At 38.5% G+C, this 144179-nt stretch overlaps 10 protein-coding genes across 14 annotated transcripts in view; 9 read left to right on the plus strand and 1 right to left on the minus strand.

Annotated features, from left to right (window-relative positions):
* The window catches only part of mtnr1bb (melatonin receptor 1Bb), a 13928-nt gene extending 6596 nt beyond the window's left edge, over nt 1-7332 (plus strand). The window contains exon 2 of the mRNA XM_060896631.1: nt 6488-7332. Within this exon, the coding sequence (XP_060752614.1) occupies nt 6488-7332 (845 nt within the window). The remainder of the gene's footprint in view (nt 1-6487) is intronic.
* A 22574-nt stretch (nt 7333-29906) lies between these two features.
* si:ch1073-15f19.2 (cell surface glycoprotein MUC18) lies at nt 29907-37270 on the plus strand. Its single transcript, XM_060896259.1, has 9 exons — nt 29907-30035; nt 30584-30940; nt 31293-31411; nt 31517-31664; nt 31817-31932; nt 33836-33989; nt 35394-35735; nt 36172-36271; nt 36352-37270. Exons 1-9 carry the CDS (start codon nt 29987-29989, stop codon nt 36446-36448), a joined length of 1482 nt encoding a protein of 493 aa, XP_060752242.1. The 5' UTR covers nt 29907-29986; the 3' UTR covers nt 36449-37270.
* Nucleotides 37271-41168: 3898 nt separating this feature from the next.
* Nucleotides 41169-46364, plus strand: LOC132863179 (uncharacterized). 2 transcript variants are annotated; one of them, XM_060895819.1, is made up of 6 exons: nt 41169-41303; nt 41828-41935; nt 42275-42317; nt 42483-42553; nt 43039-43109; nt 45259-46364. In XM_060895819.1, exons 1-6 carry the CDS (start codon nt 41282-41284, stop codon nt 45652-45654), a joined length of 711 nt encoding a protein of 236 aa, XP_060751802.1. In that variant the 5' UTR covers nt 41169-41281; the 3' UTR covers nt 45655-46364. The 2 variants fall into 2 exon arrangements, with proteins under 2 accessions (XP_060751802.1, XP_060751803.1); XM_060895820.1 differs by having other exon boundaries at nt 41182-41303; nt 41916-41935.
* A 502-nt stretch (nt 46365-46866) lies between these two features.
* timm10b (translocase of inner mitochondrial membrane 10 homolog B (yeast)) lies at nt 46867-48350 on the plus strand. Its single transcript, XM_060895832.1, is given in 4 exon segments — nt 46867-47044; nt 47144-47239; nt 47461-47852; nt 47854-48350. Coding segments are annotated over 4 exon segments (537 nt in total). The 5' UTR covers nt 46867-47017; the 3' UTR covers nt 47876-48350.
* A 2675-nt stretch (nt 48351-51025) lies between these two features.
* On the plus strand, nt 51026-69561 carry ilk (integrin-linked kinase). The gene is made up of 13 exons (XM_060895748.1): nt 51026-51252; nt 53989-54163; nt 61666-61831; nt 62270-62365; nt 65592-65688; nt 65800-65883; nt 66047-66132; nt 66217-66326; nt 66620-66747; nt 66934-67055; nt 67269-67368; nt 67456-67586; nt 68017-69561. The coding sequence occupies exons 2-13, from the start codon at nt 54075-54077 to the stop codon at nt 68164-68166; spliced, it is 1359 nt and encodes a 452-aa protein (XP_060751731.1). The 5' UTR covers nt 51026-51252; nt 53989-54074; the 3' UTR covers nt 68167-69561.
* A 77-nt stretch (nt 69562-69638) lies between these two features.
* Nucleotides 69639-76055, plus strand: LOC132863454 (NHL repeat-containing protein 3-like). The gene is made up of 7 exons (XM_060896264.1): nt 69639-69866; nt 71403-71555; nt 71645-71795; nt 73158-73361; nt 74287-74378; nt 74497-74609; nt 74687-76055. The coding sequence occupies exons 1-7, from the start codon at nt 69774-69776 to the stop codon at nt 74931-74933; spliced, it is 1053 nt and encodes a 350-aa protein (XP_060752247.1). The 5' UTR covers nt 69639-69773; the 3' UTR covers nt 74934-76055.
* A 5720-nt stretch (nt 76056-81775) lies between these two features.
* LOC132863371 (uncharacterized) lies at nt 81776-88135 on the plus strand. Its single transcript, XM_060896154.1, has 6 exons — nt 81776-81885; nt 85285-85725; nt 85884-86181; nt 86622-86864; nt 87008-87613; nt 87893-88135. The coding sequence occupies exons 3-6, from the start codon at nt 85903-85905 to the stop codon at nt 87989-87991; spliced, it is 1227 nt and encodes a 408-aa protein (XP_060752137.1). The 5' UTR covers nt 81776-81885; nt 85285-85725; nt 85884-85902; the 3' UTR covers nt 87992-88135.
* Nucleotides 88136-89688: 1553 nt separating this feature from the next.
* emsy (EMSY transcriptional repressor, BRCA2 interacting) lies at nt 89689-109436 on the plus strand. Of its 3 annotated transcripts, none has more exons than XM_060895450.1 (21): nt 89689-89731; nt 91423-91494; nt 91662-91770; nt 91882-91981; nt 93544-93618; nt 93707-93882; nt 93969-94124; nt 96073-96332; nt 98654-98882; nt 99081-99305; nt 99755-99904; nt 100182-100355; nt 100706-100842; nt 100937-101113; nt 101192-101399; nt 102754-102918; nt 103025-103174; nt 103581-103708; nt 104679-105206; nt 105385-105711; nt 108533-109436. In XM_060895450.1, exons 3-21 carry the CDS (start codon nt 91665-91667, stop codon nt 108728-108730), a joined length of 3669 nt encoding a protein of 1222 aa, XP_060751433.1. In that variant the 5' UTR covers nt 89689-89731; nt 91423-91494; nt 91662-91664; the 3' UTR covers nt 108731-109436. The 3 variants fall into 3 exon arrangements, with proteins under 3 accessions (XP_060751433.1, XP_060751435.1, XP_060751434.1); XM_060895452.1 differs by having other exon boundaries at nt 101204-101399; XM_060895451.1 differs by having other exon boundaries at nt 99084-99305.
* Nucleotides 109437-127007: 17571 nt separating this feature from the next.
* Nucleotides 127008-132801, minus strand: lrrc32 (leucine rich repeat containing 32). The gene is made up of 3 exons (XM_060895708.1): nt 132673-132801; nt 131709-131784; nt 127008-130386 (listed from the first exon to the last, which is right to left on the minus strand). Exons 2-3 carry the CDS (start codon nt 131781-131783, stop codon nt 128608-128610), a joined length of 1854 nt encoding a protein of 617 aa, XP_060751691.1. The 5' UTR covers nt 131784; nt 132673-132801; the 3' UTR covers nt 127008-128607.
* A 1361-nt stretch (nt 132802-134162) lies between these two features.
* On the plus strand, nt 134163-141453 carry klhl35 (kelch-like family member 35). Of its 2 annotated transcripts, XM_060896499.1 has the most exons (8): nt 134213-134288; nt 134507-134587; nt 134709-135548; nt 136104-136285; nt 137218-137336; nt 137430-137618; nt 139747-139935; nt 140242-141453. In XM_060896499.1, exons 2-8 carry the CDS (start codon nt 134574-134576, stop codon nt 140431-140433), a joined length of 1725 nt encoding a protein of 574 aa, XP_060752482.1. In that variant the 5' UTR covers nt 134213-134288; nt 134507-134573; the 3' UTR covers nt 140434-141453. The 2 variants fall into 2 exon arrangements, with proteins under 2 accessions (XP_060752481.1, XP_060752482.1); XM_060896498.1 differs by lacking the exon at nt 134507-134587 and having other exon boundaries at nt 134163-134288.
* Nucleotides 141454-144179: the final 2726 nt, after the last annotated feature.

The following is a 144179-nucleotide window of genomic DNA, read 5'->3' on the forward strand; positions in this document are numbered from 1 at the left end:
AGAGTGTGTCTGACCCCTTGCAAACATGCCAGTATATTGAGGTTGCTTGCAGGGGTCAAACCCATGAATTCAGATGTCTCATCTGTTGTGTGAATTTGGCCAGTCATACTCCATTACTTCATGTCCCAAAAAGACAGCCTAGGTTTTGTAATGAGCTAAACAACATCTAATATCTGAATACATCAGACTAGTAGCTGGAAACTAGACTGCTCTTAGAGACAGAGTAATGTACATCTGACTACTTCTAGGACTTGCATGCACACCTCAATTCTGCATTTAATTTTGTTAGAATTTTATGGAAAAAATACCAAAATGTTGATGTTGATCTGTATTACTGGTTTTTGTATGTGTTGCAGCAATAGCCACATACTGTAGCACACAGCAGGAGTGATCCTAACAAGTTGTTAGGATCACGAACAGCCTTGTGTAGAGGGATGTCATTATTACTTCCAGGTTTCCAAGTGTAATACCTCAAATGAGAAAATGCGTGTTGGACCAATACCTCAGAGTGTGTGCACATGCATATAAGTCATTCAGTCCATAGACTCATTTGTTTTTCTCTGTTACCAGTGTTCTGTAAATTTTTTTTGTATATTTATATGCTGGTCAGCAAAAAAAATAGAGTGTGGAAATTTTAAGTGCTGGATTAAATCTTTGAAGGCAAACTTTTGGGGCAAAGTTTAATTGTGAAATATATAAAATCTCTTAATCAAAGGATTATGATCAAAGGCAAAGATGAATCACTAAAAAGCCTAGAGGCTTCGAGTAATGAAGGCGAACAGCCTATCGGTTTTACCACTCGGCATTTTATCTATAAAACAACTACCCTAAGATACTATTGATCATTTTCTATTTTGTACACCTTTTTTTCTGCTTTTTTAATTAAAAGCATATTGTAGTGCATATAGGTAGTGCACTACAATTGAAAAGAGCAATTATGTTGGACTATAGGCAATGCTTAGTAAGGCAATTTTACTGCCTTAAGAAGTTGGTACAATGGACTGGTGTAAAATTAAGTTTACCAAACAGATTGCAGGCTACAGTCCACTGCCTCTCACTTTGCTCACACAGGGTATGATGGAGTCAAATTAGTCCTTTTGCTCACAAGAAAGTGTGTTTTTGTGTTTCATTGTTGAAACTTCAAAGCCAAAAAGAATATGGAGTGATGGCAACATGACATTTTTCTCAGCCTCAGTGCACCTCAAAAGAAATCCATTACAGGGAGCAGAATAGTAGTTGTTTACTTAATGGCTCAATATGGTGAAAAAATCAGGACAGGCAAAAATTATGAGTAAAAAAAATATGAGTGGTTTTCCCAAACTGTGAAATATTACTAGCTGTTCTCACTTAAGCAGTAGTGTCCCCTAACTGTGTAGTGTGTTTCTGTATACTTCTGAAGTGTTCAAATAGTAATCCATAACTACATGCACCTGTCTTTTCAAAATGTTGGGCTTTCACACATATTAATATTTGAAATAATAACAATTGAAGAGGGGGGGCACGGTGGCTTAGTGGTTAGCACGTTCACCTCACACCTCCAGGGTCGGGGTTCGATTCCCGCCTCCGCCTTGTGTGTGTGGAGTTTGCATGTTCTCCCCGTGCCTCGGGGGTTTCCTCCAGGTACTCCGGTTTCCTCCCCCAGTCCAAAGACATGCATGGTAGGTTGATTGGCATCTCTGGAAAATTGTCCCTAGTGTGTGATTGTGCGAGTGAATGAGAGTGTGTGTGCCCTGCGATGGGTTGGCACTCCGTCCAGGGTGAATCCTGCCTTGATGCCCGATGACGCCTGAGATAGGCACAGGCTCCCTGTGACCCGAGGTAGTTCGGATAAGCGGTAGAAGATGAATGAATGAATGAACAATTGAACAACAACAAAGGAATTGAACTATAGATTATATATAAAAAAGGAAATACAAAAATTTTAGTAGCAGCTATGCCATGTTCAGCTTGACTAGATTAAGGTCAGGTGACTGGTGGAAAATCTCAGCAGATTCATATTGAAATTACACGAGATTTATTTTATCACACGTCACAGCACAAAAAGTCTTTCCCTATCAGAGACATTTTAATGTAGAATTCTTGAAAAAAGCATATTCTAATTACATTGTTTTGTTGCTTTTAAAAGACAATTAATTGATGTGTATAAATTATAAGAAGCAAAATTGCCAACAACCAGAATATCTGGCAGCTCTTGGTAAATTGTGTTATGTTTTGTAATGTCTGATTGTCAATTATTCTAATGCATAAATACAGTACATTTCCAGTTGTAGTCCCAATTATTTGAACAATCTATATTTCCGTTATTTTGTACCTGTGCATGTGGACATTGGAGAAGGTCTGGAGCTGAGCATGAACACTTATAAGTATATATCAAAAAAATTTACACAACTTGAAGTGTATAAGACCGTAATTTCCGGATATACTGTAAGCCTCACCCACTGAATTTTTAAAAAAATTATATTTTGAACATAAGTAAGCCGCACATGTCTATAAGCCGCAGGTGCCTACAGGTACATTGAAACAAATTAAAGATAGGGTCTCCAATTTTTGAGAAATGCTTCAGAAAACTGAGTCGGAACGACAAACTAAAAATCAAAACAAAAATCAAAACAAACGTGTAGACAATGAGCAGAAAGGGGCGGGTCTTGTCAATATGAGAGAGCAACAGTGCGCATGTGTGACATTAGCAGAAAGCGGTTTTAACATTGACATGGAGGATTAAAAACAAAGAAAGAAAGCAAAGAAACGCTAAACGCTGTTACTAGCAAAACACGGTTGTAGCTTCCTCTCTACATTGCTACGATAGAAAAGAGGTGTTATTTGTGTAGTAACAGCGTTTAGCTCAGAAGTTATTGACTCGGGAAACTCGAATCTGTCAATATGCGGCCAACTTCCTGCTCCTTCAGTTCTCTCCAGCGCTGGAAAACTGATCTTATATTGACACGGGTCCTACTTCTTGCCTTATCTTAAGCTTTTCTTCTCTTTCTTTCTTTGTTTTTATTCTCCATGTCAATGTTAAAACCGCTTTCTGCTAATGTCACACATGCGCACTGAACACTCTCTCCGCACATATTGACAAGACCCGCCCCTTTCTGCTCATTGGCCTACCTTTAACTTTACACAGGCTTACCGAAACACGGCTTGTAACAAAAATAAATAGGCTTTAACGAAACACGGCTTGTAACGAAAATAAATAGGCTTTAATGAAACACAGCTTGTAACAAAAAATAAAAAATTAGCAGTAAACAGTAGCCTACCAAGAAAAATCATTGGTCACTATCTTCCTCGTCCTGTGCACTGAAACCACTGAAGTCATCTCCTTCGGTGTCGGAGTTAACCCGTTCGGCAATTTCATTGGTCTAATGAAAGCTTCATGCCGCCAAAAAACTGAGCACGACACAGAATGTGTTTTTTTTTTTTTTAAATATTTGAACACGGGAAAAATCGATCCGTCATTGTTTAAGCCGCAAGGTTGGAAAAAAGTTGCGGCTTATAGTCCGGAAAATACGGTACAAAACCTACATACCTAATACTTTTCTACTTCACATACACAGAGATGAATGAGATCTGTAAACATTAGGTGCATTAGATATGTTGTGAAATATGCCAGAGAAACTGTGCATTGTGATGAGTCTCTGTGAATTTGTGAATGTTCAGATGCAACACTCAAACCTCCTTTAAGTAATTAGATAGCTTCAATAACTACTAGATAGAACAAATAGAATATAATATTGATATGCAGTTGGGTTCAACATTTACAGAATAATGTAACCCAGTGGTAAATGTGCTAGAAAAAGAAAGTAAGTAATTAAGTACTTTTACATACTTAAAGTCAGAAAGTCAAGTATGTAAATGCACAGGTTGTTGTCGACCTAAAGAACCTAAAGACCTAAAGCATTAAGCTAGATCAGTGGTCTTCACTATTTTTTTCATGCGAGCCACACTGATAGGACAAAGTCAATAGGAGAGCCGCAAAGTATGCCAAGTCACATTGCTTTGTTGCTGTTCATTTTGTGCGCGGGATTGTTTGATAAGAAATCGATCCATTTTTTAGTCCGTGTGTACAGTAAACACAAGTTGTTAACTAGCATGAAACACAAACTAGCTTCTGGCAGGCCGCCAAAAACTGGGTATTGCGCAGAACGCAGTGAGTCAGTGACGAGTCAAATAATATATATAAATATATATTATTATTTGTAATAGAGCACATTCGTTTTGCTATGCTTCCCTGATTGTTTTTAATGTTATTTAAATGAAAAATAAATTTTAACCACATGATCATATCATCGTATTATTTACTGCCTGTCACGAACACGGGATAAAACGGACCCAGATTCAGGATAGACAAATAAACGGGGTTTAATAACAGAAGTACACAAAACATGACACGGACTAGAGACAGGACCAGACAACAGTTGATTCCGCGCTGCACAAGGCAACCCGGCACAGTTAAATAGACAATGATGATAACAATAGGAATCAGGTGTGTAGAAACGGGGGGAGCAGACAAAGGCGGGGCAGACACGTGACGAGGAACATAAACAAAAGGCACGTGGCCATAGTCTTGGCTAAGTCCTGACAGAGCCATGCGAGCCGCATATTAAAGCTTGGCGAGCCGCAGGAGGCTCGCGAGCCGCGCAATGAGTAACACTGAGCTAGATGATGAGCTTAGCAGGGAGAATTAGTGTTAATTAGTGAATTGCAGTCTGATGCATATTTTATTTTTGTCTAAGTGCCTGAGAGCAGTGTGTATGATGTGCATTGTTTTCTTTGACCGATATACAAATTGTAGAGGACCGAATATGGTAGGAAGTATTGAACATATGCAATTTGGTTGGCCTTAAAGCAGGAAGTAGGAAACACAAATCGAGTCAGGGAGAAATTAAAGATGTGTGTAAAAGAACCTCTGACATTTGGATGCCACGTTATTTGATGACATGGCCATGTATTCATATCCTGGTGCTTTATGAGGGTTAACTCTTTTGAAGGCCTTGATCACATCTGATGTGGACAAAGTAAGTGTCTAGCTGTCTTAATCAGAAGTAATTTTAGGAGCAGGAGAGAGATTGCTTGACTCAAAGTGAGCATAGAATATGTTACGTTTGTTAGACAATGTGCAAGGAAAACTGGAGTCTGTGCTTGCCATCTAAAAGTGCTGTGGATGCAGTCATTTTCACATGCTCTTGAGGTTGGAGCCCTGGTAGTTTCACCACCCTGTCTCTTGCCCCCTTTCCACCAGAAAGAACCAGGTGCTGGTACAGAGCTAGTGCTGGTGCTGGTTTGAAGTTGGTTCCACTGGCGAGCCTTCTAAGAACCGGTTTGCCTTTCCATGGGCTATAGAGCCATCACAGAGCCAAGTCTTAGGTCACTGTATACAATGTTATACAGCAGCGTTAGCGCAGCAGCGGCAAACACAAACACAACATCGACAATGGCGGATGTTGCCTTACTGTTAATGTTCATGGCTTTGCGAACCTACATTAGCATCCAAACACGGCGAATCCTGATTTAAAATGATTTAAAAATGGCACTAAAGACGTTCTCTTTTGTCTTGTTGGTCACAGTAACCTCTCCACAGCCCCCAACGCAAACGGTTTTTAATATTTTGGTGCTACTTAAGAACTACTTTTCCTGGTTCAGAGCCGGTGTTTTGGGTGTCGAAAAAGAAAGAACTGATTTTAAATCAAGCTCTGGCTCTGAACCAGCACTCAAACTGCCTTGGTGGAAAAGGGGCATCTGTAATCCTTTTGGCAGGAATATATGGACCAGCTCATATCTTACCTCTGGGTCACCTGAATTGGATGCAACCATGCTTTATCTTTGTTTGGCAGAGATGTTAGCATTAATCATTAATCAATCCTTTTAGTTACGAGTTAAAACGCACTGTAACTTTAGGGACAACACCCATCATGCACTTAATGTCCACATTCAACTGCATGACAGAACATCTGTATTGGTGGTGTCAAAGCAGTTATGTAGCTTGATGATGGCTTCCTCACTCCGGTGATGGAAAGTTCTCCAGATGTTCCTGTTTGAGCCATTGTATGCAGACAACAGAAGCCTTACCAAATACTGGGTGGTGATACATTGGAGACAATAATAAACACAATGAAAATACATATAATTATTTGATTATATGATTGTTCCTGTGATTGCCTGTTAATTCAGCTCAGTTTCTGTTTTATAGAACTAAACAGAGAAACCATGAATTTTATTGTGTTTGCCTGTATTTCTATACTATTTACCTTGCTATTGTTTTCTACCACTTTGAATTGGTGACAGCTCAATAGCACATATTATTTATTTTAATAAGTGCTATACTGTAAATACATTTCATTCATGATGCCACCTATTTAAAGCAAATTCAAATGCTGTTTTGTAAATTGCACGCTGTAATTCTTTAGTGTAATGTTAGCTAAATTTACCTAGGAAATCTGACCCAGAAGTGTCTAATACTTATTATAATTTTTTTCTTATCCTTTTTCAGGTAATATTTTTGTGGTTAGCCTGGCCGTTGCTGACTTGGTGGTGGCTTTCTACCCATATCCATTGGTTTTGTATGCACTGTTCCATGATGGGTGGTCACTGGGGGACACTCAATGCCAAGTGAGTGGTTTCCTAATGGGCCTGAGTGTAATCGGCTCAGTGTTTAACATTACAGGCATTGCTATCAACCGCTATTGCTACATTTGCCACAGCTTTGCCTATGGGCGCCTGTACAGCTTCCGTAACACACTGCTACTGGTGGCACTCATCTGGATGCTGACTCTGCTGGCCATCCTCCCCAACTTCTTTGTAGGCTCGTTGAGCTATGACCCCAGGGTCTACTCATGCACATTCACACAGACAGTCAGCAGCTCATACACAGTGGTAGTGGTTGTGGTGCATTTCCTTATACCCATTGCGGTGGTGACCTTCTGCTACCTCCGCATCTGGGTGCTGGTCATCCAGGTCCGGCGCAAAGTGAAGAAGACCGGGCATAGCACGGTGCGACGCAGTGACCTGAGAAACTTTGTCACCATGTTTGTGGTGTTTGTGCTGTTTGCTATCTGTTGGGCACCACTGAATCTTATTGGCCTGCTGGTGGCCATTGATCCAGAAGTAATGGCCCCTCGCATCCCTGAATGGCTATTTGTGGTCAGCTACTTTATGGCCTACTTCAACAGCTGCCTCAATGCCATCATCTATGGGCTTCTCAACCGGAATTTTCGTAAGGAGTACAAGCGTATTGTAACATCTGTGTGGATTCCAAGGCGATTTGTATCAGAGACATCCAGAGCTGTCACAGATGGCATGCGAAGCAAACCCTCACCAGTCCTTAACATTGAGTGAAAAAGACACAGACAATCAATTTTCCCTCTTGCCTCAAATGGGTAATGAAGAATAGTGAAATGCTTACTTCAAGCCGTATATGTCAATGATTATGTCATTACTTGCCATTTGTGAAAATATATTTTTACACAGCTCAGGGTGCTTGTCTTCTTTTTGTCATTGTGGAAAGTTTATCGATTTTAATGCATTGTATTTTTTTCAGCATTTTTGCTGAAACTATATATATTCTACAAAGTTTGCTTTAACATACTGTAATTTCTGCTGATGACATCAAATAATTTTAACTCATACATTTATTAAAGATGTTTTGGCACATATTTGTGAAAGTTCCACATATGGTTTCATTTGCAATTCTCCTATGTTCAACATCTATCCTTGAATAGGACTAGAAAAGCTGAATAAAGCACAGCATTTAATCTCCTCCTAATGATTTAGCTAAGACCAGTATTGGCCTTTAACACATGTAGGAAGAGGAGGCTCTTCCAATCTATTTTGTGTTCATCTCTTATCATCCATACATTAAAATAATTGATCATTTATTTTCCAGAAGAAAATATGCATGGCAGTGTTATGTAATTGCTTTTACAGTTTGTGAAAAATAAGCCCACGTCAAAAACATATAAAAGTGATAGATTTTTATATGTAAGAAAAAAGGAAAGAGATTTTCACATTCAGGAAATGTATAGAATGTATTGACAAAATGTACTTGTTATTGTACTCTGTCTGAGAATGTAATATTGAATTTAGCCTGAGATTTTAAAACCTGTACTGTGCACAAACATGGTGCTTTATGGGTGACCTCAATAAAGAAAGAAATGCTGCCAATGCAGCTGGTCTCAGTGTTGATGAAGGGGTTGGGCCAAGGATTAGAAGAAAAGAATGAGATGTGTCTAAACCTTATGGCTGCAGATTCACACAGGATTATGCGAAGTGTATGGGATTCCTTTTTGTTTTTCTATATACAGACACTACTGCTCTCGCTGTCTTTCTCTCTCTCTCTCTCTCTCTCTCTCTCTCTCTCTCTCACACACACACACACACACACACACACATACCACATCAAACTGTTCTTGAAGATTGGAGACATGGATGGATCCAGTTTGTTCACTATTTATATCACCCAGTTGGCTAGTGGTTTAGAAAACTAAAGAATCACAGCTGTCTATTATAAAGACGTTTCATTTTCCTTTATCAGGGGCTAAATATCAATTATGTGGTCCTTGGTGAGCCCACGTAATTGATCTATGAAGATGCAGATGTGTGTGTGTGTGTGTGTGCATGGCTCATAGTTAGATGCACGTAATGCATCTATAAAGAAGCAAATAAACTCAGGTGACCGAATACAGCAGATATCATTTGTCATTTGTCAAATCATTTGTCATTTGTACCAACTAGTAAACCAGTGTTCAGAAAACAGGTGGGAAATTACACCCTCCCTATTACCACAATCATTATTAATAGATTAATTAGCAGTCATACTGTATTTTACTACTGCCCTTTTCTTTAATCTCTCCTCAGAGTTACAAGCATCAAAAGACTTCCTGTCTTTCTTATCACTTCTGCTGTAGTTTACCAGTTATCTGGAAGCTCTTTCTGACCACCCAAAGCCTGTCCCAGGTTCATGTCTGAATTCCTCACAACAATCTTTCTTTTTCAACTTCCACCACTTGGTCTTCTTTTCTATCTTTCCTCTCCCCTTCTTCCACCAGATGTGACCACCAGAGACATTTTACACATCACCATTCGATGCTGTCTGGCTACACTCTCTAGTACCACCATCTTGCAGTCATTAATCTCTCACAGATTGCCTTGTCTACATAGAATGTAGTCTACCTGCGTACTCTTACCTCCACTCATATGTAACTCTATGTTCCTCTCTCTTCTGGAAATAAATGTTAACTATAGCCATTTCCATCTGCTTAGCAAAGTCCAACACCATGTTTCATTCTGGGTTCCTTTCCTTAACTCCAAACCTGCGCATCACCTCCTCATCACCTCTGTTCCCTCACCAATATGCCCATTGAAGTCTGCTCCAATCACTATTCTCTCCCATCTATGAATACTCTCTATCACCTCATCTAACTCACTCCAGAATCTCTCCTTCTATTCAAACTCACAGCCTAGTTATGGAGCATAATCACTGACGACATTCAAAATCACTCCTTCAATTTCATTGATTAACCTGTTTGACACTCTTTTCACCTCTAAAACATTCCTCACAAACTCATCCTTCATGATCACTCCTACCCCATTTCTTTTCCTATCCACACTGTAATAAAACAGTTTGTATCCCCCTCCAATACTGTGTGCTTTTCTTCCCTTCCACCTGGTCTCCTGTACACACAGTATATCTACATTTCTTTCCCTGTCATTGCACCAATGTTAAGAGTCCCTATTCTCAGACCTATACACAAGAAATCACTAACAGGTTTCTGACAAAGTTGTACTTACAGTAACTGAGAATGTGTAGCAATTCTGCTCCTGGAAAAAATTTCTCAATGCAACTGTAAGCAAATGTTATAAAAACAATTACAAATAAGTGAAATAAATCACAATTAAAATGTCATCATGTCTAGCATTACAAATTTATATATGATGAGGGCTGGCAAGTTTTCAGCAAAATTTTTATTTCAACTACAACTTTAAAGCTGCACAAAAAGACAGGAAACAACAAAATTTTAAATCCTTCAATTACACACACACTCTCTCTCTCTCTCTCTCTCTCTCTCTCTCTCTCTCTCTCTCTCTCTCTCGCTTTATCTGCATGCCGGCATGGCATGAGGATTGTTTGTATTAGTAATTGTTAAATTAGTGATAAACAATTCACCAGACAGAGGTGAAACAGATGATGTTGTCATTATGGTGAACAGACAGAGAGATATGGATATTTCAACTGACATTATTGGAAAGTTTAATGTTTTATCATTAGCAAAGATAAACTGAAAAAAAAGTGAAGCCATTTTAATTGGGGATTGGAAAGGTGGGAAACCATGTCTCCCAGACAACTTAACATGAAAAACAGGGGGTTTTAAACACTTGGGAGTGTACCTGGGAGACAGTAACTATGTAAAGAAAAACTGGGAAGGTATAGGTGGAAAAATAAAAGGATGTCTAAATAAATAGAGATGGCTTGTTTCAAAGATGTTATTTAAGGGCAGAACACTGGTTGTTAATAATTTAGCTGCTTCAGTGCTATGACACAGGATGGCCTGCATCGACCCTCCTCCAAATCATCCCTAAATCCTAGCGAATCTGCAGGCCAGGATGGTGGACTTCTTCTGGGTTGCCCTGGTTACTACAAAGCATCCTATACCTACCCAAGGACTTATTCACTTATCCAACAGGACTGTAGCATTCCGCCTTTGTTTCGTGCAGAAGCTCCTAACTGGTCTAGGGAACCTCTCATAGAGAGCAGCTGCAAAAGGGGTACTGCACACAGTGGGAGGATGGGGTCTAGACAGATCCCCGTTTTTAATTGACAATAAACAATGAAACCTAGCTGGATTTCCTCACATCAGAGGAGCACATACAGCTCAGGGACTATTGCGCTGGGGTGGTCAGCCCTGAGGAAGGTGAGCCCACTCCAAACTTAACTATTGTACCCAAACTGCCAGAGGTCTCTGGTCCCCTTCTGGGAGATTTGGAAAAAGCAGCCATAGGTCTTCACACAACATTTTGTCAGACTCTCTACCGACTATGTGTTAAAGTATACAAGAAGAAGTGGTTAGATAGGAAGGTAGACACACCCTGGCGCAGTGTCCTTGGGCTGAATAATGATGTAAAACCAGAGTTTTTGTACAAAAGTTTGTACAAAACCAACGTTAACTAAAAAAAATGGTGATCTGCAGTGGCGAATACTGCATGGTATAGTCTCTGTAAATGCTTTTATATGTATTTTAAATCCAGAAGTTACAAATAAGTGTCCTTTTTGTTTACAAAGGGAGATGGTGTTTCATTATTTTATGAACTGTTCTAAAGACAAGGATTCCACACTGCCAAAAGCAACACAGCATGGATAAATAAAGTCAGTTAGACACATAAGGGACAGGTGTGCTGAGCCGGGAAGGAATTAGGCAAGGGCGGGGCAGACACGAGAACACATAACGTAAACAAAAAACACATGTCAAAATCCTGGCTAGATCCTGACAGTATCTCCCTATACGTTGGGAGAGGCCCACAATAAGGCAGGTGGGGGGAGTGAGGCCCACAAGGAGGCAGGTGGGGGAGTGAGGCCCACAACGAGGCAGGTGGGGGGGAGAGAGGCCCACAAAGAGGCAGGTGGGGGGAGCGAGGCCCACAACGAGGCAGGTGGGGGGAGCGAGGCCCACAACGAGGCAGGTGGGGGGAGCGAGGCCCATGACGAGGCACATGGCGGTGTGGCCAGAGGGGGCCGAGCGACATCCACAGCAGCATAAACAAAAACACATGTCATGGGCTAGATCCTGACTCTCTCTCTCTCTCTCTCTCTCTCTCTCTCTCTTTGATCAGCAAGGATTATACATGCATTTTAATTCACTGAAGATATGCCCAGTAAAATGTATAACCATCCAGCTGTGCAGTAATAACCAAGACATCTTGCCCCAGACCATCAAAAACAATCCATCTTTTCATTTACTTCTTCTTTGATGGTTGAAACAGATTACACAAACATTTCTTCAAACAGTTGTGAATCAACACCTCAAATGAAATAAATATTGCTTGTGGGAGTATTTTGCTGGTAATGACTCTTTGCCCATCTACAAAAGTTCCCTTTCATGTAAATCCTATTCACACCATGGTTAGTCTGCTCATGATTCAAAGCATACTCATTGGTCAAGCACTGTGAAGGTAGTGGTGGGATTCCAAATCTTTAATGATGATGTAACTCATGACAATGAAAGTCTGTCAACTGGCGTTGAGTCTAATTTGGAGGATCTTCATCATGAAGCAACAAAACACTCTGCCAAAACAATAATAGGCAAGGGAAAAAGTGAAAGGTTTTAGACTTTTTCAAGAGACATTAAAAACATTTCACATTTCTAATTTGCATTATACATTAAATTCACCTTCTACTTTTTAGGAATACATCTACACCTGCATATTCATGCAGTTATCTAATCAGCCAATCATGTGGTAGGGTGCAGTTCAAAAGCTTCAGTTAATTTTCTGTTGTTGATTCCTGTTCTTGGCAGACAGGAGTGATCCCCAAATTGCTCTTCTGCTTTTGATACCCATCCACCTCAAGGCTCAAAGTTTTGTGCATGCTGAGATGCTTCTGCTCACCATGGATGTAAAAAGTGATTATAAATAGGGGATTAGAAGCCTTTATTATCAACACACATACTTTACAACACAGTTAAATTATTTTTTTCACTTATCCCAACTAATGGGGTAGGAACATGGGGTAGGAACACAGGGGCAGCTATGATACAGTCCCCCTGGAGCAAGGACTGCTTAAGGTCTTACTCTATTGCCCAACAGTGGCAGCTTAGCAGTGCTGGGGCTTGAAGTCTATATCCTTCCTGGCAGCTTGAACCAATCTGCTCATTTTCCTCTGATCTCTGTTAGTAACAAGATGTTTGCATTGTCAGACATAACGGTTTTGTTTTTCATACCATTCTGTCTAAACTCAACATGAGTGGCATAACTGAATGCATCCTTATAAGAGGACAATGAGTATATATCTGCAATACATGGATGTTAACATTGTACCTTGGAATGCTAATTATGGAACAACTACTTTGTTTATTAAAATGATATGAATAGGTTGTAATATGTGATATGTAATATGTAATATCTGACTTAACACTATTGAATATACTATGAAAAATGTTTATAGAAAATGAAATATGCGCTATTCTTTTGAAAGACAATGACTGTGAGCTATACACATGGAAGGATATACTATATGGCCAAAAGTATATGGACACACAGCAGACAAGCCTTCCTCATTGCCATAAAGTTTGGAAAACACAATTACTGTGGAGCTCCAGACAATATCGTTCTCAGGCACAGTGCGCACAAGCTAATCCAACACACACACACACACACACACATACTCACAGCTGCTTGTCACCATTTGTCCTTTATGTCTTATACAATAAGAGAAAGATGTTTGTGTGGTAAACAGGGGACAGTGTCTGAATAGGTTGCATGGGTAGACTATTCGTCTGTACTAAAGGAAAAATAAACAGAAAAAGGCAGTGACAAGAAAAGAGAGCCTGTGCTTGGCCTTGTCTGTACAATCACAAAGTTTAGAGGGTAAAAAAGTGAAAAAGTAAAAAAAAAAAAAATAATTCCACTGGTGAGGGGACACACGTGATAAACCACCAACTCACTGGGCAGGATTGTTGAGTGCTGAAGAGCATAGCATGTAAACATCATCGATCTACTGTTATATAAAGTTTTGGTTTGGTTTTTCAAGGATTCATAAATATTCTTTTTGACCAACAGTCACAGCTAGAATCTAACGAAAAGCATTCATAAAACAGTGGAGGCTGTATGAACAGCAAACTGTGCTAATGTTTATAAGCATAGTTTTGGAATTGCAGATATGTTTGTGATGGTCAGGTGTCCACATACTTTTGAAAATTACATTTTTGCATTCAGTGTCTGCCTGAAGTCTTTTGCATTCAGTGTCTGCCTGAAGACTTTTGCATTCAGTGTCTGCCTGAAGTCTTTTGCATTCAGTGTCTGCCTGAAGACATCACCAGAAGCTGGGTTTTGTCCCTGGTGGTGCTCTGCCAGGCCTAACACAAATATATTCTGTTCTTGCTTGTTCTAGGAGCATTCTGCCTTCATGCCGACATGACTGGATTTTACTATTGCAGAACATTCCACCTGTTTGGACTAAAAAACTTCTTTGTTTATTTTCAAAATGCTCATTGTTGTTAAGTCTCAACAGTACATTCATTTATTTTAAGAATGTACCATATATCTGACTATTTGACTACATCTAATGTTTTTGCAAAAAGATAAATTTAATCTAATTCAATTTATTTTAAATTTTAATCTCTAATATATTGTGGCAGACAAATAAACTTTGTCGATGTCCAAATATTTATGAATTTGTATAAATGTGGTATAAAAAATAGTAGCAGTTACATTAGTTACATTACATATGCTGACTATAAAAATGACAAACAAATGTAACACAGACTCTATCACTGAATTATTATTATTATTATTATTTACTCTGAAGGCTGGGTTCAGGTCTGGGGTTGGAGGTTTTGCCTGGGTGAATGAAAAAAATCATTATTTAGTGTTGCATTTACTGTACATCCCTAGTGTTTCGGTGACTTGACTTTAAATTCACCAATCAGTACCTTATGTCTAGTCAGCTATCATGCTGCACAGTATCATTTTAAGATGCATGTTAAGTAGGCCTTCTCTTCTTATGCTGATTTGTCTGTCTGTCTATGGCTAGACATACAAACACAGTGATTTTGCCATAAGTGCTTTTTCATTCATACCTAAAAATTGCACCTGTAGCCATTCTTCATGTTCTTGCAGATAGAAGAATAACTCAAGACACATACATCAGCACAATATGTACACAGAAAAGGGTTGAAAAAGAAATGACAGAGAATTGAAGGAGCTGTTGATTCTGTTGGCTTAATACATTGCGTTGGTTTAGAGAGAGCAGTTACATAAGACGAAAGAAGAACGTTTCAAAGGAATTCAAATTGAATCAATTGTACTATTTTTACCACATTTCTCTCCTTTTAGGTTCTGATCCACTGCAAAAAAAAAAAAAAACACCACACACAAATCTGTCTTTTTTTTCTTTTGAGTTTTCTCAGCTGGTCTTATGATTTGCTTACTAATCTTGGTGTACATTTTTGGAAGGATTTGCTTAATTCTGTCTCCCGGGAGTGATTCAGCAATTCTGTTGATCAGCCTGATGATTCATAAGCCAAGCTTTTCACCTACTTGAAGCTTTTCTCTTGATCTTACTGTCAAAAACTTCCAGTAAAGTATCTCTGAACCAAATTTGCAAATCTCTGTCACGCTGCATTTTCATTTCATTTCATTTTCTGTCAGTCATATCTATATGCAGAAGCAGAATGCCATCATCACAATATCAGGAAAAATAACTGGGAAATGTGCTACACCATTATTATGGTATTTTACATTGTGTACAAATTAAATAACTATCATAAAAGGAACTTACTTTATAATGACCTAGCTATAATTTCAACACACCATAGACCAAAGAAAAAGTACAGTATTATGAGGAAAAGACATTTTCATTTAAATATTTATTATAAATATGATGCACATAAATAAGACATGTAACATGTACAACTATACACTAGTGATGTCAAGATAGAAATGCTGAGACAGATGCAGGTGCAGTTAAGGCAGCTTTAATAACACTTTGAGCAAGTTTAGGTTCAGAACAAGGCACAGGTCAGGTGATGAAGAAACAAGTCAAATTAACAGAGACAGGGTCAGAACCAGGAGGCTTAGTATAGTCAAAAGCATAGAAAAAGACTAAAACATAAATTGAGCATATACTTCACAAACTAAAAGGTTTATAAAAGTGAACTGTGTGTGTGTGTGTGTGTGTGTGTGTGTGTGTGTGTGTGTGTGTGTGTGTGGAGCATGGTTCAGCCATGTTTGCTGGTCGTGGTGCACTTTGGAAACTTCACGTTTTCTGTAGACTTCACGTTTTCTGTATAGCCGGTAAATCCTGACTACACTCAGGATAATAAGATGGAGCTTGGCTATTTTTCCTTGTGTAATACTGAAGGACACTTAAAAATCAACAAAGAAAAGCTTTAATCATATAGATTTTATACCATAGGGTATAATCAGATTGCTTCAAAAAGCTTTCTGCGTATGACAGACATGCAATCAAAGAGCAGTCATGTATGGACAGATGGTACATCGGAAGCACTCAGGGGTATTTTCTGGCCTATAAGCTACTGTTTACTGAAGCAGAACTACTAAAGACAGTAGTCGAGAAAATATACACAAGGGAACAAAGGTAAAAGGAGAGAAAGATGGTTAAAAATGGTTCTATTAAAAAAATATATAAATATATGATTCTCCAAGGCAGGTTTCAAACATGAACTAGACATGATCACACGTTATTACCAAATGTCAACAGACTTACAAACGGGAGAAAGTTAGACACATACAAAAATTAAGCAATCAAATTTTAGCAGCCACCTATACAAGTTATTCATAAAACAGTGTAAATAGAAAAAACAATAATGATTGTAATATACTGTCAGTGAGAAAGAGAGTAGAGGGAAGATATACCACAAAAAAAGTAAAAAATAAATATTTATATATTTATATATTAAATTTATATATTAAATGCTGTATCCAATACTTGTTTTTAGACCTAGGTTTAACAGTTAATAAAAATGCATTTATTTTATTTTTTGATGTTATAATAATAACTGAGAAAAAAAAACAGAAATAAAGATTGCTTACTTTTAAAGTACAGTAAATGGTCTTGAGTGGTCTTGGAGAATATTTACAGTACATCTTATATTGTACTGAAAACTGCCTGAAACTAATTTTCCATATGTTTGGAAACAGGATTTTAGAAATATTTATAATAAAGGTGAAACACAAGAGTTTGAGATTAATCCTGCACTGATTTTAGCACCACTTTAAGTAGGTTATAGTAACAGGTGAAAGAGTGAGTACGTTCCCTGCTGTACAAAAACATACTCTCTGTAAGAAAATTACTCGCTCGCTCGCTCGCTCGCTCACTCACTCACTCACTCACTCACTCAATTCTACCACTTATCCAAACTACCTTGGGAGCCTGTGCCTATCTCAGGCGTCATCGGGCATCAAGGCAGGATACACCCGGGACGGAGTGCCAACCCATCGCAGGGCACACACACACTCTCATTCACTGACCAGGGGAGGAAACCGGAGTACCCGGAGGAAACCCCCAAGGCACGGGGAGAAAATGCAAACTCCACACACACAACGCGGAGTCGGGAATCGAACCCCCAACCCTGGAGGTGTGAGGCGAACGTGCTAACCACTAAGCCACCGTGCCCCCGTAAGACAATTAAAGGTTTCTGAATCATGAAATGTGAATGTGTCTTAATGTCTCTTCGTGTCTTTGAATTAAGGAATTGTTGTATGATCTGCTAACCTGCAGTAAGGAGCAGTTGTCTGATGAAGAAGAAAATGATGAAGAAAACATAGAATCTAATTGAACCTAATAAACAGATGATGATGATGATGATGACGATGATGATGATGATGATGATGATGATGATGATGATAATGATGAATATCAGAAGTTCACTAATTTCTAAACGCATTCATCCCTTCAGAAGAGTTCATCACCTTCGAGTACTATAGAGTACATACCCAAAGCATATGCGCACTCCAGCAGTGTTTCGGTGGGGTGAAGAGGACAAGAAGGATCAGGCTTCTAATATAGAGGACAATTATGAAGAAGCCTTTGTAGATGGCAGCATGCAGATTCTGATAAGACTTGAATATAAAGTCTCTTCCAAAAGCATTAGAACATATTGGAAAGGAACTGCTAATAGGCTTGACAGAGTTGTATGAGGGCATTTCGTCACAGCTATCCCAATGTTTCTGCCAACAACTGATGCCTTCCTTAGCCAAATCCCTCAGTGTCAACTACTTAATACACTACTGTTTTTCTGTTTTGTGTTTGGCTTGATTTTTAATAGACAGCATCTGGTCTTCATGTTTGTTTAAGCTTTTTATAACAAATGCACTCTTTACAAGCAAAGAAATAAAGGGTTCAGGTCTCAAATCAAGAGTAAACACTTAGCGCTATTTACTGTTCAGACTACTGATATAACAGGAGACACAAAAACGACAAAATATTCCAGTTTTTGAAATATTGTGGGTTCAGACAAAATGTTTGCCATATTAGAAGTTATTTAACACCTAGTTGTAAATAACAGCAAATTAAGCTGAAATTATGTCATCTAATAAATACCATCATTTAAGGTTTAAACATTTAGCATTTTCTGCAGTTCATTTGAACTACAGTAGTTTTTCCGTGGCATCAGAGGAGACAGGCTAGTCATCGCTGCCCTAATTCTGACAACAGTTCACCGCTTGTTCTTCCTTGAACTACTTTTGGTAGGTACTATCCACTGCATAATGGAAGGAAGATGCTCTGACACAGTCGTCTAACTTTGTCAAAGTTGCTCAGATCCTTGCACTTGTCCCTTTTTGCTGAGATCAATTATTGTACTAAACTCTTTTTTTAACTTCAAATGACATGTTTTGTGCACAGGGACATGCAACCAGGCATAGGGATAGAATTCATATTGATTGAATGTTTTACGTTTTTTTTTTTTACAGTGTTTAATCCCCCTTTGTGTGGTTTATTTGTCTGCAATCACATATGTTGCAGACAAAAGCCATAAATCCAAAATCGTCTGAGCAAGACAGTGTGAAATATTTTGTGCATCAAACACATCAATCATGTGCTTCAATCACATAATGAAAGTTATTTTGCCGTATAATCAATCCAACAGAAAGAAGTGAACTACAATTCCCAAGATTAAAACTGCAGGTAGCAATTTTTGTTTGTTTCAAGTGCCATGTTATGTCTCTGTTAACACTGGAGACAGAAGTATGGAATCATAGAGAAGAGATTAGACTAGCAGCAAATACAGTATTTTCACACCAGCATTTAGACTATTTCATGTGCCACTGTTGGAAAACATACAAACAACAGCATCAGCATCTTATAAACATACATTTGTGGGTCTTGGTTTAAATACTGCTTATGAGCATCTTTCTTTCCTGACTAATATGATTTCAAGGGCAATAGGGAACAATAAATAACATACAGGTTTGGGAAATCTTTTACTTTGAACTTGAACCGTTGGACCTACACATTGAGGGTCCTCTCAAAGCTCTCCCTTAGACCAATATAATGTGAGCAACTTAACATCATGTAGGATGAACAGCAAGGAACTTCAGACAGTGACAGTTGAAAAAAATCATTTGTGTGAGCACAGTATTGCCTATGAAAATACCCCTTGACTGCAAAACAAAATCAATTCTTCTAGGTACACTTGCACACAGTTTTTGAAGGGACTCAGCAGGTGAGTTGTTCCAAATGTCTTGGAGAAATAACCACAGATCATCTATAAATGTAGGCTGCCTCAAATCATTCTGTCTTTCATATAATCCTAGAGAGACTCAATGATATTGAGATGGCTCTGTGGGGGCCAAACCATCACTTTCAGGACTATACAGTATGATCTTCTTTGTGTTGGAGATTCTTAATGACTTTGGCTGTATGTTTGGGGTCATTGTCCTGCTGCAGAATAAATTTGGGGCCAATCAGATGTCTTCTTGATATTATTGCATGATGGATAAGTATCAGCCTGTATTTCACAGCTTTAAGGACATCATTAATTCTGACCAACTCTCCAACTCCATTTGCAGAAATGCAGCACCAAACTTGCATGGACCCTCCACTATGTTTCACAGTTGCACCACTCTCCAGCCTTCATTGAACAACCTGCCTCCTGCAACAGTCAAATAATTAAAATTTTGACTTATAAGTTCAGAGCATCTGCTGCCATTTTTCTGCACCTTAATTCCTATGTTTTTTGCATAGTTGAGTTGCTTTGACTTGTTACCACATCGGAGGTATGGCTTTTTGGCTGCAGTTCTTCAATTAAGATCAATTCTGAATTAGATAGGTGTAACTGGACTGGTTTTTGCCAGTTTTTTGCTAATGGTACTGCTGGGCATATTCTGATGTCTAGGGAAGTCAGCATGATGTGTCTGCTGAAGTTTCCTTGGCCGGCTATTGTGGTCCTCAACATTGCCAATTTCTTTGAGCTTCTTCAAAATAGCTTGAACAGCACATCTTCAGTCTGCTTTGAACTCTGCCTGAGAGAGACCTTGCTGATGCAGTATAACTACCTTGTGTTTTGTTGCTGTGCTCAGTCTTGCCATGGTGTATGACCTGTGACAAGAAACTTCCACAATCTCACCTTAGTAGGAGAGTTTGGCTGTTCCTCACTCATTATTAAGCTCCTACACAGCTGTTTCTGTTTCAGTTAACCTACATCTGAAATGGATCATTAGCAGCTGCTTGGTATTATTGATTAATCATAAACCTGACTCAATCCATGAGTTTGTGCAAGTGTACCACATGTGCAAGTGAAAGAATCTATGCTGATTTGAAGCCCAAAAAAAAAAAATTCTGCTTACTTTGCATTTTGTAAATTGATAGAAATAATCTACAGTATCTTTTATATGCATTTTTGAGCCTGAGCTGGTAGTCTTGCATATTAGGAAAACAAAATTTCCCCAGCATCCCTCTCAGATAACAAGATACTAGATAACTCAGTAATTCATGTATAAAGAACACATCCTATGGATAAAAATCTATATCCTCTTTTCTTTGTGCTCTTTTCCATGTGATTCAGATAAAATAATAAATAAAGTGAAAAAAATGAAAGAAAAACGCAGAACGAATGATGACTAAATGAAGAGAAGGTCACATCACATTAAACAGAATCAGCACAGAAGTGGCCAGATTTGCTCACTGCTACTTGCTCAATGTGACCTTCAACAAACGGAGAGAAGGAAGCAGTCACTTTTTATACTGTACTGTGCTGTTACATCGCAGAGGGCTTTTACATATACCTGCTCATGCACAAAGACATAAAAACATCACAGATGCAGACGTTCACAAAGGCGCACATACCCACATACATGGTAATAATACAGTTCCTGTTCATTCAGACAATATGGACACGTCATGTCAAATAAGGGGGGCTCATCAGGGTTAATCATTTTGTCTGACAGCGCTGTGTGCTTTTATGTTCCATTTTACAACTAATATTTACTGTAGAGCAGGGTACAGCTCCACTTGTGTGTGTTTTTTGAATCATGGCACAACATAAGTGTATCATTATTATTTGAGCTGGTGCTTACATTGTTCTGCCAACAGCCAGCCAGCAGTGTTATGAAGGAGCTATCAATAATGAAGCTCTTTCCACAGTTATTCTAACACTGAAGACACCTCACTTTTCTTTGCAGCTGGTCTATCAAAGAAACCCGACATGCAATCACAGTCTCACTAAATGCCTCCCAGCCACAAGGTGTATAGTTTTATCATTTTCCCTACAAAGGGAATGAAGCGAGTAGAAGCTAGGGAATTAGAGTATTTATTTTCAACTGCCTCATCTTTGGCTAGACACAGTTGGTCTCAGCTATTTTCACTTCAATTAAATGTTTGATTTGCCAACAATTCTACCAGGAATGCTAAAACATTATTTACATATACAAAATAAATTAAAAAATAAATAAATAAATGCCTTTACAGATGAGACTCGGACAACTCCTAAGTTTTACTCTTTTTAAACAGTTACAAAGCCAAAATTTCTTAATTGGGAATATTTCTTTGTTCATTGCTATGTCTTAAAAATTGGTCTTGTTTACTGAAGCATTAGGTACTTACAGTATGGTTCATCACTAGGTACATAACCTTATTCATTTTAATTTAATTTTAATTAGATTCATTTTATTTTATTTACTATCCACCTCCTAGTATGCATTATAGTAGCAACATGCTTTAAAGGTCTTCCATAATTGTCCACATTTGATTCCCAAACATTCTGAAGATAATTTTGGCATATAATCTCTCCAGCAGATCCTAGCAGGTAATTTTCTCCTCTGAATTGGGAGAAATAGTGTCTATGTGTCTAGAATCTGACTCGAATGGTGGCTTAGCTATTTTTTATCTCCACCCTATCCCCAATTTTAGACCCATAGTACCTGAGTGAAAAGGCTAACCAAATTCAGTGCTGGTAAATAATTATGATTCATGTAAATAAAAACAACAAAATGTGGGTTTATAAATTTATTACTGTACCATGCCTTACTAAATTGTCGAGTGCAAAAATTGTTATAAATGGCTATACTGTTAAGTGTCAGTCATTAAAAGACAAAGTTATGGTTGTGTGTTAGAAACAGGCAGATACAGATGTTCCAAATTAATTCAATTCAATTCAATTCAAGTTTATTTGTATAGCGCTTTTTACAATGGACATTGTCACAAAGCAGCTTTACAGAACATAAACATAGAACAAAAGATAAACATAAGGAGAAGTATAAAGAATTTATATAATAAAAATTCAAGATATATACAGTTCACAGTGTGTATGTATGTATGTATGTGTGTATGTGTATTTGTCCCCAATGAGCAAGTCTGAGGGGCTCAGGCAACAGTGGCAAGGAAAAACTCCCTTAGATTGGTAAAGGAAGAAACCTTGAGAGGAACCAGACTCAAGGGGAACCCATCCTCATATGGGTGACACTAGATGATGTGGTTACAAATATACAAGTATCACAGAGTCCAACGGGAGCCGGTAGATCTGTAGATGTCTCAGGGTTCTCACAGAGTCAGCCTTGTCTCAGTGGAGGTCCAAAAATTTCAACGCACGGAAGACGATCATAGCATGGGTGTCTCAGCATGGGTAGAAAAAGAGAAGAGAAGAGCAGTGCAGAGGGATTAACATATCTGCTGTTCATAAGAATGTGCAAGTCTAGTGTGATAGTGCACAATATTTATGGGATGTATTATGTGTACGCCTGACTAAAGAGATGAGTTTTCAATCTACATTTAAACTGTGAAAGTTTAACTTAAGTTTAACCAAATTAAACATTAAAACATTAAACAAATGGCACGCATTCACTCCCACACTCCCAGCCACCAGAGGACACTGTCCTCCCATCGACTAATGGTTATTTCCAGCTGGTTAAATGCATCATATCACAAAGCAAAAGGCATCTTAAAATGTCATCTGTTTCTTGAACATGACATCAAGTTCAATGTTCTTCAGTGGCTTTCACAGGCATTTGTTCTGAATTTATATAGAGAATACAAACTCACACACAAACACCAAGCTTAATGATTTTGCTAACTGTGAGCAGTGACAGCTCATTGACCTTCATATTGAAAGTTAACAGTAAGAGGTTCAGACTTCAAAACTTTAATCCCTTTATCTTGTAGGTAAAATAAGGAGGGACTAATAAACATTTTGTCATGGAACAGCTCAGCAGACAATTGCCAAATTACATTTAGTCCCTTAGACACAATATAAAAAAAGCTATAATTCATAGACTACAGGGCTGTCAAGTGTCACAAATTGAGAGTGACAGTCACGCATTTGGGTCTTTTGTCACGCTCTCCCGCCACACATCGTATTTCTCACGCAGAAAAACTTTTTGACTATTTATCATATATTTAATAAGCCGCAGCACCCAAAATGTATCAGTCCGCACCGCTGTCTCTATGGAACCGGGCAGGAATCAAGCGCGTCTCAGTTCTTAGTCGAGCCTGACACTGATCAGCCAATCAAAAAAAAGAGGCTACACAATAGCCAATCAGAAAATAGCACTATCTGGGTAAGCTTTAACGCAACAACCAATGAAAAAAAAAATAGGACATTTTCGATGGTTGGTTTGAACAAAACCTCAACACGAAACAGTCGTGGGCCGGACAAAATTATTGGCACTCTTAACTTAATATTTGGTTGCACACTCTTTGGAAAAAATAGCTGAAATCAATCGCTTCCTATAAACATTACTGAGCTTCTTACACCTCTCACCCGGAATTTTGGACCACTCTTCCTTTGCAAACTGCTCTAGGCCTTTTCCCAACAGCAATTTTAAGATCTCTCCACAGGTGTTCAATGGGATTTAGATCTGGACTCATCGCTGGCCACATCAGAACTCTCCAGCACTTTGTTGCCATCCATTTCTGGGTGCTTTCTGAAGTACGTTTCGGGTTGTTGTCCTGCTGGAAGACCCATGATTTCTAATGCAAACCCAGCTTTCTGACACTGGGCCCTACATTACGACCCAAAATCCTCTGGTAATCTTCAGATTTCAATGATTCCTTGCACACAGTCAAGGCACCCAGTGCCAGAGGCACCAAAATTTCACAATCTTTGAACCTCCAACATATTTGACTTTAGGTACTGTGTTCTTTTCTTTGTAGGCCTTATTCCATTTTCAGTAAACAATAGAATGATGTGCTTTACCAAAAAGCTCTATCTTGGTCTCGTCTGTCCAAATGACGTTTTCCCAGAAGGACTTTGGCTTACTCACGTACATTTTGGCAAACTGTCTTGCTTTTTTATGTCTCTGTGTCAGCAGTGGGGTTCTCCTGGGTCTCCTGCCATAGCATCTCATTTCATTCAAATGTCAACAGAGTTCACGCTGACACTGATGCACGCTGAGCCTGTAGGACAGCTTGAATTTCTTTGGAACTCATTTGTGGCTGCTTTCCACCATCCGGACTATCCTGCGTTGCAACCTTTCATAAATTTTTCTCATTCATCCACGTCCAGGGAGATTAGCTACAGTGCCATGGGTTGCAAACTTCTTAATCATGTTGTGCACTGTGGACAAAGGACCATCTAGATCTCTGGAGATGGAGATGGACTGAGATTGTTGATATTTTTCCACAAATTTGGTTCTCAAGTCCTCAGACAGTTCTCTTCTCTTTTTTCTGTTCTCCATGCTTAGTATGGCAACAAAGACACACAATGCAAAGAACGAGTCAACTTCTCTCCTTTTTATCTGCTTTCAGGTGTGATTTTTACATTGCAAACACCTATTACTTGCCCCAGGTGAGTTTAAAGGAGCATCACATGCTTGAAACAAACTTATTTATTCACAAATTTGTGAGTTTTTGTGTGTTGTTTCAATACACACAAAGGAAATAAACATGTGTGCAGCAAAACGTATATATATATAAATATATATATATTATTTGCCCAGATGTTAATTGCTGTATTGGCTTTTATAGATTAGGATACAATTTATTATATTAGGATATATTTCTAATTGCTTGTTAAAGTGTAAGCATATATATATATATATATATATATATATATATATATATATATATATATATATATATATATATATATATATATATAGAATCAGTAAATATACATATTATATATATAGAATCAGTAAATATACAGTATGTATTGGTTGTACAGATGTGATTTGTGAATTTTCAAGCTCAAAAGCGTTTGAAAGCTGCTTACACTTTAACCAGCAATTAGAAATATATCCTAATATAATAAATTGTAGCCTAATCTATAAAAGCCAATACAGCAATTAACATCTGGGCAAATAATATATGTGTATGTATATGTGTATGTGTATAATATGTGTGTGTGTGTGCTTTTCTATTTACTGAGGGACTTAATGGCTTTTTGTTTTTTATTTTACTGAGGGTCTCATGGGCTGCTTATGTAATTCGTGCAAAACCTCCAACAATCTGATGGCTCAGAATCAGTCATTAGATGAAGGAACATCTGACTGACAGGACACTGCTAATCCAAAATAAAAATGTCAAAACAGGCTGTCACAGTAATCTGTTTATCCATTAATGTTTGTGATATATTATATTATATTATATTATATTATATTATATTATATTATATTATATTATATTATATTATATTATATTATATTATAAATAACTACCTACCAACCTATATTGAACAGCTCAAAACTAGTGCTTAAGCTTTATTATTCAAGTGTCAAAATGTTTAAACCTCGATGGTGCTCTAAGCAAAATAAAATCATCTGTTGTGGTGCCATTTTCTGACATTGACAAGGACAACATTTTTTTCAGAAGCAAGTGTATAGTAGTAACTGTGAATAGCATCTGAACTATTCAGAAGCAGTGTGTATAGGATTAGGGCAAAGCTCCAGTTTCTTGAAGCACACTGATTCAGACATCCATTCAGACAAACAACAATGCAACTGCTCCTCACTTCAAACTCTTATTAATATTAGCCAGCAGAACAGTTTATTCTCTGTTTAGTCCGATCCATAGCTCTGGCTATTAATTTAAGCTCAGACTGCTGCAGGCAAAAACATTGGTGTGTTTTCTAAGCAGTGCCAGACGTGCACCACCTGCATAATTTTCACTTAAAGTTGTATTATATGGAGCAAAACTGGAATTTCAAATTCTTCACTTATCTTTTAGGGGTCATTTTCCACAGAAGTGCAATCAAAACTTTAATTAGGAATAAAAATCAATTAAAAACCTTTTCTTAAATGACTACAACCTCAGAATTACAGCTTGCTTATAAACATGTTTTCGGCAAGATTTTCCCAATTTGTATTCACCGTGAAATGTGCAGTTACAAAAAAATATAAATGTCAGAACAAATGACTGATTGTGGTTGAAACCAAAATAATCAAACAGTAATGGAGTGCATGAGTCACAATGGAAGGTTGTTATTAATTAACAGATTGGGCTTTAAGCTGAGACAGAGATGTGTAACAGATCTGAACCTTTTAACATTGCATTAAAATAACGTTGGACATGGAAGTAACTGTGGACATTTGGGGTCTTTATAAATATTGCAGCATCACTGCTAGAATCACTAAGGTGTAGTTTTCCTGCCATAGACGTCAGTTCCACAGCGGTTTGGCATGGCGTTCTACCAACAACAGCTTAGAAATAGTCACCAATTATTGCAGAAAGCTGAAGAAGAGCACCACCTTCACTAACATTCATCCATCTGGTACTTTATATCTTTTACAGGCTTTTCCCAATAAAGATTATACTCTTGTCTCACTTCAGATCAAAGTCTTTATTATTATTATTATTATTATTATTATTATTATTATTATTATTATTATTATTATTATTTTATTAGAAATGTATAAACGGAATCCAAATGTGGTGGAGGATGTGTAGTGTGTGTGTGTGTGTGTGTGTGTGTGTGTGTGTGTGTGTGTGTACAGACATCAGTAACAGTTGTGATAAAGTGTGTTCAGTCCTCTGAACAGTGCTGTCAACTGCTAAAGAGGTCAGTGCCTGGAAATGAGTCCTCTGGATCGTTTAAAAAGTTTAAAGAGACACGCAAACCAAAGAGACCAGACAGTGACTAGATGTCACCCTGAGGAGGGACCAAACTTGTCTTCTAGCTGTGCAGTTGCTCAGCCAGCATGTATGTATATGCAGTAAAATAAAAGAGAAAAAATGAAACAAATATTCTCAAGCAAAACACAGTTGTGTGTACTGTGATGGGATTATTATTATTATTATTATTATTATTATTATTATTATTATTATTATTATTATTATTATTATTATTCCTTTCTACTTCCTATAGTAAGTACTTTACCCTGTCAGAGGATTTAAATCTTCAGTGAAATCTAAGGAATTATATGTCTTGGTATACATTTCTTTGTCTTCTTCATTTTGTCCTAAGGTAATACACACTTTTGCACCCAACAGTCTCAGAGTAAATAGCATGCAAGTGCTACAATAGTATAAGGAAAGGTAAGTACGTAAAAATAAAAGGTTTGTGCTATATTCTAAAGTTCTTACTGAACAAGACTACAGCTCACGGTATGAAATCTAGTCTCTGTGCCTTGACGTTCTAGCTTTGATACTTTAAAATGTAATAAGCAGGTCATGATGTATAATTGGTTTTCTGCTCTCTTCTAAGAAAAAAGCTTAGATTCATCACATAACTGAAAGCATCAAGTGCAGCTCATCCTACTCACATCATATATGTATGCTAAATCAGGAAGTGCTATCATTAATATCTTTAATTGGCATTATTCATGTCATATCGAATAAGTGTGAGATTTAAAAAACTTTTTAATTCTTTTGTCAGCATGCATTTTCACTGTTTGCTTATAAAGCTCATAGGAGACCCAAACAAAGACAAAGGGACAAAGAATAGAAAGGTCAGTAAAGTTGCAGTATCAGAAAACAGAGGCAATTTGAATAGATCTTGGCAGGTACTTGGCTAAGTGGAGATCAAGGAAACTCTCAAAACTTCACAATCTAACTTTTGGGTAACAATTTATTGTATGCGCTCTTATTTATTGTATGAAACTGTTTGTTAATGAAGAAGCTTACACAACAATGCGTTGTGCGTAGCTTGTCTTTTGTGTGTCGGTTGATGTATCATGCGTTGTTGGTTCTTGTGCTCATGAATTTATGTTCCCTGTCTGTCTGTCTTTTTTAATTTTTAATTAAATCTTTTTGTTATCCCTGCATTTGGGTCTGCTTAAAAACCCAAAATTAAATAATAAGGTAAAAAACATGTGCATGAAACAAACAATTCATAAAATAAACATTATTAACCGAAACCACAGGTACTATAGCAAAAAATGATTACATTACTTTTGCGTGAGCAGGGAAATAGTGATCATGTGTGGCTTGAGTTTAATTAACGGAAGGCTTGTGTGGTCTCTGAGCTACTGAAGGAGTCCGCTTCCCGTGAAGGAGAGTACGACAGTGTTTAGGTAGGAGGTAATTGGTAAATAGTAAAATCTCATAAGATTCAAAGTATCACATCCATACAAGAATATATATTTTCAGAATATCTGCTTATAGATTTTATTATTATAGAATGTATACTATCAAACATACCAGTATAACATTATGATAATGGATTTCCAGATTTATTCTAGATTTCTTTATCATAATATATAAACATTTTGATATAGAATTGGTTTGTTCCAAAAGTTTCTATATTTTGTCTCCAGCACTTTTCAAAATACAGTTGCGTATATTATATTCAAGTGTGAAGAGTGACCCAATACACAATCATTATTTTGCTCTGCCGGTTAAAGAAATGTGAGTGGTCCTCGAGAAATAATCTTTCTGTTTGTTCTGATACAGTATGATTGTACGTAATCATGAACAAAATTTTGTGCCCCAGTGTTGCAGGTATCAATGGCACACACAACGCCACAATAGATTGTGATAAGAGACATTGACAGCATTTTACTGTAAATGTCATCCATCCTTCATCTGACAATTATTGCATTTTCTGTTTAGCTGGACGGCACTGTTGTCAGGATCCGTCAGGATCCAAACGGGGTCAAAAAAGGCAAAGAATACAAGAGCACAACAGGATAGCTGATCAGGTGCAATAGGCAAACTTAAAAGACCATCTGACGATGAAGGAGCATCGGTTGCGCATTTAAATAGGCTCAGGGCTACATAAAATGTTGGAAAATCAGAATTGATGTGGCAAAACTGGAAGTGACAATGTGAAACTAAAAGCATGTGCTGCACATGCTGACACTTTTCAAAATACAGTAGCCTACATTATATTCAAGTATGAAGACAGACATCTATGCAAGTATTCATGTTTAACATCCTGGCTGGCTGCATGTGTTTGTGTGTGTTCACATGGATTATGCTGATACTGATTTTGAACAGGAAACCAAATTTAAACTAGGAAGGAGGTATGAGGGAGCAGTGCTTCAGAAAAATCTTCATCGTCAAATCTAAAAAAGTTTTTAAAAAATAAAAACAATCAGCAAAATCTGTTTAAAAGAGAAAGAAACCACTTAATATACAGATGGCAAAGATGTATTTATTTTTAGAGATTAACATTTAATAGTTAACAACATTATCAATAAAATAATAAAAATAATAAATACATGAGTAATTCAGTCAGTGGATTACACACATACATTTTAAAAATAATATACAAAATAAAGATATCTCAACTGGTGCAGTTTGTGTGAGGAACAAGGATGTGTGCAGATGCAGACAGTTTTGTTCTTGTATCTTCTGTGGTATAACCTCCAGCCACTTCCTGTGAAATGCGTCATTTCTTTTCGTTCTCTAAAACTAACTGTTGTCTCTACACTCATAGCTTCTGTAATGGCCAATAAAGCTGGCAGTCTTCTGATTTTTATAAGCATTCTTCAAGGTGAGCATGAATAGATTTATTTACAATCCTTCATTAGGTTATTAATATCTTACCTTAATTGTTTAAAAATATGTGGTTTACTTAATTGATTAAGCATTTAATATGTCTATATGAATTTATATCTCATCTGTAACTTGTTAGGAAATGGATCAGTGTTTTTCTGATATTAAAAGTGAGAATCAGTTCTTTGAAAGACGTTCAGAAGCCTCTAGAGCAGCCATGTCCAATCTTATCTGGAAAGGGCCGGTGTGGGTGCAGGATTTAATTCCAACCAAGCAGAAGCCACACCAGAGTCTACTAAAAGCCAAGAACAATTGGTTAAACAGGTGGAATCAGGTGTGGCTTCTGCTTGGTTTGGAATGAAAACCTGCACCCACACGGGCCCTTTGTGGATAAGATTGGACACCGCTGATCTAGAGGCTTCTGAATGTCTTTCAAAGAACTGACTCTCACTTTTAATATCAGAAAAACACTGATCCATTTCCTAAAAAGATTTCTCTAAAATAACCTGTATATCCCTGATTAATGTTATGTAAACTCATCAACAGGAACTCTCAGTCAGACTGTCTTCATAGAACACAAAACAGAGGTGAATGCAGCAGTTGGACAGAACATCAGCCTGCCTTGCATCTTGTCCCAGAAGCATTCAAAAATCATCCAGTTACAATGGCTTAAACAGGCAAAGCATGGAGAACAAAGTCTAGTGGTGTTTAATCCTTTGTTTTCTCCTATTTACAATGCAAATGTAAAATTGGAGCCGATGACAGAAACAAACACCACAGAGCTGCAAGGCTCCATCTTGCATTTGCAGGAAGTTACAGAGAAGGACAGCGGAGACTATGTTTGTGATATCACTTCATTTCCTCATGGCAACATCAAAAACTACACAAAAGTACAAGTTACAGGTAAATCTTTAACGGAATAATTTAGGGGTGGAACAGAATGTGAAATTTACAACATTATAACTATACAAAATAGAATATTTCCACAGTATCTTTTTATTACTTTCTTTTACTACAGCATGTATTCTATCAGTTATAAAGTATAGATTAATGATAATGCTACACTTATTATCAACTATATATAACTATCTACTAATATACAAATGATATAGCCTAGTATATAATTATTACATAGCTTAAAAATGAATCACTCAGAAATTTGTTTCTGAGTGAACAAAGTTGGGGAAAAATTTCTTTGCTTATACATTATAAATCACAAATGTTTTTATCTGAACAACGAATGTTTGTGCCCAAGTTCCGAAAGTTTCAGTGAAGGTCACGCCCACCGACAGGACTGTAAGTGAAGGAGACACAGTGAGCATCACATGTGTCTGTAATCCTCCACCTGATAAGTACATGTTATCATCCTCACTGGTGAGTCAAAAAACCCACCTCAGCAAAAATCACAAGTCACAAGGCACTCATTTTCTTTTGCAAGAAATTACTTTTACCATTGTTTTGATTTGCTCCTCCCTACAGAGTCAATCAAAAATGGAAAATCAGGATGGAAAGTTCATCATTCAGAACATTACACGGCACATGATTGACTTGATCTGTCAGCCGCTCTGGGACTCATCAAACCAACGCTTACAAAACCTTAATGCAACTGTGCACCTGACTGTAGACTGTAATTCTTCATTTTTAGCTATAAAATAGATTATTATACACCTCACACACATTGAGAATTAAGATGAAAGAAAGTAAAGATTAATCTTTATTATGGATTTATTTTATTATTTATTTTGATACTCATAATATTATTCTCGCTCTGTCAAACAGTTCTTGACAATATAGAGTGTAATTCGGAGAGCCAGATACAAGTTGAAACTGGGACAAATCTGACGATTACCTGTGAAGCAAAGTCTTCCAAGTTCTTGCATTTTGTCTGGATGAAGGTAATTCCTGTTTAGGAGCTTTAAAACTACCCAAAATACTTAATATTTATACTCTGCCTGGGGTAAAAAAATATTATATTGGCAAATGTATCTTTTATTTGAATATCACATTAAAAACAACTGCAGAGTATATACTTTATATATTCATATAATATTATTTTATTATGGGGGCATGGTGGCTTAATGGTTAGCACGTTCGCCTCACACCTCCAGGGTCGGGGTTCGAATCCCGCCTCCACCTTGTGTGTGTGGAGTTTGCATGTTCTCCCCGTGCCTCGGGGGTTTCCTCCGGGTACTCCGGTTTCCTCCCCCAGTCCAAAGACATGCATGGTAGGTTGATTGGCATCTCTGGAAAATGGCACTCCATCCAGGGTGTATCCTGCCTTGATGCCCGATGACGCCTGAGATGAGATGACGCCTGGCACAGGCTCCCCGTGACCCGAGGTAGTTCGGATAAGCGGTAGAAGATGAATGAATTATTTTATTATAATTTAGTATTCTCTTATACAGCCAGTGATTGTATGCTAGATATAAGCCAAATTGTATAAGTTTAATATCAAAACATTAATATATATATATATATTATATATGATTTTGAGGATCAGTGTCACTAACCCTTCCACACTAAAATGTTTCGACATTAGACTCCCTAAAGCAGAGGTATGAACATCTACTTTGTTCATTGAGCAATATTTTTCAAAGAAAATGGTGTAATTGCTTTAAAACAAAAACTACTTTCTAGCAGTTTTCATTAAAGTAGTTTAGCTTAAACCTTATTATTTTTTGCTGTGATACTGCTACTTGAGTACGATTTTGTCACATTTCTGTATCGGTATGTTCAATCTGGTGTAATTACCAAGTACCAAGTATTTTACAACAACCAAACCAGAACGTAATCAAAGAATATTCACTTGCAGGTTTAAAAATATACTAAATATTAAAATATTAAAATATTACCAATTTAAAATCCATATTCACTTAATAAACATTTTAATACACATATACTCAATTGTGTAATTATCAATCTATCCAATCAGATACAAATTAAGAGCTTCAGATAATATTCTGTGGCATGGTCGTTAGTGTTGGTAGCCAATCCACCGCAAGGTTTGATGTTTCGTGTGTTCTGTGATGCTTTTCGTCTTACTAAAGTTGTAAAGAGTGATTGATTGAGTTATTTACTTATTCTGCTTGTTGGATTGAACCATGTTAAATCCTCTTTGGAACCATTTTGAACCAGTGTGAATCTGGCTATTTTCCTCTGGCTATGTCACAATTTAATAAAATTCAATATAATTTATTAATTATTTGGATTAATAATAATTATACAAATTTTATTTGTAAAGTACTTTTAAAAGTGGACATTGTTGCAAAGCTGCTTTGCAAAAATATATAAATTTGGAATATAAATGACAAATTTTAAAATATAATCTAATTCTCAAATTCTCAAATTGAATTAGATCCACAATGAGCGGCAATGGTGGCATGGCAAATCTCACTGAGATAATATGAGAAAGAAACCTTGAGACGAATCAGGCTCAAATGGGAACACATTTGGGAACTCAGATTGAAATTAATTGGTGGAAACAAGGCATTTTTATTAGGAAAACTGTCAATCACTTGATTTTTTTGTTTTCACGCCAGACTGTATTGACTTAGCAGTTATAGAAATACTCAAACCATCCCATCGAGCACCAACAATCATGCAGAGACAGACAATAACTGAGAAAACTACCTGATGTGAACACTATCTGAGGCTGCTGGCCTGTATCAGGTTTTATACATTGCACTGCTGCCACATGTTTAAATAATTGTATGAATGTTCAGGTGTAGAGGTGTTCTTAATAAAGTGCTCAGTAAGTGTATATATAAGCCTATGTATGATGTTGCTCTTCTCCTACAGGACAACATGACAGTGTCCTCTAATGCCAGTATAAATCTGTGGTCAGTGAGTTCTGATCAATCTGGAATTTACACCTTGATGGTTCACACTGGAAATCACCGTCTACATAGACAGAAGGATTTTACAGTTACTGTGATAAATAGGACACACACGGGTAAGTGTGTAAAAATCCCTACATAAATCTGTGATGACCTTTAACACCCTGATTAGGGTACATGACAAAAGGATTGGCATTTGCTGAGTTTGCTGCTAACTCATAGCTCACTTCCCGTAATGGCTAGACACATTCTGCTGTGTTCTGTATATTCATGCCACATCTTTAAATGTGGTTTCCTCTACGGACAGAAAGGATAGTGTGTTACAGTATATTTTATAGAAATACAATAAAAAAATATATATTGTGCTTAACTTACATCTTTGTAAACTTCTTTAGCAAACTTGAAGGTGACCAAAATAATTAATAATGATTTAGAGAACTTATGTCAGTGTTTATTTTGCCAAAAAGATACCTGACAATTTGCATATGGTTAAAAAAGTTGGGTTGGTTTGATCCTCTGAGATATTTTGCTGGGTCTGCATTCAGACTGGATCCACCAGTTGATGACTTTGTCCTGGTTTATTATCGTTAAAATTTGGAACAACCTTTGAATAAACTCACATAAGGCTTACAACTAAACCTGCATGTTGATGTTAAGACTAGTTTGATGAATGAATCCTGACCTCCCTGGGGCCCTAAGCAAAATTCTGCTAAGGGGCCCTCCTACCTGACCCCTTGAGCCATGTAAACCATTTGCCTCACATTCACACTTGACACTTCACATATTATATATATTCACTTATATATATATATATATATATAAATATAAAGATATTAATATAAAGAAATAGAACACAGCTTTGGATTTGGGGATTTTGAGTGCATGTCATTTCGTGCACGATTGCACGCGCATATGAACGCATATGAACGCATGTTCACGCGCGGCGCGGTTATCGAGCTGCCATTTATAAACACCATTGGCCTTGGGCGTTTATTTACGCGAATGGCCAAGACAGCCTAAGATATGCACTGGACGCTAATTTAGCTAGTCAGATAGAGACTAGAGACAGAATCACATCAACTTAACTTTACTGTTATTTGCTTTTGCTGACATCAAACTTGAAGAGAACACAAGTTTACCTGGTTGCTGTTCTCGCATTTCACTCTCATTTTGTTTCTTTTTTCTCTTTTCATGGCCAGATGGATAGCTCCGCTTCATATTGTCATCTACACAGTAAACATTAACACGCGCTGTAAAATGAGGCAGGGGGAGGCGGGGCCTTGCATAATTTGCGGGGCCCTACGCAACTTGCGTAGTGAGCATGTAGGGCCGATCGGCTCTGGTGACAGAGCAGTTCATCTCCCTCATTAAATAATGGTTTGGTCAGCATATCTAGCCATGTCCCAGATGTTTCTGCCTATCTATATTAACAAAGACTATTTTTACAAATGGTCAATTCAATTTTAACCTTTTGTGTATAACAATCAATATGTATTTTTGTCTTTTTTGTCCATCTAAAGAACATCTGAGCAGCACCATGATCATGGAAACAACACCTCAGATAAGCAGCACAACTATGACAACACCAGAACTTAACGTTACAACGCCAACATTACAAACACAATATAACAGCAGCACCTCTGATACCACGTCTACAGAGGAAGTCATGTATATCAGCACCTCAACGCCACCTACTGGAAATGTCACCATGCTGCATGTAAACCTCACAACACAACACACAGGGTTAAAGAGCTCAGACACCACCTTCACACATATGACAAGTGAGAGCAGGACAATGTCTAAGATTTTCTGTACATCCATCCCAGGATCTACAAGCAGAGAAATCAACTATGTATCTTCAGGTACCAATACAATCATCTTTACACGGCCACTGTGAGAATAAACAATCTTAACAACCAAAATTCCAAAAACTTTGATGCAAGATTTATGATGATGCAAGCAATTTCTCCTATGTACTAACATTCTAACATTGTATGCTCTTATTTGATATTCAGATGTAAATTTAAATCAAGACAGTATTTTGCAATTTTAAAATTTTTAATTATTTTATGATTTTTGCAAACACTACTTTGTCCAAGTGAAAACAAACACATAAAATCCAGCATTACAAATTTTGAAATAAAGTAAAATGCTAACAATATCATGTCACACATCTTACGGCTTTTAATAACTACATAAGATAGTTAATTCCACCAAAACTGGCGAATGCATGATGACAGGGTATAAAGAAAGAGATCAAAACTCTTCTTGATTTATCTCATCATCTCTTTGTTGCAGATGTAAGCACCAGTAAGTTACATGGTGTGTTTATCATTCCTTTTCTTCTCATGTTGGCTCTGGTTGGGTTTCTTTACCGGCAATACCTCATTCAGAAAAGGTGAGAGACATGTCAGAAGTTCCACATGTCCTGTCTGTCACCTTTCTGTCTACTAACTTCTTGTTTTTTCTTTTTTTTAGGCTGGATATGCCACCGCCATTCAAACCTCCTCCGCCACCAGTGAAGTACACATCAGCAAGAAATCACGACATACTTATTACTGACATTTTAGTATGATGGACTCCTACATCAAAACAGAGCCTTTTATACTGACTGTGTTTTTCCATGTGTGTTGATTTCCAGTGTGCACCTTAAGTTTTTGGTTTATTTTGATATTTTATGTCTGCCTGTAATATATGTAAATTCATTAAAGCTATCCCTTATTTTGTGAGCAGGAACCCTATTTCACACTCTGACATTTCAACACTTTTACCCTCTGTCTTCCCCTGAAATATCTGAAAGGTCAAAAAGCATGAAGAAGGAAACAGGATGTGTTAAAAAAAAAAAAAAAAAGGCAAAAAAAATGCATGAATATTTAGCCTTAGATATAGCTATAAGAAGACCAAAATAAAACTCTATTTTGATCAAATTTGATAAAATTTTTGAAGTTAAAGAAATGGAAAATAATGGCATAAATTCTATTTTAGTGCAGTAGCTGCTGCATCGGATGATATAATGTTATCCAAATATCTAAAATTTAAATCAATTATTATAAAGTTTATTTTCAGGCATGTCCAGGCACTGATGATTTATCCAGAAATCCTTTGCTTGTTGTTTTTTTGTTTTGTTTTGTTTAGTTTTTTTTTAAAACAAGGCCATAAATGACTTTTCTAGATTTCTCCATGTGATGCCACTACACTGAAAAAACTACTATATTAAAATGATATAGTGAGCTAGAAGTGTTTACCTTTGATTGTTATGTTTTTATGGGAAAATCGTTTTTTACGTTACTCTATAATATTATTTCATTGTGTTATATTCTGTGTATTCTATATTTTATTTCCCGTGAATTACCTATTTTTTTTAATAAAAGCTTTAAACAAGTGCAGACTAAATAAATTTTATACAACTGATTTTGTCTCCGCCCTGCGATGGGTTGGCACTCCGTCCAGGGTGTATCCTGCCTTGATGCCCGATGACGCCTGAGATCTGAGGTGACGCACAGGCTCCCCGTGACCCGAGGTAGTTCGGATAAGCGGTAGAAGATGAATGAATGAATGAATGAATGATTTTGTCTCCAACTTCAAATGTGCTAGAAATTCCATATGCAAAATTCAACATTTTGCGTTGCTGTTATTTGGTTTATCAAGTCTGCTTTTAGCTTATTCAGTTCGATTCAATTCAATTAAATTTTATTTGTATAGAGCTTTTAACAATGGACATTGTCTCAAAGCAGCTTTACAGAACATAAGAAACATGGTACAAAACTTTCAAGATAAATATTAGACAAAAGTTCAAGATTAATATTATTCTTATATTTTTATTTAATGAGCAAGCCTGGGGAAACTGTGACAAGAAAAATCTCCCTTAAATGGAAGAGAAACAAACCTTGAAAGGAACCAGACTCAAAAGGGAACCTCATCGTCATTTGGGTGACACTGGATGGTGTGATTATAAATTTTTATAATTTCAGCTGGGGCTGGTACATCTTTTGGTGCCTCCGGATCCCCACAGTGTTGGCCTCTTCTTACTGAACATTTAACATATTTGTCTCATTCACAAACATTTACCATGGTCTGATTCATTAAATATACATACAAGTGTTCATCGGTGATGTTGAATATTTAGATTAAAAAACATTCACTGTTGAAAGTAAATGCAGGAGTAGGTTTATTGAACAGTTTTAACAAAACAAGAACAAGGCTTAAAAAAAAGGAGACCTAAAAACAGAACAATTTGATTTAAGCAGAGACTGAAGAAGGTCGAAAAAACTTAATGCCCAGACAGATAGAAGGAACAGCAATGCTACTTTGAGACTGGACCATGCTATTTAAAAGACATATATTACAGCAATGCACTGAGATTGAGATCCTGCAGCTCTGCTAATGATTGAACAGCATGGCACTAGACACAAACAACTCATTTATTAGGAACACATTTAAACCTGCTCATATATGCAAAGATGCCTCGGATTCCTGTTGCCGATCGATATCTGATGTGGTCTTGTGCTGCTGTCGCATATTCATTTTAATGTTTGTCATGTCACACACTTTGAGATGCTTTTCTGCTCACCATGGTTTTAAAGAGGAAGAAGGGAAGCAAGGAGAAGGGTGGTAGAAGTGGTGTATTTGGAGTACATTGGTTGAAATAGTGATTGCTGTGTTAAGGTTACTAAGCTAAGAATCTGAGCTGGTTTCACATTAAAATTTAGAATTGTTTGCCTTGTGTTTATATAAATAATACATATGATCATTGTACAATTATTTCACTGGCAGGACGAGTGTAGCTTTTTTCTTTTGCAGTGGATACCTATTATTTAATTTCAGAAAAGAATGTTTTATTCCTTTTTTATTTTAGAACTATTTAACTATGTTGGCCTGTGCCTACCACGGAGAGACATACAAACCTACAAACATAAAGTGCTTAATATATGGAGCTTCTACTTGAAGTCTTGGACCACAAATTCCTCTACTAGTGTTAATGACCCAGCTAGAGTCTTAATACTCTCTCCAGTGGAAACGTTACTACTCCAGGAGACATAATAATAAAAATAAAAATAATAATATAATAATAATTAAAAATAAATAAATAAATAATAGTAATAATGAAATTCCTGTTGCAAAAGAACTTTGGTGGTCTTCATGGGGTGATGTGAAGGAGCGGGTTTGTTGAGCCTGTTACACAGAAAGTGTATTAATATTGACTTAATGGACATAAACAATGGACTTAATGGATAAAAACAAAGAAATTTCACACATGCTAATGTCACACATGCGCACTGAACACTCTCTCCGCCCATATTGACAAGACCCGCCCCTTTCTGCTCATTTACCTACCTTTAACTTTACACAGGCTTTAACAAAACACGGCTTGTAACAAAAAATAAAAAATTAGCAGTAAACAGTAGCCTACCAAGAAAGTCATTGGTCACTATCTTCCTCCTCCTGTGCACTGAAACCACTGAAGACATCTCCTTCGGTGTCAGAGTTATCCCATTCGGCAATTTCATTGGTCAAATGAAAGCTTCATGCTGCCAATAAACTGAGCATGTCACAGAATTTGTTTTTTTTTTTTAAAAAAAAAGAAAAATCGGGAAAAATCCATATATTAGCCGCGTCATTGTTTAAGCCGCAAGGTTCAAAGCGTAGGAAAAAAGTTGCGGCTTATAGTCCGGAAAATACGGTAAGTGACTAAACCTGTAACACTAATCTACTGATCAGACAGTGTGATGTCCCAAACAATTAACATTTCAAGATGACAACACAGCTCTACACAACAGGACAAAGGCAGTACAAAAGCAGTCTTTATGTATCTGATGTACTGTACTAATGTAATATCTGAAAATTATATGTCCAGTAGTAGTAAATAAGGCAACCGCACATATGTTACATGTATAAGTTACAACCCAGAAGATATATTTCGCCACTCGTCCGAGGAGCTTTATCTGTTCTTCAGTATTATATTATTATAAGTACTTTTAATAACCACTACTAGATCGTCAAAATGACATGGATGACTGAAAACGTTGATAACTTCATTCTCAAACTCAGAGAATGGCCCTCTTAAAACCAGCCTACACAAAATACCCATTACAAGTGCTGACACTTAAACCTCAGATGACACCTCACATATTCACACGTGACAGGACTAACCAGGCAAACCACATCAGATATCAAGAAGTGACCAACAGGAACAGCTTCCGACTTTTACACAACAGATCATCTTATGTAAACCAGACAACATCAACTGGGGTAAAAGTATTTTGTAATTGTCTGATTGATCATAACATAGCTAGCTAAGTATTTAACCGGTTTAATCACCTTGATTTTGAATAATAAAGAATATATATGTTTACACTGGCCAAACTCTATTGTTAGTGACTATATTGTGCAAGTGTTTTGTGTTTGTGGTTCAGTTCACAAAGAACAGATATGAGTTTACCCTGAAGGACGTTTCCTGCTATGTGGTCGGAAATGGAAATTTCGATAAAAAAAAAAAAAAAAAAAAAGATTCTCACATACTTCACAAAGTACATACATCCTGCAACACCAACCAACTAGCAACAAGGAATGAACAAATAATCATGTGTTATTAATATTTACTGTTGCACTGATTCACTTGTAATAAGCTGTTAGATGTTGGAATAACAGCTTCCTCATGCTGCCATGGTTTCTAGATGTTTCTGTTATACAGCATACGGTATAAGATGCAGCGTGTGAGCTCCAAAAAAGAAATGAGGACAGGCTTCAAAATGTTTACTTGGCTTTAGGTACAATCTATGACCATAGAGCACAAGGCTGTAGTTAATGTTTTCAGTCTGTTCAGTTAAATACAATGCAAATCTATTGTCTCGTAATTATTTTCGTTCTTGTTGTTGATGTTTTTATCAATTATATCATTAGAATTATTCACATTATACAGCATAGCAAGATTTTTATTGCCCAATACTATTGTAGATAACTGGAGCAGAAACACGGTGCTAATTACAAACAAGACCAAGTACAAAAGATTTTTCTACTGAACACAATAAATAAGTGTTTAATCCAGAAATATATTCACAATAAAACTTATCTTTAACTGTAAAAATTCCAGTAACATCCACATTTAATCTATTAGGCTTTCAGGAGAATAATTCAAGGTGTCAATAATCAAAGATCATTCAAGTGATAAATAAACCCTTTGAATGAATTAGATTTTGCTACATAAAAAAGAAAAAGTGCTGTAACACTAAGATAGTTACATAGACTTTGGGTGACGTGAACGTTTGCAGTGAATTAGGTATCCGCCACATTTCCTGTTTGTAACCGAAAAAAACACAAGACAGTAAAAATAGAAGCAGATATGGTGCACCTCACGAACAACCCGCATAGGAGGCAAAGCTAAAGCTTCAGTTGATGTTGATGACAGTTGATGATCAGAAGATCCACAATGGGTAAGCTAGAATTATTATGTTTGCTGTGCTTTAAGTTCATGCAGGATGAAGCCATCGTACGTGAAAGCGTGCTTTCCAAAGTGAAAGACCAATATATACATCTACACACATCTTCTTTTTGACTCGTAAAGCATTTTACATCAAGTAGAATACTGCATTGTTCATAGAAATCAAGTAAAATCAAGCGTGGCCTATTGATTCATAATTTTCATTAGTACATTATGCATTATTTCTAAATATTTGTCCCACTGATGTTTTAAAATGATTGTTAATATAATTGTTAATTGTTAAGCAAGTTTTTAGTCATTATTATTATTATTATTATTTTTTATTTTATTATTTTATCTTTATTATTTATATGAAACATACATAACGGATACATAACATAACATAACGGTTGATTTACTGTGAAAGTTGTTTGGAAGGCAGAACTTATTGTTAAATAAAACTTTATAGTTAATGAATGATATAATGACTTGTAGAAAAATATCTAAAGTTTCTTTCTTTTTTCCGTTTTTTCTAAGATAAAGGGTGCATCGTGGGACTGGCAATAATGCCTATAGCACTGTTAATATCTGTATGTTTAAACATTTATCTCTTTTACCTGAAAAGAAAAGACAGTCAAAGCAGAGGTATGTTAAACTTTTATTTATTTATTTAACACATCATCAGTTAGTAATGCTGTATACTCCAAATATTTCACTGTATATATTTCAGTATATTCTACTAATAATTTATTCTTATATTATATATTATAATGCTGTTATAACATAAAGTGTATTATTGTATTATGCTTATGAATGTATGCTGTAGAGTAAATTATTATATGATGCATATTATATGAATATCATTATAACCATAGTAGTATACAGGAATATTACTATATCGTACCTATAATTTTATACTTTTAAAGTAAATAATCTTACAGTGCATTTAAACACAACCATACCTTCATTTTTTTTTATAAATAGACATTGAGGTGCCGTTGTACCGAGATTCTTTTCATAGTGACAGGTAGGCATATCTTCCAAATAATTTTATTTATTTATTTGTATGTTTGTTTGTTTGTTTGTTTGTGTGATTGCTTGTGTACATACTTGCACATGCTGTGCTATGAGTGTAAAATGACACAAGCCATGTATTAAATAAATGTGTTTGTTTTTCCTAATCTTCTCATAGGTTTGAGGACGATGAACGACAAAATCAAGACAATCCTATATATGGAAACATCTTTTTAGATGGAGTTGGAGGTGAATTAATCTCTTAAGCCTCATAGCCTATTAATCTCATATACACTGTTTATAACGCAAAAATCTGAGCTATGAATAGAAATGCAAAATGAACTGTTAAAAGTCAAGAAACCCAAACTTCAGTTAACAGATTGCAATTTTTTAAGCTATATAAATTAATTCTTTGGAATATCATTTTATATGCACATATGCACAGTCGCCTCAGGCTTGCTCATTAGGGATAAACACAAACAGATTTAAATATAAGTATAGTATTAATCTTAAACTTTTGTATAGTATTAATCTTGATTTTTTTTGTACTACTGATTTGAGTCTATGTCCATTGTTAAAAGCACTATACAAATGGAATTGAATTGAAATAGGGATACGTTTTGTAAATAGCAACACAGTATAATCAACGGCACGTCATAACAGTACACTGTCTCGCTACGTCCATTTTGCATAAATATCTACTTTAATTAATTAATTTTTACTTTTTATTTCAGGATCCATGTCATTGCCTGAATATGGGAACAAGGTACAAATGACAAAAAAAGGCACAAGACTCGATGGAAAGGTACAGTCCACACATGTGCTACTGATGTTTACTCAAAATATCATGATCATTATTATAAAACTGGAGAAATTCCGGCTAGTAAATGCTTCAACATTACAGTCTAATCTAAATGAAATGCATTTAAAATTGTGAAGGAAAGCCATAAATAAAAGGTTCAGGCATAAAAAATGGGACAGTGTCACCGTAGCTGATATTTTCTAATGCTGAAGCTGATGTATTGGAACAGATTTTATCATGTGAAAACACAGTTAATTTGATAGCTAGGCAACTATTTTGAGCAGGTCATCCCACGCATTTAAAAACGGCCACACGCACAGAAACTAACATGGCTCTTTACTTTCACACAGCGACTGTGGTATTGCACTCTCAGACCACCGTGCATCAATAAATTTGACTCTAAGAAATGCACAGGAAACCATATAGAACTAAATACTGACATAGGGCTTGTTTTTTTATTTGAAACTTAACTGTCACACAATAAACTAGTCTTCACAAGGTATAATTATTTGCCTCACACTGTAAGTATACAGTTTACTGCAAAGTAAAATTTTTAAAAGTTTGTTGGTGTTAAATAAAAATACTTCATAAGAAGGAGAAGAGGAGATCGCTTTACATTGTACCCTTGCAAAAATGTACAGACTCCAAAATAAAAATTTATCTAAAAATGTTATTTAACTAAAGACGTACAGAGATTTAAAGTAGCATCCAAAAGTAGCATTTATAATTTAGGACATTTAAAAATAATTAAACGAAATGTGCAACTTTTTACTATGCAAAATATTCCACAATGAATCAAATTGAATCAAAATTGTGCTATTGAACATGTTAACTGCTTTGTACAAAAGCTCAGACTGTCTCTCAAACTCATCCATTCTACTGAAGCACATGTTCAAACGACACTTCATCAAGTTTTACACAAACCTGTGGCATCAGTTGGGTACAGACAGTCATTAAAAATTTCAAAAAAATTTCAGTCATCAGAAAATTCAAATAAGACAAAATTAGTTTAAATATTTTCAAGATTCATCTTTTTACTTAGTTGCTGATAATATAATTTGTATTTTCACTAGTCTCAGACTTTTGGACTCCACTGTATACTGCAGTTACAATGGTAGTATTCATGGATGCATACGACAGTTGCCTGTCTAGTGAGTTATCTTTATAAAGAAATATCTTCTTTATTGTCAAAATATGTATATATTTTGAAAGAAAATTCCATTTTTTTTACATTTATTTTAAGTAATTGCTTTTTAATTTATTATGGAACTATTTTTAAATTGCCGTTTCTGATGACTATAATAACTTCCATAATATAACTGTACAAAAACCAAACAAACAAACGAACAAAATAAAAATAAATCAGATATTCAAATTTTAACACTTTTCCACCTAAGTGCCAAGATTTAAAAATTTGATATTTGAAATTGTATATGTATACAGTATATTTATCTATAGATCAAAAGATGGGCGATTAAAATAAAGTACAAAATAGCTTCAGTGAATAGATTCTGCAGGTCGCTGCCACTGTTTCACTGTGCCACTGACTCATTTCACACGGAAATGAATACTGTGCATCCAAAATATTTTCCTTCTATTAGAGTTTTGATGTTGGTAGTGAGGAACGAACACGCCACTCCTAATTCTCCCATAGGTGTTCACATAGGTTGAAATCCAGTGACTGTGAAGGCTATACATGAAAGGCTGTGAAGGCTATACTGACTCGTTTTCATATTTATATAATACTTACACCATTGAGGGTTTCTTCATGTCCTGTAGATGGGGGTGAAAGGGACCATTACGATCAGGAGAGAAATGTATAATCATAAGAGGTTGATGACCAGACAAAAGAACTTTGTCTGCATTTCAGTGACTCTACAATTAAAAGGACCAAATGGACCCAAACTATGCAAGAAAAATAAACTTCCGCCAACATTTAGCTGTTAATGTCACCTATTTATACTACTATCAAATTATTTATTAACAAGGTATTAGTTATAAATACAGCTGACAAACTTTTTTTTTATTTTTTATTTGTCATTATTTCAGTTTTCTGTCTTTTAATGACTACATTTTGACAGAATTAGCATTGTCTTTATGTTAAATAGGTCCTTATTGGATTAGACACTAATTAAAACATTTTTCCCTCCAGTTTGACCCAGAAGATGTTTCTTATGCATCCTTGGATTTAAGATGTGCTCAGAAGTGTAAGAAAAAGAAGAGACACCAGGAGAGACAGAATCAAGCACATAAGGTCCAGACTCATCCTGCTCCTGGTCGGCAGATGAGGCGCATCGAGAGGGGAACAGACTGTGACAGTACTCTGCCTTCACGGACCAGCAGCCTCATTGTGTCTCGCAGCAGCATTTATCTCAACAGCCATCAAGTAGCACTGGAGACAGAGGAGCTACAGAGGGAGAGAGAACGAGAAAAGGAGAGAGAGATAGAATGGAAAAGTAATCAGGAGTGGGAGATGATGAAGAAATTGCATGGCAACTTTGATCACAGTCTGGAGTCATCAGAGCCAAGTCATGATCAAGGCAGCTAAAGACCAAGGCAAATGTAAAGAGTACATCAGTGCAAAGAAATCTGACTTTCAAAGTTAAATTTGGCACAGTTCATTACAATAACTTATTTTACCATAATTCACAGGCACGTGAAGACAAATATTGCTGCCTGTAAGTGTGTAAAATGATGAACTTTTGTGCTTCTGAAGGCAGTATGAGCTCTGGAATCAGATTGCACAACAGTCTGCCGCCACAAGCAACAGGAGGATATTGAGCAACATTGCTTACTTATATTGTGGAAACACCTTTAAATGTTTTCCATAAAGAAACTGATTACAGAAAATACGACATAGTTTTTTTTTCTATGTATATGGAAACATCCATTGTCCCTAATCAGTTCTGAGCTAAATCTGTAACAGGGCATTTAAAAATAAAAAAATAAAAATAAAAACTGCTTCAAAAACACATGCAAAGAGTTGCAGAGCAAGAATGTTATTTGTAATAGGTAATATCTACTTTTACATTTAACTCACTAGGCAAGCTTGTCACTCTATGCATGTTGGAAATTTGTTGTTTGTGATGATAAAAAATGATACAACTTTAAAAAGTGTCTGCTTTTGTACAAGTGTCATTGATGCTACATTTGCAAACTATATACATTATTAAATCATTAACATATGCAGCTTGATCCTACATTGTTAAAAGTAAAGTGCTTCCTTTATTTAATTAAACCTGTTTATTATAACAACCCCGACATTTGGCATTTATAACATTTAGATTTTTCTGTATAGAATGCAAGACATGTTCATGCATAATCATAATGATGGGAGACCTGTTCAATTCTTTTTCTTGCTTCCCTTTTTATGAAAAAAATGGGTCCATGTAAACAACTGGCATCTGTATAACAGAAAAAAGTCCAAAAATATAAAGTTATAACGAATTGTTTAATTGTAATATAATAAGGGTGATAAGGTTAACCATAAACTGTAGCTCATATGCAGAACTAAAGCATGTACTCTTACAATATAAATAAATACATAGATACATACATATATATATATATATATATATATATATATATATATATATATATATATATATATATATATATATATATATATATAATTAGTTATCATTGCTTTCTTCAGCTTTGTTAGGCAAAATGTACAATATTTCTAAGGCAATAGCCATGTTTAACTTTTATTCTAAAAATGACTTCCGGGGTTCCGCTGCCACGACCATGACGTCACCCTGCTCTGGTCACGTGACATCAACATGGCCGCTCGCATGTGAAAGTCATGCTACACCTTGTGGGGAATTTTATTCGCTGTTTATGAAGGTAATATTTATAAGGTACCGACTACATATACTTTATCTTAAAGACACACTGTAACCTATACTATAATGGACCACGCCGGACAACTGCGGAATGTAAGTACATGTAATTCCTGCTTTATTGTATTTAGACATAAACTGCCAGAAGGTGTTGATGCTTATTATGGGTTTGTTTGTTACATCTGGGTTTTCTAGCTTCGGGACTTCCTCTTGGTCTATAATCGTATGACGGAAATTTGCTTCCAGAGATGTACGAACAATTTCAACTACAGAAATCTTACAATGGATGAAGTAAGTCAATCAGTGTATTAGAATATATTACAAAAAATAAAGTGAGTGCATGGCGTGCATGATGTGCACATGCGCAGAAACCTATGGAAAGGTTTTAAAAAGAGAAATGGAAAATTATTGTGGTAAATTCATGAGGATCCTGGTTTGATGGCATTCAATTTTAGTGAAATATGTACTGAGAAAAGTGACCTTTTGTTGTTGTTTTGTTGGGACCAATATAGGAGCGCTGTGCAGACAGCTGTGCTGGTAAACTAATCCGTTCCAACCATCGCCTAATGGGCACATATGTGAACCTGATGCCAGCCATGGTCCAACGGCGAATGGAGGAGATGGAGAGCAAAGCTGCAGAACTCGCAAAGGCAACCGAAGCAGAAGGCCCAGTGGAGCATCTCTCAGGAGGTTTAAATTCATCAGATGCTCCATCCTCAGTCATAAAATCTACTTCTGCTACACCTCCACCAAGTGTGCAGACACCCACAGGGACAACAGCTACCATTGGCACAATCCAATCTACACCATCACTCTCTACAACAGAGGCATTGGGTTCACACTTTCCAGTACCGATTATTACAGAAAGTGCACATACACCTGCAGCTGAGCCAACAGTAGTCGTTTCATCCAGGCAAACATCCTTAGAAGTGACCTCTCCACATTTAGAGGGACTGAAAGTCTCTACTTCTCCTGTAAATCACAGTCTGCCAGCACAAGAGTCTCTATCAAGTGCTACAGCATATCAGTCTACTGGGGGAGAAAGACCACCATCTTAATGTTGGTTTATTAATGGACAGGGACAAGTTTCATAGTTCAGAGCTGATATATGGAAGCATGTGCTGAGTAGAATAACCAGTGTGAAAATTACTTGAATGTGAAAGAGACTGACTTTCATTATCGTTTTGGGAGTCATGGATATTTCCGGTTCTTTATGATAGCAGGCACAGAGGCAACAAAAAGGGATTGTTTTTTTTCTTTTCTTTTCGCTTCTGATGTTGGATAGAATAAGTGACCGTGTGACTAAAAACACATGAACCATGAAAAACGTATTGTATGATGGTGTTTCGAAGAGCATCACATCACATTTTAACAAAAAATAAAATATGTGATAAGGAAAGCATTTAAGGTTGGTGTTGGTTTTTCAACTTCATAATATGATCTTACATTACTGTATATTTAGCTACAGCAAGATAATACAATTCTTTAAAGAAACTGAAACAATCACTGATTCAGGTCTGTTCCCTTTCACTCTCAGTCTGCACAAGTGTCCTGTTTGATATTATGTATAATATTATAGAATATATAATATGTTCCAGATGCACTGCCTGTAGTGCAGTCATGAACATCGCAAGCCATCACCTAAGACCTGCTAGACATATTTAGTTCCGTCTTAATTGCAAAAGTATCATTTGTAGGCCATGTTAGCTTGAGCTTCAAGAGTTATTATTGCTCTTGGTCAAACATGTCTGCTGCCTGTAGTATTTCTCCTCAGAAGGCAAACATCGGAAAACAAACAGAAATCATCACCACAAATGGTTACACAAAGTAAACTAATACAATTTACAATTTTTAATGTCTCGTTTTTGGGACTGAATTTGAGATGGGAACATGTATGTATGCTGATTAAAAATGAATATAGCTAATGACATATAGCTAATATATAGTTACAGTATAGCTAATGCAGGATAGAATTCAAATTAGAAATATTTTAGCAGTCAAATGCCCGCTGCTGCCACTGAAACTATTTACACAATAAGAAAATAATTCTATAACTTAATAAATAAACTTTGAGGTATATCTTTAACATTTCCACTCAAAGTAGATGAGTATAATCTCTTAGATTCACTATAAAAACATGAAAGTAAAAGAGCAAGAATGCAAAAAAGTCAGTAAATTTTAGTCACTGATAAAATAAAAGTTAAGTAGCATCAAATCATTTACATTGATGGTTATTAGGTCACATTCTTTTAGATTTATTGAAAGTTTCAATCAATTCTTGAAGCTGTCTGATACTAAGTCAAAACCAAAACATGATTCTAGAGATTATCGAGAGACAAATGCATTTATTCTGCTTAATGACTAATGTTAATGTTTAATCAAAGCTAATTTAAAATGTAGTGCGTAAATGTAAAAGTGTAGAAATGTAATATCTGTGAGTAAAAGAATACAGAAAAAAAACAAAGGCAGAAAACAGTAAACATGTATTTGAACACAAATGAACCCTGCCTTATTTGTAATTAGCCATTTAGCACTAAGTAGGAACAAGTTTGCACCTCTTAAGAAACATACCTGCTTTGAGAAATTGAAGAAATGGATGCAAATCTTTAGTGTATAAAGCTACGAAGCAAATATTTGATTTCACATTTTCTTCCACAGTCGAACAAGATGACTAAAGAAGTAAAAGAAGCTAACCAAAAATGAGGTAACATTTAATGCACCTAAGAACCTAAATACAGGCTGTAGTAAGAAACATTTTGCAATATCCTCATCTTTTATGTGTTTCGGTGCCAGACACAGGAAAAAGCTATCTTCCTGTTGGCTACACAGACCGTCAAAAACCATCATATGGCAAAAATACTACGTAGTTTGAACTTTCACAATTTTACTTAACAACATTAACCAGACACTGTGTACAGACAAGTAAAACACATTCAGGCAGAGCTGCTTAAATTTCTTGAATAAATCTAATTTATCACACATTAGTGTTCAAGTATTTAAGTTAAAACTTAAAATAATTAACAAGATGTTCACCGCATATCAATTTTCTATTTTAATTATTATATTAGAAAACAATGAACATCTCAGTTCTATAATTTACAACAATTATTAGACACAACAGGTAGTTTATTAACAGTTAATTTTACTCTTTGTTCTTTCTTTGTGAGAGTAGAGCGTCAAAAAGCTTTTATTATCTGTTCAACCACATATAGCTGAAGCAGTACACAGTGAAAGTTCCTCCAGTACCCTGGTGCTACATAAAGACACAGAGCTGCAAAAGGCAACACAGTGTGTGTGCAAACTCACAATACAATTCTCTACAAGACAGATACACAAAAAGAGCATCAACCATTAAAGACTGTTTGGTGTGCAAAAAAAAGCAGAAGGAAAAATTTGTGTGTGAAAATTGCATCAACTGTGACCAGAAATTAAGTGTTTCATGGGCTACCGCTGACTCGCACATGAAAACTAAAAGAAGAAGAAGAAAATATACAGTTCAACAGGGGCTCCTCAGTGCATGGCCCTCTGTAAGAATATAGTACGGTCTTCATTTGTGATATAATAAAACAAATGGTGTATATTCTTGCAAAAGGACATTCCATGCTGTAGAGTCTTATAAAATAAATTGACTTGGTCATTTCTGGGGCAGTCGTGGCTCAAGCGGTTAAGGCTCTGGATTGATGATCGGGGTTCAAGCCCCAACACAACCCTCCACTATGTCATGTCTGACCCTGCTCTCAGACCCCAACCTCTAAAGTTAGAATATGCAAAGGAGGATTTCACTGTAATGTATGTGTGACAAGCAAACGCTTCCTTTCTTTTTTCTACTCTAAAGCAAAGACAAAAACAAATAATGCTGTATGATGTCCGACTTCATACAGTCGGATATATATATATATATGTGTGTGTGTGTGTGTGTGTGTGTGTGTGTATATATATATATATACACACACATATATATCTCACAACATGTGCCTTATTACTATAAAGTGAAGAGGATTTTAGCTTTCCAGCCTCTCAGGCATGACTCACCTCTATCACTGACTATCTGATTACCTGTTTAGATAACTCGAGGGAAGTTCAGGACTGTGTTTGGAGTGTGTGTAAAAAATTCCTCCCCTGAGGGCACGGTTTTTAGCGGATTCCCAACAGAGGGCGATGCTGTTTTGTTGTTTGAGGGAACACACACTTAACTACAGCAGAAAGGCGGTTCCTGTACTCAGAGGACCAGGGTGTGGACAGTCAGGGCTAGTTAGTGACCGACACACTGCTTTCTCGTTCAGCCAGAGCTGCCACTTCAACAGGTAACGACTTTAATTCATATTTCACTTCATTTCACCAAGCTGTATTCATACATTCAGTGTAATAATCCTCTAAGTAACTCACTGTTTGCGGGTTGTTGTTTATTTTTTATACCAAAGCTAACGACTTAGCGCTATTAGCTAAACGGCTAGACTGTTAGCTCAGTGAAAAACGCTAACTCTCTAAACGTTAGTTTTAATGCCAAAAAAATCTATTTTTTACTGAGAGCGATTACTTTAGTTATTTCCTTTTCATTTATTCTCTTTTACAGCGTAAACTCTTTAATATCAAAGTAAATAAAAGTTGACTTTTCTCTCTTCCCCTTTGCTAACATTTACCTCTGTAAAGAAACCGCAGCGTTAAACGTCACCAGTCCTGCAAACAGGTCTCAACATATCAGACTCGTTTAATAAACACTTTTAAAGTACGTGTTTCCATCTTTAAAACGATGTTTCTAGTCTAGAAATAGGCTAGAAATTTCACACACCCTGCATATTTTTATATTTTTCATGACCATATATGAATGTAGGTAGAGTTGGTCCTGTGGTGAGATTGTGACGTCAAAATGCTGTATTTCTAACCCTATAAAGTCCCACTGTCCTTTAGTTTTCTATTCAAATATTGGCCTAAAAATGATTTTAGTGAGGAATAACTCGCATGCCGTTCTGTCTTCTGCTTCCTTTATATATAACTGCGTAAAAATAAAAATTGTAAATATTAAAGTACAGGTTGAATTTTTCCTATGAGTGCTGCAGACTAGTCATGCACCTAATCATTTGCATGATGTATTACATTATTGCTGTCATGGACATGTTAAAATACCTGTTACGCTGGACTCTTTTAAGCAATAAGCTACTTAGGTGGATTATTTTGCAATCTCCTTAAATAAAGACGTCTTTTCTTTTTCAGAAGGCAAAATATGAACAGTTATCCACCAGGAACAAAATGCGAATCAATACTTTGAATCAAAATATTATCTTAAGTAGCACAGAAGATTTAGTTTTTGATTAAATTCTGAGATACAGTTTTTAAACACCAACATCTCAACCTAATGAGTGTGATACGTTTGCTCATTAATGTGACATTGAATGTTGCTGACACATGGTGAGTGAGAAAAGACATTTGCTGCACTTTTCCATTATGATTAAATAAACATTAAACCTTATGTTTGAGATCTTTCTTTTCACCCCTCTATCTGCACATGGAACTAATGGAAAATACAACACCAACACACGTTTTTTTTTTTTTTTTTGTTTGTTTTTTTTTCTTTTCAATCCTGCTTTCAGTTTAAGTCCTGCTTCAGGGTCCACATGTGACCCTGAAGCAGGACTTAAACTGAAAGCAGGATTGAAAAGAAAAAAAAAAAAAAATTGTGTTGGTGTTGTATTTTCCAGCAATAATATGCTGATATTCATAAACTGGCATTAAATAATAATTCAAATAATGAATAATACTTACAAATTGTTGAGCTAAATAACTTAATTTCTGTCAGATTTATCGGCTTTAGTTTCTATTTTCCAAAAAGCAATCCATAATACTGTTTTCTGACACATTTTTAATAAAGATTTATTAACCTTCAGAAATTTGATGGACAGACGTTTGTAATCTGTCTCGTAGCTCACATTTCCATTGTTGCTTAGATTTACTGTCATATTTACACCAGAAATGATCACCAAGGGTATATTTAACTAAGTAATTTGACTCTATAGGCAGAAGCCGACAACATGTGGTGTGATGCCTGTCAGGGCTTTGTGTGTGTGTGTGTGTGTGTGTGTGTGTGTGTGTGTGTGTGTGTGTGTGTGTGTGTGTGTGTGTGTGTTAATGGTATCATATAAAGTCGTTAGGTGTGATGGTAAGAAAAAATATATATAATTGCAATTTCATTGAAAATGATTTTTACCTTTAGTCTTAGAACAGAGTAACATTAAAGTCAAGGACCTCATATAGCACAGCTGAAATGATGTAAGATGATTTAGTACTACTAAAATAGCTTACTTTCAATACCTTGATCCTCCCATGAGATTAGCCATTGATGCTGGCTTGGCATTAAAAGAACAGTCAACAAGCAGCATTTGGTACAATTGGCATTATTTCCCTCTTGTTGTGTAGTATGGCCTGGGCTATTAGAGTAATATTCAGTCCCTCAAGATTTCATGATTTGAATGCAAAATCAACCAAAAATGCCACAATAAAATGGCCACAGATTGTGTTCAAATTTGAGCCCAATGTTGTTGTGAGACATCATTCAGCCAAAACTCTTCAATTCACATGTGGCGAACATGAGTGCAGGTAATGGTTTAAAAGTAGAATCGTGCGCTTACAGTTTTACCTATTCAATTTTACGCAACAAAACAGTGTCAGTCAATCAGCATTTTGGTCACAACATTAAAAACACAGCAAAATTCTGGAGAAGCTGCTCATTAAAACATGGAATTTCTTTTTACTCACAATTATTTTCATATTTTATTGTTTAATGCTGTATTTTAAAACGGTGTCTTTTTAAAACTAAATACTGCGGCACGCATCATTATGAAAATGTCATAGATATTTGTGATCAAATGTTTTGCTATATTGTTTGTGTCAGAAACATCTAAAGAAAATGACTCTCAATAAAAAATATAATATTGCTGTATTACCTTTCTGGTTATTGCCACACACTGCCACATACTGCCGTAGTGCTTTAAAGCGTTGTTTACGCATTGATATGAATGTGTTACTTTCTTCTGTCTGTGCTCCAGGTAGCGCTGCATCACACCCCTTTCCCAGGGCACTCCTGGTAGGGGACGAAGGATTCCACTAGCCAGAGGAGAAAGAAGGAACCAGAATGGACGACATCTTCACCCAGTGCAGAGAGGGTAACGCTGTAGCTGTCCGCCTCTGGCTGGACAACACAGAGAACGACCTTAACCAGGGGTAAGTTCACTTTTGCTAATCTTTAGCGAAAATGAACTGAAACCTGGAAATGGCTATAAATTATTGTTCAATATGTAATCACTTCTTATTTATGAGGTTAAATCATGCTATGGATCTATTGAGTATTGCGTTCATAATCAGAACAGGCCCGATTTTAAAGCCTCAAAAACTGAAATTCACCTGGAGCAGGATTTTTGTCATGGCTTGTTGCTTGGCATTCCACTTACACTCTTATTGTTATGTCATGACTTTTTGTTGATGTTGCTTATACAGACATTATACAGATATTTTTCCATTTATCTTTGTTCATCTTAGTCCTAATGTATTCCGGTCCTGTACAGCTGAAGTTCAAGCAAACTTACAGATTTTTTTTGGAAGGGTGGAGTGTGTGTGTGTGCGTGTGTGTTGGGAATTCTAGTGACTCACGTTAAGAGCGTCATTAGTCGAGTGAGTTGGTACTGGATTGCAGCTTGCAGTGATGGCATCAGGCCAGATGTTTTAGACGAACTTTTGATTGCCGGGTAATAGTGTGCCCCGATGTTACCCGTGCCTTACAATTGCTCTCACATTCTTCTTCTTGGCAAGTAAACAGTACAAACCTGGATCTTCAGATTACTTGCTGACTGTTAAGTTCTTTTCCACCGAAAGCTCATTGGTGAAGTGTCGGCCTACTTCAGAATGGTCTCGCAGTGGAAAAAGTCATGCACATGCTGGAGAAATGAAAGTGTCCCTATATGGTGCAGAGATCTACAACATTAATCCATGACTCCATGTTCCAGACAGCTGGAAACAAGCCAAACAAGCGAGGCTGCGGTCAAATAGGTAGTGATATCATTTTAGTCACTTAATCCAAGCATATTTGAAGCAGATCCCTCTCACTGGGAATTTAGCTCAGTTCTTATTTATGCAGGCATCTCGGTAGAAGTTCATTACGGTGTTAACTTTGCATGGCTGGTGCCAAACACAACCTTTTTAGAATCTGTGCTATCCAAGGAAAATTGTTTATGAATTAAAGAAAAACCCTCAAGTGAATGAAATGTTTTAGTATCCCTCCCAGTGGGGAGTTAGAACATGCTGTTTGTTGCTGAATGTTGTCCTTGTGTTGAAAGTTGAACATGCTGAATGTTGTCCTTGTCTGATGGTGGATCAACAGGCAACAGCATGTTTCTAGCAGGCAGCACGTCTTCATTCGTAGTTTAAGCACTGTCATGTGACTAGAGTAGAGAAAATCATCACATCCGTTGTAGATTCTATCTAGGCATTTCCTGTACATTTCTAACAGTTAGTGGGACAGTCTAGCATTCAAGCAAATCCTGATGGTCAGCTGAAACAGATGGATGAAGAATCACAAATATGACTAGGCTTACTTCTTTGGGTAACACAGCCATGTATATTTTGCAGCGTGACTAATGTCATGGATATGTCACTTTACATGTAGTTTCTAGCACTATACTGACTCAGAGGTGGGAGGGGGAAGGAAAAGCCAGACTGCTCAGGAATGGCAGGGGCGAATAGTTTCCATACTATGAGCTCACTAACCAGAGCATTCTGACTTGAGCCATACCAGTTCTCTCTCTCTCTCTCTCTCTCTCTCTCTCTCTCTCTCTCTCTCTCTCTCTCGCACACATTTTCTAGCACTCTTTCTTCCTGTTACACTCCCTTTTACTCATCCTTCCTCTACTTGTTTCCTGTTCCAGAAATAGAAAAGCTACACTCTAGCTACATTATTGTCATTGCCATTCAGTCTTTACTCATTTGTTTATATTGAAGCTTGTAATTAAATTTTTTTGGAACTGAATTCATGGCTCTGAAGCATGTAAAGAAAAATTCTTAGCTTTTTGGGGCTATAGAAGGCATTTAGATGTCGTGACCCCAAACTGTTGTAGGAGGGGACAGGAAATGGCAAAACCGTGAGACTGTGTAAATGACCAGCTTTAAGATTTCAGCTATAGACTGATCTTATCTTATCTGAGAGCAAGCAGAAGTCAGGGTTTTTTTTGTTTTTTTTTTGTATTTTTTTTTGTTTGGAAACACTAACTAGAATTGCTGTAATTAGCATTTCAGTGATTGGTTCAAGCTTCTTCCTGCTGAGTTCTCTTCCATTTAAATTAGCTACACATTTTGTGGCTTGCATGCAGGAAAAAACTTTCGCCAGAAGACTTCTGTATACTAACTCCTTAAGTAAATTGCTTCCAACAAAGCCAGTTCGGTCGGTAGAATCAGCGAAAGAGCATAACTCGCATAACCTATCCATTTTAAGTAAAAATACTGTTTTCCTTTGTACTGAATTGACAGACCAAGCATTGCATGGTTTCCTCTCGCATCCTCTTTCCAAATGAATGCAGAATGGTGCTGCTTTAGAGCCTGGTTCAGAATCGTATGCAGGGGTGGACAAATCATACGTTCATTAGCCAGAACTGCAGGCAAGTAAAAGCTCCAATGCGCCATGTTTTGCTTTTACAGGATGTTGACTAGGCTAAAAGGTTGTAACTAATGTAATAGCATAAGGTTTACTCAACTAGTTTTCTAGTCAGCATGTTGCTGGTCAACATTTTAGCATTGAAACACTGTGTTCTGTCCTCACATCGCACCTAAAACGTATTATTGAGGTCAGATTATCAGCTTGGTTACCTGTCCACATGGTTAGCTGTGAGGTGACTGCATATTGTTGTACCAACGGGAGAGTACGATGGCTTTGTGCTCCGTTTTGTCAGTGTTTCCACAAACGTAACCAGACGTTCCTGATTTTGAAAAGCCTTCCTGTTACTTATGCACGCTAATGAATCTGCCTAGTGTGTTAGCTACGGCATCGAGACAAACTCGACATTGTAGTTTAATGGAATAATGTAAACATAAATGCAGCATTGTGATGTTGCCATGTGTGCTTACAAGCCACCAGTTAAACTTCACTTTTAATTGGCCTTGTTCACACATGGCATTAACGTGTGCCCTGCGTGATCCAATTGGAAGTGGTCTCAGGTATGAACAGGGTCTAATGCAGCTTAAATATTCACTGGGAACCAATTACTCAAAGCACATCTGGAGGTGATCCAGTACACACATGGCCCCACATCACATTGTACTGTGAAGGTAAAATCTGTTCCAGACAGCAACACAGGATTGCCTAAACAAATGCATCATTGCCCTAGCTGGAAAAATGACAATCATTCTTATAGTTTCATTTGTCATTTCATCTCTGGTTCATGTTTGCTAGCAGATGGTGTGATTGAAAGGTTTTAAACAGTCTGTACAATGTAAATGCAGTGGAAGGGATAAATGGCGGGATAAATGACCACCTTCCAGTACACACAGTACAGATACAGTGTATGAAATCTGTTTTACTGTATAGCAGGTGTGAACAGAGCCAAAGCATTATCTCTCTACAGTGGTGATGAGTGAATGTATTACGTGATTAGTTTATGCCCTGACATCTAACAGTCCTGTGGCAGAAGTGCTCTGTCCTCTGAACACGCCGAAGCTGCTCACAGCCCCATTCATTTAGAGGGAAAACTAGATGTATTAGTTATATTAGTGGGATGAAATAAAAATATATGGACCTCACTACAAGATGTTAATGATGGAATATGAATCATCTTGTAGCTTAGACAGATTGTTAGCATTTTTGAAAACTCTCCTTGTTTTTTATTTATTTATTTATTTATTTATTTATATATGAGAGAGAGAGAGAGAGAGAGCGCACTCTGAGGAGGTTATATTGTGTATTATATACAGAGATACAAGTTTGTAGATCAGTCTGTTAATCTTCAGCAATTGAAGAAACCCTTTTTTATTTAAATATATGAAATGTTTGGTGCTGACAATAATAATGAAATAATTTAATGGAAAACAAGCATTAATTATAATTAATTACATTTTTTTTTTTTTATCAGTCACTCATCAGGTTGTGAGAAGTACTGAAATGGCTATCAGAATTATTATTATTTTATATATATTCACTTATATATAATTTCATTATTATTATTATTTTATTTTGCCTTGTGAAACAGGCATAGTCAACGCCTTTAAAAGTCCTGCATAGTTTTCCTCAAGCTAATATTTGTGCGTTCTGTCAGCTGGTTGTCCTTTTACACCCTCAGGATGGGTGTTAATGATGCAGGCCTTTGGACTTCACATCCTTACAAGGACAAGTGAGTGTCTTTCTAGGAACAGCACAACACCCACACATGCTAAAAATGTGAGGGGGGGCAGCAGGAGGAGTATTATTTCCTATCTTTCCTGCTTGTTTCACTTCTCCTCCCCTTGCTGTCTTCACTAGTCAGTCGCTTGTCTCAGGAATCATTCTGAAAGCTGTGTGATAGTGACGAACTTGTGCTGTGATGTTGCATATCTAGTTTGCAAAAAGAAACCAGACAGATGCTTTAGAAAAGCTTGTCTTGTTTGCATATTTATTGTAAAACATTGTTTAAACTTAAAATTTGCAAGTCTGTCTTTGTGCCCATCTTTTCATCTCTTCGTCTTGTTTATAAGTCTTGTTGAAGGGGAGATTTGGCGTGCGTGCGTGTGGGTGTCTTTCTCTCTCTCTCTCTCTGTGCAGGGCGTTCGTCTATCGCTCTCTTTCTGTGCAAGGTGTGCGTCTCTCTCTCTCTCTCTCTCTCTCTCTCTCTCTCTCTCTCTCTCTCTCTGTGCAGGGCGTGCGTCTCTCTCTGTGCAGGGCGTGCGTCTCTCTCTGTGCAGGGCGTGCGTCTCTCTCTCTCTCTGTGCAGGGCGTGCGTCTCTCTCTCTCTGTGCAGGGCGTGCGTCTCTCTCTCTCTCTGTGCAGGGCGTGCATCTCTCTCTCTCTCTCTGTGCAGAGCGTGCGTCTCTCTCTCTCTCTCTGTGCAGGGCGTGCGTCTCTCTCTCTCTCTGTGCAGAGCGTGCGTCTCTCTCTCTCTGTGCAGAGCGTGCGTTGCGTCTCTCTCTCTCTCTCTCTCTCTGTGCAGAGTGTGCGTCTCTCTCTCTCTGTGCAGGGCGTGCGTCTCTCTCTCTCTCTGTGCAGGGCGTGCATCTCTCTCTCTCTCTCTGTGCAGAGCGTGCGTCTCTCTCTCTCTCTCTGTGCAGGGCGTGCGTCTCTCTCTCTCTCTGTGCAGAGCGTGCGTCTCTCTCTCTCTGTGCAGAGCGTGCGTTGCGTCTCTCTCTCTCTCTCTCTCTCTCTGTGCAGAGTGTGCGTCTCTCTCTCTCTCTCTCTCTCTCTCTCTCTGTGCAGGGCGTGCATCTCTCTCTCTCTCTGTGCAGGGCGTGCATCTCTCTCTCTCTCTGTGCAGAGCGTGCGTCTCTCTCTCTCTCTCTGTGCAGGGCGTGCGTCTCTCTCTCTCTCTGTGCAGAGCGTGCGTTGCGTCTCTCTCTCTCTCTCTCTCTGTGCAGAGCGTGCGTCTCTCTCTCTCTCTCTCTCTCTCTCTGTGCAGAGCGTGCGTCTCTCTCTCTCTCTCTCTCTCTCTCTCTCTGTGCAAAGCGTGCTTCTCTCTCTCTCTGTGCAGGGCGTGCATCTCTCTCTATCTCTGTGCAGGGTGTGCGTCTCTCTCTCTCTGTGTGTACAGGGCGTGCGTCTCTCTCTCCCTCTCTCTGTGCAGGGCGTGCGTCTCTCTCTCGCTTTCTCTGTGCAGGCGTGCGTCTTTATCTCTGTGTAGTGCGTGCATCTCTCTCTGTGCAGGGCGTGTCTCTCTCTCTCTCTGTGCAGGGTGTGGATCTCTCTCTCTCTCTGTGCAGGGCGTGCATCTCTCTCTGTGCAGGGCGTGTCTCTCTCTCTCTCTGTGCAGGGTGTGGATCTCTCTCTCTCTCTGTGCAGGGCGTGCATCTCTCTCTGTGCAGGGTGTGCATCTCTCTCTCTCTCTGTGCAGGGCGTGCATCTCTCTCTGTGCAGGGCGGGCATCTCTCTCTCTATCTCTGGGCAGGGTGTGCATCTCTCTCTCTCTATCTCTGTGCAGGGTGTGCGTCTCTCTCTCTCTCCCTCTCCCTCTCTCTCTCCCTCTCCCTCTCCCTCTCTCTCTCTCTCTCTCTCTCTCTCTCTCTCTCTCTCTCTCTCTCTCTCTCTCTCTCTCTCTCTCTCCCTCTCTCTCTCTCTCTCTCTCTCTCTCTCTGTGCAGGGCGTGCGCCTCTCTCACTCTCTTTGTGCAGGCGTGCATCTCTCTCTGCAGGGCGTGTATCTCTCTCTCTCTATGTGCAGGGTGTGCATCTCTCTCTGTGCAGGGCGTGTGTGCCTCTCTCTCTCTCTCTCTCTCTCTCTCTCTCTGTCCAGGGCGTGCGTCTATCTCTCGTTCTGTCTGTGCAGGGCATGTGTCTCTCTCTGCAGGGTGTGCGTCTCTCTGTCTCTCTGTGCAGGGCGTGCATCTCTCTCTGTGCAGGGCGTGCGTCTCTCTCTCTCGCTCTGTGTGCAGGGCGTGCGTCTCTCTCTCTCTTTGCAGGGCATGAGTTTCTCTCTCGCTCTCTCTGTGCAGGGCGAGCATCTATCTCTCGCTCTCTGTGCAGGGCGTACGTCTATCTCTCGCTCTGTCTGTTCAGGGCGTACGTCTCTCTGTGCAGGGTGTGCGTCTCTCTCTCTCTGTGTTGGGCGTGCGTCTCTCACTGTGCAGGTCGTGCGTCTCTCTCTTTCTCTCTCTCTCTGTGCAGGGCATGCGTCTCTTTCTTTCTCTCTCTGCAGGGCGTACATCTCTCACTGTGCGGGGCGCGCGTCTGTGCGGGGCGCGCGTCTGTGCGGGGCGCGCGTCTGTGCGGGGCGCGCGTCTGAGCATCTTCTGTATTCAGTGGCCACGTTGTAATGCAGCATGAGAACCACTAGCAGCTGTCTTATGGTTGTCTGTGTTCAAAAGTAGTAAGAAATCTGGGGCCCAAGTATTTTCATTATTTATAATCAAATTCTTTTTGCGTAGAAATACAGCAGGCCCATTAATAATAATAATAATATTATTATATTTAATAATAATAATAATAATAAGTATAATAATAATTATAAGTGTAAGTATGCATGATTTTTATTGGTTTTGCCAGTTTGTAAATCTGATTCTTGCCCTATACATTAGTATATGAGAATCGCTGATGTGCAGTAGAGCCGCACTGCTGATCTCAGCATTCATTGCTACATTGACGTCTTTACTCTGACTGTAAAAATGAAATGGATGGCCTGAGAAAGAATCCTGCATTCAAATATAAATAAAGCCTGGTGCTGAGTGAGGTAGCATGTCACACACACACACACACAGATGGGGGAGGGAGGATGCGCTGCAGACAGCAGAGGGCCAGTTAACTGCTGTTTATATTTAACCCAACAGGGGAGCCTTAGACACTGACAGCTGAGACTCTGCTTTACCCGCTGTGTGCACAGAGAAGGCGGTGGGACTGTCTGTGGCCAGTGGCAGTATTTAATAATAATGATAGTAAAAAGACTCCAAAGAACAATACTGCTTTAGAAATACAGTAGTATTTCAAAAGAAATGAGTCACACCAAGCACCAGTCAGGTTCAGCTACTGATTTTGTCTGACTGAAAGGCTTCTCTTTGTTTGTGCCTTAGAGATGATCACGGATTCAGTCCACTGCACTGGGCGTGTCGGGAGGGACGCTCCAATGTGGTGGACATGCTCATTATGCGAGGAGCCCGCATCAACGTGATGAACCGCGGAGATGACACACCACTCCACCTGGCTGCTAGCCACGGACACCGTGACATTCTGGGCAAGGTTTGCACAATCAGTATGCACGTACACATGTACGTATATATACCTGTATAAGAGTCCGATATGTTTTGGGCGAGGTGTTCGTTCAGACACGGTCAAACATACACACACGTTGAGTGCAGACTTAAACATAACATGTCTGTAAGCCAGTTTCATTCCTGGCTAGTTATATAGTAAGTACCAGATTTGAAAAACACTATCTGCGGTGAGTGTCACCTAATTCTCACCACTACTCACCCATTCTCTTTAAATGAGATCTGAAATTTTACTGGTTTGATTGCGTTGAACCTTATTGTGTAAAGTATACATATTTAATATATTAAAATCTGTTTTTTTTTTTAGACCAAGTTATTGCTTTACAAATGTTTTTTATTTATTTGTTTGTTTGTTTATTTTGGGTGTGCAGAATGACTTATTTCTGTGTTTTTAATACTTTTTCAGCTAATTCAGTGCAAAGCAGACACCAATTCATCTAATGAACACGGCAACACCCCGCTCCACTATGCTTGCTTCTGGGGCCATGACTTGGTTGCTGAGGTAAGTTTACGCTTCCCTCTGTTGGCCATATCATAGAACCACAGTGATTTAGTCACAGGCATGTGAAATCCACAGACACACAGTGTTATGCATATCTCTGTGAGCCAAATAAGAATCTTGGTCTCAGTTAAAGACACATTTCCCCAACCTATATACAGTTAGTGGCCACTCCATTGGTCCACCTACCTCCTATGGCACAGGCAACAAATATTACTGTAGCTTTAATGTAGTTCTTGAGAGTAAATCAACGTCTGCATGTAAACACTGAATTGGGAATATTGTTGCAGGACTTTAGACTAGGCTAGATGGTTTCCTTAGATTTCAGTGTCAGATGTTTTTTCCACACCACCTTATCTTAGTTTAGGTTTACATTTACCTTCTATCCGCACTCATTGACACTTATCGTATATATCTGAACTTCCTAAGCATATACTTATTGTGTGAAATTTATTAGCCTTCATCAACACTTCTATCTTTTCCCTTCATCAAATATGTGGGATTACTATAGGAAAATAATTGATAAGGTATTAATTACACACACTTCTTGTAGTTATTGATTTTTTTTTTTTTCCTCTCTCTCTCTTTCATTGTGTAAATCAGGTCTTTTTTTTTTTTGGCGATAATTTGTTTTGATTACCCTGATCAGTGATCCTTAGGGCTATGTTATGTTATGTGGTGAACAGATTTGAGAGGACAAATGCATATGCCCCCTTTTCCACCAGAAAGGACCGGGTGTTGGTTCAGTGCTGGTGCTGGTTCTAAGTTGGTTCCACTGGCGAGCCTTCTAAGAACCGGTTTGCCTTTCCATGGGCTAGAGAGCCATCACTGTATACAACGTTATACAGCAGCATTAGCGCAGCAGCGGCAAACACAACATCGACAATGGCGGATGTTGCCTTACTGTTAATGCTTATGGCTTTGCGAACCTACATTAGCATTTAAACGCGACGAATCCTGATTTAAAATGATTTTAAAATGGCACTAAAGACGTTCTCTTTTGCCTTGTTGGTCACAGTAACCCTGTCCACAGCCCCCAACGCAAACAGTTCTTAAGTTTAGACCCGCAATATTTTGGTGCTACTTAAGAACCACTTTTCCTGGTTCAGAGCCGGTGCTTTGGGTGTCGAAAAAGAAAGAACTGATTTTAAATCAAGCTCTGGCTCTAAACCAGCACTCAAACTGCCTTGGTGGAAAAGGGGCACTAGTGAGCAGTCAGGCAGGCTTCACCTGGAAACTGTTTGTGCAAATGTCTTGGATTGTTTTGAAGTATGTTTCAGGTCTTTAGCCATCTGCACTGCACAGCATTTGACTAAATCGGTACCCATAACATAGTCCTACACTTGTCTGAACACATATTGCTGCTTTAGTCAGCAGTGACATCATCAAGAAGTACGAGGACCCCAGTTCCTTTGGCAGCCATATATGTCCATCCCATATAATGAAGTGTTGTGTTTTGAATCATGAACAGGTCCTTCCATTTTTACTTTTGTATTTCATGCTAAACCCACAGTATTTACTGTCTGTGGAAATTCTTTCTGGCATCTGCATATAGTTGTGTTCTGTGTTCTTAACTTTTTGCTGTTCCAGAATTCACCAGTTTATGCTTTCTTGGTAGGAATGCACCAGTGTACCAAATGATTTGGAACCAACTAATGTTTTTGATTTATGCTCACTTGTAAGTGATATAATGAGGGAATAACAAACCCTGCCATGCAACGGTTGAAGAGCTACGCATAAAGTGCAGTAATTAATACACAGTTAACCTGATTTGGATGCAGGGATTCTCAAATGAAAGCAAGAGTATTTCACTCCAATGTTGATATGCTGTGGTAGATAGTACGGAGAGACAATGGGGGAAAATGTGGGTGACCACTGGCAAACTGGACACAAGGCCATTTATACGCTCTGCACAGTTAGTGTGGGTGTTGACATCTACTGGTGATATTGTTTAGTGATGGAAGAAGCAATTTGAGGGTCTTGTTATACTATTGTGCATATCCTCCTTTCATCAGGTAGTTACAGAAATCTCTGATGTCTAGAAGTTCTTTCTGTCGCTTTATTTGTTGGTAACATTCTTAGCAATGAATGACAAGGTTAGTGTTGTGTGATGTTGTGTCTGGCAAACTAGGATGGGGTATCTATTTTTTAAAATAGGGTGGTATTCCAAGTATACCATTTTATCCAGTTATACCCATTTCATGGCTCTGGAAAGGAGATTTAGGAGGTCTGTGGGTTCTGGCCAGGTCATAGAACAGTGGACCAGCTCTTTACCCTTGCACAGCTTTGAGAGGGGTTATGAAAGTATGGTAATCAAGTCTAGACGTGTATTTGATTATTTGCTCTATCGTTTGTTGTGGGAGGTAATGAAGGAGTACGGTGTATTAGGTTTGCTTCTATATATGAAGCACTGTATGAGTGCAGCATTACTGCACTCTGGAAACCATTTATGTTGGTTTTCATATCCATCACAGGTGTGACTTGTTTTATCTACTGTTTATGGTTTTGATGGACTAGATATAAAGACCCAGCCAGGGTTGTAGAACTTTACAGCATAGGGCGGGAAAGAAGCACGATCCCACTTATTTAACGATGATATTCTGTTGACATCATGCGCAGTGGGATGCGAATCATCACCTCCAAATCCAAGACCATGTTTCTCTCAGAGATGTGGGGAGACATCTTGCTCCTGTTGGGAGAGTTTAAATATCTTGGGATCCCATAACCCCACTAATGGAAAAAGAGAGCATGAGAATGACACAACGGGTTATGAGCATGTTTCCTGGTCAGCTCTCGGTAGAGTTGTATCAGGCATATCCCACTGGAAGGAGAGCTCAGGGCAGATGCAAATGTCTTGTGGTCCCCCAGGAGGAGTTGGAATCTATAGCCATGGATTGGAAAGTCAAGGCAGATCAGGAACTTGTCACTGCCTTTTGCCACTATGTCCATCACCAGGAATAGCTGATTGAGTGGGGTGAATGACCATGCGACTGAATATCCTATCCTATCTTATTCTATACTTTTAATGTTTACTTGTCAACTTACTAGTATTTGATGCTTCCTTTCTAATGATTACAGATACAGGGGGCGGACAATCTGTACATAGCAACAGATTAGCCTACACTTAGATACTGTATACCTCGTACTACACATGTATACCTCATACTACTATGCATGTATGTATGGCAGGTTAACTATTTACAGTTTGCATTTCTCAATTCCATTTCAGGACCTTGTCAATAATGGTGCTCAGGTGAGCATCTGTAACAAATATGGAGAAACACCAATGGACAAAGCTAAGCCACACCTGCGTGACCACCTGAAAGGTAATAAATCTATTTTTAACTGTAAAACTCATAAGACAGTAAAATTCATTTAAATATGAATGACCATACTGTAGTGTATTTAGCACATTAACCTTAACATTTTGTGTTCAGAAATGGCTGAGAAGCAAGGACAGAATCTGACCAAAGTTCCCTTTAAGGACACCTTCTGGAAGGGCACAACTCGAACACGTCCACGTAAGCACTCATTGTGTATAAACATTGCAGCTAAGCATTGTATAAAGCGATATAACTAGACACTTCTGAGGTACAAAATATATTTTGTAAATTACTTCTTTTCTAACAATGTTTTGTATTGCTGGGTTTGTTTGTTTTTTGTTTTGTTTTAAAATATCTATAGGCAATGGCACACTAAACAAACATGCTGGCGTAGACTACAAGCAGCTCTCATTTATGGCCAAGATAAATGAAAATCACTCAGGAGAGGTTAGCCCACTTTTCTCTGCTGTAAACTTTGCCCATTGTCGTTTTTGTAGCAGGATATTTTCAACTGTTACTCCTTTTTAATAGCTGTGGAAGGGACGCTGGCAAGGGACGGAAATTGTAGTGAAGGTGTTCCATGTTCGGGATTGGACCACTAGAAAGAGTCGTGACTTTAATGAGGAATACCCCAAGCTGAGGTGTGTATATATAGATATAGATATGTATATAACTTTTCTGGGTAGTCTGTAGCATTGATGTGAAGAAAGGGAAGTGCACAAATAAGGTTTCTCTACAGATGATGTAAAGGAGCTTGCAAATGCCTCAAATGTTTAACCTCTACTTATAGGACAATTTTCGGGTCAAACCTATGACTATTTGTAGCAATTTTTTTAACATATTGTATACTGATGCCTGACCTGTATTAAATAAAAGGGCTTAAATGTTGTCTACAAGCTGTCATTGTGTTTGTGTGTCTGTCTCCTTACTTTAGAATCTTCTCCCATCCCAACGTGTTGCCCATGTTGGGGGCATGTCAGTCACCCCCTGCTCCCCACGCAGTCATCATCACACACTGGATGCCATATGGCTCCCTTTACAACGTGCTCCATGAGGGCACCAGTGAGTAAAGTTTTCTAAACTTTAGAGATCTGAACAGACAACGTGAAGTGCCTTCTGGGTCTTGTGTTTGGCATCACAGATTTAAGTTGTGTGTTGTGTTTTTTTTTTTTTTTTTTTGGTTATTTTTTTCGGAAGCTGCGTTATAAAAAAGATTAGGACTTAAATCAGGTTTTGCTCGCACTTTAGACTTTGTGGTGGATCAGATGCAGGCGGTGAAGTTTGCACTGGATATTGCATGCGGGATGGCCTTCCTTCACACACTGGAGCCCATGATTCCACGTCACTATCTCAACAGCAAGAGTGTCATGGTAAGTGTGAAATCTGCACAGAACTTATCCTTTCTTGGGCCTAACAGAGCCAGTGTATTTCATGAGGTATCAGGAACGCACGCTTTCTGTCTAAAAGCAATTCTTTAGACACAAGTCCAGTTGCCTTGGCTTTACTATTAGGCATTTAAAATACCTGACTGACTAAAATACATGATCATTTTAACTGATGTTGCTGTTGATGCCATTGAACAGATAGATGAGGACATGACAGCCAGGATAAGCATGGCAGATGTGAAGTTTTCCTTCCAGTGTCCTGGCAGGATGTATTCTCCAGCGTGGATGGCCCCTGAAGGTACCACCCTAGGTTTCAGTAGACTCCTTCTTTTAAGCCCCATTGTTGGATTGTTTACTCTGTGTACTTTTTAATTTGCTCCACCAGCTCTGCAGAAGAAGCCAGAGGAAATTAACAGGCGTTCTGCAGACATGTGGAGCTTTGCTGTGCTGCTCTGGGAACTAGTCACCAGAGAGGTACCGTTTGCTGATCTCTCCAACATGGAGATTGGCATGAAGGTAAGAGTGATATCAATTTTTTTATTAGTTTATTTACTTATACAAATCACAAAATACTGTTTAAAAGCTTTTTGGTTTAACAAACATTTCCCTATTTTCCTTTTTTTCTTAATCTATACTAGATTAGCATTTCTCTTGGGGTTGAAAAATATTATGATAATGACTAACATCTGTTGGGTATTTTGCTGTCACTCAAGGTTTTATTTAAGTTGATGAGGTCCACACTTATTTAGGATCTAATAAATATAAACATAGAACTGTGGTAGGATTGTACTTTTTTTCTGTTGACAGTATATTGAGCCCTACTAGAATTTTTATTGTGTCAGTGATGGAAGTAAAACCTTTCCCTGTATCTTAATATTCATGTAAATCTATTCATGACTTTTCTGTTCTTTCATTTTCATCCATACCTTCCTCGTTTGTCCTCCAGGTGGCACTAGAGGGTCTGCGTCCCACCATCCCACCTGGCATCTCGCCCCACATCTGCAAGCTTATGAGAATCTGCATGAATGAAGATCCTGCTAAAAGACCCAAATTTGACATGATCGTGCCCATCCTGGAGAAGATGCAAGACAAATAAAAAGCCCTGGCTGTTCTCTCTACTACTCCCCTGCGCATCAACAACCTCCTCACCCTCACCCTCTTCATATGCTGATTGCACCAGTATTGCCTTAAACCCGCCATTCACCAAAGTGCTCTGTGTCACTGTATACTTTGCAATGAAAGCACGTTTGTACTTTGTACGTCTTGGACTGTTTAGTGTTATCCTTGCAATCTCTTGTACTGTTCCTTGTGATACACAATCAGTGGATGATAGTGTATGTCTACTCTCTGTAAGGGGTTTATGGAGAAAGATATGGAATTATTTAAATGCCTCTTAATAGCCATATGTGTGTTAAGGATGAGGAGCATGTGACACAGTGAATGTACTGTAACAACTAAAATGTACCATCTAACCACTAGACCCTTCATTTCATTGTTAATCATCACTGTCCTTCCCGGGGGCCATATTTTAGCATTATTAGCCGTGCTTGTGAAGTCTTTCTTTAAATGGTCAATTTTAAACCTTGTGATGTATGTTTCTTAACTTTTGTGGCAAAGGGAGTTTTCCTGTACCGACTCCCTGCTAAAGAATTATATATATGCAATGAATAGTATTTGATCAAAATCCCAGCCATAGCCATATTTCCAACTTTTAGCAGTCATTCATTAACTTTAATGTTTGTGTGTGCAAGAAGTGTTTCCTTTCTTATCTTTTGCCTTACCATGCAACTAGTTACCAAATAGTGAAATGCCCAAAGCATCAATGCAGACGTCATTAATCTACGGCTGCAGTTATTTTAATGCTATAGTTTTCTGTTTCATTTTTCAGTCAGGTCCGGAGCAAAACTACAGATGCATGACTTTTCTCTATTTCATTAATTAACATTAATATCATCATATTTCTGTTATCTAATCTTCACTGTTCGTGTTGTGTGCTAAAATGTAAGGTTCTAAACATTTTTATACTGTCTGTATACATATATGTATGTTTTTAACATGGGGAGATGCACCTGCCTACCCATGAGTGCTTTGTTATGAACTTCTGTCAACACTACATCTATACACTAGCTCTACGCTTTCTGCTTTCCTGCTTTCACTGTCTGACGTGAGCTTTTCAGTGTTTAATAAGAGCCAGGGAGAAAATGATCATAAATGTCCCATAGAATATTTAATCCAATACAATATATTGGATCAGGAACCGATATTTTTTACTCCACTCTTAAGTAAACCACAGTTGTAGAGGAAGGCATTTTTGTCTTTTAAATTATCTCACCATTTTTTTTTTTGTTTGTTTCTTGCTGATATTTTGAATAAAATTTTGTGGCCTTTTTTTTTTTTAAATCTTTTTTGGAAATTTTATTTTTCATGTAAACAGGAGTTTACAAACCGAACAGAAGAACAAGTACAAATAAAGTGTTTTGCCCTTGCTTAACTTGATTTGTCAGCATGATTTGTGTGCAGTTATATGTTAAAAATGATATGTGCAAGAATTTTTAATTCTATTATTATTTTTATTTATTTATTTTCCTTGCGTCTCATTGGCGTTTATGAATCATTCTTTGGGTCACGTGACCATAACAGGAAGCGGATTCCTGCTTGTTCTGCTGCTCGGTTTTGTTTGCTAACACTGCGTACGTTTTCTACATGAAAAAGAAAAGTCAGCTGTGTTTCGTTAGTTCAGCGATGGCTATTATCTTCCTCGTCATGTTTGTGATGTATAGCACCTTAAATTCCCACGTAAGTTCATTTGTTTTTCTTCTTTGTATCTATAATAATTCACATTGGTGTCTAAGCCATAGCTCGGTTCCAGCTCTTGGATGCAGAGCAGGTTCCTCACTAGCTAATTAGTGCTGAACGATCTAATACAAAAACTGATCTCTAAAGGAATATTAATTTATGTGAGGAAATATGACGATTACTGTAGCTGTCAAGGTGCAATCTATCCATAATAAGTAGTGACGTACATGAATAACCGATTCATTTTGAGCGAATCGTTAAAAGTACCGAATCGATAAGCGATTCATTGTTTAACGACTCACTTCTAAGGTTACTTCTTGTCCAAAATTTGCTTACATTAAACGACCTGAGCAAACTCAACCCCTCATACGCTAAATACATTAGTCCCTGCTTAAAAAAAATCATAGCAAGTTTATGTGCTTCCAGTGTGTGTTATTTTACAGTCAGTACTCATTCATGCATCTTCAGTTTATCCAGACCCTGTATTCTGGTTTATTCACCATGGCTGTGACACCAGTCCATCACAGTCACACGCCCCTGGGACATTTATTGTAGTTAGTCTGTACACCTAGGTGTGGACAGTAGGAGGAAACCAGAGAACCTGAGGGAAACCCATGGAATACCACACAGAAACCTGTATGGGATTAAAGGAGGGATCCTGTACCTGGGTGTAACGGAGCATTTCTACTCACTGAGCCACAGTGATGCCTCAAATTCCCTTACACTTGAGAACATCGACCAGTTTTTTTTAATTGTTCTTGCTGCGATTTTCACAGCTAGTGGATTTTTGAACATGGTTCTAACACTACATGTGTTATCAGTTAAATTGGGCTGAGATTAGTCTTATCCATGTTAAAAGCAGTAATGGAGCAGAAATATGAATACACCACCTCTTTATTTATTAGTCTTTATTATAGTATTAAAAGATATATTTCACGCATTTGCATAATCAACAAAACCGCATACAAATATGCTAAATTCTTTTATGTTTGAATAAATAAATAAATAAATAAATAAAAAATTCCCAAGTCGTCTGGTGGCTTATGACTAGAAATTTCAGGGAAAGGGGAATTTGTATACCAACAGACTGTGAGTAATATTCAGGGGAAAATAAGAGGAACAATCTTTCACAGAAAAAAAGAGCAAAATGATACAGAGAAGGTCTTTAAGTTATGTATATATGTGATTGTGCATTTGCATGAAACTGGGGACTGGCAAATGGCTAACTTACATTTATATTGTCGTTATTTCAAAAGATTGAGTTTTTCTCGTTGTTAAATGTTGTTAGAATTTATAAAAGATCAAATAAACCAGACTCTAAACCAGAATTTTTACCTTTACAAGAACTTTGGCTGTATAAATCTTTTTTAGATACCTTATACCAGAACTGACCAGGCAACAACTGATTCAAATTATTTAAATGTATGAAAATATTTGAATTACTAGAAAGAGCCATGTTGTACACCATTATAAGAGCTCTGTCTTTCTTCTCGGTTCTATATTTGATCTTTTTTGTCTGTGATAATTTTTTGGAAGTATGTAGCATCAGGACGTAAAAGGAATGTCAGTATTGCTGGGAGAACACTCTACAAGCTGGACACCTCCTGGCCTAAATATTCCGAGCATTTCACTGGAGAGGTTTTCGGAGTGGCTGTGAACCATCAGGCCGGTGTAGTGTACATTGTGCAGGTGAGGTTAAAGTGTGCTCACATCCAAATAATTGATATGCCACAGGAGAGTATCAGGTATATATATTTATATACACTGTTTTTATGCAGAGAGGTGAGAATGTCCCTAAAGTTCTGGTGTTTAGCACAGACGGAGATTTCCTGCATGCCTGGAACACCAGCACACTAGAGATGCCACATGGTATTTTTCTGGCCAACGCTTCAAGTTTCCCCACTGTGTGGATAACTGATGTGGGGAATGGTGAGTTTCAAACTATCGTTCATTTAAATTCTGATCTTCTGTTGATCCAGTGGCAGGCCCAGGTTCAGTTCCTGTGCAGGGCGCTAATCCAGCCACTGATCCAGCCATCGGATAAAATAAAACCTCCACCAAGTCGAATATGCGGACCACATGATTCACACAGGGAACAGGGAGCGCCCGAAAGAAGAAGATTTGTTTAAATTCTGGTCTGTCAATTACAAACTGAGCAAAACACACAGCTCGAAGGTGGTTTGGAAATTCAGAATCAATTTCAAGGATACTGAGGGTGCTTAAATGGACAGTGATACAAATACTATGAGATTTCTTAGCAGGAAGCTGAAGTAGCTGAGCAGGAGAAGTGCAGAAGGGTTGCATTAGGAGATAAAAATTAGTGTTATTATTTGCAGCTGCCAGCATTACCTACACAACATATCAGATAGCAGATATGTAGTTTAGAACAGCACACTTATTGTACCTTATGAAAAAAGGTCTTAAATACAACTGAGATCACTTTATTAAAAAAACTATTGACACCCTACAGCGATAGTCATCAACTGCCACACCACAGTCCAGTTACAGAGCCATAAAAGTATTCCATGGCTGAACTGGGTGCAGTGTTAAATACATGAATCAAATACACATCACCAGCACCAGAGATGGCAGATGTCTGTGTCACTGACAATTTCACCTAGTTACTCATTTGTATACTCCATTATTTTTTTTTTTATTTTTTTATTTTTTTTTTTTTTAAAAAGAATTGAAAATTGAAAAAACACTTGTTTCAGATTTTTGTACTTACTAATAGCAAGCAGGGGGGCACGGTGGCTTAGTGGTTAGCACGTTCGCCTCACACCTCCAGGGTCGGGGTTCGATTCCCGCCTCCACCTTGTGTGTGTGGAGTTTGCATGTTCTCCCCGTGCCTCGGGGGTTTCCTCCGGGTACTCCGGTTTCCTCCCCCGGTCCAAAGACATGCATGGTAGGTTGATTGGCATCTCTGGAAAAAATTGTCCCTAGTGTGTGATTGCGTGAGTGAATGAGTGTGTGTGTGCCCTGCGATGGGTTGGCACTCCGTCCAGGGTGTATCCTGCCTTGATGCCCGATGACGCCTGAGATAGGCACAGGCTCCCCGTGACCCGAGGTAGTTCGGATAAGCGGTAGAAGATGAATGAATGAATGAATGAATAATAGCAAGCAAAGTACCAGATGTATTTTTTAACAGAACAGATTAATTGTGCATGTTTTTCAGTCTCTGAATAATGGTCAGCATCTTGTGGAGAAAAAAAAAACCTTGCAGTGATGAACTTTTGAGACTGACTTGTAAAAAACCTCTTGTATAAAATATATTTACCTATATATTTGCAGGGCCCTATGGACACACTATAAAGCAGTATTCATCCTCTGGGAAGCTGCTGCAGGTGCTGGGAACAGCAGGGAAATCCGGCTCTGGTCTCAACCCACTGCAGTTCGACCAACCTGCTGATATTTTCATCCATGACTCCACCAGAGAGATTTACATTGTGGATGGAGATGGAGGAATGAACAACCGTCTCATCAAACTGTCTCAAGGTTTTAATATGAATAATAATAATAACTTGATTTATAGTGTATTGGGGATGTTCACAGTATTTAAGGTGTGGTCAGAAGTTCATGCAGGCAGTCAGATATAAAACACACGTTTTGATGATGGATTAGTGACCACAACACAATTGTGAATGTTGCAAAAGTAAATGTGCCACACAACATGCTGGGTTTCAAATGTATTAATCCAACGTTTCTTTTTTACTCTTATGCTCTGTGGCTGAATTCTAGCTGATACCAGAGCTCTCACACTGATACTGTAGAGATGTGATCTGATTCTGCTGTGAAAACATTTTTGAGCGAAAAACAAATTATAATAGTGTCTCTCTGTCAGTCATGTAGCCAGTTTGTTTGGCTTTGGAGAAATACTGAAAGAAGGAGATGAAGATACTAACTAACTAACTTTTCTCAAAAAAACAATGACTTTATCTTTAATTGGAAACAGTGTTGTGTTTGTTATTTCACGCTGTTGAATTTTTGATGCTGATTGGTCAGAAGTTTGATTTATTTTTAAACAGCTCTGATGGTTGTTTCAGATGCATGGTTTATATTAATATAGCAAATTTTAATGCATTATTTTTACACAGGGAGCAGAATGGTTGGTGATGATTATCAGTCTCGGAGTCTTCAGTATCAGTGCTTTGTAACTTACAGTTTTCTCCCAAGGCAAAGTCTTCAGTACAGCAGGATTTTTTTTGTTTCTGTAACATGACGAGCTGCATTTTCTGTCTTTCTAACTGAAGGAGACAATTATCTGAAGCTGTTATAAGTGATCTCAGGGACTACATTTGAAGTATGTGTCATTGAATTAAAAAAAGAATCTTGGTTAAAATAAACCTTAGAAAATAGAAATTGTTGTATCAGCGAAATAAAGCACTGGGATGTTTCGATTAATTGTGTGGTCTTTGTGTAGACCTGCAGATGTTGTGGATGCATGGTGAGAAAGGTGAAGGGCTCTCACAGTTCTACATCCCTCACAGTGTGGCTGTCGATCATTTTCAGAGGGTATGTCTGCAAAATATTTATAATCTTTATTTCCTTGTCATTCATCCACTTTTACATCTATATGTTTCACTATATGGTGCACTATGGAAAGCTGTATCATACCCACTGTTTGTGTCAGGTGTGGGTTGCTGACCGAGGAAATAAGCGGATTCAGGTGTTTAACTCGGTGACTGGAGACTGGCTGGGCTCATGGGGAAGCTGCTTCACAGACGACGCACCTTACTCCGTGAGGTAAAATACAATCAAGATGTTTCAAGTTCCCAAACCTGTATGCATTGTGTTACAGTACAGTTTGTTTTTCTGCACAGGCTCACCCCTGACCAGAAGTACCTGGTTGTTGCACAGTTAAACACTAACCGTGTCACTCTGCTGGAGGCTCCACCTGTGGGAATTATTGGTCAGTGTAAAGTGGTGAGTTCCATCCAACTGGCTGATGACATTAAACCTCACCTGGTGGATTTGGATCAGAAAACGGGAGCACTTTACGTGGCAGAAATCGGTGGTCAGCAGGCTCAGAAGTTTGTACCAACAACATTTAGGAATAACGTCCTTTAAACCACAGACTTCACCTGCTCAGAGGGAGCTGTTTGAAAGGGAAGATGAAATTATTAAAACCTGACATAATTTAGATTCATTTTGAATAAGGGTATGAACCATTAAGTCATATTCGGGATAAATACGATACTATAATAATATTTCTAAGAATATTTTCCAGATGCCAGTTCTAAGCTGAAATAAGTGCACTTTATTTTGGTATTGCAGGATGATCAGAATACTTTGTTTTCGGTTTGTAATACAATATGTCTGTGCAGGTGAATGTTTTGACTGGATGGAACAAATAAGCTTTGACATGAAAACAAGTATTTAAGTCTGAATTTCAGTCCACATTTAAGCACATAAATATTCTTAAGTGTAAGAGTACATGCATCTTGTTTAGTGTTGCCTGGTGCTTTTGAATGTGACTGTAACTGTATTTGCCATGTCTGTAATGCTTTACTTTGTGCTGTAACATATTCATGTAAATCTATACTATAATTCATGTTTGCTTTAGAAATGTGAGTTGATGCTTTTTCTGTGATTTGGAAAAATATATGGATTGACATGCCACTATATAACTTGTTTTTATCCATCATTATCAGTTTGGGACATATTTTAGAGTGATTTAATATATAATGGAAGCAATTTGTGAGAGGAAAGGTGTGACCAGTATTACCTGAGTTTTGTTATGTATGACTGAAAATATACATGGAGTTTATCAAAAGATTTTTAAAGTAGTCTGTATTTTTATTAGTGACTAATTATTAAATGTGTCAACTTTTCACTGTATTTATAATGGACATATACAAAGGTTATTGCAAGTGCAAACTTAATTAGGAGGCCAAATATGTGTTTAGGTATTGATATTATTATTATTATTATTATTATTATTATTATTATTGGAAATGGTCATTGAGCAGTGTTGTTTGTTATTTGTTGTGTACATTTGCAATGTGAATCAATTAATTCATGTAGCAAAAAAGAATCATGTTTCTGAACTCGATGTCAAAAAAACTGCCATTTGTCTTTACTGGAAATTACTGTCTTTACTCTATTGTAAGATTAAATCATTTTCAAAACCAAAGTATTCTTTAAAGCTGTAAATGTCAATAAACCTCTGTCAATACAATGCTCACCTGAGGCATGTCTTAGTACTGTGTGTTTATCTCTGTACATTATACACACCACGTTTATGCACAATTTTTATAGTTAACACAAGGAGATTTAATTGTCCACTTTATTAGAAACACAAAACTCATTAATTATTCCATCAGCCAATCAGGTAGCAGCTGTGCAATGCATAGAAAACTATGCAACTACAACACAATAGCTCCGGTGTTCTATCACTTTTTCCTACTTGTCAGAATTTCCTACTGGTAGCAATGACATATAAATAACGTATAACCTATCGGTCTGTACTACTTTATCAAAATTCATGACTATAATTTAAAATGGACATACTGCAAAATATGCAATACTCCGTTTTAACATGGGTAGCAGATTCTGACATGACCCCCCTCACACACACACACCCCACACCAAAAAGAAAAAGAAAAAAGAAAATTTATGACATAAAACATTCCAAAACTTAATATTTGAATTTAACAAAACATATTAAATTATACAATGTGGTGCTGGTGGTTAATAGCCTGAGAATTTAATTTATGATAAATTCATTCATTCATTCATTCATTCATCTTCTACCGCTTATCCGAACTACCTCGGGTCACGGGGAGCCTGTGCCTATCTCAGGCGTCATCGGGCATCAAGGCAGGATACACCCTGGACGGAGTGCCAACCCATCTCAGGGCACACACACACTCCCATTCACTCACGCAATCACACACTAGGGACAATTTTCCAGAGATGCCAATCAACCTACCATGCATGTCTTTGGACCGGGGGAGGAAACCGGAGTACCCGGAGGAAACCCCCGAGGCACGGGGAGAACATGCAAACTCCACACACACAAGGCGGAGGCGGGAATCGAATCCCGACCCTGGAGGTGTGAGGCGAACGTGCTAACCACTAAGCCACTAAGCCACCATGCCCCCATGATAAATTCATTATTTTATAAAATGTTTTGATTTTATAAAAACCGGGGCCCCCTGGCACCATCTCAGGGCCCCCAGTTTGAGAACCACTGGCCTAGACCACTTGTTCTGAGGTGTTGTCAGTGAACAGGCTGTAAAGCTGTTGGCTAAGTTACAGACACACATGAAAAACTCATGCTGATTATCTGGGAAACTTTCTCTAACAGCAGTCAAAATGTCATTGTGTCAAACAAGTTGTGAATTTGTTGTAACATTAAAACAGGAGAAACTTACTCTGTGCTCAAAGTGATGCTCGCAGCTCCAGTGGTTTTTTTTCTGGAAATGTTTTTTTTCATTGGTTGTTGCGCTAAATCTTACCCAGTACAATAGTTACTGTATTGTATTAATAGTTCTGTTTTCTGATTGGCTATTGTGTAGCCTATTTTTTGATTGGCTGATAAGTGTCAGGCTCGACTAAGAGCTCCAAGGGAGACGTACCCCAACGCTAACCATAACCATAGTTTTTGGTTGTTTATTTGTTTTCTAAACTAAAGCTACCTGTATGACTGTTTTGTCCTTTGTAGTATGTTGTTTTTTTTTTTGAAAGAGGGTGTTTTTCCAAGACCTCGGGAAACACGCCCACTTTACGTTGTGGTAACGAAACCCCTGGAATTTAGTGAATGCCGGAGGTGTGCAGGGTATGAGACTGAGGCGGGGGTGGGGCTCCACACGACAGGGGGCAGGGCTCCACACGACAGGGATGTTTGCGTAAACAAGATCCAGCGTGTTCTTTTTCTAACTTCGCTCAGTGTTTCACTATGGGAATTGCTTTGGGCGTGACCAACTACGGAAGCTCTTATGACACCACGTCTGTCTTTGAGACAGTTCGACCTGCAACCAGGCTCTGCCCTGCCTATATCAGCCAAGTCGACCCCTGTCTACGTCATTCGCGCTTTCTTCCTGTGGGAGACTGCAGAAAGCTCTCTCAGTGCATCCCGACTTGCTGATCTCGCTTAACTGTTCAATAGACGGACCGTCATTGGATTCCGTCGCCGAACGCGACATCAGTAGAGAGATTGTGGTGAGTGACAACCCTAAATTTGGAATAGCGTCCGCGTCGTGGCGAGCTATTCTGATCTCCTGCTGCGCATTTAGTTACAGCGGTAGGAAACATCTAATTTGCTTCGGTTTACGCGTCAAGGCGGACCTATCGAAGGTTTCATCCAAAGTCTAACAGGCTAACGTGTTGTGACGAGTCTTTGGGCATGAGTCGAAGACTAAGGAGGCTGCATCCCGCCCTTGTCCATCATCATTTGGAGCTACTATCTCGGGCAGGGACCCTCATCATATGTGCATAGTGTGTATGGGCCCGAAGCACACTCAGACGTCGCTAGCAGACCCGCAGACATGCGCTCACTGTGCGTCATTGCCCTTGAAAATCTTGGAAAGGAGGCTGAAAGTGTCGGTAGCTAACCAGCAGGACCCTTGCCTGTCTGAAGCTGCCTCGACAGCTACGGCCCATCTGCCGCGAGCTAGCAAGAGCTGGGCAGACATGATGGAAGCCGAATTCCCGGACATGCCTCCTTGGTTCGATGGCCTGCTCATGCAGGTGGATGACGAACTGGGGGACGAGGACACAGATGGCGATGCTAACTCTGACCTCCTCGATCTGGGCATGGACAACGAAGAGGAGGAAGACAATTCCCCCTTCCCAGTCCAACAGTCTAGACCACCTAGCACGACCGCTTCGGCCCCCCCTGCTGACAGCAGCCTGCACGAGTTGTGCAAACGGGCCGTGGCGAAGCTGGGCCTAGCCTGGCCAGCCGCCAAAGCTGCCGAAGGAGCCGTGAGAGACCTTTATGATGGGAAAAGGCTGCCGCCGACCCACTCGGCAGCGAGACAGCTCCTGCCTGCCGTGCCTGCGTGCATGAAGGAGATGTCTCAATATTGGTCTAGCCCCTTTAAGAGCAAGCTCCCCACCAAGGGACACTCGATGTTGGAGATTCAAGGGATGGAGGAGCTGGGGTTGGTCAGACCCCCAGCAGTGGAGCCTTCAGTGGCTTATCACCTCCATCCGAATCGACAATCTGTTTCCTCCTCATCGCAGTTTTCACTGCCGAGTAAGATGGACCGTTTGACCGCCGCAACCTTTCAGAGGATGTACAAATACGTGGGGCAGTCCGTATGCTCGCTGAATGCTGTGACTTTACTGTCAGCATATCAAGCGGAGATTTTGGAGGAGATGGGGCGGCAGTTGGACTCAGGTGTACCGAACCCGGCACTCTGGGACAAAATCTGTGTCGTGAACGACCTAATTTTGCACTCTTCACGCGGTGGGGTTCAGGGCTGCGGCCACGTAATGGGCCTGGCCGTGTCAGGTGAGAGAGCGCTGTGGTTAAACCTGTCAGGCCTGGGCGACGCTCAGAAAGCGGAGGTGATGGATGCCCCTTACGACCCGACTAAGGGTCTATTCGGGCCCACTCTCGAGAAAATGAGAGAAACCAGCACCCTCAGAAAACAGGAGGATGAGGCTTTTCACCTCTGTTTGCCACGCAAGCAGGCGGCACGACCACCCTCTCAGCCGACACGGCATGGCTTCGCAGCAGCCGAAGCATCAAGAGGGAGGCCGATGACCGCGAGAGCTGTGAGACCTGCTCACAGCGGACAAGTCGGCCAGTGACCGCGTCCGGATGGCTCCGGACCTTGGGGAAAGCAATTTGCGGCCGCGGCGGCTAAGAACCGTCCGCCCCACCCTGAGGAAAGGAAGAAAAAGCATGCGACCTGACACACAGGTTTTCCAATGTCCTTTTTTTAGTGTTTTTGAAGAATGGTGTGGGCGGAGAGTGATTATCCCTTTTCAGTGCTCTGTTAGGGATATATTATGCTTCCTCCAAGATCTGCTTGATAAAAGGAAGGCTTTCTCCACCATTAAGGTGTACCTGGCAGCTATTTCAGCCTGCCTTGTAGGTTTTGGTGAAAAGTTGGCAGGCCAGCACCCTTTAATAAGTCGTTTTATGAAGGGGCGCCGCATACGGCTGGTGTCTAGGCAGATGGTTCATTCATGGGATCTGCCCATCGTCTTAAGCCTTGTCTCAACATCCATTTGAGCCGATAGAGGCGGTGAGTCTTAAGTATCTCTCTCTTAAGACAGCACTGCTCCTGGCTTTGGTGACAGCCAAGCGTGTGAGTGATTTACATGCTTTGTTGGTTAGCCCGTCTTGCTTACAATTCACTCCGGGGCTCACTAAAGTTTCTTTTCGTCCTAACCCTGCTTTCGTGCCTAAGGTTTTGGAATCGGCATATAGGTGCCCGTCTCCTGAACTGCCGGATTTTCATCCTCCTCCGTTTTCTTCTCCGGAGGAGCAGAAACTTAATACATTATGCCGGTGCGGGCTCTTCAGGCATATGTGGACAGCTGGTTTCAGAACTTGTGACCAGCTGTTTGTGTCTTGGGCTACTCCTCACACAGGGAAGCCGTTATCTCGGCAGTGGCTATCCCACTGGATTGTGGAGGCGATATCTGTGGCTTATGGTTGCAGGGGTCTTCAGCCCCCTAAGGGTTTGAGAGCCCACTCCACTAGGGGTATGGCCACATCGTGGGCTTTACTCAGAGGAGTTTCTGTTCTGGACATTTGCTTGGCGGCGAGTTGGGCAACGATGCATACGTTTGTGCGATTCTATAGGCTAGATGTTTCAGAGCCGTTCTTAGCACACGCAGTGCTGGGAGCCGGTACTACTGTACCCATTTGGAAACAGTAATATGAGTGCAATCCGGGAGCTGTCTATATCTCCCATAGTGAAACACCGAGCGAAGTTAGAAAAAGAACTTTGGGTTACTTAACGTAACCCCCGGTTCTTTGATAACAGAGGTGTTTCACCAGCACTTCCCTCCTTGCACTTGGATGGGAAGAAATCTCGTTATGACATAGATAGGGGTCAACCTGGCTGATATAGGCAGGGCAGAGCCTGGTCGCAGTTTGACCTGTCTGTCAAAGACAGACGTGGTGTCATAAGAGCTTCCGTAGTTGGTCACGCCCAAAGCGATTCCCATAGTGAAACACCTCACTCTGTTATCAAAGAACCGGGGATTTCGTTAAGTAACCCAAAGTTTTCTCCTCTCGTTACAAAGTCCACATACTGACGGAATTTAGGCAGCAATTACTTGAGATTTGTGTGATTGAAATCTCCGGCGATGATAAACAGTCCGTCAGGGTGAAAATTCTGCAGATCGCTAATAGCCCCATAGAGTTCACATAGAGCCTCTTTAGCACTAGCGCTGGGGGTGGGGGGATGGGGAATGTGAACTCTGATAATATAAACAGTGGTGAATTCACGTGTTACTGTGTGTTACTGCGTGCTGCTGCTTATTAAAGGATATAAATTGATTAATGTCCTTGTAATTGACTGTGCCAGACATCAGCTTTTAAAAAAATGTAAAAATATGAAATACAACTAAATAAAATGTAGAATAGATTAAAAAGTCTACACAACTAAAATGAAATAAAGTGGTTGTTGTGAAAGGGTTGGAGTGAAAGTGGTGGCTGAGCTGATCTTTCCTGTCCTGATAGCTGACTGTATTAATGTCAATATGACAAAGAAATCAAAAAGCAGCACTAGTGGACACTAGCGGTTCTGGGGGGCGGAGGGGTCCAGTGCCCCTGTGACAACAAGCTTGCACCCCCTTGTGGCCCCCCAAATGTGGAGTGTAAAATAATTTTCATAAAACTGTTTTTTTGCGATCGTTGTTTTTTACATCCGTTATTAAACAGTGGCAACGCGGAACAGAAATGTAACCCACATTTTCTAGAGGGACTGCTTAAAGCGGAACACAACAGTATCGTAGAACATTCATCTGCAGGTTTTTTCTACTCAGAAGTTGGTGAAGTTTTGCGCGAATATTATAGTTGAAGACTTCAAGCAAAGAAGAAAATATAGAGGTGAGTAAAGTTGTTAATATGTTGTATTTGTATTAAATGCATTACAGAAGTAATGTATATGTAAATGCATAACGTTAGATCAGCTAATCTCACTTAAGTAAAGTTGGCCGCATATTCACAGATTGGAGTTTCCCGAGTCAATAACTCCTGAGCTAAACGCTCTTTTTACACAAATAACACCTCTTTTTTTATAGTAGTAATGTAGAGAGGCCGCTACAAACAATTTTCCTCAAAATCACTTTTGGACAAAATACACAAGTCTCTATGTGCGAACGACTGCGAGACAGATTCCAAGGGACCGTCTGCAAAGTGCAAAACCGAATACTGTTCGAAACTGAAAAGCGAATACTAAAAAATTGTGATGGGAAGTTCGGTTCTTTTCTGCGAACCGGTTCTTTCGGACAGTTCGATTTAATGAACCAGTTCAAAAATCCAGTTCACCAGTTCTTTTACATCCTGACGTAATGACGCAAATTCCATCATCCCGCTGCCGGCAGAAATTAATACAATCAATTTAACACACTCGAAAAGTTCTTTGTAATCATAACTTTAGTTGAATACGTTTCTTACATTTAAGTTTTGCAACTAAAACACCCAGTACATGCATTGATGTGCAAACGTGGATGTTTTACGTGTCTTAAAGATATAAAGTTAATAAACTAATCTTCATCAACTTACAAAAAGCGGCATATAAAAATACAGACTAACCTGCACAACAGTCAATAGTGAAATTAACTGACATATATTGAGTGAACAGTTGTGTGATTTTTATTTTTTATTTTTATAAAAATGTTTAATAACCTATGACTAGTTACTATGCATATCCCAATATGTATAATTTGCTCTGAAGGTTCACGCATGCGCAGTATCAACAGCTAATCGGTTCTCAGTATGTCGGACGCGTCCGAAACAAACAGTTCTCAGTTCAGTGTACTGATGATTCGCTGTATCAGTTCAGTGATTCAAGCATGCGCAGTAACAACAGCTCATCGATTCTCAGTATGTCGGACGCGTCCGAAACAAACAGTTCTCAGTTCAGTGTACTGATGATTCGCTGCATCAGTTCAGTGATTCAAGCATGCGCAGTAACAACAGCTCATCGATTCTCGGACGCGTCCGAAATAAGCAGTATTCAGTTCTGTATTGATGATTCGCTGTATCGGTTCAGTAATTCACGCATGCGCAGTATCAACAGCTCGAGCTCACAGTTCTCTCAGCACAACATGTCTCAGTTCAGTGTACAGTTACATATACTCCGGGATATTAGTTTATTAGTTTATTTAGAGACAAACGACGGCCGATAAACAGGAAGTCATTAATTTCCTATGGAGAGTCGCAAAGGCGCTGCGTGAGGTGCCGACCATCTGCCGATCCGTAATTTTCGGATCCGTTTAAGCGTTGGATCTGTCAAAAAATTTGAACTTTTGCGACTACACCGCACAATAGAATAGACCCCCGTATAACAGAACGACTAATCATACATAGTATTAGATATGCTCGCTTACGCGTTTTTGGAAAGTAATAAATGAATGGATAGATAAATAAATAATCAAATAATTATAGAGAAAGAGAAAAATATGTGGAGATTTATGACGTAAACTGGTACAACGAACACAGGTTCCGGCATGGTGGAGTCGGGGTTGGAGGAGGGAGTTTAGATCGCGGCAGCAGCGAAGCGCTAGAGCGGCTCTATGAATGGGAATTTAAATGGTCGGGTAATATGGAGGTCGTAACCGGATTGGTGCGCGTCGTGGACAGCTGATTAACAGCTGATGCACGCTTGACGACGTGGCCTGCCTGAACTAACGTGATGCTTGATTTAAGTTCGTTAATTTTAGTGAAGTTTAGTTAAGTTCCATTTAAGTGTAAAGTAGCATTAAGAGTGTACAGTAGCGAGTAAGTGAACGAAAGCGAAAGTGTACGTACGAGACAAAATTCCTCCTGTTTAATCCTCCCTCAACACCTCCGTGCGCATCTTCCGTAAAGTAAAAACAGTTTATTTTTTTAACATTCTCTTTTATTACTGTATGTTTTTATACAATATTTGTCATTTATAATTACAGGTACTGTACATTTTTCATATTCAAAACACATAAACAAAACAACTGGAGTGGAATTTTGCGAGCTGGGACGGATTAATAGGATTTCAATTCATTTAAATGGGGAAAATTGTTTTGAGATACGAGCAATTTGAGATACGAGCAAAGTCACAGAACGAATTAAACTCGTATCTCGAGGCATCACTGTATTAGTTTTTTAGAGTCGGTCCGACTGTCAGGCATGACCGAAAGTGAGAAAGTGAGTGAAAGTAACTTAAGTAACTTGTGGATCAGCGCTGACTCAAGACGCGAACTGTTTAGAATGAATCAGTCCGATTTGGTGAACCGGTTCATCCAGTTCACTGAAAAGAACTGGTTCAAAAGAACGATTCGTTCACGAACTGGCCATCACTACTAAAAACAGTCAATAGCTTCACTGTAATACACTGTATTGTCACCAAATTCAGCTCACACATCACTAATGTCCTGATAGTTCTTGGGAACTCTGATGGGGGACCGGATGACAGATTGAGCAATTTGGGTGTTCTAAGTATCGAGTCAAGGAGGGTAAAGGCCTTAAATCTAGATTATCATATCTATATAATTTATCATAGATTATCATGTATATACATATATAATTATATTTACTAGCTATTTTATCACAAAAATTAGAGCGAGGCCTCTTGGGGCTGAGCCGCTCATGTCTTAAAATACTAGTCGGGACATTTTCAATATAAAAGAATTATTGTCATGTTGTGTTGTGGTTTTGGACATAAACATATGGTTACATATGTTAGTAGTGTAGTGTATAACACGAAAGGGTGCTATAGGATGAGTCATGGATCCGGAACACAATGACTACTCATCACCGTTTACATTTAAATTGTTGACATTTGAATTCAAACACAGTGGTCGAACTTCATCGAGCGAGAGATTATTTGGAGAGACTTTTACTATTCACAATTTACACAGCATATTTTATTCAGTCAACACACAACTAACTTTTTAAACAACACACTACATTTTCACAAATTTTTTTTAAACGGGGCACGTCACACCACCAAGTTTGGAAAATGGTAAGTTTCCTGATTTATTACTTTGCTGATTAGTAAATTTAATCATCAGGATCCATTTTATTTAAGCATTCTTACTGTCTAGATTATTTTTGAGATTATTTTAATATTCATTTACATTTATATTTATTTCATATTAAATTGTAAGACAAGTAGCGTATTGTATTAGGGAGCACTAAAGCCTTAGACATGTTTATTTAACACAGAAATGGAAGACACAGTATAATAAGTAATGCTTTTCTGAAAGAACCAGTTTCTCTAAAAGCCATATCTGTTTCTTCTTTCAGTTCCAGCCAGAAGAAACTGTGCACTATGTGCCTGCTATTTATTTTATACAGGGACTTCAAACATGTCCCTGTCAACGTCTACCCCGAAGTACAACCCTGGGTACCAAATTGTGTACTACCCCGAATACCAACCTGTGTACCAACCTGAGTACTACCCCGAGTACAAGCCTGAATACTACCCTGTGTACACTACCCCGAATACCAACCTGTGTACTACCCTGAATGCAACCCTGTGTACCAACCTGAGTACTACCCCGAGTACAAGCCTGAATACTGCCCTGTGTACTACCCCTAGTACGGCCCTGAGTACTACCAGTTCCTGCCACCCGACTTCTACCCCCAGCCCCTAAGGGTGGAGACGGTTGAAGAAGACTGCTTCCTCCCAACCCCAAAGCCTCCTGCAACCACCAGCCAATTTTGCCTGAAAGGAAGTGCACACTGGTAAGAAATCAAAAAAGCACTACATTTACTTGTTTTTATAATGATGTTTTCACATATTAACATGATTTGGTTTCACATGATTTCACATACACAGACATTTAGCACCTAACCTATCTCTAGGAGATTCACAATTTAACTCCAACTTGTATCTTCTACAGATTACAAATCAGAACCCCAATGTTGGTGGCCGAGACATTATGGTCAACAAACTTCTGGGAGGAACGGCTGTGTAACCACCCAAACCTGTGCCTCCTGTGTCTCGAACATGTGTCTCCACCCAAACCTACATCTCCCCATGAACATGTGTCTCCACCCAAACCTACACCTCCCCCTGAACATGTGTCTCCACCCAAACCTGTGCCTCCACCTGAGACCATGTCACAACCCGAACCTGCATCTCCCCCTGAGACCATGTCACAACCGGAGCCTGTGCAGACAGATACTGCAAACACAAAGGTACAGCATTAAAGTCTGTCTGCAGATCACAGACTTGAGAAGACATGCCTTTGTGTCCCTATATGGACATGGGGACATGCCGCTAATGTGATCTGATTATCATGAAGCTAGTGAACTTGATCTACAGGATCCATTTTATTTAAGCATTCATACTGTCTAGTTTAATATTAAGTTTATTTTAATATTCATTTACATTTATATTTATTTCATATTAAATTGTAAGACAAGTAGCGTATTGTCTTAGGGAGCACTAAAGCCTTAGACATGATGATTTAACACAGAAATGGAAGACACAGTATAATAAGTAATGCATCCAGGCCTGTTTCTGAAGAGAAATGTCATTATTTTCATCAGTAAGCCGCAGTATGAACCTGTTCATTTCTTTTTGTTTTTCTGAAACAATCAGTTTCTCTAAAAGCCATATCTGTTTCTTCTTTCAGTTCCAGCCAGAAGAAACTGTGCACTATGTGCCTGCTACTAAAACACCTGACTTAGAAAATGTCCCTGACAACCTCTACATCGAGTACAACCCTATGTACTACACCGAGTACTACCAGTTCCTGCCCCTCGAATTCTACCCCAAACCCCTAAAGGTGGAGACTGTTGAAGAAGACTGCTTCCTCCCATCTCCACAGTCTCCTCACAACCACCAGCCAATTCTGCCCGAAAGGAAGCGCACACTGGTAAGAAATCAAAAAAGCACTACAGTAAAAATACTTAAGGTTTTTACAATGGTGTTTTCACATATTAACTCTAGACATTTAGCACCTAGATTCTAGAATCTCTAGGAGATTCACAATTTAACTCCAAATTGTATTTTCTACAGATTAAAAATCAGGACCCCAATGATGGTGGCCGAGACATTATGGTCAACAAACTTCTGGGAGGAATGGCCATGTATCCAACCGAGAGCGCGTTTCCACCCGAGAACGTGTCTGTACCCCAACATGTGTCTCCACCTGAATCTGCATCTCTGCTCAAACCTGTGTCTCCACCCAAACCTGCATCTCCCCCTGAACCTGTGTCTCCACCCGAACCTGCATCTCCCCCTGAACATGTGTCTCCACCCGAACCTGCATCTCCCCCTGAACCTGTGTCTCCACCCGAACCTGCATCTCCCCCTGAACCTGTCTCTCCACCCGAACCTGCATCTCCCCCTGAACATGTGTCTCCACCCGAACCTGCATCTCCCCCTGAACCTGTGTCTCCACCCGAACCTGCATCTCCCCCTGAACCTGTGTCTCCACCCGAACCTGCATCTCCCCCTGAACCTGTGTCTCCACCCGAACCTGCATCTCCCCCTGAACCTGTGTCTCCACCCGAACCTGCATCTCCCCCTGAACCTGTGTCTCCACCCGAACCTGCATCTCCCCCTGAACCTGTGTCTCCACCTAAACCTGCATCTCCACCCGAACCTGTGCCTCCACCTAAGGTGAACTACTAATCCCTTTCAGTTTCTGCCTTTTTCAATACAATGTGTTCACTTCCCCTTACTCTGTCTTTTAGGATACACTGTACACTGTATTTTATATAGCTGCTGTCTGAAATGACTTTTATCAGCATAGATATAGATAAGAAGTTTATATGGGTTTATATGGGTTCAATCACAGTTCCCTGATACTAACACAGCATAGCTGTTCTGTTTTATATATATTATAATCTGCTCATTGTTATAATGCTCATTGTTTGCTTTCTCTATCTCCTTGTACAGCTTATAAAGGCTAAAGGATATGGATATATAACATATTCCTCTGAATCTGAAGCCAAAAAAGGTTGTCGAAACGGGCCTGCTGAATATTTCTCTGTATAAAACAAAAATGGAACTAGCAGAGGACAAGATGAGACGCGGCTGGAAAAGAAGCACATGGCAGTTTTATAACAAAGACTCGAAGTGGGTCTGGCCAAGGACATGAACCTTAATAAGACTGAATAAAATTACACCTTCCAAATGTTTCACAAATGGTCTGAGTTTTTAATCACACTAAATAAATGTTGGTAAATACCTCACACAGCAGCAGCAGTTAAAGTGCTGTAAAATAATCAGCTCTAAAATTCCACCTCAGTAAAATAGAATTAGAATTTAATAACTGAACATCATTAAAACCTCAGTTATGAACTATGTAATAACTGATGAACAGTAAATATATAGATAGAAATACAGATCATGTTTGTAACAGTAAAGTGATCAGAGAATCTCACAGTAGAACACGTGAGAGTCGGAACACATGAGAGATTTTATTTATTGGTGTACAAGTTTAAAAAACAGTCATTTTTATATATTTAACAAAGGACATGTCTGCTGCATCACCTGTCACCAATCTGACTCGTATCACTCCTGAGTTCTGCTTTCTTTTTTAACTTGCTGAGTTCCTGTGCACGTTCTCCACAATGTTCGTATGGGTTTCCTCCAAGTTCTCTGGTTTCTTTATACATCCCAAAAAACATGACACTCTTGCCTGTCTTCAAAACTTGAAAGCCCTGTAGTTCCTATAGTTTTAACATGGGTAGCAGATTCTGACACCTTAGAGGTACAGAATGATGATAAAATTTGAAGTCAGTGCCTTTGAGCTTAGCACGGTTGTTGGATTGAGTATTTCAGAACCTGCTGATATGCTGATCTCCTGTGATTTACACACTCTCTCCCATTCACATGTTTATGAAGATTAAATGCACAACTCACTGCATTTACACAAATGGCTCATCTTGCTTGTCCACCTCAGCAGGATTTGTAATTTTCCCTTGTGTATGATGTAAAACACTACAGCTTTACTTCACAGGCTCTAGAAACTATACTGTTACACTGTTAACCAAATCTGTTTACATTTGTTTTACACAGTCTGTGAGATGCCAATCATTTTACTGAATATTTTGTGTTCTATGCAAACTATTAATGCATTTTTAAACGTTCTTACAACAATAATTGTTTTGTTAGATGGAATAAAGTTCCTAAGTTTTGATTAAACTCCATCTCTCCACTAGAAGTCGCTATGATAGTTTGAAAGCCAAAAGGTCTTTTACCAAAACATCAAAGATACACAATTAATATCAATATTACATTCATAAAATGTTAAAAAAAAGAAAAACATTCATAATACAAGGCCATTGAATTGAAATCCACATCATTTATTGTTTAATGCACTATTTTGGGTCTATTATTATTTTTATTATTATTAGTAGTATTTTGAGCAAATGTGCATTTGCAGCTTTAGCTCTGTGCATTTGCAGTTTATTGTTTTATTTGTTTTATTTGTTTGTTTGTTTGTTTGTTTTTATGAAGGACCTGTTTGGGACACTATTGTAAGTGCCTGTTGTAAAGAAAAAAGCTTGACCATCATTCTTAAAATATAAAACATAGAATACTCTTTTTAAATAAATCTCTGAACGAGTTGTATCGGTGATAAAACCATTTAACTTCAACAGTTGTGATGGATTTTCTTCAGGGTGATCATTTCGTTCAGGCATTCTCACAGACAGCTATAACTGCGGCTCTTCTGTTTTGGCGTCGGATAACATTAAACATGGCGGACTTTGGGGTTTGTGTCTAGCAAAGGTTGGTGATTATTTTTGCCTATATTTGGTAACACGGTTGCATTTTGCAGCATAACATGTTATCTTTGCATGTTGTTTTTTTCTGATGCAAAGTTATTAAACTTGTTGGATTGATGTTTTAATATTTATTCTAACTGGTTATTTTACTATATCAGCCCTAGCAGAGTGTTACAGTGCTGATGAGGGATTTCTGTTTGTTTTTTGGTAAAGAAGAATACAAACATGAATGTTCACTCGAGCAGAGTCACGTCGGTGTTTCTCATTTTGTTTGGTTTTGTTTCAAATAAAATGAACTTCCTGAGTTTATAGTGCACCTGGTATCTGATCTGTGCAGATGTAATGGCAGTAATCGGTATAAAAATAATGTTGTATATTCTCAATGATGTGCAGAGATGTTTTCCCCACAAGCCACATTGTTATCCTGTATATTTACACGTTTTATATATTTGTATATTTACACATTTACACGTAGACAAATACACTGTTTTTCTATCGGAGGACGTTTGGTTTTGTAGACTTTTTTCCTGTTTATTTAGTAGGAGACCCCATCCTCTCTCTCTGACTTCACTCTCTTCTACTTTGGGCATTAATCTTTACTGCTCGGTGATGAGTGTAAACAATCAAATCCCGGATGTTGTGGCTTGTGCCCTGAATAAGTTGACTGTTATTTGTCAGGAGCGTCTAAATTTCTCGCTAACGTCCGAATGAAACGATGTCTATCTCATGTTGTGTGGAACCACAGTGTTGTTTACTTCCTTTAGGGAAAATAACTAGCGCGTGCACAAAATGTCTCAAGAAGTAGCCGTGTGACGTCATCGTTATTTGCGTATTGGTCGAATCGTTCAGATTATTTTCATATCAACACGTGCTGCACGAGAAGGAGGGTTTTATATAACATGTAATATAATGTAATGTAATATAATATAATACACTGTCATATAATAGTATACTATTTATTACAGAAATAATTATTTGGTCATGATAAGATAAGATATTCTTTTATTCGTCCCACAATGGAGAAATTTCTCTGTTACAGCAGCAAAAAATATATAAAAAGAATAAAGTCATAATATAATATACAGTATATACAAAAACAAAAATGTATAAAAAGACATTTTGCACATAGGTAATATTGCACTTTTTAAAAAAAAATTCTGTTATTGCACATGTTTAAAATACTTTGTTATTGTTTATTATTGCAGTTAAACAGTAATAACAGTGTGTATTATGGTGACTGGTTCACTGGGAGCAGCTTTGATTGTAAAGTCTTATAGCAGCAGGGAGAAAAGACCGTCTGTATCGCTCCTTCAGACACTTAGGATGTAAATGAGACCACAAACCTATTATTTACATGTTTACAAACTATTGTAATTTCTGTCTGCCTGTCTGTTTGTTTGTTTATATGTTTGTTTGTTTCAATAATGCAAACAACTTAGCAGTAAAACTGATAATAATACTATTTAGATGAGTAGATACCAAGGAAATGGCTACAAATGGAATAACTCACTTGTATTACTTGTGAATTTAGCCAAAAAAAAAGTTTTAAGTCTAAACAAACATTCAGTAAACATCGATTGGAAACAGTGATTGGAAGAGAAAATTGACTCACAGAATGTAGTTTGCTTGTAACAACATTTACAATTGTGACATAAATAATTACTGATTTATTTTCTTTATTATATTTTCTTGAAGGATAATGTTTTGTTGAAGATCCTCACTAAATCGAGCGTGCACGTTTCTGACAGCGTTCATTGGCTCCTGGAGGTAACAGTTTATTTCTGTGCAACACAAATCATACAGTAATAAATTAAACCTTAGGATTCATTCTCATGACATCAATGTTTTGCTAATTTAGCTACACATAACATCCAATAGCAAAAAACTGTTTGTTCGTTTTAGCCTTCTGATTCTGTTTATTCTGTTTTCAAAAGTGGATGATTCAGCAGGAGAAGCCCCAGCTGCCTGCCACCATGCCGGTGGTGTGGCCTATGCTTCTTGACCTCAGTCGAGATGATTGTAAACGAATCCTGCGCAAGCTCGGTGAGATGCTTTCATCATCTGTGATCTTAAGGTGGTACTTAAAAAAGTCAGTAAACTTTCCTCTGTATATAGTATTCATGTGTAACCGTGTTGGAACTGATTTGTTTGTAGAACTGGAGGCATATGCCGGAGTGATCAGTGCGCTTCGTGCCCAGGGTGATCTCACCAAGGACAAGAAAGACCTGCTTGGGGAACTTACCAAAGTATTAAGGTAGATTCAACAGATTTGTTATAAATGATGGGGATCAGTGTGCATTTTTGAACACCTCAAGATTTACGCAGTATCTCAGAATGAAATGAGTAAAGCCGATGTTACGGTCTCACACACACTGATTTCATGGCTAAAAGTCACCAGCAGGCATACCTACTACTGGTTGCCATAGTAACATACACAACTAACATTCCACTTGGCAACAAACCAGTTTTCTTGCCGCTAAAATGAAACATCCTGGATGGTAGAAGTGTTTGTAATGTATGTAAATTTAGCATTGTGTATATACATCATATCATGCAAGATACAAGACTCTTCTCTGTTCTGGCACCAAGGTGGTGGAATGAAATTCCCCTAGAGGTCCGGACAGTTGAGTTACTGGCTATTTTCAAACGGCGGTTGAAGACCTACTTATTCAGGAAACACTTCAACTAGCACTTTCTTTCCCTATCTTTTGCATTTATAAAAAAGAACAAACAAACAAAAATTTGACACTTTTTCACTGTAACTATGAACAATGTTTTAAACAATGTTTACAATGTTTAAAACTTTGAACAATGTTTTAAACTCATGGTATCTTAAGTATGTAACCTAGTGAGCCAGCATTAATGTATCCAATGTTAGAGATTTAAGCACTTACTGTATGTACGTTGCTCTGGATAAGGGCGTCTGCCAAATGCTGTAAATGTAAATGTAATACGAAGAAGACGCAGTGTGTGTTCTTTGCCGCGGTTCACACACACACTTATGTCTTCACTCCTTTGCAAAGAGTTCAGACTTCAATTTTGTCCGCACCCACATATAGTTGCCAAACACCATCTGGTCATCAATAGGAGTAGCGCAGATAAAATCAAGAGATCACTGGGAGCTAGAAAGGTGGAGATATGAGCCGTGTCTCAGGGATTAAATGAGCGTATTGAAAGGGGAAGTGTCCCTTGCTATTTTAGATTGCATTGCATGTCGAAATGCCACAAATAGGTTATAATGCCAGTATAAAGATATTCTTGTGTGCTTCTGTGTGTATAAATTAGTTTATTTGTTCACAATAAGGTAACTCAAATAAAACTCTGCATTATTAATGATATAAAATTTTTTGGAATTCTTGTGCAATACTTTATTATGTTTATGTTGATAACATCTGAAGCAGAAATCAGATTTTTTACACAGATGATGTGTAAAAAGACTAGCAGACTAGTTGGCCTTATGTTATGTTGCCACTTTTTTACCCTGGTCAGTTTTCTGGGCAAATCAGACATGGGACTGTGCAGCACACTGGAGCTTATATATATATATATATATACATACATACATACATACATACATACATATATATATCTACATATATATATATCTACATATACATACATACATACATACGGTTGGTGTTATTCATTTACATCTGAGGACTTCTTCTATACACGGTATATTATATTTTTTGGACCACCACAACATCCCATTCGAGATTTAGTTCCCTACCTTTTCTGTTTTAATATCCTGTACTGTTCTGGTAGGGCGATGCAGAATGTAAGTATTGTTATTCTGATGTGTGATCTTTTTTCCAGCATCTCAACTGAGCGTCATCGTGCAGAGGTGCGGCGTGCGGTGAACGATGAGCGTCTCACTACCATCGCATACCAGTAAGACTGCCTGTTCACTACACGGCAGATAAAAAGCATCATGCCATAATTCATGAGTTATATATACTTCTCTGTTTTCATTAAACAGCATGTCTGGGCCGAACAGCTCGTCAGAGTGGTCTATTGAAGGGCGTAGGCTGGTCCCGCTGATGCCCAGGCTGGTGCCTCAGACTGCTTTTACAGTGACCGCCAACGCAGTAGCCAGTGCCACGGCCCATCAGAACTCTTCTCTGCTTCTTCCTGCAGAGACTGGCAACAAAGAAGGTAAATAAGGAAGGATTAAATAGATTGGGAGCTTGTTTAGACTTTCTTTAGTGGAGATGTGTGATAGCGAAAGTGTTGTTTTGCAGTGGTAGTGTGTTACTCGTATACCAGCACTACAGCCACGCCCCCTAGTGTAACTGCCCCCAGCGGCAGTGTGGCAGCTACAGTCAAGTCACCTCGGCCTACAAGCCCCGCCTCCAACGTGGTAGTGCTGCCCAGCGGGAGTACAGTATATGTGAAGAGTAAGTACCTGAACACACACACGTTCAAGTCTTGGTTTTTCTCATGACATAACGTAATAGAAAAAGGAAATAAATTATAAGTGTGTGTAAGAAATTGAACAAATGATGAACATAGATAGAACTAAAATGAAAGTTTGTTTCTCATTTCAAGGGAACATTTTATCACAGTTAAATATCTCCTGACAGAAAGCCCCCCTTAACTTGTTCTCTCTTCCTCCCTCTCTCTCTCTCTCTCTCTCTCTCTCTCTCTCTCTCTCTCTCTCTCTCTCTCTCTCTCTCTCTCTCTCTCTCTCTCTGTCATTATTATGAGTATGCTCTACTCCTCCCCCTCTAGCATGAGAACACGAGTAAGGCTTATTCACCTCAGTGTCACTTTTCTATATAGTAACCACCGTAATTTCCGGACTAGTGAGCGCACCTGAATATAAGCCTCACCCACTGAATTTAAAAAAAAATGTATATTTTGAACATAAATAAGCCGAACAAGCCTTATAAATAAGCCTGTCTATAAGCCGCATGTGCCTACAGGTACATTGAAACAAATTAAAGGTAGGGTCTCCAATTTTTGAATTGAAATGCTTCAGAAAACATGCGTCAGAACGACAAACTAAAAATCAAAACAAAAATCAAAACAAACGTGTAGCCAATGAGCAGAAAGGGGCGGGTCTTGTCAATTTGCGGCAGAGAGAGTGTTCAGTGCGCATGTGTGACATTAGCAGAAAGCGGTTTTAACAGTGACATGAAGGATAAAAACAAAGAAAGAAAGCGAAGAAACTCTAAACGCTGTTACTAGCAAAACACGGTTGTAGCTTCCTCTCTACATTACTACGATTGAAAAGAGGTGTGTTTTGTGTAGTAACAGCATTTAGCTCAGGAGTTATTGACTCGGGAAACTCCAATCTGTCAATATGCTGCCAACTTCCTACTCTTTCAGTTCTCTCCAGCGCTGGAAAGCTGATCCTGTATTAACACGGGTCCTACTACTTGCCTTATCGTAAGCCTTTCTTCGCTTTCTTACTTTGTTTTTATCCTCCATGTCAATGTTAAAACCGCTTTCTGCTAATGTTACACATGCGCACTGAACACTCTCTCCGCCCATATTGACAAGACCCGCCCCTTTTTGCTCATTGGCCTACCTTTAACTTTACACAGGCTCTAACGAAAAATTAGCAGTAAACAGTAGCCTACCAAGAAAGTCATTGGTCACTATCTTCCTGATCCTGTGCACTGAAACCACTGAAGTCATCTCCTTCGGTGTCGGAGTTATCCCGTTCGGCAATTTCATTGGTCAAATGAAAGCTTCATGCTGCCAAAGAACTGAGCACGTCACATAATATGTTTTTTTTTTTTTTAATTTTTTTTTTTGAAAAATCCATTGTTTAAGCCGCAAGATTCAAAGCGTGGGAAAAAAGTTGCTGCTTATAGTCCGGAAAATACGGTAATATTATTTCATAGCCATTGAAGCTTATCTGAACAAGAACATACAGTACATCACAAATTAATATTGAGCAGGTCGGCCACATGCCAAAAAAAGTTTTCACTGCAGACGGTTTAGTTCATATATCTTTTTCCCTCTGATTTTACGGTTAAAATTTTTAATTTGTTTTTGTGTGTTTGTATTCTATCTGCTGTAACTAAAAGCTCAGTGAAATTTGATTTTTTTTTGCTGCTAATTTGCTTTTGAACTTCTGTTCAACATTTCTGATACCATTATGACTCTTAAGGGCAAAAAGGCCATTAGGTCTTCCGAGTTATGGCCAATTAGAAGCATATGTTTAAATTTTTTAGTACTTCAGTGTATAATACAGTATCTCTGCAAATGGTTGTCATGAGTGCTCTCCCTATAAAAGCTCTAGTAGGTTTCATTATTTAAGAAGAGACTGCACAGATATTTTGTTGTTATTGTTGTTGTAGGATTTAATCTTTTTACACTCTCCCACTTTCTCAGGCGTTAGCTGCTCTGACGAGGACGAAAAGCCTCGCAAACGCCGCCGCACCAACTCCTCAGGTTCATCACCTGTTCTGCTCAAGGAGGTGCCTAAAGTGACCCCACCCGCCTCAAAGAGCATCACGGTGCCGGTGAGCGGCAGCCCGAAGATGAGCAACCTGATGCAGAGCATCGCAAACTCGCTGCCACCACACATGTCTCCAGTGAAAATCACCTTCACCAAGCCGAGCACACAGGCCACTAACACCGCCCCCCAGAAAGTCAGTACACACTCCTCTTCATCCCCCTCCTCTTCATCTCTGTTAACTGTGTTTTTAATTCATTCCAACCTAAACTTGTAGACAGATTGGGTAGTTGTCATTTTTACTATTTACCACCAATTAAACAAAGTAAAAATCTTTTACGTAGTCAAAGATAACAACTGATTCAGGACATCACTAATATTAGACTGCAAAGAAAACACACCAGCTTGCAGGTCCATTAACAGACATGCACAGCTACCACATTCATTTTAAAATTTTATTGTTAATGACAACAAATAATCACTGGAATAAATAAGACTAATTATAAAATAGTCTGTGTTATTACAATGATTTAGGACGTACCTTTCCTTAAAACGCACTCGTTTCCTTGTAGGTTAATAATCAGCCTTCCTTGGATGGAGGATGTTATGTCTGTAGGAGTGTTTGTAAGTTAATAATGTAAGCTGGTTTGTGTGCTGCTCTAGTTGAATAGGATTAGATAGTGAATTGCAGCCTATTCACTATGACCCAGTGCAAATATTTCACTTTGCAAACGTGTTAAGCACCAAGCCGCCGCGCCCTCAGCGAGAGCATTTCATTAAGATTAGATTAGATTAGATTCAACTTTATTGTCATTACACATGTACAAGTACAAGGCAACGAAATGCAGTTTAGGTCTAACCAGAGTGCAATAGCAGCAAGTGCAGGATATACAGTTTGTACAAGATTTAAATAAGTTAAATAGAGTGGTAATATGGAAGTCTTTTACAGGTGTGTGTGTACTATGAACATAATATACAGATTTACTGAAATTTACAGAAGGATATGTGCTGTATCAAAATATATGGCTATTCGTATAAACAGTAATTTACAGGTGTGTATGTACTATGAATCTAATATACAGGTGAATGTATATGTGCTATGAACATAATGTACAGATAAATATATATATATATATATATATATATATATATATATATATATATATATATGTACTATGAATATAATATGCAGATGGCTATTACTATAAACTGAAATTTACAGAAAGGTATGTGCTATAAACAAAATATTGTTATTACTATAAACAAAATTATACAGTAGGATATGTACTATGAACATAATATAATGTATTGTGTTACTATAAACAGAAACAGAAATCGGGTGGGTATATACAATGGTAAAGCAATGGTGAGCAGCAATACGAAAAAAAAGAGTAAGTGTGCAAATGAGCAGTTTTGTGTAACAGTCCATTAGTGCAGTAACGAAGTGTGGGGTGAGAATTGAGCAAATGTACAAGTGATCAGAAGTTTTTGTGTAGACAGTCCATTAGCGCAATAGCAAAGTGAGAGCTGGGGGGGATGTAACAATGTATGTAGGACAGTAGGATCAGCGAGGGGAAATACTGTTGTAGAAAGGACATTATTTACATTTTAATTATTTCCTAGCCAGTGTCACTCAAATGGGGGAGTTTGGGTCCTCTCAATGTTTCTTCCTCATATCTTCTCAGGGAGTTTTTCCTTGTCACCGTCACCACCAGCTTGCTCATTAGGGATAGATGTTAGTGATATATGCATTTTTTTTACATTTTAAATTAAGGTTTTAAAATTCATTTTAAACGTTACATTTATTTATTTATTTATTTATTTATTTCGGTTTATATGCTTCTGTAAAGCTGCTTTGATACAATGTGAAATTTTAAAAGTGCTATAAATGAATTGAATTGAAAAAGTTCATTTTTGATTGTAGAATTGGCTTCATCTAGACTGAAATACATTTAACTTACACTCTTTACCATCTTCCTGAATTTCCATACCTCTGCCTCACTAGTCATTTTGACATCATTTTGACTAGATGACACCCCCACAGTTGCAACTAATCTGTGCAGCCCTGAGCTGATAAATCAGGCCACTAGAACAGAGGTGTTCAGCCTTTTCTGCCAAAGGCCGGCATGAGTGCAAGTTTTCATTGCAGTCAAGCAGGAGCCACATCCGATTCCACCTGTTTAATTGGCTGATCTTGGTTTTTACTAGACTCAGGTGACTTTTCTGCTTGGTTGGATTGAGAGCTTGCATCCACGCCGGTCATTTCTAAATAAGATTGTACACACTATTTAAGTACACAGTGTGCAACAGTACGAGTCACTACACAGTCAACCACAAGAGCAGCATCTGGATAAACCAAAGGGAATGGAACAATCACATATGAAGTAAACCACCATATGAGAGTGTAGCAGTGTATAAAGCTTATAAGATGAGTAACCGCTGTGTTTAATAAAATTCCTCTTCTTTTCTACTTCCCATTCTGACTTATTGTAATTATTTTTTTTTGCTGCTCCTTAGGTTATTATTGTTACCACATCTGCAAGCTCCAGCTTTGTTCCCAACATCCTCTCCAAGTCTCATAACTATGCAGCTGTGTCAAAGCTGGTGTCCAGTTCTGCAGTCACATCATCCGGTCAGAAGCAGACCATGGTGATATCAGCAGGCAACACCACAGCTCCAGGCTCTGTCGCCGTGACGACTGTGGTGTCCTCCACTCCGTCTGTGGTCATGTCCACTGTGGCTCAAAGTAAGTAAAAGTGTGTATGGAAGAATAATTTAGACAATGTGTTTTAAATATTAGTTTGAAGTTCTCATATAGTTTTTTATTTTTTATAATTAGTTATGTTGATAGATTTCTTTGGTCAATTTTTGGATGTCGGATTGGCTCTGTCTGTCGTTCTCTCTCTCTGTGTGTGTGTGTGTGTGTGTACATCTTTATATACAGCTGGCTCTACAGCAGCAGTGAAAGTGGCCTCAGCGAGAATGCCCTCCCCCAAAGCTCTGGTGGGTTCTTCCTCTCAGATCCTCCAGTTCCCTAAGCAACAACAGCAACAGTCGCAGCAGTCAGTTTCACCCAAAGGCCTATCTGCGTCTCCTCTCTCTTCCTCACCTCAAACCACCAGTACAGTGTCGGTGTCCAAACCCACCATACAGATTAAACAAGAGTCAGGTGAGAACCTGAAGTGACTCATCATGTGGAATCCACAATCTGACGTCCCAAATCTCAGTCAACCAGACTGAAACAGCTTAGAGTAATAAAACCCTTGATGAGCAGATATGTGGTAGAAAATGCAGTATCAGTTTTGTCATTTTTGATTACAACTAATTTATGAGTATCAACAATATTTTGTATTTACGACTTTTGAAATCTTCTGTATGATCAGCGACTTGTGTGATATGTTTAAAAAAAGCTAAAAGATGTATATATAGAGTTAAAAGGTATATTTGTGTCTAATAAAGACTGTTCAGTTTTATATCAGAATTTTATTGATCGCATATTATGTATTACATAAACATACAAGTGAACTAGTTATTATGCATTTAAGCGGTTTTCCCTCACATGAACAGCCAGATGAGAAAACGATGCACGATGTTCATGTATGGACCAAATGTGTGCAGGTGTGAAGATCATCACCCAGCAGATGCAGCCTAGTAAGATTTTGCCGAAGCCCTCGAGTGCAGCCATGACGAGTAGCAGCTCTGGTCCCATCATGGTAGTGAGCAGTAATGGAGCTATTATGACCACAAAGCTGGTCTCCACCCCTACAGGTACATCAGGTTTGAACACTAACCCCAAATTTAATTAGTTCTTTAATTTTAGTTCAAAACCAGCAAACTGAGCTAAACAATGTAGTATACTGTCTGTGTAGATTATACAGCGATTCCTCTACGAATAAGTAGTAGTCAAGTTTGCATCTGTTAAATGATGCCTTTAATGAGTAATAGTTAGCTGAAGTGGATACATTTAGATTATAAAACACATTTACTTTATAAAATACACAAAACAAAATGAAGTATGCATACCAAGTGTGTGTCGTGTGTGCAGGGACCCAGGCTACGTACACCCGGCCCTCAGTAACACCCTCCATCGGAGCTCGAATGGCCACATCACCTGCTGGGACCACATACGTCAAAACCACCAGCGGCAGCATTATAACAGTGGTGCCCAAGTCTCTTGCTACACTGGGCGGGAAGATCATCAGCACCAACATGGTTTCTGGTAATTTGACAAGAGAAAATACACCAAAAGGAGGAACAGTGTTTTAATATGTGTCATTGATGACACACTGAGTGTATAGTTATTGTAAAAGTTGATAGGTGCTCCCTTATTCCTCTAGTCATGGCAAGATAAAACATGAAACCATGAATCCTCACAAGTCAAGTCAAGAAGCTTTTATTGTCATTTCAACCATATATAGCTGTTGCAGTACATAGCGACGATTACGTGTTCATAATAAGCTTAATGAGAAATGTTTGACTAGACATCCACATAGATTGAGTGTGAATAACTGCGACACTTTCTCTCTGTAGCCCGTAGTGTGATTTCATGACTGAATTTTTAAATGACAGGCACCACTACAAAGATCACTACTATTCCCATGACCTCCAAACCCAATGTCATCGTGGTGCAGAAAACCACTGGGAAAGGAACCACCATCCAGGGCTTACCTGGGAAGAACGTGGTCACCACACTGTTAAACGCTGGGGTAGGACCATAGTAATAATCTTTAAGCTTTATTTTTTCCTATAGACAATGTGTTGTGAGTTAAAGCATATTAAATGTGTGTGTGTGTTCCTCAGGGGGAGAAAGCACTGCAGGCTGTACCGGGAGCAAAGCCTGCCATCATTACAGCTTCTCGGCCCATCACGAAGATGATTGTAACCCAGCCGAAGAGTCTGGGCTCGGCTGTGCAGCCTTCTACCACCACCAAGCTCATCCCCACCAAGATAGTCTACGGCCAGCAGGGCAAGACCCAGGTCTGCTACAGAGTCGTGCATCAGATCATTTTAGAAAACGCCTGATTCACCTTGTGCAAGAAACAGCATTTCACCCAGAATGCCTTGCAGGTGCTGATCAAGCCGAAGCCAATGGCGTTTCAGGCGACAGTAGTGAGTGAGCATGCAAGGCAGCTGGTGAGTGAGACGCTGCAGCAGGTGACCCGTGGTCCTGAGGCTGGCGTAATAGCAGGCCAGGAGGGGGCGCTCAAGGACGACTCTCCGTCCTACATGGAAAGCAGCCCAACATCTTCAGACAATACTCATGGTAAGGGATTGCAGTGAGCAAGCCTCATGCTTTACAGTTTTTACTAATGTAAAATTTCACTCGTTCTTCCAAAATTCCACAATTATGAAAGTTTTTTTTCTTTAATGTTTTAGAAGTTTAAAATTATTTCTTTAATGTTTAAAAGTGTTCGGGGAAAATTTTTTTTCAGCAGCATGCGTATTATTCTAGCATGATATTAGAGAAATATATTACTAGAAGTACAGTGTAAGCTGTGTATTGCTCTGTGTAATATGTATAAAAAGAGTAACCCATTTAGTATTTTACATTTTGAGCTCAAACAATAAAGTAAACATGATGTATATGGCCAAGAAATATCGTGAACCATCAAACATGTGGCAGCCCCAAAGCATGAATGACCCACCACCAGATTTTACATGGTTAACGCATGCTTTTCCTCACATACAGTCACCTTTTGTCACCAAACCTGCTGATTGTGTGTGTGTGTGCTTGAGCAATACGCTTGTTTTGATCTTACTGACCACAACACAATGCTAAGTGTGGTTCTGATGAGGCTCGCTGACCTTCAGACATGCCTGATCTTGTGAGACAGTCTCAGGACCGCCTTCTTCTTTCCTGCATTGCTTCTAAACAACTTATTGCTGTGAAAAAAATGCTTTTAATTGATCATATTTACTCATTTATTGTATTTATGAAATCCAGTGATTTGAAATCAACCAAATGGTGTCATTTCAAATCTGTGATTTCTGAGTGCTTCCTCTTTCACCATCCTCTTCATAGTGTGTTCATATCCAAATCCAGGCAAATTTGCTGTTTAATACATAAAACAATTGTATCCCCATCTGTCTTTTTTAACTACTTCGGTATTTTTTATATCCATTACTTGATTTTTTTTTTTTTTCGCTGCTCAGCAACCATATTTAACTTTATTGTTCTTTGGATGGAGATTTTTCACATGTGCAGCTGCATAATTAGACCCCAGGGCAACAGGACATGGCTAACAGATTTTATCAAGAAGATATAAAATGTGTATGTTTGAAAAGACAAAGATTTATAAATAGCTCTAACAAGACTATTTATGTTCATATGCTATTATTATTGATTATGTAACTAACATTTTGCTGATTTTTATGAATCATATATTACATTGTTCTAACACATCTGTGACTATCTATTAGTAGCTGTTATTTAGAATAATGAAAGTGTTAAAAAAAAAAAAAAGCTGACAACAAACAAATGGGTATCAGGAGGAAAACTAAAGTGGATATGTATCTAAGGATAGCATGTGATATAGACTGACATTTATAATTACTGATGAATTAATGAATAATTAGCATATTAATGTTTTTACGTTTGACTTTTCCATCATCTCCAGACACCCAGGCGGTCGTGCATGTCATCAGCTCCAGGGCCCAGGACTGGACAGAACAAGAAGTCTCAGTGGAAGCGAGTCCCACCATCATTTACCAGGACATGAGTGGTGAAGCTCAGTCTGCCACGTCTACCATTAAAGCCCTGTTGGAGCTGCAGCAGACCACAGGTATGTGTGTTTGTGTAAGTGGAGGCTCCTTCACCTGTTACTCCTCTTTTTAGTCAGCTTTTCTGGTGCTGATAATAACACGCAGCTGTGTTACTCTGGATTTTAGCGAAGGAAAAGGCAGAGGCCAAGCTTCGGCAGCACACCATTGATCTGAGTCAGATGGCAGTGCCAATACAGATGTCTACAGAGAGGAGACAGTCACCTGAACCCTCAGGCCAGGCTGCAGGCGAGCCTGAGACCCCAGCAGACGCCACTGGTATCCGTACTGATGCTTATTGAAACATGCTCCTTTACTAAAGTGCTCTGTGAGCACAAATCAAAAGCCTAAAACCGAGAAACATTTATTTATTTTTATGACTCAGGTGTTTTTGATATTATAAATAATTGATTTCTTTTTGCCATTTACAAGCCTGTTTAAAAATACACACCGCTGAAGTAAATGTTTTCGAGTCCAAAGTCACTTCAAGTGTTTAGAGTTTAGAGATTTGAAGTTGCTGTAATTCAGTAACTGAGCCACTGACATTAGCTTTGTTCTAGAAGCAGTTAGCAGTTTTGAAACCTGAGTTTCTCGATGCAGTGGGAAATGTTTGTACTTAGTGTGTGAATTAGAGTGTTTGTGTGTATGAACGTGCTGAACGAGAAACGTTTGTTTATACGTTCAGGTAAAGTGGTGAAGGCTGCAGCAGGAGGTGAAGTGTCTGCATCCTGCAGTCAGTCATCAGCTCTGTCTTCCACGGTGAAAAGCTCGAACACTGCTCTGTCCACCAGCACCAGCTCAATCACTGTTCAGGTACTAGGATTTGCCACACTGTTGTTAAAAATAAATGCACTCGCATATGCACTTCTATACTGTAGCTCGCTTTGAAGTAAGAAACCCTACGTTAAATTTCTTTAATAGGAAATGTTTACTAAAGCAGCTGTTTGTAATCGCTGTTGTGCTAAAAGATAAAATCTTACTTGGTGAACTGTTAGCAGTAAATTCAATTTCTGGCACCTTGGGGACAATGTTGTGCTCACTTTGCAAAAAATCTCTACTCTTACAAAGGGGCTTTTCACTGTAAAAATTTTAACCTTCTTATACAATAAGACAGAGCCATGATCACATCAGCCTGTGTAAAAAATATATTTGAGTGTGTGTGAGAGAGAGTGTGTGTGTGTGTGTGTGTGTGAGAGAGAGTGTGTGTGTGTGTGTGTGTGTGTGTGAGAGAGAGTGTGTGTGTGAGAGAGTGTGTGTGTGTGTGTGTGTACGTTCTAACCTGGCTGCTGCTGCTGCTGCTGGCCAGTTTTTTGAGAGAGGGGGGGGGGGGGGGTGTGAGGGAGGGTGAGGGCATGTGTGAGCGAGTGTGTGTGTGTGAGCGAGTGAGTGTGTGTGAGCGAGTGTGTGTGAGCGAGTGTGTGTGAGCGAGTGTGTGTGAGCGAGTGTGTGTGAGCGAGTGTGTGTGAGCGAGTGTGTGTGAGCGAGTGTGTGTGAGCGAGTGTGTGTGTGCGAGTGTGTGTGTGAGTGTGTGTGCGAGAGCGCGGGTGTGAGAGAGAGGGGGTGTGTGAGGGAGGGTGAGGGCATGTGTGTGTGTGTGAGATCCACAGTAGTGTATGAATCGACAGTAAAAAATCTCTTATTTGTGCCTGCATTTAAATACTCCCCTATACACCTGCCAATGGGGCTTCATTCAGGTGTAATGCAAACTCTGCATACAGATAAGATGACAGTTTTCTAGTCAAAGAGAAATGTGTGTGTGTGTGTGTGTGTGTGTGTGTTGCAGGCAGGAGCAGGCAAGCCCTTGGAAGAGCAAGCCATAGTGGAGGAAGGTGAAATGGAAGGTGACACATTGGACCCTCAAACTGGACTGTTCTACAGAGCAGTGACTCCCTCAGCCCCACCTCCTCCACCTCCTCCTCCTCCCACTCTTCAGCAACACCGCACCCCGACACACACCCTTAGCAAGCCAGTGGTGCTCTCCATATCCACTCCCACCAAGTCGACTCTCAGCCAGACCGAGGCCTCTAAACTCAGCCCCAGCACCAGCACCAGACCTCCAGCTCCAGCTCCAGTGACCACACGGGTGGATAAACCCTCTGTCTCTCCTGCTCCTTCTCTTTCCACTCCATCTGGATCTGGAGCCCAACACACTCCCCCCACCAAATCCATTCACACTCCACAGCTGCCCCGACTACAGCAGGCGCCAAGCTCACACAACCGACCCAAAACACACACACAGCTCTCCCAGCCCCCACCACTGCAGGCCCACCATCCTGTGACCTCAGATAAACTGGCCAGCAGCAGCAGCCAGGTTAGAACGTACACACACACACACACACACACACACACGGAGTAAAAAAAATTTCACCCAAAGTTTGCTCAAATAAAACAATTTGAGCAAAATCAGCGAAAATAGCTGATATGATATGTAAAAATAGCTGCCTAATGTTTTCTTTCTTTTCTCTCGTTTTTGGTGACGGGTGCAACAGACAATCATAACACAAGGAGCAGCAGTCACTAAAATCACATTTGGGGCTACTCCTGTGTCCAGTAGCAGCAGCGAGGCTGCAGTGAAACTGCACGCAGAGTCCAGCTCGGAGAAACCCAACGTCTCAGACATCCTGAAGATCTCCATGATGGAGGCAGAGATCGAGCCGGGCACCGAGGCCGTGGTGGTCGACTCATCCAGTGACTGCAGCACCTTCAGCAAAGCTGCCTCTACTTCACCGCTCATCAGCAGCTCCAAACATACACTCACACACACACATTCTGCCTTTGGACGCATCCAGAAGAGCAAAGACCTGGACATTATACAGGTGAACAGTCTTTTCTTTGTGTGAGTGTGTAAGACAGTTGTGTAAAACTCACTTAGCGCTATTGCAATTGTAGCATCAACTGTTGTTTTCATTACAAACATTTGTTGTCTCTTTTAACAAAATGTAGACAAAGGAACAAATTCTAGAAAAGGTTCAGATTTAAAAAATATATATAGTACTAGGGTAAGATTGAAAAGTATTGACGTTTTGACGAACTGTGCCCTACTTACTATTCTTATTCTCTTTAGTACATGCGCTTTATCAAGTGATGTTTGTTCGCTAGTTAGTGAGGCATGTAACACACATTAAAGCTTTTACTATGACAGAAGACTATTACGTGCCTCCAAATCACATACATTATAACAAGTAAATCAGAATGGTGCACTAAATATAGAACAGTGGACTATACTGATGTTGTCTGTCTGGTAGTTAGTCCTTTAATTGTTGCACAACAATAGTTCATGTAAAAACATCCAATTCTCTTATATTCATTTTATTTGTTTAAAAAAACAAAACAAAATAAACAACCAAATCATTATTTTTATTAAATATAAAGCTCAGGTATTTAACAGTTTAATATTCAGTATATTTTGTCTCAGAGGACTGATGATGATTACACAGGTTAATGAAATCCACTGATGTTTTGTGTGTAAAGTGCTACATGAGCTCACCAGATACAGTTTTTCTAGCGTTTGCAGTCATGTTTGTGAAATCTTTAGACATCTTTTCTTATCAAATGACTCGCATTGCAGTTTAATCTGTATTCTTGAAAAGCGTGTCATGTTTTTGGAGCTTGCAGGTTGGTAAATGTGTTTTGGTCTGCCAGTGTTTGCAAACAGCTGAATTTGCTTCCTCTAAAGTACTGACATGTCCTAGTGCGGCACTGAGGGCTGCAGTGGGACAGAAATTCCCGAATAGTCAGTTTATAGAGAAGTTGTGGTTCTAGAGATGACATCGCGGCAGGTATATAGATGAATTTATAGAGATGACATCACTGTTAAACCTTCTACAAATGTTTGTAATCTAGGAAACTTTTTTGACTACACACCTTCACAAGAGCACTAAAATGTTGCTCAAACATGTCACCTGCTCTGCTTGGCTTCAACCCTTACTTAAAGATGTTAAAAAGATGATGACATCCTGGTCTGCTTTCATAACCTCATGCTAGATTACTGTAATTACCTGAACAGACATTTTTAAAATTCAGCTGTAGTCATATCAAATGCTCAGCACACATTACACTTCACAAAAGCTACGCTTCACTATTTCACACATTTATCATATGTCTCTCTATAGCTCTCTTCCTCTCTCTCTCTACAGCTCTCTCTCTACAGCTCTCTCTCTACAGCTCTCTCTCTATATCTCTCTCTCTATATATCTCTCTCTATATATCTCTCTACAGCTCTCTCTCTATAGCTCTCTCTCTATATCTCTCTACAGCTCTCTCTCTATATCTCTCTCTATATATCTCTCTACAGCTCTCTCTCTATAGCTCTCTCTATATATCTCTCTACAGCTCTCTCTCTATAGCTCTCTCTCTATATCTCTCTATAGCTCTCTCTCTCTCTATCTCTCTACAGCTCCCTCTCTATAGCTCTCTCTCTACAGCTCCCTCTCTATAGCTCTCTCTCTATAGCACGCTCTCTCTACAGCTCTCTCTCTATGGCTCTTTCTCTGTATATCTCTCTCTGTATATCTCTCTCTATAGCGCGCTCTCTCTACAGCTCTCTCTATAGCACGCTCTCTCTACAGCTCTCTCTGTATATCTCTCTCTCTGTATATCTCTCTCTTTCTATAGCTCTCTCTCTATGGTGCTCTCTCTATAGTGCTTTCTCTATAGTGCTCTCTCTATAGCGCTTTCTCTATAGTGCTCTCTCCACAGTTCTCTCTCCACAGTTCTCTCTCCACAGCTCTCTCTACAGCGCTCTCTCTCTCAACAGCTCTCTCTATAGCGCTCTCTCTCTCCACAGCTCTCTCTATAGCGCTCTCTCTCTCCACAGCTCTCTCTCCACAGCTCTCTCTACAGCGCTCTCTCTCTCCACAGCACTCTCTATAGCGCTCTCTCTAGAGTGCTCGCTCTCTCTCTACAGCTCTCTCTCTATAGCTCTCTCTCTCTAGCGCTCTCTCTATAGCTATCGCACTTTACAGCTCTCTCTTTACAGCTCTCTATCTACAGCTCTCTGATTACAATTACTGATTACTGTTTTGACTCAATTCCTTTCCTATTTCATAGTCAACACTCAAGAGTTATCATTGTTTTTGTCCCAACATGTTTCCTCCTTCTTTCTGCTCTTTTTCTATGTATCATTTTTTCTACAGTGAATGTAATACAAGCTATTTTCAATGTAAAACTGTACAACATGCATAATTTGCTCATATACATAATTTAATATCAGCAAACCAGCAAGTGCTATCTGCAATTAGAAAAACGAACAACTGTCATTCAGTACAGAAACTGCACTATCCTCCTCCTGTCCTCTGACAAGTATAGAACTTGTTCTCTCATTAACCCTGATGTTAAAATGATCTAAAATGAAACAATTCTATGCAACTTCATAGTATGACCCTTGCATTTATTAAAATTCTGATGTGAAGGCAGCATTTGTCCTGATTAGCATTCAAACAAACAAACAAATAATTAATAATAAAATCTACCTCTCAATCTCATGGGCATTATTGTTACCAACCTACTATATGGTCTTTATAGTCCTGCGTTGTTGCATTGTATTGCAAATGAACCTTTAGTCAGTCTCTCTCTCTCTCTCTCTCTCTCTCTCTCTCTCTCTCTCTCTCTCTCTCTCTCCTTCTCTCCTTCCTGTAGGTGATCCCACAGTACTCCATCATGCCTGACTCGAGCCAGTCAAACGTTGTGGTGGAGCCAAGCGGTTTTCTGGAGATCACCGACTACACCAGCCAGCGCCTAGACGACGAGGCTACTCTGGACCAGGAAGTGGACAGCAGTAACGACGAGGGTGCAGCACCCAGTCCCATGGAGACCTGTGCTGACCAATCCCAGTGAGCATGGGCTCTTACCAAACACAGCAGCATTCACACGATCATGAACAATGAATGAATGAGCAGGAATAAGAGAGAATCTGGCATAGCTGGTGACATTTTAGGACATTTCCTGAAGAGGATTTTCTAAAGAAGACTTAAAGAGACATTCTCTTAAACAGAACCCTTCAGTATCTTACAGTAGTTATTCTTCACAACTATTTCTTCTCAACACATTTTTGTTTTTTATTCCAGGACAGTATTTCACCCAGAACTGGGATTACTATATGATAAATTCCGAAAGGAGATGATTGGACCGGTTTGGCTTTGTTTAATTAATATCCTGTGTTTTTAGAGCAGGATTAATGAGTGTTTAAAGGTTCACCCTAACGTGTCAGTTTGTGCTTGTGTTCTGGATATCATACTATAGATTTAAAGAGTATGAGCTCTTGGCTTAGAATTGTTTATGTTGAATTGTTAAGAGTAGAATTTTGAATTGTTTCCTGTCTTTTTTTTGTCTGGAAGAGTGTGCACTGTAGCGCTTAGTGTAAATAACGTCCCGACGCTTACACAGGTAGTTGTAGAGACGTCTTATCATGATGCATTTGTACATTGACAGTTGTCTCCAAGTTTCAAAAGCAGAAACTTCCCCCATTCGCTCAATCATGCTTTGTTGTCTTTTAATGTACAACACTTTTAATAGAGTAAACTTTAATTTAGGATTCAAACCAGAGCCTTTTCCGTGGTCTTAATTTATCATTAATATTTGGTAGAAGTTAGACTTTTTAATGTCTTTTTTCCATCAGACAGGTAGGTGTCACCACCGTCATCATCATCATCCTCATCATCATAATGTTGCTTGTTCGCTAGCTTTACTCCACCAGGAAGGTTAAACGTGCCTATGTGAGATATATTTAAATGTGGAAAGTACCAATTTCCTATTTTATCAGCTGACCACATTGTGTTCTCCAATGAAAGAGGTGTGTTGGAGGTGTGTGAGGGATTACGTGTTGTCAGGTAAGCATACATTAAGGGCTTCTTGGTGGATTCCAGTCACTGTAATGGTGAAATGTGTAGGGAAGCTTTCAGAGATTACTGCCGTTATTTATGGTCTTTGAACTGTGTGATGCAGAGGTGGCAACTGGCTGTTGTGGAAATTCTGCCAGCGTCACTAAAAGCCCCTTTCAGACCCTTATTTGCACACACTAGCTCTCCCATTGCGGCTCACTTTCTGTTTCTCTGTCCCTTCATACTGTTAGTGACATATTTCCATTAATTTCCATGCTTTGCACTGGAGTTGGGACTTTCCAAGCCTGTTTTCCTGAACTCCACCGGGAGCAAGTGTCCACCTTTGGGTACAATTATAGTGTCAGAGTCATAACAATTAGTTTTAACTGGTATTCTATTTTTTGTCCTTTTTCCTGGAACACCAGCATCTTATGTAACATCAGATAATGTGCTTCTAATGTTGCATGTAGACACATTTTAGGGCTAAACTTTAGTGTAATAAACCCTCTACATTGTAAAGGTTTTTGAATAGACTTCTGTTTTTTTTTCTTCTCCCTCCAGCCTTCTTCCTGTTTGTCTTCTTTCTCTGTCTTATATCATTTGACTCGATATGGTGCCACTGGTTGTGTATTTATTAAAAACAAGTGTAACCCATATGTTTTGATAAATGACAAAGAATCTAGCAGCTTCAGACATCTGCGGGTTTCAGTACTGGGATTCCCCATCATTCAATGCACATTTTCAAATGTGTCTGGTTTTCCCAGATTGGACAGATCTGTAGGACCAACTAGAGGAATCATTATGAAGACTTTGAAAGGGTGCTGTGTTTTGTGGTCCTGACATAATGCATGTCTGAGACAATCAGCTGGTTGAAGTTACACTTTCAGTTTCAGTTACCTTGTCATGTTAGAGCGAAGCATCAGGTGTGGGGGAAAACCCACATTCAGGTTTAAACTAGTCCTTCACCGCTTAATCGTCCGGAAGTCCCTGTGAACATTATATATGGACTTTGAACTGAGGCTCATTATTAACTATATCCAGGATTGTTTTATAAACTAAACTAAATTTATAAACTTAACTTAAATTTAGGATTTTAATGCAAAAGTTAGTTTTGCCAGCAAAAAGCTTTATACATTCAGGATCTCTGCTTGCAGAACTGGTCCTGTGAGTTCATATAGTGTGTATAGAAGTGGGATTGTGTTCTCAATTGGTTGTTTGTGAAAATGGAAACCTGTGTTTGGTTCTAGATGCATTTTATAATTTTATTTTTTTAACTAATTTCACACAACGGTGTCACATGGAAACATGTTGGGACATGTAAACAAATTCATCAGATGATTGAGGATTTCCTCCACTTCGTCCTGTTTTGATTCTAGATTATGTTAAGCTCCTTCCTCCCAGTAAAAGGTATATGGCCACTAATTAGGATTTAGAGCGCTCACTAGAAAGTGACCTGAAACTTGAAACCAGCTCACATGGCCACACTGAGACTTGACATTTGGAGCAAATTAACATTTTAAGTGTCTACATAAATTCCAGGTAGACTCTTGCATGTACTAATCATCCCAAGTCTTCTCTTAGTTTCTGTGGAAATGGGCAATGCCGAGAAAAAAACTATATGTATATAGTCTGAATGATCAATCAGTGCTTTGTTATAGTCAGTATGTTTTTCACCAAAGGAAAGTCTTCAGGACTTTTCAGTGCTTTCCCCTTTATTGTTCACTGGTTTTTTTTATCTTGCATAATAACCGCAGGAACTAATTTGTCTCACAGACCCTTACATTAAATTGTTAAACACTTTAAAACATGTTGTTATTGGAAATCTTCAGTGTGTTAATTATTTTATTGTAACTACAGAATCCTTCATGGTTTATTCTGTACATGGAAAAAAAAAATCCAACCCCAAGGGGATATTTCCAGATAGTGGGAATATGGTGGTATGTATTTTTTAAATAACATAAGGCAAAAACAGATGATAGAATGAATGAATGAATAAATAAATAAATAAATAAATAACCAACCAACCTGAGTTAATAGGTTCAAGATGTTCAGGCCTCTGACTGAGATCAGTCTATTAGGGGCAAAATATTGGACATGTGTCTCTGGTTAGCTCTCTGGTATTTTACTGTCTTCAGGCCAGAATTTATGGAGCAGGGTCTCTTCTGGGTGACACCCTTTTCCTTTTCCTTCTCAATCATGTCTGCACACTCATTTGGAATCCCTGCATGACCTGGAATCAACTCAGAAAAACAACCCCAGAATTCCTTATGAAAACAAAACCTGACGTCAATTTGGACTTTATCCACCCTTCATCTGATTTAGGGGACAGCTCATAAAGGCTTGTGTATTTGCAGTGCTCCACAGATACACAGAGTACCACACATTTCTCAAGTTCTGCTCAGATGAAGGTACATGTACTGTAGTACAGTTACAGTTGCACCATATAACTGGAATGTAATTAATGATTTATTTTTACGGTTAAAAGGTGAAGCGTATTTATTGGGAGTGGGAGAGAGGCTTTTTTGGCAAGTTTTCTGAATAGATTAATCATAGAAGAGACTCTGTAGCTGGTTTTACAGTACTGTTTAAATGAATCATGGAGCACAAGCACTGTCCGTAACAGGCACTTTCTGAATGTAGGGATAATGATGAATAAAGGCAATATTGCATAACTGAGCATTAATGCACTCAATGTCCAGTTTATTAGGAATACCTGGACACTTGCACTTTGATGTTGATGTCAGAATGATTGCTGATTCGCTGATGTGATTTGCATGCACAAAAGTCACTAAAGTTTACACGGAATGGTGCGAAATCAATAACATTCAGTGAGCTGCAATTCTGTGGGTGGAAAAGCCTTGTTGATGAGAAATCAGAGGAGGATACGCAGACTTGTTTCAAGCTGACAGGAAGTCTACAGTAATTCATATATCCACTGAAAAGAAATGCATCTAATTTTAAAAAGCCCTACCTGTTGAACCTTGTGGTGGATAGGTTACAACAGCAGAAAAGCTATAAACAGGTATCCGAGGCTACAGTGGACACAGGCACACCTAAATTTGACAGTTGAAGACCAGGAAAAAGACCAGAAAATGTTTATCCACACTTTACCCAGTTTCTGTGATCAGCTCACACCGCATTATCATTCTCCTCTGCCCTCTTACATCACCAAAAAGTTTTCACTTTCACTGTTATTTGTTTTTCTCACCATTCTGTAAATTCTAGAAACATTTTCAAAATACTCAGTACTTTCAAAAGATTCCGATTATTGATGCAAACCTGAACTGAATTTCTTGACCTGTATTTGTATGGAGGCTTGTATTGTGCTGTAGCCCCACGATGGAATATTGGGTGATTGGAATATTGCATGAATGTGTAAGTACAGGTGTTTCTAATACAGTGAGTATATCTAGAGCTGCTTGCTGTCAATAAATCTTTTCTCTTTAGCATGAAGTTGACAGTGCCTGGCTGAACTTATTTTGAACTGAACTTAGTCTGGGTTTAATCCAGTTTCAAATAGAACATTCAGCTAAAAAAACTATTGCCTTGCATGGATAATATCATTCAGACATTTTTCTTGTCTTTCAAAAAAAAAAATCACAATTGTGAGTGTAACATTTAACTGTAAAGTTTTTTTTGTACCCCAACCACTAATCTCTCAAAAGAAAAGAAATGGCTGAATGTTTTTTTTTTTCTGCCCATCCCGAGGCAACCAGAGATTTTGGATCTTCATTGAAAAGAAGCCAACCCTGTGAGGATCCTGAGCATCTAGTGATGTACCACCTCCAGTTGGATTTGCTTAAGTAGCCAAGCTTCAAGATGCCAACTACATGTGGTTTTTGAGGACAACAACCTCCTATTCAATACAGAATTATCAGACTGTATCTGACTGTAGAAAGGACATTTTTCATAATAACACTCTCCAGTGTTTATAACAATTTATAATCACACTCTAGTGTCCCTTAAATGAGGATGAGGTTTCCTTTTGAGTCTTGTTCCTCTCAAGGTTTCTTCCAGCTTAGGGAGTTTTTCCTCACTACAGTCACCTCAGTTACCTCAGGCTTGCTTATTGGGGATAAATTCAAACACATTTAAATATATCTAATATCAATCTTGAACTTGTATATAATATTAATTTTTGTATATTATTAAACTTTTTGTACTATGTTTCTTATGTTCTGTAAAGCTGCTTTGAGACAATGTCCATTGTTAAAAGCTCTATACAAAAAAACTTGAATTGAATTTTATTGAACTGAACTGAACACTGCTTTCACCGTATTCATTTTTAAATGTGATGGGATTGTTCTTTATATCCCTTTGTGAATTAATATTTGTTTCAATTTATTTATGTGTTTTCTTTGAAGTCCTCCAGCGTACTACAGAGGCTTGTTTCCTCTTTGATGGAACCGTCATCAATGATTTATTGCGTCAAAACCATTACCTAATATGTTCATGCTGTATTTACTTGGTTATCTCTCTCTACAGATTAGTCTGCTGCTTTATTATTCTTACACTTCTAAAACAGCAGACAGAACTGAGTCATCAGAATCTTGATGTCCTCCAATCTTCAAGATTTCTCAAGAGAGCTGTCTGAACTCCAGACACAGGAAATCGTCTCATTCTGAAAGGAAATCATTTGATGTTCTTTCAGTCATGTTGTAGGGCTGCTACGTAATGCTCACTGTGAGGGCGAAATAGTTTCACTAACGTAATGACGTTTTGTCTGGCTCTAATCTTGACATTATCTCAGAGTTAAAGAAAATCCAAAATTGATTACACATACAGTAATTAGAATTATTAAGAAGCTGTTGGCTTATTAATTCATTTCTGCCCAGCACAGACACAGTTTCCTCATACCAGTTAAACTAGATGCTTGTGTGGTGAAACCTGAACCTCACCCGAAAAACAATGCATTCCAGTGCTAATAACTGCACAAAGCAAGCCTTATATTTTAAATATAGGGTGACTAAGGTATAGTCCAGCGTTTTGCAACAGAAAAAATGTTTTCTCTTGTGCTTGAAAAAGAACATGAACGAATTTACTCATTTATATCTCATTATAAGTCTATGTATTATATCTCATTATAATCTCATTATATCTCATTATAAGTCTTTATATCTCATTATAAGTCATAACTGTTTGTATGATCGGTGTATAGCTAGAACATGTTGAGGTGTTCTGTGGCACAGTGGGTCATGTTTTCACTTCACAACTGAGTGTTGCACTTTCATATGTTCTTTGTGTGTCCTCCTGTGTTTCTTTTGGGTTCTCCTGTTTCCTGCCAAACTCCCAAAAACATGATGGTAATTATATTGGCTACTCTTAATTGCCCTTAGTTTTAAATGTGTGTGTGTGCTGCTACTTACGTACACGGCTCTTCATGGTTTAGCTCCCATGTATCGAACTAGTCTTCTAACACGTTACAATCCTTCATGCTCCCTGAGGTCACAAAACTCCCAGTAGTTCCCAGAATATCTGTCTACTAAAGGTGGTAGGGTGTTTTCATATTTCGCCCCCAAACTTTGGAATAGTCTTCCTGATAGTGTTCGGGGCTCAGACACACTTTCCCAGTTTAAATGTAGATTAAAAACTCATCTCTTTAGTCAGGCGTACACATAATACATCCCATAACATTGTGCACTATTACATCTGACTTGCACATTTTATGAACAGCAGATATGTTAATTCCTCTCCACTGCTTCTCTCTTTCCTACCCATCCCGAGGCATCCAGAAATTGTACCATCTCCGATCCTCTTCCACGATTTTGGACCTCCACTGAGATGAGGCAGACTCAGCGAATCCTGAGGCATCTAGAGGCATCTAGAGATCTATCAGCTTCAGTTGGACTCTGCGATACTAAAGAGGAGATCTGAACTCCATGTGATCTTTTGCATAAATACAACATTTGTCAGACTGTATATTTATAATCACACCCCCCAGTGTCACCCATATGAGGATGAGGTTCCCCTTTGAGTCTGGTTCCTCTCAAGGTTTCTTCCTTTACCATTTAAGGGAGTTTTTCCTTGCCACTGCTGCCTGAGACACCTCAGACTTGCTCATTGGGGATAAATACATACACATTGTGAACTAAATATACCTAATATTAATCTTGAGTTTTTTGCGCTATACAAATAAACTTGAATTGAATTGAATTGTGTTTGGGAATGGTCCATGTGATCGACTGGCATTCCATCCAGGTTAGATTCACATATTTATTGATTCTGGGATAAGATCCACAGCAACTTTGTATAGAGCATTTAGAGATAAGTATACATGGATGGCATGTTGGCTTCATGGTTTATTTTCCTGGTGGAGACTGGGAGCACAGATGGAGATATTCAATATCTTGAATATATCTTGACTTGAATATTTCATTAAATCAGTTATTGAATGATTCACCAATACACAGATTCACAGTATTCATTTTATGGTTAAAATCTTTTGTTGAACACGGATCAAGTATAGTCATACTAATTTTAAGTGTTACATAGGATGTAAATCTAACCCAATCTTTTCTTGAAAGCTGGAGGAAGAAATTGCAAGCTGAAAAGTACAAGCTGTTACTAATGTGTGATGACATAACACTTGTTTAGTGTTCATAGAAATAAACAGATTCCACTTTGCTGAGTCTTTGTCTTGATGGAGTTTTTATAGGCCTCCCTGCTTCCAGGCACACCTGCACATCTGGAGTTAATCAAAGATCCTGTGTGTGTGTGTGTGTGTGTGTGTGTGTGTGTGTGTGTGTGTGTGTGTGTGTGTGTAAGTAAGTGTGTGCATGCATGTAAGTATAATCTTGGTCACAACTTTTTTTTTAATTTGCTACATAAATGTTAACCTCGTTAATGTCGTTCGTTCACTCATTCATTCCTTCAATTATGCATTTATTCATTCGTTTGTTCATTCATTCATTCATTCATTCATTCATTCATTCATCATTCACAGTCACAAGCTATCCAGGCAATAGTGTACACAGGCCAGGAATATAACCTGGATAAGCTTTCAGAAAAATCACAGCTTCACAGTAGGACTGTAATGGACTGTTTACGAATCTTAATTCCAAGCGATCATGTTTATATATGAAAAGCTAAAATACTGTATATAGCAATGTTAACACACTTAATAAAAACATACTAGGTAATACTATACACACCCTGAACTTTACATACTGTTCCTCCTCACGTTGTGCTGGACACACTTTGTCCTATTTCCTGTATCCTTTTGCAGTTAAAAATTTTCCTAGAGCAAATCAGCAAACAGGAGAAGGGCTACATGGACATTTAACTCAACAGAAATGTTCCTATTGTCTGTGTTTGGCATAGATTTCAAATTGTTTTTATCACATTCTCTTTTCAGAACTTATTCCTTTCACATTTGGATGTGATTTGAATAATTCATCACATGGTTGAATTAACTGAGGCGAGCAATGTCAAGTGACCCTGATCTCATTTAAAACAACAACAAAACTGATTACAATCCCACCATGTGTTAGTCTGTTTCTCAATGGAATTTGTTTGTTAGGAAAATAAAGAAGTCCATCTGGAACACTTGGTCAGACCCTTGAATTTTAATCAGATAGTCTGGAATGTCTGTGTTTGTTTTGCATTACCATGACTCCAAAAAAGAAAATAGAGCTACATTTTGCAGAGTTATATTACAGATGTTTAATATAAAATATCCTAGGTGAAACTTTAGCATGTGTGTGAATTTCAATTTGGTTTCTAGTACACACTCACTGATTTCCGTGTCATTGTCCCAACAGCAGGGCAAAACCTTGAGGCCATTTTAAAGACTTTAATAAAGTCTTTATTAGCTCAAGTCTTTATAGGCTCAAGTAAACTATGGCAGATGACTCAACACTCAGATCTGAGAGTATATTTTTGTCTAAAACAGCAAAATTCAGGTGGGTGAAACGTCTTGAAATTATTCCAATTCTTTGAAGCTATAAAACAAGTTACTCATCTGATATGTTAGTAATCAGATAATCAAATTGTTTTGCACTGCATGTACAGTGAGGAAGATGGTTTTCAATTTCAACAGGCATCTACAGAGTTATGTTTGTAATCATATATTGTGGTGAAAGCTTTTTTGGTCATAAATTCCCTTTACATTTACAGCATTTTGGCAGACATCCTTATCCAGAGTGACTTAGATTATCTAATTTTTTTTTTATATACAACTGAGCATTTAGGGTCTTGCCCAGGGGCCCAACAGTGGCAGCTTGGTGGACCTAGGATCGAACTCACAACCTTCTGATTGGTAGCCCAACACCTTAGCCACAAGGCTACCACACACCCCAGCATGTACCCTTAAGCGTAATACCTTAAGCATGATAAGCTACGAAAAATCTGCTGATGGATCACTGAATGATTTCAAGCTGTTTTGAGCTAATGGTTCCTGAATAGTTGTGAGCAGCTATAGTTTATTATGAGTTTTTCTAAGTACCAGGATATTTAAGCTCAAAACCTAGTGGCCTCTTCCAGAAAGGTAGTATGATTTTTTTTTTATCAAGGTAAAAGCTTAAAGCATTCCAATCAACACTGAAATAGTTTAAAAGAACAACAACACAAAATCATCTCATTATTTGGGAATGAACTCTACTGAAACTGTCCTAAAATATCAAAATATAACTCAACATGCATTTTACCTTTAAGATATTATTTTTGTACTGTGTAATATAGGGTACCAATCATTCAGGATTAGTTTTTAGTCACTGCTTATTATCTTATACATACAGTGTGCTCCCATGTGGTGGTACAGAAAAGCATTCATCCTATAAAGATAATAAAGTCGGCTATGTTTTCTGTATGGGAAGGATGGAATTACTCTTTCTCTGTCTCCTGTCAATCAAAGCAAAACTAACCAATAGTAGGGGTCTATGCAGAGGAGGGAGGAAAGCTCTTTTCTCTGAGTGCGTTATGCCCCCTGTGGCATAGGCAGCAGTTCAAAGAGATAAGGATGACTTACTTCACATGTCTCAAAGGAAGCACATGTTATTCTTCAACCTCCCTGCTGGAGAGATGATGACTAAGAGATTAGGGAAATTATGGGGAAATGCAGGGCTAGCAATGGCTAAACTCTTCCTAGTGCTAGTGAGTAATGAGTAATCACAAACACAGTAGTATCTTCATCTGAGGTTTGGGATTCATTACAGACCAAAGACACCTTTCACTGTTCAATTTCAAGTGAGACTGGGACTGGGTGGAGTCCATACTTAGGAAAATGACCCATTAATTATAATTACTCTTCCATTTCCTTGTTTGTGTAGAAGGTCAAATGCTTCCTTGGATATTTGTACATTATCTTCCAGATATTCCTTGTAATGTCAACTGTCTGAATACGTCTGTCTGGAAAAAGGACACAATGGGGAACTGAGAGAGATAACATCATAATAAAACTTCTTCAGTAATCACCACTGGTATTTTCTTCTTATGCGGAATTGCCATTGTAATGCTACAAAAAAGGCAGAAAATGATGACAAATGAGTATAAGGGTGATTTATCCTATAAAATCTGTCATAAAAAAGGTTTATAATAATACATCCGGGGGGGCACGGTGGCTTAGTGGTTAGCATGTTCGCCTCACACCTCCAGGGTTGGGGGTTCGATTCCGGCCTCCGCCTTGTGGAGTTTGCATGTTCTCCCCGTGCCTCGGGGGTTTCCTCCGGGTACTCCGGTTTCCTCCCCCGGTCCAAAGACATGCATGGTAGGTTGATTGGCATCTCTGGAAAATTGTCCATAGTGAGTGAATGAGAGTGTTGCCACTCCGTCCAGGGTGTATCCTGCCTAGATGCCCAATGACGCCTGAGATAGGCACAGGCTCCCCGTGACCCGAGGTAGTTCAGATAAGTGGTAGAAAATGAATGAATGAATGAATAATACGTCATAGTTGTATATCATAAGAAATATTTTTATTTGTTCATAGATTTAAATGTTTTTTTTATTGAACAAACACTATAGAATAGAGCATACAAAGACTGTGGGTTTGTACAGATAATTCATAATAATATGTTAGTTAAATAAGTTTGCTGTAAAATAACGTTATCATGTTTATAAACATGAGAATTTCATAGAAAATTAACTGTATTAAATTGTTAATGAAACAGGCAACATGTGACCACCTTAATTGCAGACGCATACTGATTTAATCATGTCCATGCTTCATGAACAAAGAAATACTGTTTTCATTCCCTGACTCAGAAAAGTGTTGTGAAGTAAAAGTTTGAAAAGTGTGACTCAGTATCATGTCATAAAGGAGGAAAGTGAGTGCAATCTGTTTGCAGTTGAAGACCACCTAAAGCTCAAATGCACACCGCTGTCAACCCCCATCCACACACAGGACATCAGTCAGAAAAATCTTTTTGCCAGGAAGAGGCCATGTCCAACTAGGATTTTTTTTTTTCAAATTGCTAACAGGACAGCTGTTAGTGTTCAGGAAATTTCCCAGACTGTGTTGGTTCTTTATAATGTAACCTATATTCTAGTGAACAATTTTTGGTACTAATGTACTGTATATACTTTGAAAAAAAAGTTCATGAACTTTAAAATGACCTTTGTCGAAGGAATACAGCTTCAGGATCCTCAGTTTGATCTTAAAGGTGGGGTTTTCGTTGTTTGAAAGCCAATGTTGACATTTGAAATCACCAAAACAAACACGCCCCTAACCCAAATGGGTCCCAACCCTGTATTCATAGCTCCGCCCACACATACATACATAACTCAGGCAACTAATGGAAAGAAATGTGTCTTTATCCTAGCTGAAGGGATGAACAATACGATTGCAGATAAACAAACAAGCAAAAATGACACACAAGCATAATCATGCAAAGGACGGCATATATTAGTTCTGTGAAACAAAGCAAAACCAACGTTACTCACCTATCAAGAAGGAAAAAAGCAACCTCAGCGTCTTAAGTAAAGTTGGCCGCATATTCACAGATTCGAGTTTCCCGAGTCAATAACTCCTGAGCTGAATGCTCTTATTACACAAATAACACCTCTTTTCTATCGTAGTAATGTAGAGAGGCAGCTACAATGCAGCTACAACCCAATTTTCCTCAATATTAGCTTTCCTCCGCGTGGACAAAATACACAAGTCTCTATGTGTGGACGACTGAGAAACAGATTCCAAGGGACCGTCTGCAAAACCTAAAAAGCGAATACTAAAAAACAGTCAATAACTTCACTGTAATACATTGTACTGTCACCAGCTCACACATCACTGATGTCCTGATAGTTATTCTACAACACTTATTTGGGAGAAATGTCTTTTTAATACATACGGCCAACTTTACTTAATATTTAATATGCGGCCAACTTTACTTAAGTCCCTCTGCGTCCCATCACAGAATTCCTGCTCCTTCAGTTCTCTCCAGCGCTGGAAAGCTGATCCTATATTAACAAGGGTCCTACTTCTTTCCTTATCGTCGTAAGCCTTTCTTTGCTTTCTTTCTTTATTTTTATCCGCCATGTCAATGTTAAAACTGCTTTCTGCTAATGTCACACATGCGCACTGAACACTCCGCCCATATTGACAAGACACGCCCCTTTCTACTCATTGGCTACACGTTAGTTTTGTTTTTGTTTTGTTTGCAGGCCCAACTCAGTTTTCTGAAGCATTTCTTAAACAACGGAGACCCCACCTTTAAAGGCCAATGAGCCAATGAGCAGAAAGGGGCGATGATGGTTGTATAATGTATGATGGTTTGGAGCTGCTACCCATGAGCTTAATTATGATGCAAAACACACCAATGAAACAGCCTAAATTATTTGGTGTGTCATGGCTGTATAAAATAGGGCTGTATATATGCAAAGCGCATTAATTAAACTTAAATAGTTTTGTAAGGAGGAATGGTCGCCTCCTTACCATCGTTCTCATCTGCTCAGCAACCACAGGAAATGGTGAAAGTCTTCACGACTAAAGCAAGTTCTGCTGGTTCTTGAAACTGCATTAGTAACATTTACTGTATAAAGTGTATGCCAACCTTATACATGTCAGTTTATTGTCATAAGTCTAGAAGACTCCACTGTATAAATATGTTTAGTGAGAGGTGTGAAACAGCTCTGCATCATACACTGAAGCTGACCTAGACTCATACGTCAAACCAAGGGGGTTTCAGAAAGGCAACAATGTCATACAGAGCTTTACAGAGGCTTTAAAGTGTCTCACTAAATTCATGATCCTGAGTGGAGAGTTCATGACTCTGCTGTGCATATAATGCTTATCTATAATAGCAGCTGTTTACTGCCATGCTATTAATTCAATCCAAGTTTGGGCTCTGTGGAAGCCCAGAGGGAATGTGTTACAGCAGTCCTGACATCAGAGGTCCATAGAGACTGCGCTGCAGTGATCTTGGGTTGTGGGAAATATTTTGGTTGGCAAACACAGAGAGACATTTTATAGTATGTTTAGCAAATGACATTTTAAGAGAGTTAAAAGACAGTTGCTCTAGTACTCTAATGTTGGCTGATTATTTATTTGGTTTATATCATTGGCTCATACATTCCCATAGAGAGACTACAAGCATGTGAAGTGAATGAATTATTTCATTTTGAATCCTTGACCCAAAACCAAACCGAGCCATAGAGCTCCTCATGATCTCTTTCACATTGCCTGAGATCTACATTCAAAAACACTGCTTCAATGAAATATGCACACTTTAGATTTGTTTAGATTCAATAAATATTTTCAAATTCAGTAGTGAATTGAAATACATTACAAACAGTGACTGAATAAAAAAGATCTAAACAGGAACAAGAACATGAGAATGGCTTCAGTGTTGTCTGCCGCTCGAGCTGCTGCTTCACGCAGGGCACGTCATAAAAGAAAATAAATGTGCTCCAGTGGAATGGTATCCTAATTGATTCCATTTGTGCTTGTAAACTTACTCACTATGAGGAGAAGTTAGTGGAAGGCGAGAGGTGTGCAGGATCTCAACACACCACGTTCCCTCTCAGACAGCAAGCCTCGCGAGCAATAAATTATAGACCTATAGACCTGTATAGAGCTATAGGTCAGGAAAAACTCTGTATGTAAATACTGAACATATCTTTTTTGTGGAAGTAGAATGGTGAAAAATTTGTGTCATTTGAAATATTGAAGTTGGAATAACCCAGTTATACTGAGGTGGAAGCAAGATAGATGCTGAGTAAGGTTTTTTTTTTTTTTTTTTTTTTTTTTTTTTTTACAGATTTACACACATCTCTAATCAGGAACAGCCTGCTGAGATCAACAGAATAAAAACAACACCTAATGTATGTGGTTAAACCTTTGAACAAGTAACAAATATATAACCAACATATAATATAGTGCGTGTCTGTGTGTGTGTGCATAAAAGTCTGGTTTTTAAATGTGCCTCTGTATATTATGTACATTTTCCTAGAAGCTCACTCTTACCCCTGATTCTGTTTTTGTGAAAGGAGCCCACTGGCGTCATGGTTAATTTAGGTATCCTTTACTCGTTTTTGTCTTCTTGCAGAAACTCAAAATGAGAGTCTTGTGTGGAATATGTACATGTGGTGGCAGCGGAAGAACGACTTGAAAACAAAGCAATACAGATTAAATTATATTGTGATGAGTCATACCATCTTTTTGTTATTTCTGTCTTTGACTCAAGGCTGGTGACATGGTACATGACTAAAAAACAACTTAATATATACCACACACACCCACACACCCACACACCCCCCCACACACACACACACACACACACACACACACACACACACACATGCCTATAGACTTATAATACTTACTTTTCTTAAAACCAAATCTTTTTTAAATTAATTTGTATTGCAGTTGCTACGGCACAAGCACAAGGAGTTCTAATATTACTGTTTTAAAATACTACTACTACTAGTAATAATAATAATGTATTATTATTAATCATAGAAATTGAGAAAAGTTTGGAATTTTATCGAACATGTATAATATTCAGAACAGTATCCTCCTATATTTTCTACGTATAGTACTAGATGACTGTAATTCAATCCTGTTCTTCATCAAATGTGGGTCAGAGGCCTGTGGTAGTGCACTAATCCGAAAACTATGATGTAAATGTAAAGGCACCTCCTTATCCACACTTTTTATACTAAATAACATTACATAGAGAGTGAAACAGATTGGCACTGAGCCTCTCTACACTTTTCTGATGAAAATCCATCTCTAGAGAAAACATGAGAAGTGAAGTGATACGTCTTCAATCTACATATTTAAGACACTGTGCCACTAACTCAGTAAGAAAAGCTGTTTTAAGTGCATGGCTACAGGCAATTCAGTGACTGTGAAATGTGGACATCGGAGTAGTTTCTGGTGTTACAGTGCCACATACTTTAGGTATTCGATTCTTCCTTGTTCTCATAAGGGATTATCAAATGACACCAGCCAGTTTCACACTTACTGAATCAATGAAAACCAGGCTTTGTGTCTTTGAACATACCAGAATAAATTTTCTTCTTGTTGTCACATTTGTAAATGTACATAATTTATTTCCCAAGGCTTTAGGATAAAGCAGAATTCATTTGCATATCTGATGTTTATATATGAGATTTTTTATTTTTTTTTTGAGCCTTACGGCAACAGAAAGCCTTCCTTTTCATTCTATTCATTCTCCGCTCACCTCACCTTAATTATCTGAGTCAAATAGCCCAGTGCATGTAGTTAATGCTCTTACTTAAGTTCTGATGAATTTTGACTGGAGGAAGCTCGCTGCTCAGAGGATGTGAGATACTTCGGTGGATGTGAGACTGAACTTAGCTTCATAGTTTATCGCTTAGACCATGCACAGCGCTGACTCACATGTTAAACCCCTCTTCCATCCACATGACACTAAGCCTGACTAAGTTGTTAGGTATCAGTAGACATATACACACGTCAATGAGGATGTTGCAGAGATGATCACTTCTCTCTTTCCCTCTCACTCTTCTCTTTCCTTTTATGTGCTTAAAACATTTGTAGATTGCTTGCAAGTAACATTTTAAAGCTGGAGGAGAATAATACATGCTGAGTTAGTGTATATCTGCGTTTGAGTGGGAGGTAGAAAGCAGACAGCAGAAGAAGTAAGGGCTGGTACAGTGGGTGGGGGGAATACGTTTCCGATGGACAAACAAGTTACAGGAGAAGGAAAAAACAGATTAGATCCTTAGATTAATGCTGTCTGGATCCACAGAAAAATGTTTCTCATGCTTCAGGTTTTGAGTAAAGAGTGCGGCAGGAATGCTGGCCGTCTCAGTATGTTATGGGAATTTCAGTTCATTTTTTTTGTGTGTGTGAACCTTGACAGTAATAGTCTGTGTAGTAATAGCATAGTCAAATTCCCTGCAAGGTACTGGCTCTGTCAATGCCAGAGTTAAAAATACAAACAAAAAAACACACTTAAATACTTATTCATTCATTCAAAGATTTTCACAAATTTGAAAGTAGTGTACTATTTTCAGTCTCACTATGAAATGCTGTTTAGTCTGTGTCAGCTGTTATTTTTTTTTGTTAGTGATGGTTTGGTTGGCACCAAATACTTCATTTCCATGTATTACCTTAAAAAAAGCTGGACGTTGGATTGACCATTCAAAATTTTACCTAGCATACATTGCATTGCCCCGCCCCATGGATATGTGTGTGTGTGTGTGTGTGTGTGTGTGTGTGTGTGTGTGTGTGTGAGTAGTGCTGAGTAATGGGCTAACATCTCTTACAGGCTTGTTTCCTGGGTACAACTTATTTGTATCCTGTTTTTCTGCGATAGGCTCCAGATCTATTCATAGTTGGAATAAAATACTTAATAATATTTTAAAATATTTGATATTAAATGAAGAATACATGTAAAGACATTGTACATTGTGGAACAGTTTAGGAATTAGCCTACAAGCCGGGATTCAAATCTAATTTTAATGTAATTTCAGCTGATATTGAAATATTTCTTAACAATTTTTTTTATTTTTGTGTTTTCAGGACATTACTCTGCTCTTCAACCTGTAGACGGCTAGACTGGATTTTAGCTAGGAAAGGGATGAAGGTGTAAATGCAAATCTAGTTGCTTCTCTTCCTACTGCTCTCCTTAACTGTTCACTGGACTTCTGAAATTTGAATTTATTTTTAATAACCAAACTCTGATTGATAATTTCCTAGAATGTTGTCTGGGACTTCCTTAGTCTTGATGTTGTTTAGGTGTGTCCCCTTAAAAAACCTAGTGGTTCCAGGAAAAGGTGCATTAATTCTGAGATCACATGACAATTTAATTACACAGCGGTGAACTCCATTTATCTAATTATATGAGAATATTTTGGAGAATTGATCATACTGGAATTAATTTAGGGGTTTCACAGCAATGAGTGTGTGTGTGTGTGTGTGTTTTTGTTGCATATCATTTCTGAACCATTATTTGACTTTGTTTATTGTATATTTAATAAATCTAGATCCAAATATTATCTGAATAAACCCATCTCAGTTTCAGATTGTAACACTACAAAATGTGAAATAGTTTAAGGGTGGTAAATTCTCATGAAAGGCCCTGTACACACACACACACACTCACACATGCCCTCTTGTTGCCACATACACCTACTATTATGGGAGTCATTTGGTCCACATAATCAGATAAAACTTTGTGACTGACACACACACTATTTAAACAAAGATGTTCTCTTCTTGTTTCTAGTAATGCGGTTCTTATGTAATAACAGTCACAGACTAATTGGTGTTGTTATGAGTTTTGAGTTTATATCATTGTTTTTATCTTTGCACCAAATAATTCCTCATATGTTCTGTATGTTTTGCATATATTTAAGTAACAATTATGGATCTTGTATTTTACAAATGTGCAATAATTATTATTGGTATTATGAATAACAATAATAATAAAATTATTGCTAATAATAATAATAATAATAATAATAATAATAATAATAATAATAATAATAATAATAATAATAATAATTCCTGTCCTGCATTGGCAGTCTGGGTCAGGCCGATGGCACGTAACAGGACCGGGTGTGAACATAACTCTATTTATATGTGCTGACCATTTTCCTCTCAAGCTGCTTCCTGTTTGGAGAAGCCTGATGGATATTGTCCTGCTGTCTTTCTGCCAGCCAGGATTATATTAATACAAACATGTCTCACACCAGCTATTTCCATCCCTTATTCAAGCTAATGCATGTACAAACACACATGCCTAGAATATCTAATGCTCTTTAAACACTAAATTTGTCACACATACATTTGCTTATATGTTATTATATATCTATAGTTCCACTAAAATTCAGTGAGTTTTAAACAATGAAGCATTACAACAATCGTACAACACTTACACAGGACAGATCATTTATTTAACAAAATACGGATATTCATAAATATACATCTCTTTTACATTCTTCATATATTTTTTTATAATTCCTTTATAAAGCATTAATATTTAGTGGATTGGAGCAGGAGACAGTTTGAACAGCAGTGTGTAGGTGTATGTATGCGACCGCTTCTAGTTTCGGCTGATGTGGATTGCGTGGGATTTTAAACAAGAAGTGGTAGTGACCATGAATTACATATGAGGAAATATCGTATCATTACAGCGTCAACAACCTATGAAATGAACTTCTATTTATACACAAAGTGATGACACATTCAATCACACACGGATTTCCTCCTGTCTATTTTAGTCATGCCAGGTCCTGGTATAGACAGCGAGTTTAAACAGCTGTCACCCTGAAATCTATTAATAAAATAATCTGAATGAATGCTTCCTTAAATAGGATACTCAAATACGCCGAAGGAATATTATACATTCGTTAGATTTTTGAAAATGTAAATAAAATGACAAGATTTCCATCAACAAAACAGCTACATTTTGGCTAAGTAACAATAACATCTTATTCAGATTCAGAGTTGTAAAGACCAAATCAATAACAGGAAAGGTAACTGTAGCAGTCCTAAAGCTGTGAAAACATGCTCCAGTTTTACTGCAGGTGTCCGGACAGCAACACTTCCTGGCTCGGTTAAATCATATCTCAAACACACCCACACTTCACATGGTCTCGGCCTGGTCCCATGACTCCCATGCCACATTAGCTTGTTAGGAAGTTCTAAGGATATATTACATTTATATGTAATATGTTATATGCAAAGTCATCACTGCCGCTAACCTTAAAGATGACAATTTATTCATGAGCGGTGTGAAAGCTTTAAATCCATTTTTATTCTCTACCCCTATGCAAAACTGTAGTAGGTGCTTGCTTTATAGTGTTTTTGCTGAGTTTGGTTATTCGAATATACAATGTGTACAATACCATAGCATTTAACACATCTTTAATATTCATATAGCATAGTCTTTAAAGTGCAAAAGAATAGTTGTTAAACAACCTGGGGAAATGTACTGACCACCCAAAATGACATTGCTGACATAAATAAAGACATCTTCAATTTGTATACATAACTAAATCACACAAATGCTGGTCCTTCGTCTGTTTACTGTCTGTCATTGTTACATCAAGTAAGAGCAATGGTTTCTTTCTTAATGTTTGCTGATCCTCATGTTTCTCTACATATAGAAACCTTTTTCTTCAGGCAATTATCTTGGGCTTATGTGTCTAGTCAACTTCGTTTTGCTGGTGTTAGTGTTTCTACATGGAACAACCATTTTAGCCATTTCCCCATCCCACATATTACATATTTCCAGTAACTCCCTGCAGAGGGACCTTCTACTGAACTCATGTGATACCAGTCACATTTTTATTCCATGTATAGTTATTCAGCATGTATATGGCTTCCCAGTCTTTATAATTGGGCTATATTATTCTACCTGATGGAGGTGAGCTGTTTAAGTCATGCAGATGAAAGTTTTTGTCTTGCAGGTCAATACCTGACATCTGATAACATTAATATACATTTCTTGGTTTCTTCTCCAGAATATTTTAAGCCTTGTAACTGTTGAATCTGTGACTTCTTGAGTGACACATCTTTATGGCCACCAGCAATACAATCATTAGTCCCAAAACCAGTACAGCGATCATAGCAATTACAAGCACTTTGCTGTTCAGAGTTTCACAGTGTTCAGATCTCACATCCCTGAGGCTGACTTTCCCGTACCCAGTGTCACTTGTGAATTGGCATGTGGCATTGTCAATGTCAACATGGGACTGCTGTAAAAAACTGATCAAATGCATGTTTTCACAACAAATGAGTGGATTTGAGTCAAGATATAGAGTTCTGAGTGTCTTCTCTAGTGCCAATATTGTGGAAGGATCTAGAATCTTGACTTTGTTGTTCTCCAGATTCAGACTCTCGATGGCAGAGTCTCTGCCCAGAAACAGGCCATCTAACAGGTTATTGGTCAAATCCAGCACCTTTAGGTTGCGTAAGGGTGAGAGGCTGATGTTCAGCTTTTCAAGCTGGTTTCCTCTCAAGTAGAGATGGGTGAGGGACCTCTCCAAGCCCGAGAAGGCCTGTTCACTGATTTTTATGTTAGGGTTCAGAGATAGGTCCAGGATGAGCAATGGACTTCCCTGGAAGGCATGTGCAGGCAAGGAAGTCAGTTTGTTCTCAGATAGGTAAATGTATCGCAGGGTAGGGATAGAGAAGAGAGAGACACAGCCACTGGTTTGGTTTTGTTGTGGACCACAGATGTTCAGTTCATTAAACTGAAAATGCAGGTTGGTGATGCTGGGTAAATGAAAGACTCCAGAGTCCAGCATACTGAGAATATTGCCCTGTAGGTAGAGAGTCTGCAGTTCCCTCAGTGTGTTTTCCATAAAGGTCAGGTTCTGTAGGTTGTTGAAGCTCAGGTCAAGGGTCTTCAGTGCATTTAGAGGACTCTCAATGTCTACCACAATGTTATCCAGACAGTTATTGCTGATGTTCAGGGTATCCAGAGCCACCAAGCTGGAGAAGAAATCAGGAGGCACAGCCTTGAGCTGGTTATAACTCAGGTCTAAGTACAGAAGTCTGGGAAGTTTCTGGTGTGTTTTGCTGCTGTGAAGTGGAGCAAGGGTCAGTTCTTCTATATCCCTCAGATACTGTAGCTCATCTTCTGGACCTGTGCTGTTCAAGCTATGCAGCTGGTTTCGTGAAAGGTCAAGATAGATGATCTTGTTCCTCCTTGGCAGAACAGGAAAGTAGTGCATCTTATTCTCTCTCAGTTCCAGGTAGAGCAACTCAAACTCTTGGTTTGATTCAATGCTCTGGAAGGAGGTCATGCTGTTTTTGCTTAGGTTTAATGATTTCAGCTGGAACAGGTTAAAGTCATTAATGCATGAGATGGAATTCACTGATAAATCCAGCTCGGTGAGATTAAGCAGAGAATCAAATGTGCCATCTTCAATCTCTAGGATGACATTGTTATGTAAGTCAATGTTTCTTAATGAAAAGGAACTAGTGAATGTACTATTGCCTAATTTTGTTATGCTATTTTCGTTTAAATAAAGATTGGTAAGAGCAGAAGCATCTCTCAGAAGGTAGTCAATCATGTCTGAGTAAAGGCCATTTCCAGACAGGTCAAGATTCTGTACTTTGGAGATTGGTCCCACATGGTTTTTCAGAGCTACATCCAGAGCTTCCAGGTGTGTCTTGTTCTTGAGATCTGATTGGACAAACTGCAGGAGTTTGCGGGACAGATTGTGCATATGGTTGTCAGGGAACACACTGGGCAGTATACTGCTCAAGCTCTGATTGCTGGAGTCATCTGCACTCTGGCGCTATGGAGGAAAACAAAAAAAAAGCCAAATTAACCCTCATATTCGTATGTTTCTAGCCAGAGACTGCTAGATTATTTCATCAGCATATTTATAATAACTGTAACCATACAGAAGAGGTTTCTTTTGACACAAGCACTCTCTCACTCATTCTCACTCATTTTCTACCGCTTATCCAAACTACCTCGGGTCACGGGGAGCCTGTGCCTATCTCAGGCGTCATTGGGCATCAAGGCAGGATACACCCTGGACGGAGTGCCAACCCATCGCAGGGCACACACACACTCTCATTTGACACAAGCATTTTAACATATTTATTGGTACTGGCATTCAATGACGCAAATATGACCTATCTGTGGCATTGAGCAATTATCCAGTTCCTGCAATGCTTAAACATGCATGAGCAATGTAATGGTGCAGAAACAAAATATGGCACTGTTTTACAATATTTCCCCAACTTCCTTCCCATCAGCCTTGTCATATTGTGTCATAATACACTTTGAGGAACACTTGTGTCCCATCGCTTAAGGTGCTTTCCTACAACCTTGAAAGCCAGTAAATGTTTGTCTCCTTTTCTTAATAACAGTATCCCATAAACACTGGGGCAAGACAGGCGTAAAGCAGCCAGTCCACCTGCTGGATCACTCTACAGAAACAACTCTACATGTGGTGCCAGTGGTTTAATCTTTATCTCAGTTTACTGTACATAGGAAGTTTAGTATTCTCTCCCGGTCTCTAGGGGGTTTGTTCTCCAAGTTTCCTAACAACTCCAAAAAACCTGATTGTAGATACCATGCACCATACACCTCACCAGTTACTGGAGATGGATAGATAAATATGTTTATGTAAAACAATAAAACTTCTGCACTGCCAGTTTTATCCAGTGTTTTTATATCATTCTCACTGTACCCTTTTGTAGTCCCATTGGTAAAATTTTTAAAAATACAAAATACTTATATATGATACAGAATTTTCCAAAACGGCATTAAGTTCTGGTTCATTTAAAGGCTAAATTAAACTAAAAATTCATTTTATATAAAACAATTATCAACTGTAGTTATAATATACATATATAGCTATAAATATACTGATTACATTGCTATTATTAACGAGGACAGTGAATTTAACCATAAATAAATGTGATTCATATCAACTGCCATTTTTAATTACATGAATGAAAATCTGAATTAAATAAACAGTGTAGTTTAGAACAATTGTGAAATCCTGCCAATTTAATTCAATCTGTTAAATCTGCCTAATAAACTAATAAACAGGAATCAGAACATGAATGGCTCTATTTAAGAGATCCCCAGAATGTCACTCACCTCTTGGCAGAGTGAGAGCTGTAGAGATTGTAAATTCACCATGAAGAAGAGGACCCACACCTGGGTGCTCATCATGCTGCAAAAATAGAGCAAGAACAGTTTTAGTGCACGCACAGAGACCGATAAAGCAGTGTGAACTCAGCGTACAATAAGTATATTATTAGAGGGAAGTGTGAATCTGTTGTAATATACATCCCTCTTATATACTATTACAGACTCACCCATCCATGTGCTGTAAGCGATAGATATTATATTGTAACTGATACTGACAGACTTCTGTAGTGACAGATGATTGTTAATCTTTAAGCCTTAATTTATTCCATTTTGAAGGGAATCTTTGACATAAATTACACGACAGAGCACTCTGCAGAAACACATTATGTCGTTTCAGTTCTAATACTCATAATTACTTTTCTGACGTAAGAGGAAGCACCCACATGTCAGAAAAAGCTGAAAGTTTAGTCATCACTGACGGAGGACGGTTTTAGATGGTGGGGGGATGACGGATATCGGGATGCACAAGTGCATGGTATTTTCGATTAATTTCATTAATCACTGGCTTGCTTTAAGGATATAAGGTCTGGTGACAGCATGAATCACATCTTTACACACATACACTAAGTAAAAACCCTGACTTCTCAAAAAATCAGTTTCAGACAGATGACCAAATGCTTACAGTGTGAGAGGATCTAACTTCCTGTACAGTTTTTCAGGATGCTGTTCCTTCTCTGTTACTCAGTTATAGCACATCTCTGTTTATGTACATAAAAAGGCATCATTTAAACAGGGCTCCATGTGTTTTTTGTATCCAATCTGGCCACAGTAGGGAAGAGAAAGAGCGAGAGAGAGAGAGAGAGAGAGAGAGAGAGAGAGAGAGAGAGAGAGAGAGAGAGAGAGAGAATGAAAGAGCGAGAGAGAGATGAATGAGAAAGAGAGTAAAGTTGTCTTTTAGCAGTAACCTTACCTTAGAAGCGACTGCACCTATTCAGCTATCTCTTGAAGAGGGTGTCACTCATGCTCATGCTGCCTGCAGCTTCTCAGTTCAGCAATGACACAGTGCAGCGGTCCATTCCCTATTTTTCCTCTGCTCTCCCCTCCCTTCTCTCCCTCCCTCTCTCTCTCTCTCTCTCTCTCTCTCCCTCTCTCTTTCACTCTCGCACTTGTACACATCCTGTGAGAATATCCTGCATTATTGTTATGCCCCTACTTTCCTTCTTTGGCCTAACCTTTTATGGAATTGAGGAGCTCTCTCTCTTTCTCTCTCTCTCTCTTGCACACACAGGCACGCACACACACACACACACACACACACACACACACACACACACACACTCACACACACACAAAGAGATATAGAGAGTATCCATGTGAAAAACTGCAGCTGGCCTCTGAGAATAAATTCCTTTAAGGAATGACACAAGGAGTGTTTTACCATGTGAAGTACCCAATTGATTGCTATTGTTTTAAGTAAAGTGAAATATGTACTTACTCTGGCCTGGACATGACTTCCAATAACAATTCTTCATTTAAAGAAGGTCCATCTCATTTGAAAGAACAGAGAACCTGAGCAGACAGTGATGGGCAGGCATATATAAGAAGGACAGCCTGCAGTCAGTCAGGGATTTCCCGTGTTTACAAGCCCTGGTCATTAGACGTTAGGAACATTAGATGTTTTTTTGTTTTGCATTTTTTTTGCCTATTAGGATCATATAATAAGCTGTCTGACACCTTTATTGCACTTAGATATTTTACAAAGTAATGTGTGTATGGGCTGTAAGTATAACTCACATATATAAATAGCAACTATAATACCAAATGCATTAATAATAATAATAATAATAATAATAATAATAATAATAATAATAATAATAATAATAATAATAATAATGGAACAACAATCCTTTATTGGAAATGTATTTATATACCAGGAGGCAGAGACTGTTTGTTAGACTTGTTCATAAGACAGTAAACAACGCCCTCTAGTGGATATTTTTATGTATCGTATCGAATTGAAAAATAATATATGTTATTAGTTTCAAGAAATTTTGTCTAAAATCAAAGCTGGGCGCCATTAAGGACAAAATGGATTAAGACAAATACTATAAAATTGTTGAGGACAATCTATTCCAGTCAGCCAGTAAAAGGAGAACCTCCCAACAGGGCAATGACCCAGAGCACTGGGCAAAAGCTACTGAGGCATACCTGGCATATATACAGATTGGCCAAGACAAACACCAGACTTAAATTCAGTCCAAGTCTATGGCTTGACCTAAAACTTGCTGTCTACCATTTTCTATCTAATTTAGGAGAGTTAGAGAAAATTGGAGATACTGCAACACAACAAAAAGAGAAATAATCACTAGGGGGTGAATGTTTCCTGCAGGCACAAATGTCATGCAAACACAAGTTGGCTGAATCCCTCCCACAAGCTGCGTGTAGGACTTCCCTCCTGAAGGGAGGGTAATAAGTGCAGCAGTGTTTACATTCTGCAGCTTGCACACACCTGAAGGAGCACTAAAGATCTGTCCATATTCTGATGAGTGGCATCAGTATCAGACTCAGCTACAACAATTCAGCACGGTGAGTGGAGCTAAATATCATCTGGCTAACAGAAAACTCTGAACAATGTTCAGATATTAAATATAAGCTCTTTCATAGTATTCTATGGAATAAGGATGTCTGTGTAGTGTTATTAACATGACTAAGAAGTGTCACAAAAATTTAACTGCTGTACTATTCATAGCAGAGTATAATGTTTTCTTTTCTCAGTTTTATTTATTTATAGCTTATGTATGCAGGATTGAATTGGAAATGGAATTGGAAATACATAACCAAAAAGCAAACTGAAGAATAAAGAATCTCACTATGCACTGCAATAGGTTAGTGTCCACTTGACATTAGGGGGTTGTGAATATACATAACACAGGTTCTTCTGTATGATTTTTTTTTTTAATTTAAAAAAAACAAAAATTAATAGCAAGCACCATAATATATTTTCAGATCCCCATCCATGGGTTTTGGGCCTGATATCAATCTAGAGGCGAGCTTCAGAACCAGCTCGTACCAACCTGCGCATATTCTTCAGCAGCTGAATGTCTTCAGGAAAAGTGGCACATTCACTGATGTTATCCTGCAAGTGGAGAAACATGAGTTTCCATGCCACCGTGCTGTGCTGTGTGCATCCAGTCAATACTTCCGCACCATGTTTATGGGCCAGCTGCGTGAGAGTGGTCAATCTGTGGTGCGGCTGAACGAGGTTTCCGAAGTCGCTCTAGAGCACCTGCTGGACTTTGTTTATGAGGGCCAGGTTCAGCTCCAGGAAGAGAATGTGGAGACTGTTTTTCAAGCTGCTGACCTGCTGGATGTTCCTGCACTGTCCAGAGCCTGTCTGGATTTCCTGGAGAAGTGCGTGTCTCACTTGAACTGCCTGGGTCTGATAGAATTTGCCAAGCACTACTCGCTGCAGCCACTGCTGAAACAGTGCCAGAATCTGCTGTATCAGGACTTTAACATTGTAGCCAAGCACGATGAGTTCCTTGAGCTGCCAGTGGAGAGAGTGGTGGAGCTTTTGGATTCTGAAAACCTACAAGTGCAGGAGGAAGTCCTGGTGGAGGCTGCTCTGTTATGGGTTCACCATCAAAGAAGCAAGCGGAAAGCAGCACTAGGAAAGCTACTGGAGAGACTTCGGCTGCCCTTATTAGACCCTGTGTTCTTTACCAACGTGCTGGAGGCTGATGAATTCATCCAGGAATCACCTGACTGCAGGAAGCTGTTACAGGAGGCGAGACTTTATCGCATATACGGCAGAGAGATCAGCTCGGAGAGAACCAAACCAAGAAGGTCAGTCATACAGCAAGAGAGGTGACAGTACTTGTTAAGTTTCCAGTCAGGATCTTGGTTTAAGCTATAAATGGTCACCACAGATGTTTCACTTAATGTCAACTGTGGTACTAATATACTGTCAAAAAACTAAACCAGTAGCTTAATAAGTAAACAGGATTTACAGAATCTATGCACAAAAGTTTCCAGAACTATTTTAACACTAAGAAGGACAATTCATATACTGTATATGAAAAATCTAGATACGTCTTTGCATTGTTTTTGTCTGAAAGGAAACTAAGAGCTAAAATAGCAAAACCTAATGACTGATTATGGCTTATATTTACTAAAGCTGTTACTGACTAAAAGATCTCTGCATATTAGTCTTACACTGTTTATGTGTGATTTGTACAACTAAACAGGGTCTGCATGTAATTTAGGTGAACTCCTGTGTTCTGTACTCTCTCTCATTCTCTTTCTCACTGTGTGTGTGTGTGTGTGTATGTGTGTGTGTGTGTGTGTGTGTGTGTGTGTGTGTGTGTGTGTGTGTGTGTGTGTGTGTGTGTGCAAATGTAGGCAGTCTGGCTGGGCTGAGGTGATTGTGGTTGTCGGCGGTTGTGACAAAAACAGGATTTCAAGATTCGCCCTCACAAAAACACAGGTCCCCACCACTGGGACATGGCTCACTTCAGTCAGTGTGCCAGGATATAAATATGAATTTGCTGTCTGTGAACTTCACAATGACATTTATTTATCAGGTATGGTATATGAATCTTCACCAACTTATCTCCCCATTTAGCAGCGAGTAGTAAGTCTGCCTACATAATTACATTTGTAGTTTGATCACATGAATCACACTCAAATGTAACTTCATTACTTCAGATGTGGAATATAATTGAGGCATTCTTTAATCATTTAATAACTAATAAACTATATAGACTAAATATCAAAGTACTCAGTGCTTCCCTTAAACTGCCACAAAGTGTGAAGCGCTCAATTGTATAGAATGCTTTTCTATGCTGTAGCATTACTATTTCCCTTCACTGAGCTAAGGGGGAAACTGTAGTAAGCTACATGAAGACATGGTGTGTGGACGACGTGAATACTCTTAAGACAAATCGGAACACCACAACTCCCAGGACCCAACATCCACGCCAACTCTCAGGACCCAACATCCACCCCTGACCTCATTAATACTCTTGTGCAGAATGAATACAAATTCCCACAGCTCCAAAATTGAGTGAAAAGCCTTAAAAAAAGAGTGGAGGTTAATATACCAGCAACGGGGGTTGAAATCTGGAATGGGATGCTTAATGAGATTGATGTCCACATAGTTTTATATAAACACTATGTAATTGGTTGGACTATAAATTAAAACTATTCTAAAAATCAGTTTATTTAATATGACATTATATTTACTTGGTAATCTAACATCTAATTTTACAAGTTATGGTTGGCATTTACAAGAATTGTTATTTTGCACTTCCATTAAAATAGATTTTCACATCTGTTCAAATATGCATGAAATATTTGTCTTTTCATATTTATATCTGTTTGATCTGTCATGCAGCTACGATGGCAGCTGAACCTACTACATACTTACCTGATGTAATCTGTGCCGGTGTGTTTCTGGGAATGTATGCTGTATAACATGGCCTGCATGGGTTTATTGTCACGTGTGTGTATACAGGTGGGCAACTGAACAGCACACAAGTGTGGCGCTTTATGGCTCAGCTAAACCAGTGGGTTTCTGTGGGTAGCTTGCTGAAGGGAAGATGGCAACACAAGATGGTCTCTTTATGTGGAAAGGTGGGTTCCATATCAAACACATTCCCTTTTTTGTGCTATTTCCAGTTCAGCGCTCTTATTTATACTGTAATGTGTGTGTGTTTGTGACTGCAGCTGTATGCTGTAGGAGGATATGATGGAGAGCAAAGGCTGAGCAGCGTGGAGTGTTATAGCGTGTTTGAGAATGTGTGGAAGCCTGTGGCTCCATTGCTTTTGCCTGTCAGTTCTGCTGCTCTGGCCAGCTGCTGTGGAAAGCTTTATGTAATCAGTGGAGCTGTGAGTGAAGACTGCAACACCAACATGGTGAGACTTTCAGACATGTACACACATGTGAGGTGTAGCAAGAATCAGCTACCATTAGTGAGTAATGAAAGCTTTAGGTAATTATAGCTCAGAAACACATCTGAGCAGCAAGCTCTTTACAAGGATTGCAGAAAAGCACTACAGAACTTGGCTAACATAGCTTGTTATGAAACCTCTATAACCTATTATAGATTACAAAGACTCTAAAGCATGTAGCTTCCAGAGAATATGAAAGACACCGATCAGCCATAACATTAAAACCACCTGCCTAACATTGTGTCAGTCCTCCTTGTGCCACCAAAACAGCTATAACATATTGAGGCATGGACTCCACAAGACCTCTGATAGTAAGCTGTGGTATCTGGCACCAAGCCATTAACAGCAGATTTTAAAATCGATTGGGAATCTGTGGAATTTGGAGGTCAGGTATGCACCTTAAACATTTGCATGAGCAACACTGTTTAGACAGGTTTGATTCAACAGGAATGATTTGAGGAACATGACAAAATGTTCAAGGTGCTTACCTGGCCTCCAAATTATAGGAATGCCAGGACCCAGGACCCAAGGTTTCTCAGCAGAACATTGTCCAGAACATCACATTGCCTCAGCCAACTCTGATACACAACGCACATGCACTTGGCTGTCCATATGAAGTACAACAAAATATGATTGATCAGACTAGGCTGCCTTCTTACATTGTTCCATAGTAAGGTTCTGATGCTCACATATCCATTGTCCATTGTACTCTGACTGGTCTGTAGCTACTCAGCCCCATACACAGCAGGAGTAATATCCAGCGTTAACTTTTTCAGCAATCTGTGATACAGTAGCTCTTCTGTGTTATTAGACCAGACAGGTTAGCCTTTGCTCCCATGAACATCACTGAGCCATGGCGCACTCTTAATCGGTGCACCGGTTGCCCTTTCTTGTCCCGGTTTTGTTAGCTACTAACCACTGCATACTGGGAACACTTCACAAGACCTGCTGTTTTGGAGATGCTCTGACGTAGCCGTCTAGCCTTCACAATATAGTCTGAGTCACTCAGAACCTTTCTCTTGCTCATTTTTCCTGCTTCAAAAGCATCAACTTTGAGAACTGATTGTTTACTTGCTGCCTAAATAATCCCACTCCTTGACAGGTGTCACTGTAACCAGATAATCAGGTTTAATCATTTCACTTGTGGATTTAATGTTATTGCTGATCGATATTCAATTACAAAAATTGTTACATAAGTCTTCTCTAGAGCTAGTCTTTTGTCTGTGGTTGAATCTTTGATAATCTGACAGAGGTCAGGATGCATTAGATCAGATGAACGTTGGGTGTGCTGGGGTTCTTCTTCTACACACCTGGGAATGTGTTAATTACAGTATTTCTCACAGGTGAGGCTCTAATCTGTGATTGGTTGAATCCTTTAAAGATGTGACAAGACTTTTGTCTGAGCAAAGTCTGACCTTTCTGTCCTAATTAAATAATTAAAAATCAAGGCATGATAAGATTTTATTTTGGTAAAATTCGCTTAATCTAGAGGCCTTTGCCTTTCATATAAGCCACTTCTGATTCCAAATGATCAACTAGAAGTCAAATTATTATTTGTTGTTCCTATAACTTGGATAGGCGACAAGACTTTTGTCAGAGAGTGTATATATATATATATATATATATATATATTCCTCATTATTCCCACTATGATTATTATAAGATTAGTCAATGTATATAAGCACACATTTTTACTTTACAATTCTTCTATCAAACAGTACTCTCAAAATAATTTAATATATAGCTCAGACCTGCTTAGATTTTTATTATTTTTATTTATTTTTTAATTTTTGCTTTATTGTTATCAAGGTCTTCATTTCTGACTTCATTTCTGACTCAAAGAAAATTCTTCAAAAATTCTTAGAAACACCATTAAAATTCTTATCAAATTTGAATGTTCTATTTGGTTCATTTCGAATGCAGAGAGAGTTTAATTGATTAAACACACTCAGGAATTTGTATTGAGATATTGCTTTGATATAAACTGATTACTGTCTGGGTTTTAATCTAGTAAAATAAATAGGTATGTTTATGAGTGTGTTTGGTTTTATGCTTCACTCAACAATCTGTTGTGTGCATGTGTATGTTCCAGCTTCAGTGTTATGACCCCGTTAAGGATCAGTGGACATGCATGATGTCCTGCCCTTTCTCTCAGAGGTGTTTAAACGCAGTGTCACTGAATGGATCAGTCTACGTAGCCGGGGGTCTGTTGGATGTGCTGTTCTGTTACAGTCCCATGGTTGACTCATGGAGCAAAGTAGCTGAGCTTCCCATGAAATTGGTAAGAAGGAAATAAATAAACTACACAAGACTCTAAGACACATTTGACCAACTGTTCAGATGATTGTGTGTTTTTTGTTACTAATGAAGTTGCTTTGGCTCTGATTTTAAATCCTCCTAAACACCACTAATTACGTTACTGTAATTCATTAGTAATTAATGATTTGCTATTAAAATTATTAATGAATTATAAACAGTACTTTGAGTTCAGTCATCCCTAAGTGTCCTTTACCATCTCTACACTTTTACACTAAACAGATTAGCACTATGTATTCATCCTGCTCATTCATCCAATTTTGTCTTTCAGGAAAATTGTGGGTTGGCTGTTTGTGATGGGAAAGTGTATATCTTGGGTGGCCGTGATGAATTTGAAGTTGTAACTGACTGTACATGGGCATTTGACCCACTGAGCGGCCAGCTGACCGAGGAGATGCCCCTAGCGCGCAGCCTGGGCAACCACGGATGTGTTACTATCACACAACACCTACAGCACAAATAAAATGATCTTTTTATTTTCATTTGAAGCATGAAAAGTCCTAAGGTCATCTACTACCTTGTTTACTTGAGATGAATTTCATTCTTTAATCTTTGCTGCTTATAACATCTAGTCCAAGCCATAGTACAAGCCTTAAGTGTTATTAATTCATTTTATTCTCTTCAGGAAATAAAACAACAACAACAATGACAACAATAGGAACAATTACAAACTATTGTAATATAAAAACTGTGAATTTTGAAAGGTATACTTCGCTGTGTTTCATGTCTCGCACTGTTGATACACTTTGCTGCTTTGCCTTTATATTTTTTTTTCAATCTCTTTTCTATTATCTTCAAGTTATCATATTTTTGTTCTTTGCCAGTTTTAACCTTCTGTTAATTTGTCGAATCATTATTTTAAAGTGTTATTCTAAATCTATAAAGAGAAGTTGGGCTAAATAACAAATTGTCAAATACTTTACTGCAAAACTTTGTGGTGTATCAAGAGCCACAGTATCCAGAGTAAAGCACGGGCTGAATTTGGGTTTGGGTTGTAAAATCATACGATCGCCACTACTGAACCATTCTAGAGGATCGCATACACCCAGTGGTTCAAACATTGTACCCTGAAGGTGGTTCAGTACTGTATATCATCCATACGCACAGCCAGACTGGTGACAGAGTGGTTTAATTAACATGAAAGTGAATTGAACATCACCCATGGCCTGCAGCACAGTCACCAGACCTGGATATTTTCTCCAACAGTATCACATAGTAACCTGGCCATTGTTTTGCAACAGAAATGGCTCAAAATCCCCCTGGTCACCTTGCAGGACTTATCTTTCTTGTCTTTCGTAAGACAAACTGATGCTGTATTGGCTGTAAAAGGAAGCCTGAGACCAAACTAATTCATTATTGTGGTTTAAAACAAGGTGTTTCAGTTTCATTTTGCTATCTTAAAGAACAGAAGCTAATATTTTTCAATGCATATGGTAAATATATTCAGTGAAGAATAAAAAATAATAACAGTGGATATCTAGTGGTTATTCTCCAGATCTTATTTATTTATAGTTATAACAATGCCACAACACTACTATACAATGTTTTTTGTGCAAATGTCTCCATTGAGGTCAGTGACTGAAAAAGTACAAGAGGTTTTGTTATTTATATAAAATTTCATTACAGAATATCATTAAATCAGTGGTGTAAATTTTGATTTTAGTCAAGTTCAAGCAAGATCAGTGTTCGTCTTTAACGTTCTTCTAATCGTTTTTCTTCTTTCATATTTGTTTTTGAGGATTTCCTTGCTCTGATCTTTTCATGGCACATAGGAAGGAAAGAGGAAACAGTTTTCTATAGTCCTCTTTTTGTATTCTGCTGTAATCTGATATTGGATTGAAGGTCCAGGTCTTACTCATCTTTTGCTTGTCTAGTGCAATAGTCAGCTAAGACAGACATTTGCTTTAGATGGGTCAAAATAAAGTCAGGCAAAGTTAAACAAGGATCATTCAATATCATCATAAAGGGAACCTGCCAAAGTGAAAAAACAGGAAAAACCATAATACACAAGTCTGATAACAAAACTAAAATAGCTAATTACACAGTAAAGATAATAAAGGAGTGCGACCAACAGTATTCTGCTTAATCAACTCAGTGGTAGAAAAACAAAAGGAGTTGGTAGTAAACTAGTTGCAATACAAAATCCCAGACACTATCAAGGGTAAGGACATTAAGATGGACATACACAGCTTGGTATTTGTAAATATCTTAATGTCCTCACCATTTCATGAACTGCTGATCTTCTGAGATACATACAGTATTTATAGAGATCAGCAGCAGTTTTATGAAATAATCAGACCATCAGGTCCCAAAAACCATGATACAGTCTAAGTCGCTGAGTTCACACTTTTTCTTCATTTAGTGCAGCTGAGGTGCTACAGTTAATTCTTTTTTATGTAAACAGGGAATGAATATCAATGAGCAAACCCTCAAAACATGTATGTGTGGTTGCACATACAGTTTTAATATTCTTTAATACTTTTGGGTCACATTTCAAATTACAAAATTATTGTTTAAAACAACTTTTGTTCCCATTTGAAAAAAAAAAAGATTCTTAAAAAAATACATTCAGGAAAAGTATGATGATTATTTGAAAAGCATTTTTACAATAATAATGTGGTCGACTGATTAGTTATTTAATGAGATAAAGAAATTTGCTTTATGGAATTTAAAAAAAATTGATGTCAAAAATCTGATGTATCATGTCTCCAAATGGCTCCTCATTCTTCATATGCTTGGCCAGCGCTGCTCTTGTTGTGGCTGCAGGCAGAGCCGATCCTGACCTCCCTGGGGCCCTAAGCAAAATTCTGCTAAGGGGCCCTCCTACTTGACCCGTGAGTCATGTAAACCATTTGCCACACATTCACACTTGACAGCATCTCCTCTACTAACAAATTTCAGCATAGCACCTGTAAGTTATAGATACTATTATTATTAATTTTATAAGCTGCATTAGGCCCCACTTAAACTGCCTCCCTCAGATTCCTCTTTATCCATTTTCAAATATAAAATACTATTTATAATATGACTTGGCTCTTGCAATATTCAACTAGTGAATATGCAATAGCAGATATCAGAAATGTAAATTCCTGATATCAAAAATTTGGTTACTACTAGAAATCACACTCTTAATATTTACATTTTAAGTATTGAAAACTGGATTTTTGATATCAAAAATCCATATCATGTGAATTTTATAGTATGCATGAGAGCTGTGAGAGCTGTGGGATGTGCATTCATATTGACCTGGCATTATGCCCATTCCAATGTAAATACAATGTTTTCCATATTGCATTAACATTGTCATTTAGGAGTGCTATCACGCTACTTTTTGTGCTGGTCCCGACACAGATGTTGCTGCTGGAAAGCGCGTGTCATTTCGTGCACGATTGCACGTGCATATGAACGCATGTTCACGCGCGGCGCGGTTATCGAGCTGCCGTTTATAAACACCGTAGCCAAAATAAATAAATAAATGTATAAGTAAATAAATAAATAAATAAATAAGATAAACACTGTTGCCCTTGGGCGTTTATTCACGCGAATGTTCACGCAATAAATAGTGTGACAGACAGGCCAAGAGATGCACCGGCAGCACGGCACAGCTAATTTAGCTAGTCAGATAGAGACTAGAGACAGAATCACATCAACTTAACTTTACTGTTATTTGCTCTTGCTGACATCAAACCTGAAGAGAACACAAGTTTACCTGATTGCTGTTCTCGCATTTCACTCTCATTTTGTTTCTTTTTTCTCTTTTCATGGCCAGATGGATAGCTCCGCTTCATATTGTCATCTACACAGTAAAATTAACACGTGCTGTAAAATGAGGCAGGGGGAGGCGGGGCCTTGCGTAATTTGCGGGGCCCTACGCAACTTGCGTAGTGTGCGTATAGGGCCGATCGGCTCTCGATGGAGCTATCCATCTGGCCATGAAAAGAGAAAAAGAAACAAAATGAGAGTGAAATGCGAGAACAGCAATCAGGTAAACTTGTGTTCTCTTCAAGTTTGATGTCAGCAAGAGCAAATAACAGTAAAGTTAAGTTGATGTGATTCTGTCTCTAGTCTCTATCTGACTAGCTAAATTAGCTGTGCAGTGCTGCCGGTGCATCTCTTGGCCTGTCTGTCACACAACAATTTATTGCGTGAACATTCTTGTGAATAAAGCCCAAGGGCAACGGTGTTTATAAACGGCAGCTCGATAGCTGC

This window comes from Tachysurus vachellii, chromosome 20, assembly GCF_030014155.1.
Source record: "Tachysurus vachellii isolate PV-2020 chromosome 20, HZAU_Pvac_v1, whole genome shotgun sequence".
NCBI classification, from domain to species: Eukaryota; Metazoa; Chordata; class Actinopteri; order Siluriformes; family Bagridae; genus Tachysurus; species Tachysurus vachellii.

Bases quoted from the DNA above. Each gene is read 5' to 3' on its own strand.
- lrrc32 (XM_060895708.1), bottom strand. From the start codon at position 131,783: ATGATGAGCACCCAGGTGTGGGTCCTCTTCTTCATGGTGAATTTACAA. The intron at 130,387-131,708 runs GTGAGTGACATT...TTTCCTCCATAG, and splicing joins AGCTCTCACTCTGCCAAGAG to CGCCAGAGTGCAGATGACTC.
- klhl35 (XM_060896498.1), top strand. From the start codon at position 134,245: ATGAGTGGCATCAGTATCAGACTCAGCTACAACAATTCAGCACG. The intron at 135,549-136,103 runs GTCAGTCATACA...GTGCAAATGTAG, and splicing joins GAGAGAACCAAACCAAGAAG to GCAGTCTGGCTGGGCTGAGG. The intron at 137,337-137,429 runs GTGGGTTCCATA...TTGTGACTGCAG, and splicing joins TGGTCTCTTTATGTGGAAAG to CTGTATGCTGTAGGAGGATA.
- LOC132863371 (XM_060896154.1), top strand. From the start codon at position 85,903: ATGTTGGTGGCCGAGACATTATGGTCAACAAACTTCTGGGAGGAACGG. The intron at 86,182-86,621 runs GTACAGCATTAA...TTCTTCTTTCAG, and splicing joins CAGATACTGCAAACACAAAG to TTCCAGCCAGAAGAAACTGT. The intron at 86,865-87,007 runs GTAAGAAATCAA...TATTTTCTACAG, and splicing joins CCGAAAGGAAGCGCACACTG to ATTAAAAATCAGGACCCCAA.
- ilk (XM_060895748.1), top strand. From the start codon at position 54,075: ATGGACGACATCTTCACCCAGTGCAGAGAGGGTAACGCTGTAGCTGTC. The intron at 54,164-61,665 runs GTAAGTTCACTT...TTTGTGCCTTAG, and splicing joins GAGAACGACCTTAACCAGGG to AGATGATCACGGATTCAGTC. The intron at 67,056-67,268 runs GTAAGTGTGAAA...GCCATTGAACAG, and splicing joins TCAACAGCAAGAGTGTCATG to ATAGATGAGGACATGACAGC.
- LOC132863179 (XM_060895819.1), top strand. From the start codon at position 41,282: ATGATCAGAAGATCCACAATGG. The intron at 41,936-42,274 runs GTATGTTAAACT...TTTTATAAATAG, and splicing joins AAAAGACAGTCAAAGCAGAG to ACATTGAGGTGCCGTTGTAC. The intron at 42,554-43,038 runs GTGAATTAATCT...TTTTTATTTCAG, and splicing joins CTTTTTAGATGGAGTTGGAG to GATCCATGTCATTGCCTGAA.
- si:ch1073-15f19.2 (XM_060896259.1), top strand. From the start codon at position 29,987: ATGGCCAATAAAGCTGGCAGTCTTCTGATTTTTATAAGCATTCTTCAA. The intron at 31,665-31,816 runs GTAATTCTTCAT...TCTGTCAAACAG, and splicing joins TGTGCACCTGACTGTAGACT to TTCTTGACAATATAGAGTGT. The intron at 35,736-36,171 runs GTACCAATACAA...TCTTTGTTGCAG, and splicing joins AATCAACTATGTATCTTCAG to ATGTAAGCACCAGTAAGTTA.
- emsy (XM_060895450.1), top strand. From the start codon at position 91,665: ATGATTCAGCAGGAGAAGCCCCAGCTGCCTGCCACCATGCCGGTGGTG. The intron at 91,771-91,881 runs GTGAGATGCTTT...ATTTGTTTGTAG, and splicing joins ACGAATCCTGCGCAAGCTCG to AACTGGAGGCATATGCCGGA. The intron at 100,356-100,705 runs GTAATTTGACAA...TTTAAATGACAG, and splicing joins CAGCACCAACATGGTTTCTG to GCACCACTACAAAGATCACT.
- LOC132863454 (XM_060896264.1), top strand. From the start codon at position 69,774: ATGAAAAAGAAAAGTCAGCTGTGTTTCGTTAGTTCAGCGATGGCTATT. The intron at 69,867-71,402 runs GTAAGTTCATTT...ATTTTTTGGAAG, and splicing joins ATAGCACCTTAAATTCCCAC to TATGTAGCATCAGGACGTAA. The intron at 71,796-73,157 runs GTGAGTTTCAAA...ATATATTTGCAG, and splicing joins GATAACTGATGTGGGGAATG to GGCCCTATGGACACACTATA.